The sequence below is a fragment of the Rutidosis leptorrhynchoides genome, chromosome 11, assembly GCF_046630445.1.
Source record: "Rutidosis leptorrhynchoides isolate AG116_Rl617_1_P2 chromosome 11, CSIRO_AGI_Rlap_v1, whole genome shotgun sequence".
Taxonomy (NCBI): domain Eukaryota; kingdom Viridiplantae; phylum Streptophyta; class Magnoliopsida; order Asterales; family Asteraceae; genus Rutidosis; species Rutidosis leptorrhynchoides.
Window position 1 is genome coordinate 279,912,864 of NC_092343.1, and position 144,179 is coordinate 280,057,042.

The following is a 144,179-nucleotide window of genomic DNA, read 5'->3' on the forward strand; positions in this document are numbered from 1 at the left end:
TATATATTTGTATTTTTATAAATTTAAAACTAATATAGCGTTAAGCTTGTTTAAAAGATTCCCTGTGGAACGAACCGGACTTACTAAAAACTATACTACTCTACGATTAGGTACACTGCCTATAAGTGTTGTAGCAAGGTTTAGGTATATCCATTCTATAAATAAATAAATATCTTGTGTAAAATTGTATCATATTTAATAGTATTTCGTTGTAAAAATAATACTATTTCCTAGTACCCTCGCACATATCAATATATATATATATATATAGATAGTTTTATTAGTATGCACAAAAATAGAAGTAAAGCTTGGATCTTTCCATGTGTTGTTTGCATGTTATAAATTATGTGTTATTATATATATATATATATATATATATATATATATATATATGCTTGATTCATGTTAAACTTCTGAAATGGTAGATCTACGATTTTTGTTAAGATTTGGGTATATTTGATATAATTGTCTTAATGTTGGTAAGTGAAATGTCCCGTTCTTATTGATTAAAAACGTTCCATATTAATTGATTTCGTTGCGAGGTTTTGACCTCTATATGAGACGTTTTTCAAAGACTGCATTCATTTTTAAACAAACCATAACCTTTATTTCATCAATAAAGGTTTAAAAAGCTTTACGTAGATTATCAAATAATGATAATCTAAAATATCATGTTTACACACGACCATTACATAATGGTTTACAATACAAATATGTTACAACAAAATAAGTTTCTTGAATGCAGTTTTTACACAATATCATACAAGCATGGACTCCAAATCTTGTCCTTATTTAAGTATGCGACAGCGGAAGCTCTTAATAATCACCTGAGAATAAACATGCTTAAAACGTCAACAAAAATGTTGGTGAGTTATAGGTTTAACCTATATATATCAAATCGTAACAATAGACCACAAGATTTCATATTTCAATACACATCCCATACATAGAGATAAAAATCATTCATATGGTGAACACCTGGTAACCGACAATAACAAGATGCATATATAAGAATATCCCCATCATTCCGGGACACCCTTCGGATATGATATAAATTTCGAAGTACTAAAGCATCCGGTACTTTGGATGGGGTTTGTTAGGCCCAATAGATCTATCTTTAGGATTCGCGTCAATTAGGGTGTCTGTTCCCTAATTCTTAGATTACCAGACTTAATAAAAAGGGGCATATTCGATTTCGATAATTCAACCATAGAATGTAGTTTCACGTACTTGTGTCTATTTTGTAAATCATTTATAAAACCTGCATGTATTCTCATCCCAAAAATATTAGATTTTAAAAGTGGGACTATAACTCACTTTCACAGATTTTTACTTCGTCGGGAAGTAAGACTTGGCCACTGTTGATTCACGAACCTATAATAATATATACATATATATTAAAGTATGTTCAAAATATATTTACAACACTTTTAATATATTTTGATGTTTTAAGTTTATTAAGTCAGCTGTCCTCGTTAGTAACCTATAACTAGTTGTCCACAGTTAGATGTACAGAAATAAATCGATAAATATTATCTTGAATCAATCCACGACCCAGTGTATACGTATCTCAGTATTGATCACAACTCAAACTATATATATTTTGGAATCAACCTCAACCCTGTATAGCTAACTCCAACATTCACATATAGAGTGTCTATGGTTGTTCCGAAATATATATAGATGTGTCGACATGATAGGTCGAAACATTGTATACGTGTCTATGGTATCTCAAGATTACATAATATACAATACAAGTTGATTAAGTTATGGTTGGAATAGATTTGTTACCAATTTTCACGTAGCTAAAATGAGAAAAATTATCCAATCTTGTTTTACCCATAACTTCTTCATTTTAAATCCGTTTTGAGTGAATCAAATTGCTATGGTTTCATATTGAACTCTATTTTATGAATCTAAACAGAAAAAGTATAGGTTTATAGTCGGAAAAATAAGTTACAAGTCGTTTTTGTAAAGGTAGTCATTTCAGTCGAAAGAACGACGTCTAGATGACCATTTTAGAAAACATACTTCCACTTTGAGTTTAACCATAATTTTTGGATATAGTTTCATGTTCATAATAAAAATAATTTTCTCAGAATAACAACTTTTAAATCAAAGTTTATCATAGTTTTTAATTAACTAACCCAAAACAGCCCGCGGTGTTACTACGACGGCGTAAATCCGATTTTACGGTGTTTTTCGTGTTTCCAGGTTTTAAATCATTAAGTTAGCATATCATATAGATATAGAACATGTGTTTAGTTGATTTTAAAAGTCAAGTTAGAAGGATTAACTTTTGTTTGCGAACAAGTTTAGAATTAACTAAACTATGTTCTAGTGATTACAAGTTTAAACCTTCGAATAAGATAGCTTTATATGTATGAATCGAATGATGTTATGAACATCATTACTACCTTAATTTCCTTGGATAAACCTACTGGAAAAGAGAAAAATGGATCTAGCTTCAATGGATCCTTGGATGGCTCGAAGTTCTTGAAGCAGAATCATGACACGAAAACAAGTTCAAGTAAGATCATCACTTGAAATAAGATTGTTATAGTTATAGAAATTGAACCAAAGTTTGAATATGATTATTACCTTGTATTAGAATGATAACCTACTGTAAGAAACAAAGATTTCTTGAGGTTGGATGATCACCTTACAAGATTGGAAGTGAGCTAGCAAACTTGAAAGTATTCTTGATTTTATGAAACTAGAACTTTTGGAATTTATGAAGAACACTTAGAACTTGAAGATAGAACTTGAGAGAGATCAATTAGATGAAGAAAATTGAAGAATGAAAGTGTTTGTAGGTGTTTTTGGTCGTTGGTGTATGGATTAGATATAAAGGATATGTAATTTTGTTTTCATGTAAATAAGTCATGAATGATTACTCATATTTTTGTAATTTTATGAGATATTTCATGCTAGTTGCCAAATGATGGTTCCCACATGTGTTAGGTGACTCACATGGGCTGCTAAGAGCTGATCATTGGAGTGTATATACCAATAGTACATACATCTAAAAGCTGTGTATTGTACGAGTACGAATACGGGTGCATACGAGTAGAATTGTTGATGAAACTGAACGAGGATGTAATTGTAAGCATTTTTGTTAAGTAGAAGTATTTTGATAAGTGTATTGAAGTCTTTCAAAAGTGTATAAATACATATTAAAACACTACATGTATATACATTTTAACTGAGTCGTTAAGTCATCGTTAGTCGTTACATGTAAGTGTTGTTTTGAAACCTTTAGGTTAACGATCTTGTTAAATGTTGTTAACCCAATGTTTATAATATCAAATGAGATTTTAAATTATTATATTATCATGATATTATCATGTATGAATATCTCTTAATATGATATATATACATTAAATGTCTTTACAACGATAATCGTTACATATATGTCTCGTTTAAAAATCATTAAGTTAGTAGTCTTGTTTTTACTTATGTAGTTCATTGTTAATATACTTAATGATATGTTTACTTATCATAGTATCATGTTAACTATATATATATCCATTATATGTCATCATATAGTTTTTACAAGTTTTAACGTTCGTGAATCACCGGTCAACTTGGGTGGTCAATTGTCTATATGAAACATATTTCAATTAATCAAGTCTTAACAAGTTTGATTGCTTAACATGTTGGAAACATTTAATCATGTAAATATCAATCTCAATTAATATATATAAACATGGAAAAGTTCGGGTCACTACAGTACCTACCCGTTAAATAAATTTCGTCCCGAAATTTTAAGCTGTTGAAGGTGTTGACGAATCTTCTGGAAATAGATGCGGGTATTTCTTCTTCATCTGATCTTCACGCTCCCAGGTGAACTCGGGTCCTCTACGAGCATTCCATCGAACCTTAACAATTGGTATCTTGTTTTGCTTAAGTCTTTTAACCTCACGATCCATTATTTCGACGGTTTCTTCGATGAATTGAAGTTTTTCGTTGATTTGGATTTCATCTAACGGAATAGTGAGATCTTCTTTAGCAAAACATTTCTTTAAATTCGAGACGTGGAAAGTGTTATGTACAGCCGCGAGTTGTTGAGGTAACTCTAGTCGGTAAGCTACTGGTCCGACACGATCAATAATCTTGAATGGTCCAATATACCTTGGATTTAATTTCCCTCGTTTACCAAATCGAACAACGCCTTTCCAAGGTGCAACTTTAAGCATGACCATCTCTCCAATTTCAAATTCTATATCTTTTCTTTTAATGTCAGCGTAGCTCTTTTGTCGACTTTGGGCGGTTTTCAACCGTTGTTGAATTTGGATGATCTTCTCGGTAGTTTCTTGTATAATCTCCGGACCCGTAATCTGTCTATCCCCCACTTCACTCCAACAAATCGGAGACCTGCACTTTCTACCATAAAGTGCTTCAAACGGCGCCATCTCAATGCTTGAATGGTAGCTGTTGTTGTAGGAAAATTCTGCTAACGGTAGATGTCGATCCCAACTGTTTCCGAAATCAATAACACATGCTCGTAGCATGTCTTCAAGTGTTTGTATCGTCCTTTCGCTCTGCCCATCAGTTTGTGGATGATAGGCAGTACTCATGTCTAGACGAGTTCCTAATGCTTGCTGTAATGTCTGCCAGAATCTTGAAATAAATCTGCCATCCCTATCAGAGATAATAGAGATTGGTATTCCATGTCTGGAGATGACTTCCATCAAATACAGTCGTGCTAACTTCTCCATCTTGTCATCTTCTCTTATTGGCAAGAAGTGTGCTGATTTGGTGAGACGGTCAACTATTACCCAAATAGTATCAAAACCACTTGCAGTCCTTGGCAATTTAGTGATGAAATCCATGGTAATGTTTTCCCATTTCCATTCCGGGATTTCGGGTTGTTGAAGTAGACCTGATGGTTTCTGATGCTCAGCTTTGACCTTAGAACACGTCAAACATTCTCCTACATATTTAGCAACATCGGCTTTCATACCCGGCCACCCAAAATGTTTCTTGAGATCCTTGTACATCTTCCCCGTTCCAGGATGTATTGAGTATCTGGTTTTATGAGCTTCTCTAAGTACCATTTCTCTCATATCTCCAAATTTTGGTACCCAAATCCTTTCAGCCCTATACCGGGTTCCGTCTTCCTGAATATTAAGATGCTTCTCCGATCCCTTGGGTATTTCATCCTTTAAATTTCCCTCTTTTAAAACTCCTTGTTGCGCCTCCTTTATTTGAGTAGTAAGGTTATTATGAATCATTATATTCATAGATTTTACTCGAATGGGTTCTCTGTCCTTCCTGCTCAAGGCATCGGCTACCACATTTGCCTTCCTCGGGTGGTAACGAATCTCAAAGTCGTAATCATTCAACAATTCAATCCACCTACGCTGCCTCATATTCAGTTGTTTCTGATTAAATATGTGTTGAAGACTTTTGTGGTCGGTATATATAATACTTTTGACCCCATATAAGTAGTGCCTCCAAGTCTTTAATGCAAAAACAACCGCGCCTAATTCCAAATCATGCGTCGTATAGTTTTGTTCGTGAATCTTCAATTGTCTAGACGCATAAGCAATCACCTTCGTTCGTTGCATTAATACACAACCGAGACCTTGCTTTGATGCGTCACAATAAATCACAAAATCATCATTCCCTTCAGGCAATGACAATATAGGTGCCGTAGTTAGCTTTTTCTTCAATAACTGAAACGCTTTCTCTTGTTCATCATTCCATTCAAATTTCTTCCCTTTATGCGTTAATGCAGTCAAGGGTTTTGCTATTCTGGAAAAGTCTTGGATGAACCTTCTGTAGTAACCAGCTAGTCCTAAAAACTGGCGTATGTGTTTCGGAGTTTTCGGGGTTTCCCACTTTTCAACAGTTTCTATCTTTGTCGGATCCACCTTAATACCTTCTTTGTTCACTATGTGACCGAGGAATTGAACTTCTTCCAACCAAAATGCACACTTTGAAAACTTAGCGTACAATTCTTCCTTCCTCAATACTTCTAACACCTTTCTCAAATGTTCACCGTGTTCTTGGTCATTCTTTGAGTAAATAAGTATGTCATCAATGAAAACAATGACAAACTTGTCAAGGTATGGTCCACACACTCGGTTCATAAGGTCCATGAACACAGCTGGTGCATTAGTTAAACCAAACGGCATGACCATAAACTCGTAATGACCGTAACGTGTTCTGAAAGCAGTCTTTGGAATATCATCTTCTTTCACCCGCATTTGATGATACCCGAAACGTAAGTCAATCTTTGAATAAACAGACGAGCCTTGTAGTTGATCAAATAAGTCATCGATTCTCGGTAGTGGGTAGCGGTTCTTGATGGTAAGTTTGTTCAACTCTCGGTAGTCGATACACAACCTGAATGTACCATCTTTCTTCTTGACAAACAAAACAGGAGCTCCCCACGGTGATGTGCTTGGTCGAATGAAACCACGCTCTAAAAGTTCTTGTAATTGGCTTTGTAGTTCTTTCATCTCGCTGGGTGCGAGTCTGTAAGGAGCACGAGCTATTGGTGCAGCTCCTGGTACAAGATCTATTTGAAATTCAACGGATCGATGTGGGGGTAATCCCGGTAATTCTTTCGGAAATACATCAGGAAATTCTTTTGCGACGGGAACATCATTGATGCTCTTTTCTTCAGTTTGTACTTTCTCGACGTGTGCTAGAACAACATAGCAACCTTTTCTTATTAGTTTTTGTGCCTTCAAATTACTAATAAGATGTAGCTTCGTGTTGCCCTTTTCTCCGTACACCATTAAGGGTTTTCCTTTTTCTCGTATAATGCGAATTGCATTTTTGTAACAAACGATCTCCGCTTTCACTTCTTTCAACCAGTCCATACCGATTATCACATCAAAACTCCCTAACTCTACTGGTATCAAATCAATCTTAAATGTTTCGCTAACCAGTTTAATTTCTCGATTCCGACATATATTATCTGCTGAAATTAATTTACCATTTGCTAATTCGAGTAAAAATTTACTATCCAAAGGCGTCAATGGACAACTTAATTTAGCACAAAAATCTCTACTCATATAGCTTCTATCCGCACCCGAATCAAATAAAACGTAAGCAGATTTATTGTCAATAAGAAACGTACCCGTAACAAGCTCCGGGTCTTCCTGTGCCTCTGCCGCATTAATATTGAAAACTCTTCCACGGCCTTGTCCATTCGTGTTCTCCTGGTTCGGGCAATTTCTAATAATGTGGCCTGGTTTTCCACATTTATAACAAACTACATTGGCATAACTTGCTCCGACACTACTTGCTCCGCCATTACTCGTTCCGACACCATTTGTTCCTTTCGTTCTATTAACCCCTGGTCCGTAGACCTCACACTTCGCTGCGCTATGACCATTTCTTTTACACTTGTTGCAAAATTTGGTGCAGAACCCCGAGTGATTCTTTTCACACCTTTGGCATAGCTGCTTCTGATTGTTGTTGTTGTTGCGGTTATTATTGTTGTTGGGATGATTGTTGTAGTTGCTGTTGTTGTTGTTGTTGTTGTTGTTGTTGGGCCGTTTGTTGTAGTTGCGATTGATGTTGCGATTGTTGGGATAATTGTTGCGATTATTGTTGTAATTGCTGTTGTTGTTGTATTGGTGATTCTTATCACCGTTTTCCTCCCACTTTCTTTTGACTTGCTTCACATTGGCCTCTTCAGCAGTCTGTTCTTTAATTCTTTCTTCAATTTGGTTCACGAGTTTGTGAGCCATTCTACATGCCTGTTGTATGGAGGCGGGCTCGTGTGAACTTATATCTTCTTGGATTCTTTCCGGTAATCCTTTCACAAACGCGTCGATCTTCTCTTCCTCATCTTCGAATGCTCCCGGACACAATAGGCACAATTCTGTGAATCGTCTTTCGTACGTGGTAATATCAAATCCTTGGGTTCGTAACCCTCTAAGTTCGGTCTTGAGCTTATTGACCTCGGTTCTGGGACGGTACTTCTCGTTCATCAAGTGCTTGAATGCTGACCACGGTAGTGCGTACGCATCGTCTTGTCCCACTTGCTCTAGATAGGTATTCCACCATGTTAACGCAGAACCTGTGAAGGTATGCGTAGCGTACTTCACTTTGTCCTCTTCAGTACACTTACTTATGGCAAACACCGATTCGACTTTCTCGGTCCACCGTTTCAATCCGATCGGTCCTTCGGTTCCATCAAATTCCAAAGGTTTGCAGGCAGGGAATTCTTTGTAGGTGCATCCTACACGATTTCCTGTACTGCTAGATCCAAGGTTATTGTTGGTATGTAGCGCAGCCTGTACTGCGGCTATGTTTGAAGCTAGAAAAGTACGAAATTCCTCTTCATTCATATTCACGGTGTGTCGAGTAGTCGGTGCCATTTCCTTCAAAATAGTCAAATGGAACAAGTTATTCATACAGAATACTAAGAGTAGTTAATAGTATTTCGTAGCATAATATGAACTCATTTATAAAAGCTTTTTCTTCATATTAGCGTTTTATAAGTTTAAATTCGGGTAGTACCTACCCGTTAAGTTCATACTTAGTAGCTAATATACAATTCAACTACTACAATTCTATATGAAAAACTGATTATAATAATATTTCGCGTTCAAACTTTTATACAATATTTTACATACTTACAATACCGCTTATTTTACATAAAGCATGAAATATAGCACACAATAACTTTGATACAAGATAGTTGTGAAGATAATTCTAGCTAGTACACAAGTCGTTCAGCAAAGGCAATAAAGACACGTAATTCATACGTCCAGAAACAAGTCATGCATTCTGGTTTTACTAGGACTACTTTGAAATGTCCCGTTCTTATTGATTAAAAACGTTCCATATTAATTGATTTCGTTGCGAGGTTTTGACCTCTATATGAGATGTTTTTCAAAGACTGCATTCATTTTTAAACAAACCATAACCTTTATTTCATCAATAAAGGTTTAAAAAGCTTTACGTAGATTATCAAATAATGATAATCTAAAATATCCTGTTTACACACGACCATTACATAATGGTTTACAATACAAATATGTTACAACAAAATAAGTTTCTTGAATGCAGTTTTTACACAATATCATACAAGCATGGACTCCAAATCTTGTCCTTATTTAAGTATGCGACAGCGGAAGCTCTTAATAATCACCTGAGAATAAACATGCTTAAAACGTCAACAAAAATGTTGGTGAGTTATAGGTTTAACCTATATATATCAAATCGTAACAATAGACCACAAGATTTCATATTTCAATACATATCCCATACATAGAGATAAAAATCATTCATATGGTGAACACCTGGTAACCGACAATAACAAGATGCATATATAAGAATATCCCCATCATTCCGGGACACCCTTCGGATATGATATAAATTTCGAAGTACTAAAGCATCCGGTACTTTGGATGGGGTTTGTTAGGCCCAATAGATCTATCTTTAGGATTCGCGTCAATTAGGGTGTCTGTTCCCTAATTCTTAGATTACCAGACTTAATAAAAAGGGGCATATTCGATTTCGATAATTCAACCATAGAATGTAGTTTCACGTACTTGTGTCTATTTTGTAAATCATTTATAAAACCTGCATGTATTCTCATCCCAAAAATATTAGATTTTAAAAGTGGGACTATAACTCACTTTCACAGATTTTTACTTCGTCGGGAAGTAAGACTTGGCCATTGGTTGATTCACGAACCTATAACAATATATACATATATATCAAAGTATGTTCAAAATATATTTACAACACTTTTAATATATTTTGATGTTTTAAGTTTATTAAGTCAGCTGTCCTCGTTAGTAACCTACAACTAGTTGTCCACAGTTAGATATACAGAAATAAATCGATAAATATTATCTTGAATCAATCCACGACCCAGTGTATACGTATCACAGTATTGATCACAACTCAAACTATACATATTTTGGAATCAACCTCAACCCTGTATAGCTAACTCCAACATTCACATATAGAGTGTCTATGGTTGTTCCGAAATATATATAGATGTGTCGACATGATAGGTCGAAACATTGTATACGTGTCTATGGTATCTCAAGATTACATAATATATAATACAAGTTGATTAAGTTATGGTTGGAATAGATTTGTTACCAATTTTCACGTAGCTAAAATGAGAAAAATTATCCAATCTTGTTTTACCCATAACTTCTTCATTTTAAATCCGTTTTGAGTGAATCAAATTGCTATGGTTTCATATTGAACTCTATTTTATGAATCTAAACAAAAAAAGTATAGGTTTCTAGTCGGAAAAATAAGTTACAAGTCGTTTTTGTAAAGGTAGTCATTTCAGTCGAAAGAACGACGTCTAGATGACCATTTTAGAAAACATACTTCCACTTTGAGTTTAACCATAATTTTTGGATATAGTTTCATGTTCATAATAAAAATCATTTTCTCAGAATAACAACTTTTAAATCAAAGTTTATCATAGTTTTTAATTAACTAACCCAAAACAGCCCGCGGTGTTACTACGACGGCGTAAATCCGGTTTTACGGTGTTTTTCGTGTTTCCAGGTTTTAAATCATTAAGTTAGCATATCATATAGATATAGAACATGTGTTTAGTTGATTTTAAAAGTCAAGTTAGAAGGATTAACTTTTGTTTGCGAACAAGTTTAGAATTAACTAAACTATGTTCTAGTGATTACAAGTTTAAACCTTCGAATAAGATAGCTTTATATGTATGAATCGAATGATGTTATGAACATCATTACTACCTTAAGTTCCTTGGATGAACCTACTGGAAAAGAGAAAAATGGATCTAGCTTCAATGGATCCTTGGATGGCTCAAAGTTCTTGAAGCAAAATCATGACACGAAAACAAGTTCAAGTAAGATCATCACTTGAAATAAGATTGTTATAGTTATAGAAATTGAACCAAAGTTTGAATATGATTATTACCTTGTATTAGAATGATAACCTACTGTAAGAAACAAAGATTTCTTGAGGTTGGATGATCACCTTACAAGATTGGAAGTGAGCTAGCAAACTTGAAAGTATTCTTGATTTTATGAAACTAGAACTTTTGGAATTTATGAAGAACACTTAGAACTTGAAGATAGAACTTGAGAGAGTTCAATTAGATGAAGAAAATTGAAGAATGAAAGTGTTTGTAGGTGTTTTTGGTCGTTGGTGTATGGATTAGATATAAAGGATATGTAATTTTGTTTTCATGTAAATAAGTCATGAATGATTACTCATATTTTTGTAATCTTATGAGATATTTCATGCTAGTTGCCAAATGATGGTTCCCACATGTGTTAGGTGACTCACATGGGCTGCTAAGAGCTGATCATTGGAGTGTATATACCAATAGTACATACATCTAAAAGCTGTGTATTGTACGAGTACGAATACGGGTGCATACGAGTAGAATTGTTGATGAAACTGAACGAGAATGTAATTGTAAGCATTTTTGTTAAGTAGAAGTATTTTGATAAGTGTATTGAAGTCTTTCAAAAGTGTATAAATACATATTAAAACACTACATGTATATACATTTTAACTGAGTCGTTAAGTCATCGTTAGTCGTTACATGTAAGTGTTGTTTTGAAACCTTTAGGTTAACGATCTTGTTAAATGTTGTTAACCCAATGTTTATAATAACAAAAGAGATTTTAAATTATTATATTATCATGATATTATGATGTACGAATATCTCTTAATATGATATATATACATTAAATGTCGTTACAACGATAAACGTTACATATATGTCTCGTTTCAAAATAATTAAGTTAGTAGTCTTGTTTTTACATATGTAGTTCATTGTTAATATAATTAATGATATGTTTACTTATCATAATATCATGTTAACTATATATATAACCATATATATGTCATCATATAGTTTTTTTACAAGTTTTAACGTTCGTGAATCACCGGTCAACTTGGGTGGTCAATTGTCTATATGAAACCTATTTCAATTAATCAAGTCTTAACAAGTTTGATTGTTTAACATGTTGGAAACATTTAATCATGTAAACATCAATCTCAATTAATATATATAAACATGGAAAAGTTCGGGTCACTACAGTACCTACCCGTTAAATAAATTTCGTCCCGAAATTTTAAGCTGTTGAAGGTGTTGACGAATCTTCTGGAAATAGATGCGGGTATTTCTTCTTCATCTGATCTTCACGCTCCCAGGTGAACTCGGGTCCTCTACGAGCATTCCATCGAACCTTAACAATTGGTATCTTGTTTTGCTGAAGTCTTTTAACCTCAAGATCCATTATTTCGACGGGTTCTTCGATGAATTGGAGTTTTTCGTTGATTTGGATTTCATCTAACGGAATAGTGAGATCTTCTTTAGCAAAACATTTCTTCAAATTCGAGACGTGGAAAGTGTTATGTACAGCCGCGAGTTGTTGAGGTAACTCAAGTCGGTAAGCTACTGGTCCGACACGATCAATAATCTTGAATGGTCCAATATACCTTGGATTTAATTTCCCTCGTTTACCAAATCGAACAACGCCTTTCCAAGGTGAAACTTTAAGCATGACCATCTCTCCAATTTTAAATTCTATATCTTTTCTTTTAATGTCAGCGTAGCTCTTTTGTCGACTTTGGGCGGTTTTCAACCGTTGTTGAATTTGGATGATCTTCTCGGTAGTTTCTTGTATAATCTCCGGACCCGTAATCTGTCTATCCCCCACCTCACTCCAACAAATCGGAGACCTGCACTTTCTACCATAAAGTGCTTCAAACGGCGCCATCTCAATGCTTGAATGGTAGCTGTTGTTGTAGGAAAATTCTGCTAACGGTAGATGTCGATCCCAACTGTTTCCGAAATCAATAACACATGCTCGTAGCATGTCTTCAAGCGTTTGTATTGTCCTTTCGCTCTGCCCATCAGTTTGTGGATGATAGGCAGTACTCATGTCTAGACGAGTTCCTAATGCTTGGTGTAATGTCTGCCAGAATCTTGAAATAAATCTGCCATCCCTATCAGAGATAATAGAGATTGGTATTCCATGTCTGGAGACGACTTCCTTCAAATACAGTCGTGCTAACTTCTCCATCTTGTCATCTTCTCTTATTGGTAGGAAGTGTGCTGATTTGGTGAGACGATCAACTATTACCCAAATAGTATCAAAACCACTTGCAGTCCTTGGCAATTTAGTGATGAAATCCATGGTAATGTTTTCCCATTTCCATTCCGGGATTTCGGGTTGTTGAAGTAGACCTGATGGTTTCTGATGCTCAGCTTTGACCTTAGAACACGTCAAACATTCTCCTACGTATTTAGCAACATCGGCTTTCATACCCGGCCACCAAAAATGTTTCTTGAGATCCTTGTACATCTTCCCCGTTCCAGGATGTATTGAGTATCTGGTTTTATGAGCTTCTCTAAGTACCATTTCTCTCATATCTCCAAATTTTGGTACCCAAATCCTTTCAGCCCTATACCGGGTTCCGTCTTCCCGAATATTAAGATGCTTCTCCGATCCTTTGGGTATTTCATCCTTTAAATTTCCCTCTTTTAAAACTCCTTGTTGCGCCTCCTTTATTTGAGTAGTAATGTTATTATGAATCATTATATTCATAGATTTTACTCGAATGGGTTCTCTATCCTTCCTGCTCAAGGCATCGGCTACCACATTTGCCTTCCCCGGGTGGTAACGAATCTCAAAATCGTAATCATTCAATAATTCAATCCACCTACGCTGCCTCATATTCAGTTGTTTCTGATTAAATATGTGTTGAAGACTTTTGTGGTCGGTATATATAATACTTTTGACCCCATATAAGTAGTGCCTCCAAGTCTTTAATGCAAAAACAACCGCGCCTAATTCCAAATCATGCGTCGTATAATTTTGTTCGTGAATCTTCAATTGTCTAGACGCATAAGCAATCACCTTCGTTCGTTGCATTAATACACAACCGAGACCTTGCTTTGATGCGTCACAATAAATCACAAAATCATCATTCCCTTCAGGCAATGACAATATAGGTGCCGTAGTTAGCTTTTTCTTCAATAACTGAAACGCTTTCTCTTGTTCATCATTCCATTCAAATTTCTTCCCTTTATGCGTTAATGCAGTCAAGGGTTTTGCTATTCTGGAAAAGTCTTGGATGAACCTTCTGTAGTAACCAGCTAGTCCTAAAAACTGGCGTATGTGTTTCGGAGTTTTCGGGGTTTCCCACTTTTCAACAGTTTCTATCTTTGCCGGATCCACCTTAATACCTTCTTTGTTCACTATGTGACCGAGGAATTGAACTTCTTCCAACCAAAATGCACACTTTGAAAACTTAGCGTACAATTCTTCCTTCCTCAATACTTCTAACACCTTTCTCAAATGTTCACCGTGTTCTTGGTCATTCTTTGAGTAAATAAGTATGTCATCAATGAAAACAATGACAAACTTGTCAAGGTATGGTCCACACACTCGGTTCATAAGGTCCATGAACACAGCTGGTGCATTAGTTAAACCAAACGGCATGACCATAAACTCGTAATGACCGTAACGTGTTCTGAAAGCAGTCTTTGGAATATCATCTTCTTTCACCCGCATTTGATGATACCCGGAACGTAAGTCAATCTTTGAATAAACAGACGAGCCTTGTAGTTGATCAAATAAGTCGTCGATTCTCGGTAGTGGGTAGCGGTTCTTGATGGTAAGTTTGTTCAACTCTCGGTAGTCGATACACAACCTGAATGTACCATCTTTCTTCTTGACAAACAAAACAGGAGCTCCCCACGGTGATGTGCTTGGTCGAATGAAACCACGCTCTAAAAGTTCTTGTAATTGGCTTTGCAGTTCTTTCATCTCGCTGGGTGCGAGTCTGTAAGGAGCACGAGCTATTGGTGCAGCTCCTGGTACAAGATCTATTTGAAATTCAACGGATCGATGTGGGGGTAATCCCGGTAATTCTTTCGGAAATACATCGGGAAATTCTTTTGCAATGGGAACATCATTGATGCTCTTTTCTTCAGTTTGTACTTTCTCGACGTGTGCTAGAACAGCATAGCAACCTTTTCTTATTAGTTTTTGTGCCTTCAAATTACTAATAAGATGTAGCTTCGTGTTGCCCTTTTCTCCGTACACCATTAAGGGTTTTCCTTTTTCTCGTATAATGCGAATTGCATTTTTGTAACAAACGATCTCCGCTTTCACTTCTTTCAACCAGTCCATACCGATTATCACATCAAAACTCCCTAACTCTACTGGTATCAAATCAATCTTAAATGTTTCGCTAACCAGTTTAATTTCTCGATTCCGACATATATTATCTGCTGAAATTAATTTACCATTTGCTAATTCGAGTAAAAATTTACTATCCAAAGGCGTCAATGGACAACTTAATTTAGCACAAAAATCTCTACTCATATAGCTTCTATCCGCACCCGAATCAAATAAAACGTAAGCAGATTTATTGTCAATAAGAAACGTACCCGTAACAAGCTCCGGGTCTTCCTGTGCCTCTACCGCATTAATATTGAAAACTCTTCCACGGCCTTGTCCATTCGTGTTCTCCTGGTTCGGGCAATTTCTAATAATGTGGCCTGGTTTTCCACATTTATAACAAACTACATTGGCATAACTTGCTCCGACACTACTTGCTCCGCCATTACTCGTTCCGACACCATTTGTTCCTTTCGTTCTATTAACCCCTGGTCCGTAGACCTCACACTTCGCCGCGCTATGACCATTTCTTTTACACTTATTGCAAAATTTGGTGCAGAACCCCGAGTGATTCTTTTCACACCTTTGGCATAGTTGCTTCTGATTGTTGTTGTTGTTGCGGTTATTATTGTTGTTGGGATGATTGTTGTAGTTGCTGTTGTTGTTGTTGTTGTTGTTGTTGTTGTTGGGCCGTTTGTTGTAGTTGCGATTGATGTTGCGATTGTTGGGATAATTGTTGCGATTATTGTTGTAATTGCTGTTGTTATTGTATTGGTGATTCTTATCACCGTTTTCCTCCCACTTTCTTTTGACTTGCTTCACATTGGCCTCTTCAGTAGTCTGTTCTTTAATTCTTTCTTCAATCTGGTTCACTAGTTTGTGAGCCATTCTACATGCCTGTTGTATGGAGGCGGGCTCGTGTGAACTTATATCTTCTTGGATTCTTTCCGGTAATCCTTTCACAAACGCGTCGATCTTCTCTTCCTCATCTTCGAATGCTCCCGGACACAATAGGCACAATTCTGTGAATCGTCTTTCGTACGTGGTAATATCAAATCCTTGGGTTCGTAACCCTCTAAGTTCTGTCTTGAGCTTATTGACCTCGGTTCTGGGACGGTACTTCTCGTTCATCAAGTGCTTGAATGCTGACCACGGTAGTGCGTACGCATCGTCTTGTCCCACTTGCTCTAGATAGGTATTCCACCATGTTAACGCAGAACCTGTGAAGGTATGCGTAGCGTACTTTACTTTGTCCTCTTCAGTACACTTACTTATGGCAAACACCGATTCGACCTTCTCGGTCCACCGTTTCAATCCGATCGGTCCTTCGGTTCCATCAAATTCCAAAGGTTTGCAGGCAGTGAATTCTTTGTAGGTGCATCCTACACGATTTCCTGTACTGCTAGATCCAAGGTTATTGTTGGTATGTAGCGCAGCCTGTACTGCGGCTATGTTTGAAGCTAGAAAAGTACGGAATTCCTCTTCATTCATATTCACGGTGTGTCGAGTAGTCGGTGCCATTTCCTTCAAAATAGTTAAATGGAACAAGTTAATCATACAGAATATTAAGAGTAGTTAATAGTATTTCGTAGCATAATATGAACTCATTTATAAAAGCTTTTTCTTCATATTAGCGTTTTATAAGTTTAAATTCGGGTAGTACCTACCCGTTAAGTTCATACTTAGTAGCTAATATACAATTCAACTACTACAATTCTATATGAAAAACTGATTATAATAATATTTCGCGTTCAAACTTTTATACAATATTTTACAAACTTACAATACCGCTTATTTTACATAAAGCATGAAATATAGCACACAATAACTTTGATACAAGATAGTTGTGAAGACAATTCTAGCTAGTACACAAGTCGTTCAGCAAAGGCAATAAAGACACGTAATTCATACGTCCAGAAACAAGTCATGCATTCTGGTTTTACTAGGACTACTTCCCATCCTTGGTCTTGTGCAACATAACCGTTATGGCCGTTGATAAGACAGCGTGTTGTAACGTCATCAAAGGGACGAGGGTTACGTAATGTCCAACAGTCCCGTAATAATCTAAAAACCTCATTTCTTACCCCAATTACCGACTCCGTCACTTGTGGAAACGTTTTGTTTAATAGTTGTAGCCCGATGTTCTTGTTCTCACTTTGGTGAGAAGCGAACATTACTAATCCGTAAGCATAACATGCTTCTTTATGTTGCATGTTAGCCGCTTTTTCTAAATCACGAAGTCCAATATTCGGATATATTGAGTCAAAATAATTTCTTAACCCGTTGCGTAAAATAGCATTTGGGTTCCCCGCAATATATGCGTCAAAGTAAACACATCGTAACTTATGGGTTTCCCAATGTGATATCCCCCATCTTTCAAACGAAAGTCTCTTATAAACCAAGACATTCTTGGAACGTTCTTCGAATGTCTTACAAACTGATCTCGCCTTAAATAGTTGTGCCGAAGAATTCTGGCCGACTCTAGACAAGATTTCATCAATCATGTCTCCGGGTAGGTCTCTTAAAATATTGGGTTGTCTATCCATTTTGTGTTTTTAAACTGTAAAATAGACAAGAGTTAGATTCATAAAAAAATACTTATTAATAAAAGCAATTTTTACATATATCATAAAGCATAAGAACACTATATTCCATATATTACACCACACGAATACAACTATCTTATTCCGACTCGCTCATTTCTTCTTCTTCGGTTTTGGTTCGTTTTGCCAAGTTTCTAGGGATATATGATGTTCCCCTAATACGAGCCGTCGTTGTCCACATTGGTTTAGAAAAACCTGGTGGTTTAGAGGTTCCCGGGTCATTGTTACAACTTAAGGACTTCGGGGGTTGACGATACATATAAAGTTCATCGGGGTTGGAATTAGATTTCTCTATTTTTATATCCTTTCCCTTATTATTTTCTTTTGCCTTTTTAAATTCATTTGGGGTAATTTCTATAACATCATCGGAATTCTCGTCGGAATCCGATTCATCGGAGAATTGGTAATCCTCCCAATATTTTGCTTCCTTGGCGGAAACACCATTGACCATAATTAACTTTGGTCGGTTGGTTGAGGATTTTCTTTTACTTAACCGTTTTATTATTTCCCCCACCGGTTCTATTTCTTCATCCGGTTCCGACTCTTCTTCCGGTTCCTCTTCGGGAACTTGTGAATCAGTCCACAAATCATTCCAATTTACATTTGACTCTTCATTATTATTAGGTGAGTCAATGGGACTTGTTCTAGAGGTAGACATCTATCACATAATATCAAACACGTTAAGAGATTAATATATCACATAATATTCATATGTTAAAAATATATAGTTTCCAACAAAAATGTTAAGCAATCATTTTTAAAGAAAACACGGTCGAAGTCCAGACTCACTAATGCATCCTAACAAACTCGATAAGACACACTAATGCAAATTTTCTGGTTCTCTAAGACCAACGCTCGGATACCAACTGAAATGTCCCGTTCTTATTGATTAAAAACGTTCCATATTAATTGATTTCGTTGCGAGGTTTTGACCTCTATATGAGACGTTTTTCAAAGACTGCATTCATTTTTAAACAAACCATAACCTTTATTTCATCAATAAAGGTTTAAAAAGCTTTACGTAGATTATCAAATAATGATAATCTAAAATATCCTGTTTACACACGACCATTACATAATGGTTTACAATACAAATATGTTACAACAAAATAAATTTCTTGAATGCAGTTTTTACACAATATCATACAAGCATGGACTCCAAATCTTGTCCTTATTTAAGTATGCGACAGCGGAAGCTCTTAATAATCACCTGAGAATAAACATGCTTAAAACGTCAACAAAAATGTTGGTGAGTTATAGGTTTAACCTATATATATCAAATCGTAACAATAGACCACAAGATTTTATATTTCAATACATATCCCATACATAGAGATAAAAATCATTCATATGGTGAACACCTGGTAACCGACAATAACAAGATGCATATATAAGAATATCCCCATCATTCCGGGACACCCTTCGGATATGATATAAATTTCGAAGTACTAAAGCATCCGGTACTTTGGATGGGGTTTGTTAGGCCCAATAGATCTATCTTTAGGATTCGCGTCAATTAGGGTGTCTGTTCCCTAATTCTTAGATTACCAGACTTAATAAAAAGGGGCATATTCGATTTCGATAATTCAACCATAGAATGTAGTTTCACGTACTTGTGTCTATTTTGTAAATCATTTATAAAACCTGCATGTATTCTCATCCCAAAAATATTAGATTTTAAAAGTGGGACTATAACTCACTTTCACAGATTTTTACTTCGTCGGGAAGTAAGACTTGGCCATTGGTTGATTCACGAACCTATAACAATATATACATATATATCAAAGTATGTTCAAAATATATTTACAACACTTTTAATATATTTTGATGTTTTAAGTTTATTAAGTCAGCTGTCCTCGTTAGTAACCTACAACTAGTTGTCCACAGTTAGATATACAGAAATAAATCGATAAATATTATCTTGAATCAATCCACGACCCAGTGTATACGTATCACAGTATTGATCACAACTCAAACTATACATATTTTGGAATCAACCTCAACCCTGTATAGCTAACTCCAACATTCACATATAGAGTGTCTATGGTTGTTCCGAAATATATATAGATGTGTCGACATGATAGGTCGAAACATTGTATACGTGTCTATGGTATCTCCAGATTACATAATATATAATACAAGTTGATTAAGTTATGGTTGGAATAGATTTGTTACCAATTTTCACGTAGCTAAAATGAGAAAAATTATCCAATCTTGTTTTACCCATAACTTCTTCATTTTAAATCCGTTTTGAGTGAATCAAATTGCTATGGTTTCATATTGAACTCTATTTTATGAATCTAAACAAAAAAAGTATAGGTTTCTAGTCGGAAAAATAAGTTACAAGTCGTTTTTGTAAAGGTAGTCATTTCAGTCGAAAGAACGACGTCTAGATGACCATTTTAGAAAACATACTTCCACTTTGAGTTTAACCATAATTTTTGGATATAGTTTCATGTTCATAATAAAAATCATTTTCTCAGAATAACAACTTTTAAATCAAAGTTTATCATAGTTTTTAATTAACTAACCCAAAACAGCCCGCGGTGTTACTACGACGGCGTAAATCCGGTTTTACGGTGTTTTTCGTGTTTCCAGGTTTTAAATCATTAAGTTAGCATATCATATAGATATAGAACATGTGTTTAGTTGATTTTAAAAGTCAAGTTAGAAGGATTAACTTTTGTTTGCGAACAAGTTTAGAATTAACTAAACTATGTTCTAGTGATTACAAGTTTAAACCTTCGAATAAGATAGCTTTATATGTATGAATCGAATGATGTTATGAACATCATTACTACCTTAAGTTTCTTGGATGAACCTACTGGAAAAGAGAAAAATGGATCTAGCTTCAATGGATCCTTGGATGGCTCAAAGTTCTTGAAGCAAAATCATGACACGAAAACAAGTTCAAGTAAGATCATCACTTGAAATAAGATTGTTATAGTTATAGAAATTGAACCAAAGTTTGAATATGATTATTACCTTGTATTAGAATGATAACCTACTGTAAGAAACAAAGATTTCTTGAGGTTGGATGATCACCTTACAAGATTGGAAGTGAGCTAGCAAACTTGAAAGTATTCTTGATTTTATGAAACTAGAACTTTTGGAATTTATGAAGAACACTTAGAACTTGAAGATAGAACTTGAGAGAGTTCAATTAGATGAAGAAAATTGAAGAATGAAAGTGTTTGTAGGTGTTTTTGGTCGTTGGTGTATGGATTAGATATAAAGGATATGTAATTTTGTTTTCATGTAAATAAGTCATGAATGATTACTCATATTTTTGTAATCTTATGAGATATTTCATGCTAGTTGCCAAATGATGGTTCCCACATGTGTTAGGTGACTCACATGGGCTGCTAAGAGCTGATCATTGGAGTGTATATACCAATAGTACATACATCTAAAAGCTGTGTATTGTACGAGTACGAATACGGGTGCATACGAGTAGAATTGTTGATGAAACTGAACGAGAATGTAATTGTAAGCATTTTTGTTAAGTAGAAGTATTTTGATAAGTGTATTGAAGTCTTTCAAAAGTGTATAAATACATATTAAAACACTACATGTATATACATTTTAACTGAGTCGTTAAGTCATCGTTAGTCGTTACATGTAAGTGTTGTTTTGAAACCTTTAGGTTAACGATCTTGTTAAATGTTGTTAACCCAATGTTTATAATAACAAAAGAGATTTTAAATTATTATATTATCATGATATTATGATGTACGAATATCTCTTAATATGATATATATACATTAAATGTCGTTACAACGATAAACGTTACATATATGTCTCGTTTCAAAATAATTAAGTTAGTAGTCTTGTTTTTACATATGTAGTTCATTGTTAATATAATTAATGATATGTTTACTTATCATAATATCATGTTAACTATATATATAACCATATATATGTCATCATATAGTTTTTTTACAAGTTTTAACGTTCGTGAATCACCGGTCAACTTGGGTGGTCAATTGTCTATATGAAACCTATTTCAATTAATCAAGTCTTAACAAGTTTGATTGTTTAACATGTTGGAAACATTTAATCATGTAAACATCAATCTCAATTAATATATATAAACATGGAAAAGTTCGGGTCACTACATACTTCCCATCCTTGGTCTTGTGGAACATAACCGTTATGGCCGTTGATAAGACAGCGTGTTGTAACGTTGTCAAAGGGACGAGGGTTACGTAATGTCCAACAGTCACGTAATAATCTAAAAACCTCATTTCTTACCCCAATTACCGACTCCGTCACTTGTGGAAACGTTTTGTTTAATAGTTGTAGCCCGATGTTCTTGTTCTCACTTTGGTGAGAAGCGAACATTACTAATCCGTAAGCATAACATGCTTCTTTATGTTGCATGTTAGTCGCTTTTTCTAAATCACGAAGTCCAATATTCGGATATATTGAGTCAAAATAATTTCTTAACCCGTTGCGTAAAATAGCATTTGGGTTCCCCGCAATATATGCGTCAAAGTAAACACATCGTAACTTATGGGTTTCCCAATGTGATATCCCCCATCTTTCAAACGAAAGTCTCTTATAAACCAAGACATTCTTGGAACGTTCTTCGAATATCTTACAAACTGATCTCGCCTTAAATAGTTGTGCCGAAGAATTCTGGCCGACTCTAGACAAGATTTCATCAATCATGTCTCCGGGTAGGTCTCTTAAAATATTGGGTTGTCTATCCATTTTGTGTTTTTAAACTGTAAAATAGACAAGAGTTAGTTTCATAAAAAAATACTTATTAATACAAGCAATTTTTACATATATCATAAAGCATAAGAACACTATATTACATATATTACACCACACGAATACAACTATCTTATTCCGACTCGCTCGTTTCTTCTTCTTCGGTTTTGGTTCGTTTTGCCAAGTTTCTAGGGATATATGATGTTCCCCTAATACGAGCCGTCGTTGTCCACATTGGTTTAGAAAAACTTGGTGGTTTAGAGGTTCCCGGGTCATTGTTACAACTTAAGGACTTCGGGGGTTGACGATACATATAAAGTTCATCGGGGTTGGAATTAGATTTCTCTATTTTTATGCCCTTTCTCTTATTATTTTCTTTTGCCTTTTTAAATTCAGTTGGGGTAATTTCTATAACATCATCGGAATTCTCGTCGGAATCCGATTCATCGGAGAATTGGTAATCCTCCCAATATTTTGCTTCCTTGGCGGAAACACCATTGACCATAATTAACCTTGGTCGGTTGGTTGAGGATTTTCTTTTACTTAACCGTTTTATTATTTCCCCCACCGGTTCTATTTCTTCATCCGGTTTCGATTCTTCTTCCGGTTCCGATTCTTCTTCCGGTTCCGACTCTTCTTCCGGTTCCTCTTCGGAAACTTGTGAATCAGTCCACGAATCATTCCAATTTACATTTGACTCTTCATTATTATTAGGTGAGTCAATGGGACTTGTTCTAGAGGTAGACATCTATCACATAATATCAAACGCGTTAAGAGATTAATATATCACATAATATTCACATGATAAAAATATATAGTTTCTAACAAAATTTGTTAAGCAATCATTTTTCAAGTAAACACGGTCGAAGTCCAGACTCACTAATGCATCCTAACAAACTCGATAAGACACACTAATGCAAAATTCTGGTTCTCTAAGACCAACGCTCGGATACCAACTGAAATGTCCCGTTCTTATTGATTAAAAACGTTCCATATTAATTGATTTCGTTGCGAGGTTTTGACCTCTATATGAGACGTTTTTCAAAGACTGCATTCATTTTTAAACAAACCATAACCTTTATTTCATCAATAAAGGTTTAAAAAGCTTTACGTAGATTATCAAATAATGATAATCTAAAATATCCTGTTTACACACGACCATTACATAATGGTTTACAATACAAATATGTTACAACAAAATAAGTTTCTTGAATGCAGTTTTTACACAATATCATACAAGCATGGACTCCAAATCTTGTCCTTATTTAAGTATGCAACAGCGGAAGCTCATAATAATCACCTGAGAATAAACATGCTTAAAACGTCAACAAAAATGTTGGTGAGTTATAGGTTTAACCTATATATATCAAATCGTAACAATAGACCACAAGATTTCATATTTCAATACACATCCCATACATAGAGATAAAAATCATTCATATGGTGAACACCTGGTAACCGACAATAACAAGATGCATATATAAGAATATCCCCATCATTCCGGGACACCCTTCGGATATGATATAAATTTCGAAGTACTAAAGCATCCGGTACTTTGGATGGGGTTTGTTAGGCCCAATAGATCTATCTTTAGGATTCGCGTCAATTAGGGTGTCTGTTCCCTAATTCTTAGATTACCAGACTTAATAAAAAGGGGCATATTCGATTTCGATAATTCAACCATAGAATGTAGTTTCACGTACTTGTGTCTATTTTGTAAATCATTTATAAAACCTGCATGTATTCTCATCCCAAAAATATTAGATTTTAAAAGTGGGACTATAACTCACTTTCACAGATTTTTACTTCGTCGGGAAGTAAGACTTGGCCACTGTTGATTCACGAACCTATAACAATATATACATATATATTAAAGTATGTTCAAAATATATTTACAACACTTTTAATATATTTTGATGTTTTAAGTTTATTAAGTCAGCTGTCCTCGTTAGTAACCTATAACTAGTTGTCCACAGTTAGATGTACAGAAATAAATCGATAAATATTATCTTGAATCAATCCACGACCCAGTGTACACGTATCTCAGTATTGATCACAACTCAAACTATATATATTTTGGAATCAACCTCAACCCTGTATAGCTAACTCCAACATTCACATATAGAGTGTCTATGGTTGTTCCGAAATATATATAGATGTGTCGACATGATAGGTCGAAACATTGTATACGTGTCTATGGTATCTCAAGATTACATAATATACAATACAAGTTGATTAAGTTATGGTTGGAATAGATTTGTTACCAATTTTCACGTAGCTAAAATGAGAAAAATTATCCAATCTTGTTTTACCCATAACTTCTTCATTTTAAATCCGTTTTGAGTGAATCAAATTGCTATGGTTTCATATTGAACTTTATTTTATGAATCTAAACAGAAAAAGTATAGGTTTATAGTCGGAAAAATAAGTTACAAGTCGTTTTTGTAAAGGTAGTCATTTCAGTCGAAAGAACGACGTCTAGATGACCATTTTAGAAAACATACTTCCACTTTGAGTTTAACCATAATTTTTGGATATAGTTTCATGTTCATAATAAAAATCATTTTCTCAGAATAACAACTTTTAAATCAAAGTTTATCATAGTTTTTAATTAACTAACCCAAAACAGCCCGCGGTGTTACTACGACGGCGGAAATCCGGTTTTACGGTGTTTTTCGTGTTTCCAGGTTTTAAATCATTAAGTTAGCATATCATATAGATATAGAACATGTGTTTAGTTGATTTTAAAAGTCAAGTTAGAAGGATTAACTTTTGTTTGCGAACAAGTTTAGAATTAACTAAACTATGTTCTAGTGATTACAAGTTTAAACCTTCGAATAAGATAGCTTTATATGTATGAATCGAATGATGTTATGAACATCATTACTACCTTAATTTCCTTGGATAAACCTACTGGAAAAGAGAAAAATGGATCTAGCTTCAATGGATCCTTGGATGGCTCGAAGTTCTTGAAGCAGAATCATGACACGAAAACAAGTTCAAGTAAGATCATCACTTGAAATAAGATTGTTATAGTTATATAAATTGAACCAAAGTTTGAATATGATTATTACCTTGTATTAGAATGATAACCTACTGTAAGAAACAAAGATTTCTTGAGGTTGGATGATCACCTTACAAGATTGGAAGTGAGCTAGCAAACTTGAAAGTATTCTTGATTTTATGAAACTAGAACTTTTGGAATTTATGAAGAACACTTAGAACTTGAAGATAGAACTTGAGAGAGATCAATTAGATGAAGAAAATTGAAGAATGAAAGTGTTTGTAGGTGTTTTTGGTCGTTGGTGTATGGATTAGATATAAAGGATATGTAATTTTGTTTTCATGTAAATAAGTCATGAATGATTACTCATATTTTTGTAATTTTATGAGATATTTCATGCTAGTTGCCAAATGATGGTTCCCACATGTGTTAGGTGACTCACATGGGCTGCTAAGAGCTGATCATTGGAGTGTATATACCAATAGTACATACATCTAAAAGCTGTGTATTGTACGAGTACGAATACAGGTGCATACGAGTAGAATTGTTGATGAAACTGAACGAGGATGTAATTGTAAGCATTTTTGTTAAGTAGAAGTATTTTGATAAGTGTATTGAAGTCTTTCAAAAGTGTATAAATACATATTAAAACACTACATGTATATACATTTTAACTGAGTAGTTAAGTCATCGTTAGTCGTTACATGTAAGTGTTGTTTTGAAACCTTTAGGTTAACGATCTTGTTAAATGTTGTTAACCCAATGTTTATAATATCAAATGAGATTTTAAATTATTATATTATCATGATATTATCATGTATGAATATCTCTTAATATGATATATATACATTAAATGTCTTTACAACGATAATCGTTACATATATGTCTCGTTTAAAAATCATTAAGTTAGTAGTCTTGTTTTTACTTATGTAGTTCATTGTTAATATACTTAATGATATGTTTACTTATCATAGTATCATGTTAACTATAAATATATCCATTATATGTCATCATATAGTTTTTACAAGTTTTAACGTTCGTGAATCACCGGTCAACTTGGGTGGTCAATTGTCTATATGAAACATATTTCAATTAATCAAGTCTTAACAAGTTTGATTGCTTAATATGTTGGAAACATTTAATCGTGTAAATATCAATCTCAATTAATATATATAAACATGGAAAAGTTCGGGTCACTACAGTAAGTTACCAAGATATGATTGCTGACTTGTATTGTACTTTGTTCAAGTGGTAAAGACAAAGAGAAGGCTCAGAAAGATTAGACCTCTGAGAACCTTCTGTTGCTTGTATTTGATGAGTGGGTCTATCTCATGGTAGAGTTTAAGTACCGTGCCATGCTACCGTTGTTTACTCATATTACCATGATATTGTTAATACCATGTTGATTTTAGATGATTGCCATGTTTAGATGATGGATTGCTATGTTAATTAGACATTGGCAGGTTGTGTTGTGGTATGATTTAAGTGCACTTATTTTTTGACACCAACTATGTTTTAGGACGGTTGAGGACTGATAATACTAAAAACGAACATATATTTCATAGCATTATCCTTCAAGAAAGACAAGCTTTTAGTTGCAATTGTTCTATTTACAAGTGATATTCGTTTAAATAATAAAAGGTGAAGACAAAAGACAGATGTAATGACCCGGAAATTTCCGACCAAATTTAAACCTTAATCTTTATATGTTCCAACACGATAAGCAAAATCTGTAATATTGAGTCTCGAAAACCTTGAAATCTATATTCATGAAATCCGTTACCCTTTGACCATGTCTGACGATTCACGAACAATTATGTGTATTATATATATTACTTTACATAAACATATTTATCGATGTAAGTAAAAGATAATATTATTCGATTGAATTATCACATACATTGAATTAGGAATATGAGTCTTTGTCATAAGGTCTACTTTGAATTAGGAAACCCTTATTTTAACGGTATTCGGAAATTTAGTCTAATGACTCACATGTAAGAACAAAAGCGATATTATTGAGAAATTAAATATTATGTTATATTTATTTATATATTTTACAAAATTATAAAATATAATATTAACCTTGATATAAAATGTTTTGATTTAAAACTAATATTATTAAGTATGTTTTGTTAAATAACGAGACTATGATTTATAAAAGGAAATGACCAAAATACTCAAAAGATTAAGTGACACTTAGAGTGGGTTAGTCTTCCAATGTTTTAAGTCTAATTTTTGACAAAGGTACTAGTCCCGAAACGTAAAATGCTAGTTTTCTAAACGTACGAAAGTGCTCTCGAAAAACCGAAAGTGGTACATGAGTCGAGTGACAATGTATGAGACGTTTTAGTAAAAATTACATTTTTACTACGCACGTAAATATAATATAATATTTAATTAATTCTAAAGATTTTATATATTAAATATTAAATAATATTAAACTTATGTAATACATATGATATGAATCACGAGTGTCGACAAGTTTTATTTTTATTAAATTTTTTTTAGTGGATCATAGCTGGCCATGAACTATCTATAAAACTCGTGTACCTCATTCTCAATTTCAATCTCTCTATATCTCTGCTATCTATAACGTATATTTATATTATTATTATTATTATTATTAAAATTATTAATATTATTATTACTATTAAGATTAGTAATATAGTTAGGGGTATTATTAGTAGTATTTATACATAAAATACTACGACGAAATGCTGTTCAAGTAATTTTCAAAACAAGTTTCTCGAGTAGGATAGGGCACAGGAAATCATGGGTTACAAAGGTCATGATAGGAGCATGGGTCGCTAGAAGCTAGTCAGTGGGACAATTTACAGCTCATGGCCAACTCACTTTATATGGTGTTTTAAAATAGCATGTGGGACACAACATAGTCTACCATAATGGTTTCCTTATTTAACGTTCCACTAATTTATTGAGGTAATTGAGCATAATATTGGTCATATAGTAAATGAATACAGGAATTAGAGTGATGAGCTGGACCAATATTCTTATATACTCTGTATTTGTTTAAAACTAAAAAAAAAAGAAAAGAAATCTTAATCGAACTAACACAATATTATTTGTTGTAATTAATCATACTATGTACAAACGATTTATTAAAACAATTCGAACCACTATTACAATATCATTGTTATTAATGATAAGAAAACTTTGAGTTTTAAAATGGAAGTCAGTTTCTAAAATTTGTACTTGATGATTAGTTTTGTTAATAACTAAAAAAAAAACCAATTTAGAAGTTAAAATACGAGTAATTAAATACCGTGAATCATATATTTCGCCCATTTATATTCGTTAGTACGTAAATTAGGATAATGAAATCGTGTAATTTCATAAATGAAACCCACTTAAAACCAAACAGTCAAATTCATAAGTATTTTGGTATCTTACATAATTATTGGTGTCATTTTAGGACTTTTACTTTTCAATCCTTGAGGTATGATTCACTTTCACATGATTATCAATATTAGGATATATTTATGGATCCAACCCCTTTAACGATATAAAGTATAGGATCTTAATCAACAAAATCGATTAATTATTGATTAAATCTCAAAAATACTAAATTACCATATGAGGTCCTAAACACTATTAAATTGAAACAAGTATAAACATAATTATTTTTAGTTTGTATTAGTCATTAATATATAAGATAGTTATAAGTAGTTTATTAATATAACATATAAATTATGAATGTAACAAGTATATTAATAATATTAATACATAAACTTGTTTACATGTTATTATATGTTTTAATATATATAACTGATATAGGTTCGTGAATCCGAGGCCAACCCTGCATTATTCAGTTGTTCAATATAGTCATATGTATTTTTACTACAAAATACATTAGGTAAGTTTCATTTGCTCCCTTTTTAATTGCTTTTGCAATATATATTTTTGGGCTGAGAATACATGCGCTACTTTTATAAATGTTTATGAAATAGACACAAATACTTAAAATATATTCTACGTTGAGTTGTACCACTGGAATATTTCCCTGTAGCTTGGTAACTACTATTTACATGGGTATTGTAAACGCGAATCCTGTTGATAGATCTATCGGGCCTGACAACCCCAACCGGACTGGACGACCAGTATTCAACGGTTGCATAGTACTTTGTTTCGTGACTACACTTGGTACGGTGTAGTGAGATTTCATAATAAAGGGAATATGCGACGTTGATTAAATGTTTACCAAGTGCTCAACCACTTAGAATGTTTTACATACACTTGCGAGTGTATTATGTTTATGATTATGAAATCTTGTGGTCTATTAACATATTGAAATGATTATTATGATAAACCTATGAACTCACCAACCTTTTGGTTGACACTTTAAAGTATGTTTATTCTCAGGTACGAATTAAGTCTTCCGCTGTGCATTTTCTCATTTTAAGGACATTACTTGGAGTCAATCATCGCAATGGGACCAAATGTTGATGACTTCGTCCAGGTGGATAAGGGACGGTTCCTTACAGGTGGTATCAGAGCGGTGGTCTTAGCGAACCAGGTCTTGCATTAGTGTGTCTAACTGATAGTTGTTTAGATGCATTAGTGAGTCTGGACTCCGACCGTGTCTGCATGTCAAAAGTTTTGCTTATCATTTCTAGTCATAAATAATCTGCCTATCATCCTTATGAAATTACCTGCTTATCATTCTTAATCTAGACATGTCTTACTGCCTCTAATGCATAGACAGTGTATAGATAAATTCATATCTTAGCGCATATGTGGATTTGCCTGACATATGCCGTAAATTCCTCTGTAGTCTATGAAATATTTAGTATTATATACATAGATATTCTATATAGTTAGAATATCATCTGATATCTGAAAATCATTTCACATCAAAGATCCTCCGTAATTTATGGGATTTTGGTATTATATATACATATGTAAATTATGTATTGAAGAATACCAACTCTAACTCCTATAATCTATTCCATACCAAAAATTTATTTCCCTGATTAATCGAGATGGATTCCGCATTTAGTTCGAATTCCTCAGATTCCGACAGTTATGCCAATATGTATTTCCATTCGGGCTCCGAAAGCAGCGTCATTGGAATGGATCAACCAATTTCCCATCATCTATTCTGGATGAATTGGGGATGGGTTCGTAATATATTAAATCACTGGAGACAAGAAGAAGGTGATCCCTTCCACCAATCGAATTCACTTCTGGGTGAAGAACCTGAAGCACTTACCGGCGAACCTGTCAGAGAAACCATTTTCTCTTTCATTTCTAGAGTATCTCGTCACAATTATATACTATCCTATATTACGAATCGTATTCATCCGCTCGCTCCAACCGCCAATCGTCCCGGTGTACTAGCAGAAGTTAACGAACTTCGCGCTCGTGTGACGGCTATGGAGATTATGGTGTAAGGGTTACAAATACCAGCAGCAGCATCAGTAGTATAATTAGTACCACCATCATCAACGCCAACAGTACCCTTATCACCCTAACCGCAACCGTGTCGTGAACATCACAATCTGTACTTTGGACATCAACAAGCACCTCCGCACCACGTGCCTCAACATTTTATTCTGCACCTCGAGTATGATCATCGTTCTACCTAACGTTCTACATCTTCGTTCGACGTGGCGATTATGTAATCTCTAATGTTTTAGAGAATAAATGTTCTTGTTCTAATGGTAAATCAAATGAGTTTAATATCATATTAACTCATTAGATCCATGATTACATCTGGAGAAAATATATATGTAAGTATATTTTCATAAAGTTTGTAATTAAAAATTCTTTCGTACAAACTGTTAATGGTAAAAATATTTTAACGGGTAGGTAATACTCGAAGAATATTTAGATTTCACATTAGTAAGTTACACTGTACATTCTTCGAATTTGATTCAACGGTCATTTACTATCTTACTTACAACCACCGATATATGTATCCGTTCACCACATAATAACCATTTCCATTCAAATTTCATATTTGGATTTTGACCTATCAGAATCCAACAAGTGGCATAATGAAGAAAACATTGGACATGATAAAAGTTGTTAGAAACAAAAAATTTAATTATGAGAAGAATTTTGTTAAGAATCCACGCTAACTGTTCCTAGCTAACTGTTCCTAGCTAACTGGTTACAGTTAATTTATCGCAATTTAATTATCGCAATTTACATTCTCGCAATTTTATTTATCGTCATTTAATTTCTGTTATTTATTTTATGCACTTTACATACCGTCGGGACACATATACAAGGTTTAGACATATCATATTGACCCATCTATATATATATATATATATATCTTGGAACAACCATAGACACTCTATATTCAAATGACGGAGTTAGCTATACAGGGTTGAGGTTGATTCCAAAATATATATATAGTTTGAGTTATGATCAATACTGAGACAGGTACACGGGTCACGATACGTATTAATTAATTCGAATATTATATATTAAACTATATATATGAATTATTGGACTATTGGATTATTGGACTACTAACTTTGGACAATTAAAATGGATTAAAATATTGATTATAACATATGAAACTAAATAATTCTTCAAGTTTGCCACTTGATTTCATCTTGAACCTCATTTGTACCTTAACGGTTACAATCCGCATTCAGACCTTTCATGATTCTTGAAAACACCTCAACCAGGAGAATGAACCAACCGCACTTCATCTACGAAAAAAAAAATGATACATATAGTTATGCACCTGAAAAACTCTCGGAAACTGAGTAAACGTTTAACCTGTATCTGTTCTAGCACCTTTGGCGTTGTTATTATCTAAAATAACTTTGCAATTCCTCTTCAAAGTAGTCAATTTTATCACAGCTCCAACAAGTTAACTTCGACTTCTCAGTAAGACTAGTCTTATTAAAACCTCAATATATATACGTTGTCCTTTTGCCGTCGTTATCGGAGAACCTTTTATATTCCACAACATCATCAGCAGATGTACCAGCAGCTCGTCATCTCTTTGACAGAATCAACAATCAGTATTTTGAAATCTCACGGTGTTTTATTTCAGCAGTTATATATATACAACGTCTATCCCTAAGAATTACATACTTCGAATGTGAAATTTCTGAAAAACACCCTGAACTACGAACTAGTTCTTGAAATACTGATGAAGCAACAAAAACTGTAAATGACTTTAACAGTCAAAAGTATGATGATAAAGTACAGTGTGTTGGTAAAGCTCAGAAAAAGAGAAGATTTGGAACTGGAAAACGGATTGAGCAAAGTATAAAAGAGGCTGTGGATAAATCACAAGGACTGAACCTCCCTTCAAAGAATTCAAACGATTTCGTGTCTGCTGAAATCGTTAGCAAACACATTATGCCTTATTCTAAACCTTTTCAGATGATATTCTTCATCATCATCTTATCTTACATATTATAAGATATCTTCGTATTTTATATCATAAATATTCTCCATATTTCTGGAGATATTCTCATAACTATTCTTATCTGAGATCATTTATCACTTCGTAATATCTGCGTTACAACATAAAAGAAACTATGTTAGTTTCTAAAATCTAAAACCTTCGAAATTGAAGTATGAATGTTTTTGAAGTAGTGTTGGGAACTGAAGCATGAATTAGTATAATATAATGACACTTGATCAACGTCATTATATTACAGTAAGTCATGTTGAGTTTCTAATGGAATGTGATGATTTACAGTACCATCATCATGTGCCATGTTACACGACCCTTACATTCTATCTAATCTCTAAACATATCAAGAAAATATTTTTCTTGATGACTCGGTCTTTTCCAGGGTATTATGATAATTTACCAAATCAAGATCGTGCCATTACGATTTCTTTCTTAAAACATTAACAATGTTCATTCCGAAATCCATATGTGTGAATTCCGGACCATTACAAGAGATGCTTAATCGCAAGAAAAGGAAACGAAGGGGTGGATTTATAGTGAAATATCCGACAGAGCAATCGAAACAGATTATTGCATATAATCAAAGAAGATCCTGATTTCCCTAATCACTAAAGAATCAAATCTTATTACGTAAGATTTTCTTTAAATCCCTTAAATCCCAGAAATCAATAGTAACTACGTCGTCGATTGAAAAGAATATATTTATTTACTCATTTCACTCCTTTGTGATAGCTTCACTCGTACGCTTCATATGATCGAATCGTTTTATCTATATCTCTCAATAATGATAAAACTCCATTATTACCTCATATTCGTCATGAAAACATTCTTATTGTTATTCATGACGGCCTCTATCAAATTTCGGGGACGAAATTTCTTTAACGGGTAGGTACTGTAATGACCCGGAAATTTCCGACCAAATTTAAACCTTAATCTTTATATGTTTCCGACACGATAAGCAAAATCTGTAATATTGAGTCTCGAAAACCTTGAAATCTATATTCATGAAATCCGTTACCCTTTGACCATGTCTGACGATTCACGAACAATTATGTGTATTATATATATTACTTTACATAAACGTATTTATCGATGTTACTAAAAGATAATATTATTCGATTGAATTATCAGATACATTGAATTAGGAATATGAGTCTTTGTCATAAGGTCCACTTTGAATTAGGAAACCCTTATTTTAACGGTATTCGGAAATTTAGTCTAATGACTCACATGTAAGAACAAAAGCGATATTATTGAGAAATTAAATATTATGTTATATTTATTTATATATTTTACAAAATTATAAAATATAATATTAACCTTGATATAAAACGTTTTGATTTAAAACTAATATTATTAAGCATGTTTTGTTAAATAACGAGACTATGATTTATAAAAGGAAATGACCAAAATACTCAAAAGATTAAGTGACACTTAGAGTGGGTTAGTCTTCCAATGTTTTAAGTCTAATTTTTGACAAAGGTACTAGTCACGAAACGTAAAATGCTAGTTTTCTAAACGTACGAAAGTGCGCTCGAAAAATCGAAAGTGGTACATGAGTCGAGTGACAATGTATGAGACGTTTTAGTAAAAATTAAATTTTTACTACGCACGTAAATATAATATAATATTTAATTAATTCTAAAGATTTTATATATTAAATATTAAATAATATTATACTTATGTAATACATATGATATGAATCACGAGTGTCGGCAAGTTTTATTTTTATTAATTTTTTTTTAGTGGATCATAGCTGGCCATGAACTATCTATAAAACTCGAACGAACTAGTGTACCTCATTCTCAATTTCAATCTCTCTATATCTCTGCTCTCTATAACGTATTTTTATATTATTATTATTATTATTATTAAAATTATTAATATTATTATTACTATTAAGATTAGTAATATAGTTAGGGGTATTATTAGTAGTATTTATACATAAAATACTACGACGAAATGTTGTTCAAGTAATTTTCAAAACAAGTTTCTCGAGTAGGATAGGGCTCAGGAAATCATGGGTTACAAAGGTGATGATAGGAGCATGGGTCGCTAGAAGCTAGTCAGTGGGACAATTTACAGCTCTTGGCCAACTCACTTTATATGGTGTTTTAAAATAACATGTGGGACACAACATAGTCGACCATAATGGTTTCCTAATTTGACGTTACACTAATTTATTGAGGTAATTGAGCATAATATTGGTCATATAGTAAATGAATACAGGAATTAGAGTGATGAGCTGGACCAATATTCTTATATACTCCGTATTTGTTTAAAACTAAAAAAAAAGAAATCTTAATCGAACTAACACAATATTATTTGTTGTAATTAATCATACTATGTACAAACGATTTATTAAAACAATTCGAACCACTATTACAATATCATTGTTATTAATGATAAGAAAACTTTGAGTTTTAAAACGGAAGTCAGTTTCTAAAATTTGTACTTGATGATTAGTTTTGTTAATAACTAAAAAAAAAACCAATTTAGAAGTTAAAATATGAGTAATTAAATACCGTGAATCATATATTTCGCCCATTTATATTCGTTAGTACGTAAATTAGGATAATGAAATCGTGTAATTTCATAAACGAAACCCACTTAAAACCAAACAGTCAAATTCATAAGTATTTTGGTATCTTACATAATTATTGGTGTCATTTTAGGACTTTTACTTTTCAATCCTTGAGGTATGATTCACTTTCACATGATTATCAATATTAGGATATATTTATGGATCCAACCCCTTTAACGATATAAAGTATAGGATCTTAATCAACGAAATCGATTAATTATTGATTAAATCTCAAAAATACTAAATTACCATATGAGGTCCTAAACACTATTAAATTGACACAAGTATAAACATAATTATTTTTAGTTTGTATTAGTCATTAATATATAAGATAGTTATAAGTAATTTATTAATATCACATATAAATTATGAATGTAACAAGTATATTAATAATATTAATACATAAACTTGTTTAAATATTATTATATGTTTTAATATATATAACTGATATAGGTTCGTGAATCCGAGGCCAACCCTGCATTGTTCAGTTGTTCAATATAGTCATATGTATTTTTACTAAAAAATACATTAGGTGAGTTTCATTTGCTCTCTTTTTAATTGCTTTTGCAATATATATTTTTGGGCTGAGAATACATGCGCTACTTGTATAAATGTTTACGAAATAGACACAAATACTTAAAATATATTCTACGTTGAGTTGTACCACTAGCATATTTCCCTGTAGCTTGGTAACTACTATTTACATGGGTATTGTAAACGCGAATCCTGTTGATAGATCTATCGGGCCTGACAACCCCAACCGGACTGGACGACCAGTATTCAACGGTTGCACAGTACTTCGTTTCGTGACTACACTTGGTACGGTGTAGTGAGATTTCATAATAAAGGGAATATGCGACGTTGATTAAATGTTAAGTATGGTTACCAAGTGCTCAACCACTTAGAATGTTTTACATACACTTGCGAGTGTATTATGTTTATGATTATGAAATCTTGTGGTCTATTAACATATTGAAATGATTATTATGATAAACCTATGAACTCACCAACCTTTTGGTTGACACTTTAAAGCATGTTTATTCTCAGGTACGAATTAAGTCTTCTGCTGTGCATTTGCTCATTTTAAGGACATTACTTGGAGTCGATCATCGCAATGGGACCAAATGTTGATGACTTCGTCCAGGTGGATAAGGGACGGGTCCTTACAACATATTCGACGATTTGAAGACGCAAACGACCAAAAAGCTAAAAAGTATAAAGAACAATCCAAGTGGTTCAAATTATTGATGAGAAACGTCTAGAAATTACAAGAGTACAAGCCGTGAAACGTAAAGTACAAGATATTAAATTGTACGAAAGGACGTTCGAAAATCCGGAACCGGGACCTGAACCAACTATCAACGCGCGACGCAACGGGCCTAAAATTACAAGTCAACTATGCACATAAATATAATATAATATATACATAATTATATAAAATTATATATATTATGTTATATTATTTAAATGCGTCGGCAAACAAAAAAACAAAGTAATGTGAGCTGTCCCAGATAGCCATGCGATCGCATGGCCAGAAGGCACATATCCCATGCGATCGCATGGCCTCAAAAACTTGGTCAGGTCCTATAAATTTCAAGTTTGGGCGACGAGTTTAATACACCTTCATTCACTGATCTCTCTCATTCTCTTAATATATATTTATATTTATATTTTAATTATAATTTTAATATTAAGTTAATAATAATAAGGTTATAGTGGCAAATGTTTTAAGTTTGTAAGACGAAATTTTGTCCGTGTAACACTACGCGATTAATACTCATTGTAAATTATATTCAACCTTTTTAAATTAATGTCTCGTAGCTAAGTTATTATTATGTTTATTTAAGCCAAAGTAATAATGATGTTGGACTAACTATAAAGACTGGGTTATTGGGCTTTGGACCATAATTGGGGTTTGGACAAAAGACCGACACTTGTGGAAATTGGACTATGGGCTATTAATGGGCTTTATATTTGTTTAACTAAATGATAGTTTGTTAATTTAATATAGAGATTTAGAATTTGAGGTAATTATAAATAACCACATACACTCGATCGGACGCGATGAGCGGGATATTTATAAATACTAATAATCGTTCATTTAACCGGACACGGGAATGGATTAATAGTCAATGGACTCATTAAAACAGGGGTGGATTACATACAAGGACACTTGGTGTAATTGTTAATAAAGTATTAAAACCTTGGATTACACGCAGTCGATAACCTGGTGTAATTATAAACAAAGTATTAAGACCTTATTACAGTTTAAGTCCCCAATTAGTTGGAATATTTGACTTCGGGTATACGGGTAATTTGACGAGGACACTCGCACTTTATATTTATGACCGATGGACTGTTATGGACAAAAACCAGATGGACATATCGAATAATCCAGGACAAAGGACAATTAACCCATGGTAACAAGTTATAATCAACACGTCGAATATCATGATTAAGGAAGTTTAAATAAGCATAATTCCTTTATTTTATATCTCATCGCACTTTTATTTATCGTCATTTTAATTATCGTACTTTTATTTATCGTCATTTACTTTACGCTTTAAATTAAGTTGCATTTATATTTAATACTTTACATTAGGTTTTAACTGTGATTTAAATCTTAAAATCGACAAACCGGTTATTAAACGGTAAAACCCCCTTTTATAATAATAATAATAATAATAATAATAATGGGATATTTAGTGAATGCACCGAGCAAAACGTTCACCACCTGTAACTCGATCAAGACATCTAGCCAATATTATCGCCGTTGATTTTTCTTTAGAATCGTCATCTAGTCGAACGAGTACTCCGATTCAAATTTCCGATAATCCATTTTTTGAACCCGACCTCACAATTAAGAACCCAGAGGATATTCAAGGACAATTCATAGATCCTGAGTCACTAATCATTCCTCTTGAACCACAAATCACTCATCCAGAGATTGTCGAGGAAGAAACCAATAAATCAGAATTCCCTAATGATTCAGATTCAACAAATTCAATCATGGAAAATCAGGAACCTCTAAGTATGGAAGATCGAATGAGAGCTACACGCACTGGCAAGGTCACGCAATTACTCAACCAGACATTAATGCGCCAGATTATGAAATCAAAGGACAAATCCTACAAATGGTAACTAATCAATGCCAATTTAGTGGTACGCCGAAGGATGATCTAAAAGAACATCTTCGAACCTTTAATAGGATTTGTACTCTATTCAAAATCAGAGAAGTTGAGGATGAACAGATCTATCTCATGTTATTTCCCTGGACTTTAAAGGGAGAAGCCAAAGATTGGTTAGAATCGTTACATGAAGGGGCGATTGATACATGAGATGTTTTAGTTGAGAAATTTCTTAAAAAATTCTTTCTGGCATCTAAAGCCGTTAGACTTCAAGGAGAAATTGTTACGTTCACACAAAAGCCAAATGAAACTTTATATGAAGCGTGGACAAGATTTGGAAAGTTGTTGAGAGGATTTCCTCAACATGGTTTAGACATTTATCAAATAGTACATATATTCTACCAAGGATGCGACATTACTACACGAAAAGACATCGACATAGCAGCTGGTGGTTCCATTATGAAGAAAATCTCAACTGAAGCTTACAAAATTATTGATAACACAGCCTCCCACTCACATGAGTGGCATCAAGAAAAAGACATCGTTAGATCATCTAAAGCGACTAGAGCCGATTCTAGCCATGACTTTGATTCCATTTCCGCAAAGTTAGACGCTTTCGAGAGACGAATGGAAAAGATGACTAAAGATATTCACGCAATACGAATTAGTTGTGAGCAGTATGGAGGACCACATTTGACAAAAGATTGTCTCAGTATTAAACAAACAATGGAACAAAGAGAGAATGTTTCATACATGAATCAAAGGCCTGGAAATAATTATCAAAATAATTATCAACCGCCAAGACCAAACTACAAATAAATGTCAACCTTCCTTTCATTGATGTGATTTTAGGAATGCCAAGATATGCTAAGTTCCTGAAAGATCTAATCACAAATAGAAAGAAAATGGAAGAACTCTCGGCTGTTACTATGAACGCTAATTGTTCTGCAGTGCTGTTGAATAAACTACCAGAAAAACTCTCAGATAAAGGAAGTTTCACAATTCCATGTTTTCTGGGTGGTCTTAGTTCAATAGAAGTACTGGCAGATTTAGGTGCTAGTATAAATTTAATGCCATATTCACTATACGCTAAACTAGACCTTGGAGAATTGAAACTAACGTGAATAAGCATACAACTAGCCAATCGATCAGTAAAATATCCTAGAGGGATAATGGAAAACATGCTAGTTAAAGTTGGTACTTTAGTATTTCCAGTAGATTTTGTTATTCTGGACATGGAAGAAGATTCTCGAGTACCTCTCAATTAGGAAGACCATTCTTAAACACGGCTAAAGCAATAATAGACGTGTTCGGTAAGAAAATGACCCTAAGTATAGAGAATGAGAGTGTTACCTTTTCTGTTGATAGAGCCATGCAATAACCGCAATCTGCAGATGATACATGTTATTACAGTCAAACTATAGATTCACATGCAGAATTATTAGAAGAATTTTCAGAATTACAAGGAACAGGAGAATGTTCTTTAGGAGAAGGAACTGAACCAATTGATAAAGCTGAAATGTTAGCTACACTTATGGCTAATGATTACGAACCAACAATAGAAGAATTTCAAATGCTAAAAGAGGAAGACAGATATCGATATAAATTATCGATAGAAGAACCACCGACATTAGAGTTAAAGCCACTTCCAAACCATTTGGAATATGCTTATTTACATGGTGAATCTGAATTACCTGTAATAATATCATCTTCTCTTACGAAAAATGAAAAATCTCAACTCATTTCTGTAGTGACCCAAACTTTTCCTTGTTTATATATATTAAATGAAATTTTAATTTACATGATTAAGTGTTTCTAACATGTTAAGCAATCAAACTTGTTAAGACTTGATTAATTGAAATAGGTTTCATATAAACAATTGACCACCCAAGTTGACCGGTGATTCACGAACGTTAAAACTTGTAAAAAGTATATGATGTTATATATATGGACATATATATAATTAACATGTAATTATGATAAGTAAATATATCATTAAGTATATTAACAATGAACTACACATGTAAAATAAGACTACTAACTTAAGGATTTCGAAACGAGACATATATGTAACAATTATCGTTGTAACAACATTTAACTGTATATATATCAGACTAAGATATATTAATATATCATAATATCATGATAATGTAATAATTTAACATCTCTTTATATATAATAAACAATGGGTTAACAACATTTAACAAGATCGTTAACCTAAAGGTTTCAAAACAACATTTACATGTAACGACTAACGATGACTTAACGACTCAGTTAAAATGTATATACATGTAGTGTTTTAATATGTATTCATACACTTTTGAAAGACTTCAAGACACTTATCAAAATACTTCTACTTAACAAAAATGCTTACAATTACATCCTCGTTCAGTTTCATCAACAATTTTACTCGTATGCACCCGTATTCGTACTATTACAATACACAACTTTTAGATGTATGTACTATTAGTATATACACTCCAATGATCAGCTCTTAGTAGACCATGTGAGTCACCTAACACATGTGGCAACCATCATTTTGCAACTAGCATGAAATATCTCATAAAATTACAAAAATATTAGTAATCATTCATGACTTATTTACATGTAAACAAAATTACACATCCTTTATATCTAATCCATATACCAACGACCAAAAACACCTACAAACACTTTCATTCTTCAATTTTCTTCATCTAATTGATCTCTCTCAAGTTCTATCTTCAAGTTCTAAGTGTTCTTCATAAATTCTATAAGTTCTAGTTTCATAAAATCAAGAATACTTCCAAGTTTGCTAGCTTACTTCTAATATTGTAAAGTGATCATCCAACCTCAAGAAATCTTTCTTATTTACAATAATATATCTTTATAATATAAGGTAATACTCATATTAAAACTTTGATTCAATTTCTATAACTATAACAATCTTATTTCGAGTGAAAATCTTACTTGAACTTGTTTTCGTGTCATGATTCTGCTTCAAGAACTTTCAAGCCATCCAAAGATCCTTTAAAGCTAGATCTATTTTTTTCATTTCCAGTAGGTTTATTCACAAAACCTGAGGTAGTAATGATGTTCATAAAATCATTCGATTCATATATATAAAACTACCTTATTCGAAGGTTTAAACTTGAAATCACTAGAACATAGTTTAGTTAATTCTAAACTTGTTCGCAAACAAAAGTTAATCCTTCTAAATTGACTTATAAAATCAACTAAACACATGTTCTATATCTATATGATATGCTAACTTAATGATTTAAAACATGGAAAGACGAAAAACACCGTAAAATCGGACATACCCCGTCGTAGTAACACCGCGGGCTGTTTTGGGTTTGATAATTAAAAACTATGATAAACTTTGATTTAAAAGTTGTTCTTCTGGGAAAATGATTTTTCTTATGAACATGAAACTATATCCAAAAATCAATGTTAAACACAAAGTTAAAGTATGTTTTTCAAAATGGTCATCAAGACGTCGTTCTTTCGACTGAAATGACTACCTCTTACAAAAACAACTTGTAACTTATATTTTCGACTATAAACCTATACTTTTTCTATTTAGATTCATAAAATAGAGTTCAATATGAAACCATAGCAATTTGATTCCCTCAAAATGGATTTAAAACGAAGAAGTTATGGGTAAAACAAGATTGGATATTTTTTTGATTGTTGTAACTATGGGAATTATTGTAACAATTCTATACAAATCATATCCTAGCTAACTTATATTATATTATACATGTATTCTAGTAGATTATGTAATCTTGGGATACCATAGACACGTATGCAAATGTTTTGACATATCATATCGACCCATGTATATATATTATTTGGAACAACCATAGACACTCTATATGCAGTAATGTTTGAGTTTGCTATACAGGGTTGAGGTTGATTCCAAAAATATATATACTTTGAGTTGTGATATAGCCTGAGACGTGTATACACTGTGTTATGGATTGATTCAAGATAATATATATCAATTTATTTCTGTACATCTAACTATGGATAACTAGTTGTAGGTTACTAACGAGGACAGCTGACTTAATAAACTTAAAACATCAAAATGTATTAAAAGTGTTGTAAATATATTTTGAACATACTTTGATATATATGTACATATTTTTTATAGGTTCGTGAATCGACCAGTGGCCAAGTCTTACTTCTCAACGAAGTAAAAATCTGTGAAAGTGAGTTATAGTCCCACTTTAAAAATCTAATATTTTGGGATGAGAATACATGCAGTTTTATAAATGTTTTACGAAATAGACACAAGTAATTTAAACTACATTATATGGGTGAATGATCGAAGCTGAATATGCCGCTTTTGCTTGGTAACCTAAGAATTAGTAAACTGATCTACTAATTGACGCGAATCCTAAAGATAGATCTATTGGGCCTAACGAACCCCATCCAAAGTACCGGATGCTTTAGTACTTCGAATTCGTTTTTATCATGTCCGAAGGATTTCCTGGAATGATAGGGGATATTCTTATATGCATCTTGTTAATGTCGGTTACCAGGTGTTCACCATATGAATGAATTTTATCTCTATGTATGGGATGTATATTGAAATATGAAATCTTGTGGTCTATTATTATGATTTGATAATATATAGGTTAAACCTATAACTCACCAAAATTTTTGTTGACGTTTTAAGCATGTTTATTCTCAGGTGATTATTAAGAGCTTTCGCTGTTGCATACTAAAATAAGAACAAGATTTGGAGTCCATGCTTGTATGATATTATGTAAAAACTGCCTTCAAGAAACGTATTTTGATGTAATATATTCTTATTGTAAACCATTATGTAATGGTCGTGTGTAAACGGTATATTTTAGATTATCATTATTTGATAATCTATGTAATGCTTTTTAAACCTTTATCGATAAAATAAAGGTTATGGTTGTTTTAAAAATGAACGCAGTATTTGAAAAACATCTCATATAGAGGTCAAAACCTCGCGACGAAATTAATTAATATGGAACGTTTATAATCAATATGAACGGGACATTTTAGTTTCTGTACTAAAAGTTCATAAACCAGCTATTGCATGGTTGATTCATGACATTAAAGGTATAAGTCCTTCGTATTGCACACATAAAATCCTTATGGAAGAAGGTCATAAAACATATGTGCAATGCCAACGAAGACTAAATCCTAATATGCAAGATGTTGTTAAGAAAGAAATTATTAAACTGCTCGATGCAGGTTTAATTTATCCAATCTCTGATAGTCCATGGGTAAGCCCAGTTCAATGCGTACCTAAGAAGGGTGGCATGACTGTCATCAGAAGTGAAAAAGATGAGCTTATTCCTACTAGGACTGTAACGGGATGGTGTGTTTGTATTGATTATAGAAAATTAAATGACGCCACCAGAAAAGATCACTTTCCCTTACCTTTCATTGATCAAATGTTGGAAAGGTTAACTGAGAATAGTTACTATTGTTTTCTTGACGGTTTCTCCGGATACTTTCAAATTCCAATCGCACCTTACAAACACATGCCATTTGGACTTTGCAACGCCCGTGCAACCTTTCAAAGGTGCATGATGGCAATTTTTACGACATGATAGAGGGATGCATGGAAGTTTTCATGGATAACTTTTCTGTCTTCGGTGATACTTTTGAAACATGTCTAGTTAATCTTGAACGAATGCTTATTAGATACGAGCAATCAAATCTAGTACTTAATTGGGAGAAATGCCATTTCATGGTTAAAGAAGGCATCGTTCTTGGTCATAAAATTTCAAAGGAAGGAATTGAAGTGGATAGAGCTAAAGTAGATTTAATTGCTAAACTTCCATATTCCACCAATGTTAGAGGAGTTAGGAGTTTTCTAGGGTATGCCGGTTTTTACCGACGTTTCATAAAAGATTTTTCTAAAATTGCCACTCCTAGGAATAAACTCCTAGAAAAGGATGCTCCATTATCTTTTCAGATAAATACATCAAATCTTTTAATATTCTTAAAGAAAAACTCACTAATGCGCCAATCATGATAACTCTAAATTGGAATCTACCATTTGAGCTCATGTGCGATGCAAGTGATTTTGTAATGGGGGCCGTTTTAGGTCAAAGGATTGAAAAACGATTTCAACCTATATATTATGCTAGTAAGACGTTACCAGGAGCACAAACGAATTACATAACTACTGAAAAAGAACTTCTTGTTATTGTCTTTGCTTGTGACAAATTTCGTTCATATCTCGTTCTAGCTAAAACGGTGATCTATACCGACCATTCTGCTCTTAGATACCTATTTTCGAAACAAGATGCTAAACCACGATTAATCCGTTAGATCTTACTCTTACAAGAGTTCGATATTGAAATCCGAAATAAAAAGGGAGCAGAAAATCTCGCCGCTGATCATCTTTCTCGTCTTGAAAATCCCGAATTAGAAGTTCTAAATGAATCGGCCATACAAGACAACTTTCCTGATAAATATCTATTGAAGATAGATTATAATAAAATTCCATGGTTTGCAGACTATGCAAACTACTTAGTATGTGAATTCCTTGAAAAAGGATTGTCGTACCAAAAACGAAAGAAATTCTGTAGTGATATAAAACACTATTTTTGGGAAGATCCACATTTGTTTAAAAGTTGTCCCGATGGAATAATACGCCGATGTGTATTCGGAGATGAAGCTAGTCAAATCTTAAACCATTGTCACACAGGACCAACAGGAGGGCATTATGGGCCTCAACTAACAGCAAGAAAAGTTTACGATGCTGGATTCTATTGGCCTACAATTTTCAAAGACGCACACCTTCTTTGCAAATCCTGTGATGCTTGTCAAAGTGCCGGAAAAATAAGTCAACGTGATGAAATGCCACAAAATGTCATTCAAGTATGTGAAGTATTTGACGTTTGGGGTATTGAATTTATGGTTCCATTTCCAAAATCTCATAATAATCTCTACATTCTCGTTGCCATTGATTATGTATCTAAATGGGCGGAAGCACAAGCTCTTCCAACTAATGATGCACAAGTTGTAGTCAACTTCTTAAAATGTCTTTTTGCAAGGTTCGGAACACCGAAAGCTTTAATAAGTGATCGGGGTACTCATTTTTGTAATAATCAACTTGAGAAAGTTCTCAAAAGATATGGAGTAACTCATAAAATCTCAACCGCTTATCATCCACAAACAAGTGGACAAGTTGAAAACACCAATCGAGCTTTAAAACGTATTCTAGAGAAAACCGTAGGATCGAATCCAAAGGAATGGTCCATGAAATTGGAGGATGCACTCTGAGCTTTTAGAACAGCCTACAAAACTCCAATTGGTACCACACCTTTTAAACTCGTTTACGGAAAAGCATGTCACCTTCCAGTAGAAATTGAGCACAAAGCATTTTGGGCTTTGAAGACATGTAATCTTGATTTACATGAAGTTGGACGTCTACGGTTAAGTCAACTAAACGAATTAGAAGAATTAAGACATGAAGCATACGAAAATTCGTTAATCTATAAGGAAATAATGAAGAAATGGCATGATAAAAGAATCAAAAGTTCAAAAGAATTTAAGGAAGGAGACAGAGTTCTTCTTTTCAATTCACGATTCAAGCTATTTCCTGGAAAATTGAAATCAAGATGGTCTGGACCATTCATAGTCAAAAGAGTTTTCCCGTACGAAATAGTAGAGTTAATAAATTCAAATGGGATTGAATTTAAGGTTAATGGTTACAGAGTTAAACATTACATAGATAATCCAATGGAAGTTGAAGATGAAGTTAATCACAATTTCGACACCACGGTTAACTAAGTGTGAGAAGATTCGAATCTTTTAAGGGTAATATGAAGTTCTGTTAGAGTTAGATGTTCTGTTTTCGTGTAGTTTTTGAGAATGGAATCCGATTGGTGTTTCCCTAGCAGACCCTAAAGAACTAGTCTTCTCCCTCCATTCTAAATTTTTATTTCTTTTAGGTTTTACGAGATGAAGAATTCCTTTGATTTGAACCATGGTCTACTACTACACGCTATGATTACTAAACGTAATAATAACACTTTCCCGAGTGAACTGGTATCATTCATAAGAGGAAAAATGGACGAAGTAAGGAAAGAACTCAGGAAGAATCATAATAAGACAAATTTTGATAAAGGAAAATTAAAATCCGCAACAAAAAGAAGAGCACGACACATTGAAAGATGTCATAAATGCGGAAAATGGTCACACGAAGGTAAATGTTCGAACAATAAAACACATTCCAATTCTGAATTCGTTACCTTATGCAGAGAAGGACCGTTCATATGTTTAGAAGAAAAGTTATTGAAAATTCGAGATTACGCTTATGTAGCTATGGAGAACCAAATCGAATGACTCTCCTACGAGTCAACTAAAGCAGGTGTCTGAGAATTCTTTCTCACAGGTAAGTATGTACAGTTTTTATTTATTGCTTTTAACCTTTTGATAATAAACGCTTAATCGTTCGCTATAAAGTATTAAATTGATATTCAATAAAATTAGGCATGCGAAACCGAAATTATTGATATCATACAAAAATTTAAGTCATTACTGCTAAATTTACCGTTTATTCATAAGGTATAAATATCTTTAATCAATCAATCCAAAATATTTCAGAAATTCGTCAGGAGTAAAACTAGGTAATATAGCCGAAATTACTTTACCCAAAAGTGGGACGTATATTTTTGTTAATATTTGATTGATTAAAGTGGGATATTAAGTCCCATTTCAAATTACCATGCATGTTTATATTTGTATTGTATGTATATTGTGAATTGTACACAACAGGGTAAAACAGCGCATTTTCAAAGACTGGCATTAAGTTCAGCAAAAACAACTAATTTTGACGAAAAGATGCAAAATATATGTGAAATAACAACTGCAGGAATGAAAAAATGATATGCACCATTTATCATTCAAACAAACAACAATATGTTTGGAAGCGTTGGTAAAATTTAATCATTTTTCTACGCTAATCACCCTCAATAATTTAAATTGTTACTGATTTCTTGCAAATGAGGGCATTTCAAGATCTTAAGTGTGGGAAGGGATTAAATTCTTTCGGTTTTTAACATTTGACTTATACACTTGGTTTAATAGCCAACGTTAAAATACTAGTAAAGTAGTAGTTGTATTAGAATCTAGTGCTCTCTGATAATAAAGAACAGCCCTAGTCTTATATACTGACTACCCACTTCTAGTAAAAAAATTTAACGATTTTTCAACTAAATGAACTCAAAATCATGTTTATACATATTTATGAACGATAAAACTAGGTGTTAACACCAAAATTATTGTTACCTCGGAAAGGACATAAATTGAGTAACAACCCAAAACGCTTGAATTCATTTAAAATGGAATAGAAGAGAATAAAAAGGCCAAGAAAGAAATATAAAAGCCAAGTGTGGGAAAAATTTACCAAGTTATTTAAAACATATCACATATTTTTGTACAAATAATTGAAGATACTTTTGTTTTGGACGATATTAATCAGTTTTACCCAGTTTATTGTAATATAAATGGAATGTAAAAGGAAATAAAGTCTTCCGAGACAAAGACACGCACTTCTTGATTTCGGTCAGGAAGTTGTCGTCCAGACCAGTTGTAGAGTCTACGAAAAACCTTGAAAAGTTTTCTCGAAAATCAGCTGAAAATCCACGGACCTCAGCATCAAACAAGGTCGCCAAGTGGTCAGACTTATCCTAACCATGAGAGAATCTGTCTCGTACAATGGGGGGCACCGTGCAAATTAATTTATAAAACTACTGAATCAGATCCCCAGAAAGGATAATCTCCTTAAAAGATCAAAAATCAGCTTTTAAGCCTGATATTACTCAATCCTTGAGATTGACCTTAAAGATTGAGAATTACAAACTCATGGAATTTGATGATAGCTAAACTCAAGCTTGAACGAGAAAATATTTTGATCAAATTACAAACCGATTTGTTTTCTGAAAACCCATTTTCAATGCGTTCATTACCATTGAACATAAAATCCTAGGAATTCACCTGGAATTCATTAGGTCACCTGAACCAAATCGGGTGTCAACTGTAAGAACGGTGGTTGCATAGCATGGTCGAAGACAGGACCTTGTGCCAGACCGAAAAACTATAGGGTGATCTTTACTATTGCTTCTACAAAGGATAGTAATTGCATCCGACACGTTATAGACCGTAATCAAAAGCATGTCATTAGACATTGCCTTAACAATTGCTTGTTCAACGCTTTCCTTTACAACCGGACGGTAGTTTACCGAAAGATAATATACGGAGTAAGTATAATGGACGTGTTGCTTTCCTAATACAAGGTTAGCAAGTGGGTGACACAAAACCATAAGTTTTGAGCTAAAATTTTAAAATCTGAAACCCACAAAACCCACAAAAACATTTTGCAAACACCGGTAAAGGGTTATTCCGGAAAACTTATCTAGGGTAAAAGCTAGGTTGAATTTTCAAAAGATAAAATGTTTTCATAAAGATCTAATTTCCTAAAGGATCTAAATTTTTATAGTCATGTGGGACTGTAAACCACATTGTTACTACCATTGTTCATACCGCTGTATCAAAATCACTGATGTACATAGTGTGAAGAATAAAGAAGTGATTCTAGTAAAGTTATATTCAAGTTCTATATTGCTTGAGGACAAGCAATGTTCAAGTGTGGGAATATTTGATAATGCTAAAAATGAACATATATTTCATAGCATTATCCTTCAAGAAAGACAAGCTTTTATTTGCAATTGTTCTATTTACAAGTGATATTCGTTTAAATAATAAAAGGTGAAGACAAAAGACAGATTCGACGATTTGAAGACGCAAATGACCAAAAAGCTAAAAAGTACAAAGTACAATCCAAGTGGTTCAAATTATTGATGAGGAACGTCTAGAAATTACAAGAGTACAAGCCGTGAAACGCAAAGTACAAGATATTAAATCGTACGAAAGGACGTTCGAAAATCCGGAACCGGGACCTGAACCAACTATCAACGCGCGACGCAACGGGTCTAAAATTACAAGTCAACTATGCACATGAATATAATATAATATACAATAATTATATAAAATTATATATATTATATTATATTATATTATTTAAATGTGTAGGCAAACAAAAAAACAAAGTAATGTGAGCTGTCCCAGATAGCCATGCGATCGTATGGCCAGAAGGCACATATCCCATGCGATCGTATGGCCTCAAAAACTTGGTCAGGTCCTATAAATTGCAAGTTTGGGCGACGAGTTTAATACACCTTCATTCACTGATCTCTCTCATTCTCTCAATATATATTTATATTTATATTTTAATTATAATTTTAATATTAAGTCAATAATAATAAGGTTATAGTGGCGAATGTTTTAAGTTTGTAAGTCTAAATTCTGTCCGTGTAACACTACGCGATTAATACTCATTGTAAGTTATGTCCAACCTTTTTAAATTAATGTCTCGTAGCTAAGTTATTATTATGTTTATTTAAGCCGAAGTAATCATGATGTTGGACTAACTATAAAGACCGAGTTATTGGACTTTGGATCATAATTGAGGTTTGGACAAAAGACCGACACTTGTGGAAATTGGACTATGGGCTATTAATGGGCTTTATATTTGTTTAACTGAATGATAGTTCGTTAATTTAATATAGAGATTTACAATTTGAGGTAATTATAAATAACCACATACACTCGATCGAACACGATGGGCAGAATATTTATAAATACTAATAATCGTTCATTTAACGGGACACGGGAATAGATTAATAGTCAGTGGACTCATTAAAACAGGGGTGAATTACATACAAGGACACTTGGTGTAATTGTCAATAAAGTATTAAAACCTTGGATTACACGCATTCGATAACCTGGTGTAATTTAAACAAAGTATTAAGACCTTGTTACAGTTTAATCCCCAATTAGTTGGAATATTTAACTTCGGGTATAAGGGTAATTTGACGAGGACACTCTCACTTTATATTTATGACCGATGGACTGTTATGGATAAAAACCAGATAGACATATCGAATAATCCAGGACAAAGGACAATTAACCCATGGTAATAAATTAAAATCAACACGTCGAACATCATGATTACGGAAGTTTAAATAAGCATAATTCCTTTATTTTATATCTCATCGCACTTTTATTTATCGTCATTTTAATTATCGCACTTTTAATTATCGCACTTTTATTTATCGTCATTTACTTTACGCTTGAAATTAAGTTGTATGTATATTTAATATTTTACATTAGGTTTTAACTGTGATTTAAATCTTAAAATCGACAAACCGGTCATTAAACGGTAAAACCCCCTTTTATAATAATAATAATAATAATACTACTTATATATATATATATATATATATATATATATATATATATATATATATATATATATATATATACAAAAATGGTTTAAAATAAATATAGCGTTAAACTTAGCCAGCTCCCTGTGGAACGAACCGGACTTACTAAAAACTACAATACTCTACGATTAGGTACACTGCCTATAAGTGTTGTAGCAAGGTTTAGGTATATCTATTCTATAAATAAATAAATAACTTGTGTAAATTGTATCGTATTTAATAGTATTTCGTAGTAAAATATAATATATTTCATACTACACCTCGCATACATCAAGGACCCACCATCTCAGGAAGGTACTGTTCCGTATAAGGTCAACCCTGTCTCAGGAAGGTTGTGTCAGGATCTTCTGTTAATTCAGTATAGCATAAAAGGACACATTCGTTGCGTCTGGATAGTTATGCAGTTGAATCAGCAGGAGAGACTATTGGTAGACTCTAGCCCGATCAACTAAGGGTCGCAGGCCCGTACAAGCTGTCGATCCTTGTATTGTCTTTGCTTGTATGCTAGTTTAGGATGTTAGTATTTCTTTGTGGCCGTTGCATGATTGATGCTTATGCTTAGTCTGTTATATAGATTCCATTCACTTAGCTTCGTACTAATTTCCCTAACATTCCTCCCATGCAGATTAGGTATTTTGGAATACGAGAAGATGCGCGGGATGGTGACGACGTGTTTGACAAACTTAACTCTGATGTGGCTTGTATTTTGTTAAAAAAATATTTAAGTAACACCGTTTTGTAAATATTTACTTGATAACATGGATTTATGTAATCACTGTTGTATTTTGTTATGATGACTTTCTGCTGTGATCTAAAAAAAAAAGAAAAGGCCGATTGTGACAAACCGGAAATTTTCGACCAAATTTAAACTTAATCTTTAAATGATTTCGACACGATAAGCAAAGTATGTAATATTGAGTCTCGAAAGTTTTGGAATCAATCACCCTTTGACTACTCCCGACGATTCACGAACAATTATTTGTAAATAAATATGTATATATATATATATATACGTATATATATATCTATATATGTATATATATATGTATATATATATATATATATATATATATATATATGTATGTATGTATATAGGTATATAAATAATAATTAGAGATATTAAATAAAGTATCATATGATTTGATGATTTGAATTAATAATGAAATTGTTAGTTAATATATATTTATGTAAATATAATGTAATTCGAAAATAGATGGTTTTGAATTCATTTAGGAAACAATAATAACACTTGTTTATCATTCAAATGGATATTTAACCAAACTTATATAAATTTAAAATAAACGGTGATCCGAAAATAAGTTCCTAAATGAATTCGATCATTAATTTAAAATAAACGGTGATCCGAAAATGTATTTAGGATTTAGTTATTAAATTTTAATACTTTTTATATTTTACCCAGAATTAAGAAGGACAGTTGATGTAATTTTTATTTAATAAATTAATGATCGAATTTTATACCATAATGACTGAAATAAGTAAATATAATTACTGTAAAAGTTGGGATTTCATTTCGAAGATTTTTATCCGCTACTGATTTACAACGGAACACGATATATTATTTGCATTAGAATTGTCGGTAGAAAGAGGTTGCTATACTATTTTTAAATTTCAATCTGCACGTTTAATTTGAAATTTATAATATGTTATTATATTATGATTTTGTTATCGGTCTTCATTCAATCAACACTTTTATATTCTAATACTGGAATATAAATACTATATTATCTTTCTCGTGAATCAATTATCACCTAATTGATTGAGATTACAGTGCATATTGAACATTAAATAATATTGTTTTTGTTTTGCCTAGCCACTATCTATCTATCTACTCTTTTCATATATAACATGTACATATATACATATGCACATTAGTGTCAAGAATCACCGAATCCATCTATCAATCTTATTTCATTTCATCACTTCGATATACATTAGACATTAGATATATTCTTTCTTTTCTTTTTGATAACTGGCCACCATCTCCAAACTTCACCCTTATGATCGGCAACCGACACCATCATCCACCATTTATACCTCAAACCCTCGCTCACCTTAACTCGTCACATCCCTATTTCTCTATCCTTCTTCATCTTTGATCTCTCTTTGTAAATTCAAGAACAAACCGATTTGAATTATCACATCTCTAACTGCTACTGCTGCTTTATTATTTCCTGCCCATCGAACCCTTCAACCATTCACAACCCAAATCGCCACCGCGTATTACTTTCTTTTCCTGTCTTTTGTTCGAACTCAACCATAACAAAATTGCAACCACCATCAATCAATCACCAACAAACTATTACGAACTGCTGCACTTACCCGATCATGCTACTGCTTGTCGGCTTTACAACAAGCTCACCTGCAAATCATAACCATCGACTTACTGCTATCTTGTTGTGTTCCTATGTTTCTATACGCAAACCACCCCCAAAAGGGTTGTTCAACACCCAAAAATCGCTGTTACTAACTGCAGTTCATAACGCGCGTAAGGTTTCTCTCTTCTTCATTTATATTATATGCCTCGTTCCTACCTAGTAAAGGTTTAATACATAAAGACACCACACCAACACCACTCCATCACCACTATATTCGATTTCAGTCTTCTATTTTCTGTTCAAAATAAAAAAGAAACCCTTTAGGATCTGCTGCTATTCGAACCTAGTTGTTTGGGTTTTCCTGTCCACTGTTTCTGTCTAAAATAACTATCAACAACCATTACCACACTGCTGCAGTTTATCTTTTGCTTTCTGTTACACATCGCAAATCAAATCGCCACCTTCAAACTCTATACCTTCAAACTATAACCCAGTTGTTTGCTTTCTCTCTCTCTCTCTCTCTCTCTCTCTCTCATTTTCTCTTTTCTTTTCTGTTTACAACCGATACAAACAACACAATCAAAGACACCATCTTCTGTTTGTTTTGCTGCTGTGCTATTTCTGCTTTGGTTTTATGAAACTGTGATGATCAAACCATGAACTCAGATGATTATAAACAAATATAAAAGATAATGGCGGTGATAAAGATATAAAAATTACGATGATTCGGTTGAGTGTTGTATAAGTGAAAGAATGAGCTGTAAAGGAAAACGAAACCCTTTTAGATTCTTATCCATTCGTGACTGCTTCATTCCCTTTTGACTGGATGATATCATAGAAATACCCAGGGATTTTTACTTGGGCCGTATTTGTATTAGTAATTGGGCCAACCATTATTTGTTTTTGTTTGGCTGTTTACGTTTGGCCATGGACACACAACAACAAATCTTGGAAATTATAATGTTAAAATTTTGATAAAGATACAAATGAGATAAGATGATAAATGTGAATGATCATGATGATGATTATGTTAGTTGAAGTATGTTTATTCGCTAGTAATGATGATATTTAAGATAACCGTGATGTTTAAATGATGAGGAGACGAAAACTTTGATTATGATATGATAATGATCGGGAAGATGAAGATGGTTATGGGAATGATAGTGATAATGATATACGTATTATGAAAATGATGAACTAGGTAAATGATGAATATAATAATAACGAAGATAGATAGACGATGATGATTATGATGGTTTTGATTAAATGATGAATGTCGTGATATATAAGAATATGGGTTTATAATGCTTATGAATTATGATGGTGAACGGGTTCCATTATGGTTATGATCATGTTGATTACGCAATACTACATACATGAAATGACGAAAGTGTTACAATGATGATGCGATTATAAGGGTATAAATTTCATCTTTATTATTATTATTATTAGATTTATCATTATTATTATTGTTATTGTTATTGTTATTATTATTAGTATTATAACTATTATTATTATTATTATTATTATTATTATTATTATTATTATTATTATTATTATTATTATTATTATTATTATTATTTTTATTTTTATTATTATTATTTAAAAAAGTATCAGGACGGGTCGTTAGAGTTGGTATCAGAGCGGTGGTCTTAGCGAACCAGGTCTTGCATTAGTATGTCTAACTGATAGTTGTTATGATGCATTAGTGAGTCTGGACTTCGACCGTGTCTGCATGTCAAAAGTTTTGCTTATCATTTCGTTTCGGAAATCATCTGCTTATCATTCTTAGAAAATTACCTGCTTATCATTCTTAGTCTAAACACATCTTACTGCAATGATTGCAAAAATAGTGTATAGACAAAATTCGTATCTTAGCGTACATGCTAATTCATATCTTAGCATATCTGTTACTGTAGACTTTGCCTGACAGCTTCCGTAGATTCCTCCGTAATTTATGGTATTTTAGTATTATATATGCATATGTAAATTATGTATTGCAGGGTACTAATCTACATCCTATAATCAATTTCTTATCGAAAATCCTTCATCTGATCATACGAGATGAATCCCTCAACCAGTTCGAGTCCCTCAGATTTCGATAGCTATCCCGATAGTTATTCCGACAGCTATTCCGACATGAATATTCACCTAAGCTCTGAAAACGGTGTCACCAGAATGAATCAATCAATCAGCCATTCCCAATTCATCTGATGGATTCGTAATCGACTTAATCAATGGAGACGCAAAGAAGGAGATCCCTTCCACCAACCGAATTCACTTCTTGACAATGAACCTGAAGTGCTTACAGGCGAACCTGTTCGAGACACCATTTTCTCTCTCATTTTTAGAGTATCTCGTCACGATCATATACTATCTCAGATTGTAAACCTCATTCATCCACTCGTCCGAACCGACAAACATCTTGGAATAATAACAGAAGTCAACGAGCTTCACGCCCGAGTTATAGCCTTGGAAAATATGGTGCAAAATGTACCAGCTTCAGCAACATCATCGGCACCAAAAGTACCATCAACAATCCATGCTTCAACATCTAATTCTATACCTCAAGTATAATCATCGTTCTACGTATCATTCTACATCAATTATCTTCGTTCTTCATGGCGATTAAGTAATCTCTAAAGTTTTGGAGATTATCCATTCTAGTTCTAACGATAAATCAAATGAGATTAATATCATATTAAATCATTAAATCCATGATTACATCTGAAGAAAATATATATGGAAATATATTTTCATAAAGATTGTAATTAAAAATTATTTTGTACAAACTGTTAATGGTGAAAATATTTTAACAGGTAGGTAATACCCGAGGAATATTCAGATTTCACATTAATAATTTACACTGTACATTCTTCGAAGTCGATTCAAAAGTCGCTTACTATCCTACTTACATCCACCGATATACAAATCCGTTCACCACTGAATAACCATTTTCATCCAATTTCATATTTGGATTTTGATTTATCAGAATCCAACAATCGGCATAATGAAGAAAACATTTGACAAAATAAAATTTGTTAGAAACAAACAAATTAACTATGAGAAATTTTGTTAAGAATCTACGCTAACTGTTCCTAGCTAATTGTTCCTAGCTAACTGATTACATTTTATTTATCGCAATTTAATTATCGCAATTTACATTCTCGCAATTTTATTTATCGTCATTTAATTTATGTTATTTATTTTACACACTTTAAATATCGGGACATGTATACAAGGTTTTGACATATCATATCGACGCATCTATATATTATTTGGAATAACCATAGACACTCTATATGCAGTAATGTTTGAGTTAGCTATATAGGGTTGAGGTTGATTCTACAATAATATATATAGTTTGAGTTGTGATCGAGTCTGAGACATGTACACGGGTCACGATACGTATTAATTAATTCGAATATTATATATTAAATTATATATGAATTATTGGACTGTTAACTGTGGACTATCGACTGTGGACTAATGACATTGGACAATTAAAATGAATTAAAATATTGATTATAACATATGAAACTAAACATTTCTTCAAGTTTGCCACTTGATTTCATCTTAAACCTCATTTGTATCTCAACGATTACAATCTGCGTTCAAACCTTTCATGATTCTTGAAAACACCTCAATCGAGATGATGAATCAACCACACTTCATCTAAAGAAAGAAAAGATTGATGCATATAACTATTCACCTGAGAAACTCTCGAAAACTGAGTAAAAGTTTAACACGTAGTGGCGTCAGATCCTTTGGCATTAATTAGCAAAAATAACTTTGCTATCCCTTTTCAAAGTAGCCAATTTTGTCACAGCTCCAGCAAGTTAACTTCGACTTTTCATTCGAAGTAGTCTTACTATAATCCTGATATATATACAATTACCCTTTTGATACCGGAGAATTCTTTTATATTCCACCATATTACCAGCAGACGTACCAGCAACCTCGTTGCTTCTTGGCTTAAATCTCTCTGACAAATCATTATATTTATTCATTGAAATCTTATCATATACTCTTCCACATCTTGTAATGAGAACTGCCATAACAATTACCGGGAATCAGCAATCAGTACTTTGAAAACTCACAGCATATCTACATCAATACTTATATGTATGACATTTATCTCTTAGAATTATGATCTCTCATTCTGAAATTCTGAAAAGCACTCAGTTATAAATCAATACTCTGAATGTTGAAAAATCTGAATGAAGCAGCAGAAACCATAGACAACCGTAAATGACCTTAATCATCGAAAGTTTGATGATAAAGAATAGTATGTTGGAAAAGCTCAGAAAAGTTGGAACTGGAAAACGGATTGAGCTTACCACGAAGGAGATCAAGGACAAATACAAGGACCATACCATATATTCAAAGAACCCAAGTAATTTTGGATCCGATGAAACCTTCAACGAATACCTTACTCCGTACCCATGTTAAATCTTGCGAAAAATCTTTCTTCATCAACCATTGAACCTAGAAATTCCAAAATATCATCATAAATATCTTCGATATTTCTGAAGATATTTTCATAAATATTCTCTTCCGAAATTATTTATCTCTTCGTGCTATCTATATTACATCATAAAGGAAACTACTTTAGTTTCTAAAATTCTTTAAAATTCGAGTTTAAATTATGAATGTTTTTGAAGTAGTGTTGGAAATTGATGCATGAGTTAGTATAATATAATGACACGTGATCAACGTGATTATATTACAGTAAGTCATACTGAGTTTCTAATGGAACGTGATGATTCACAGATCATAACGTCATCACGTGCCATGTTACATAACTCTTTCATTCTACTTAACTTCTGAACATATCACGAAAATATATTCTTGATAGTTCTATTCTCAGTGATTCTGGAAATTTGACAAATCAAATCGTGCTAATACGTTCTTTCTTGTTTAGAACATGATGTTCATTCGAAACTCCATACTTATGAATTCTGGACCATTACTCGCTTTACTAGAGGTCGAGAAGATAATAAAAAGGTAAAGAGCTCCAAAATATAAGGGAAAATATAAAGCTCAATAACAACACGGAGATTACAAACCGTGGATATTAATACGGATAGTAATATAAAGACACGGTATAATTAAGAATAGTATCACCCCAAGGCAATAGTAGAAGTAAACAGATTCTTCTGATGGAAGATTGAAAAGAAGAATGATAGAAATGATAATTAGAAAAATATCAAGGATTAGAACTGGATTAAGCATTTCACAATCTTTTGGATGTATGAACTAAGAAAGAAAGTATAGGAATGGTGAGAATAATGGAATGGAAGAGCTTAATTTATAAGAGAAATATCAGACAGAGTAATTGAGGCAGATCACCGTATTTAATTATAGAGATCTTAATTTCCTTATTCGCTGAAAAATCAAATCTTTAAGATTTCGAAGATCTTCTTTAAATCCTTGAATTCCGGAATTCAATAAAGACAACGTCAAAAGTTAAGACGCACCTTATTTTCTAAATTCAACCATGACTACGTCAAAAGTTATGGAGAATCTCCATTTCTTCATCTCGGTCTTTGTGATAGCTTCATTCATACGCTTCGATTAATCGAATCATTTTATCCATATTATTCAATGATAATAAAACTCTATTTATCAACTCATATTCGTCATGAAAATATTTTTATTGTTAACCATGAACACCTCACTCAAATTTCGGGACAAATTTTTTTTAACGGGTAGGTACTGTGATGACCCGGGAATTTCCGACCAAATTTAAACTTAATCTTTATATATTTTCGACACGATAAGCAAAGTCTGTTAGACCGAGTCTCAAAATTTTCAAACTATTATCATGAATGCAATTACCCTTTGGCTAATTCTGACGATTCACGAATAATTAATTATAAAGAATTATGTGTATATAAATACAAGTATATATCTAATATTTTAAATTAATAAAGCACATTTTAAATATTTGAATTAAAGTATAAAATAATAAATAGGATAGTTAAGTTGTTAATGAAATAAATATATATATACGAGTTCCATATACTCTGATGTTTGAATATTAAATATTTCAGGAATGTCATTTTATGTATTGCATAATCAATAATATGTAACATATATAAAATTTCTATACATAAGTTATTTAAATAAGTATTGTAAAATAAGTATGTTATAAATAATATGTAGAAAATTATAATATTTTCCTCCATATAATTAATTATGTAGTAATACTAAATTGTTATATTATTATTACTAAATAATACAAATTATTATTTGTTACCATTAATATTATTATTTTTATAATAAATATATTCATTATTGTTACTTATAATTATTAATATAATATAATTATAATGTTAAATATCGATATTATTATTATCCCTATTATTATTATTATTTTTATTATTATTATTATTATTATTATTATTATTATTATTATTATTATTATTATTATTATTATTATTATTATTATTATTATTATTATTATTATTATTATTATTATTATTATTATTATTTTATTTTATTAACAGATTTTATTAATATAATTATTAATTAGTATTATAATTATATATACTTTTATTAATTAATTAAGTTAAGCATAATAACAGCTAATTACGCGTAATCTATATCATATCAGTATCAAATAAATATTTTTTTTACTGCTTTCTATTCCTCTTGTGAATTTTGGTCAACACCTACATCCTATAATTGATCCTCTTATTGATGAAAATTGACAACTTCCCCATTATCACATTAAAAAAAAAAAACACTACATCCATATAGTACCAGTCGATGATATATATATATTTTTTTATTATTGTTCTGTTATCTCTGTTCGTATAAAATTTTGCCAATATTTCGAAATCGAATCCATTTCAAAAATCTAAAAGTGCAGAAGTATCGTAAATCATGTCAGGAATGTCTCCTCAAATTTCCAGGTTCCGATTCGTAAAATCGAATTCGAATTTTAGGAGTCAAACTTTGAATTCAAAAGTCAACAAAAATGGTAATTTCTCAAATTCGAAATCGTTTGAATGTTTTAAGTTTAATTGATGTTTTCTATAGTTTCTAGGAATGGATTACGATCTATTTCATGTTATGAGTTTGGTCTAAATCGTTCTTGAATTAAAAATCAATTTTTTTTATAGCGACGAACACAGAACACTCTTTATTTTTATTTTATTTTTTATATATATATTTTTTTTTCTGTCGAGTAACATGAACATTGGGTATTGATCTGTATCAATTTTTTTTTATTTAAAAAAAAGTGTCTAAGCCAGTGTTTTGGGTTCTTGTTGTGTTCGTGAATACAGCAGGCCATTTAGTTTAATTTTTTTAATTGATTGTTTGATTTAACAGAAGTATTCAACTTAGGTTATGTATAAATCAATTTCAAGTTTAAAATTCGAATTGTCAAGTTTTTGGTTTTGGGTCTGTCGACTGAATCAAAGAAGAAGGAGAATAGAAATAAATAATACGGGTTAAAAATAATTCGGGAGTGGTATTAATCAGAAAGCAAAAGTGGACGGATGGTTCAGTGTGTTGTTGAGTTAGCGGGAGATCAAGGGTTCGAGTCTCGTCGGGAACATTTCTTTTTATTTAAAGTTTCAAGGGTATACACTCTTAACATTATTTCTATTATTATTATTATTACTAGTAATTATTATGATCATTATTATTAATTTTATGATTATTATGATTATAAGTATTAATGTTATTAAGTGTTATCATTGTTATTATTATTACTAATATTAATATATGTATTATTATTATTATAATTATGATCATTATTATTATTATTAACATTATTATTGAACATGATACAAAATTATTATTATAAATATTATTATTAGTATCTTTTTATAAATTGTTAGTATTATTATTGTTGTTATCCACAAAAGTATTAGTGACAATATCATTATTATTATTAATATGATTATTAGTAGAATTACAATTAAACTTATCAGCATAATTAACAAATAGATATTTTTATAATTATTATTATTATTAAGGATTAAGTATTATTATCAAAAATTAATATTTTCATGACCATTACTATTAAATTAATCATTTTATTAAAAACTACTGATATTATCAATATTATAAGATTGATTAATGAAAACTATCATTAATATATTTATTAATAGAATTATAAATAATATTATGGTTTTTATTAATATTAGTATTAACACTATTATCATTTAAAATATTACCTTAGTATTACTAAAGTACTGTTTTAACTAACAAATAATATATATAAATATATAAATATATTTATTACATATAACATAACGAAACTTAATTTTTTTATATATAAAATGAATATAAATAATTAAAATAAGAATTATATCACTAATAATAAAATATATCTTTGTTCAATTACAAGTATAGATATTAATATATATATGGATGATATAGGTTCGTGAATCCGAGGCCAACCCTGCATTGTTCAGTTCCGTCGTATGAATATTTTTACTACAAAATATTGGATTGTGAGTTTCATTTGCATTTTTACCCTTTATATTTTTGAGCTGAGAATACATGTGCAATTTTTATAAATGTTTTACGAAATAGACACAAGTACTCAAAATTACATTCTATGGTTGGATTATTAAACTGAATATCGCCCTTCAAGTCTGGTAACCTAAGAATTTAGGGAAATGGCCCCTGATTGACGCGAATCCTAAAGATAGATCTATGGACCTTGACAAGTCCCATTCGGGGTACGAATGCTTTAGTACTTCGAGATTATTATACAGACGAGAGGTTATGTTTTGGGGATATTCTATGCATTAAGTTAACGTCGGTTACCAGGTGTTCAATCCATATGAATGATTTTTGTCTCTATGCATGGGACGTTTATTTATGAGAACTGGAAATGAAAATCTTGTGGTCTATTAAAATGATGGAAATGATTATTTGTTAAACTAATGAACTCACCAACCGTTTGGTTGACACTTTAAAGCATGTTTATTCTCAGGTATGAAAGAAGTCTTCCGCTGTGCAATTGCCCATTTTAAAGATATTATTTGGAGTCATTCATGACATATTTCAAAAGACGTTGCATTCGAGTCGTTGAGTTCATCAAGATTATTATTAAGTCAATTATAGTTAGATATATTATAAAATGGTATGCATGCCATCAACTTTCGATGTAATGAAAGATTGTCTTTTCAAAAACGAATGCAATGTTTGTAAAATGTATCGTATAGAGGTCAAGTACCTCGCGATGTAATCAACTGTTGTGAATCATTTATAATCGATATGGACTTCGTCCGGATGGATTAGGACGGGTCGTTAGAGTTGGTATCAGAGCGGTGGTCTTAGCGAACCAGGTCTTGCATTAGTATGTCTAACTGATAGTTGTTATGATGCATTAGTGAGTCTGGACTTCGACCGTGTCTGCATGTCAAAAGTTTTGCTTATCATTTCGTGTCGGAAATCATCTGCTTATCATTCTTAGGAAATTACCTGCTTATCATTCTTAGTCTAAACACATCTTACTGCAATGATTGCATAAATAGTGTATAGACAAATTCATATCTTAGCGTACATGCTAATTCATATCTTAGCATATCTGTTACTGTAGACTTTGCCTGACAGCTTCCGTAGATTCCTCCGTAATTTATGGGATTTTAGTATTATATATGCATATGTAAATTATGTATTGCAGGGTACTAATCTACATCCTATAATCAATTTCTTATCGAAAATCCTTCATCTGATCATACGAGATGAATCCCTCAACCAGTTCGAGTCCCTCAGATTTCGATAGCTATCCTGATAGTTATTTTGACAGCTATTCCGACATGAATATTCACCTAAGCTCTGAAAGCAGTGTCACCAGAATGAATCAATCAATCAGCCATCCCCAATTCATCTGATGGATTCGTAATCGACTTAATCAATGGAGACGCAAAGAAGGAGATCCCTTCCACTAACCGAATTCACCTCTTGACAATGAACCTGAAGTGCTTATAGGCGAACCTGTTCGAGACACCATTTTCTCTCTCATTTTTAGAGTATCTCGTCACGATCATATACCATCTCAGATTGTAAACCTCATTCATCCGCTCGTCCGAACCGACAAACATCTTGGAATAATAACAGAAGTCAACGAGCTTCACGCCCGAGTTATAGCCTTGGAAAATATGGTGCAAAATGTACCAGCTTCAGCAACATCATCGGCACCAAAAGTACCATCAACAATCCATGCTTCAACATCTAATTCTATACCTCGAGTATAATCATCGTTCTACGTATCATTCTACATCAATTATCTTCGTTCTTCATGGCGATTAAGTAATCTCTAAAGTTTTGGAGATTATCCATTCTAGTTCTAACGATAAATCAAATGAGATTAATATCATATTAAATCATTAAATCCATGATTACATCTGAAGAAAATATATATGGAAATATATTTTCATAAAGATTGTAATTAAAAATTATTTTGTACAAACTGTTAATGGTGAAAATATTTTAACAGGTAGGTAATACCCGAGGAATATTCAGATTTCACATTAATAATTTACACTGTACATTCTTCGAAGTCGATTCAAAAGTCGCTTACTATCCTACTTACATCCACCGATATACAAATCCGTTCACCACAGAATAACCATTTTCATCCAATTTCATATTTGGATTTTGATTTATCAGAATCCAACAATCGGCATAATGAAGAAAACATTTGACAAAATAAAATTTGTTAGAAACAAACAAATTAACTATGAGAAATTTTGTTAAGAATCTACGCTAACTGTTCCTAGCTAATTGTTCCTAGCTAACTGATTACATTTTATTTATCACAATTTAATTATCGCAATTTACATTCTCGCAATTTTATTTATCTTCATTTAATTTATGTTATTTATTTTACACACTTTAAATATCGGGACATGTATACAAGGTTTTGACATATCATATCGACGCATCTATATATTATTTGGAATAACCAAAGACACTCTATATGCAGTAATGTTTGAGTTAGCTATACAGGGTTGAGGTTGATTCTACAAAAATATATATAGTTTGAGTTGTGATCGAGTCTGAGACATGTACACGGGTCACGATACGTATTAATTAATTCGAATATTATATATTAAATTATATATGAATTATTGGACTGTTAACTGTGGACTATCGACTGTGGACTAATGACATTGGATAATTAAAATGAATTAAAATATTGATTATAACATATGAAACTAAACATTTCTTCAAGTTTGCCACTTGATTTCATCTTAAACCTCATTTGTATCTCGACGATTACAATCTGCGTTCAAACCTTTCATGATTCTTGAAAACACCTCAATCGAGATGATGAATCAACCACACTTCATCTAAAGAAAGAAAAGATTGATGCATATAACTATTCACCTGAGAAACTCTCGAAAACTGAGTAAAAGTTTAACACGTAGTGGCGTCAGATCCTTTGGCATTAATTAGCAAAAATAACTTTGCTATCCCTTTTCAAAGTAGCCAATTTTGTCACAGCTCCAGCTAGTCAACTTCGACTTTTCATTCGAAGTAGTCTTACTATAATCCTGATATATATACAATTACCCTTTTGATACCGGAGAATTCTTTTATATTCCACCATATTACCAGCAGACGTACCAGCAACCTCGTTGCTTCTTGGCTTAAATCTCTCTGACAAATCATTAATTCATTGAAATCCTATCATATACTCATCCACATCTTGTAATGAGAACTGCCATAACAATTATCGGGAATCAGCAATCAGTACTTTGAAAACTCACAGCATATCTACATCAATACTTATATGTATGACATTTATCTCTTAGAATTATGATCTCTCATTCTGAAATTCTGAAAAGCACTCAGTTATAAATCAATACTCTGAATGTTGAAAAATCTGAATGAAGCAGCAGAAATCATAGACAACCGTAAACGACCTTAATCATCGAAAGTTTGATGATAAAGAATAGTATGTTGGAAAAGCTCAGAAAAGTTGGAACTGGAAAACGGATTGAGCTAACCACGAAGGAGATCAAGGACAAATACAAGGACCATACCATATATTCAAAGAACCCAAGTAATTTTGGATCCGATGAAACCTTCAACGAATATCTTACTCCGTACCCATGTTAAATCTTGCGAAAAATCTTTCTTCATCAACCATTGAACCTAGAAATTCCAAAATATCATCATAAATATCTTCGATATTTCTGAAGATATTTTCATAAATATTCTCTTCCGAAATTATTTATCTCTTCGTGCTATCTATATTACATCATAAAGGAAACTACTTTAGTTTCTAAAATTCTTTAAAATTCGAGTTTAAATTATGAATGTTTTTGAAGTAGTGTTGGAAATTGATGCATGAGTTAGTATAATATAATGACACGTGATCAACGTGATTATATTACAGTAAGTCATACTGAGTTTCTAATGGAACGTGATGATTCACAGATCATAACGTCATCACGTGCCATGTTACATAACTCTTTCATTCTACTTAACTTCTGAACATATCAAGAAAATATATTCTTGATAGTTCTATTCTCAGTGATTCTGGAAATTTGACAAATCAAATCGTGCTAATACGTTCTTTCTTGTTTAGAACATGATGTTCATTCGAAACTCCATACTTATGAATTCTGGACCGTTACTCGCTTTACTAGAGGTCGAGAAGATAATAAAAAGGTAAAGAGCTCCAAAATATAAGGGAAAATATAAAGCCCAATAACAACACGGAGATTACAAACCGTGGATATTAATACGGATAGTAATATAAAGACACGGTATAATTAAGAATAGTATCACCCCAAGGCAATAGTAGAAGTAAACAGATTCTTTTGATGAAAGATTGAAAAGAAGAATGATAGAAATGATAATTAGAAAAATATCAAGGATTAGAACTGGATTAAGCATTTCACAATCTTTTGGATGTATGAACTAAGAAAGAAAGTATAGGAATGGTGAGAATAATGGAATTGAAGAGCTTAATTTATAAGAGAAATATATCAGACAGAGTAATTGAGGCAGATCACCGTATTTAATTATAGAGATCTTAATTTCCTTATTCGCTGAAAAATCAAATCTTTAAGATTTCGAAGATCTTCTTTAAATCCTTGAATTTCGGAATTCAACAAAGACAACGTCAAAAGTTAAGACGCACCTTATTTTCTAAATTCAACCATGACTACGTCAAAAGTTATGGAGAATCTCCATTTCTTCATCTCGGTCTTTGTGATAGCTTCATTCATACGCTTCGATTAATCGAATCATTTTATCGATATTATTCAATGATAATAAAACTCTATTTATCAACTCATATTCGTCATGAAAATATTTTTATTGTTAACCATGAACACCTCACTCAAATTTCGGGACAAATTTTTTTTAACGGGTAGGTACTGTGATGACCCGGGAATTTCCGACCAAATTTAAACTTAATCTTTATATATTTTCGACACGATAAGCAAAGTCTGTTAGACCGAGTCTCAAAATTTTCAAACTATTATCATGAATGCAATTACCCTTTGGCTAATTCTGACGATTCACGAATAATTAATTATAAAGAATTATGTGTATATAAATACAAGTATATATCTAATATTTTAAATTAATAAAGCACATTTTAAATATTTGAATTAAAGTATAAAATAATAAATAGGATAGTTAAGTTGTTAATGAAATAAATATATATATACGAGTTCCATATACTCTGATGTTTGAATATTAAATATTTCAGGAATGTCATTTTATGTATTGCATAATCAATAATATGTAACATATATAAAATTTCTATACATAAGTTATTTAAATAAGTATTGTAAAATAAGTATGTTATAAATAATATGTAGAAAATTATAATATTTTCCTCCATATAATTAATTATGTAGTAATACTAAATTGTTATATTATTATTACTAAATAATACAAATTATTATTTGTTACCATTAATATTATTATTTTTATAATAAATATATTCATTATTGTTACTTATAATTATTAATATAATATAATTATAATGTTAAATATCAATATTATTATTATCCCTATTATTATTATTATTATTATTATTATTATTATTATTATTATTATTATTATTATTATTATTATTATTATTATTATTATTATTATTATTATTATTATTATTATTATTATTTTATTTTATTAACAGATTTTATTAATATAATTATTAATTAGTATTATAATTATATATACTTTTATTAATTAATTAAGTTAAGCATAATAACAGCTAATTACGCGTAATCTATATCATATCAGTATCAAATAAATATTTTTTTTACTGCTTTCTATTCCTCTTGTGAATTTTGGTCGACACCTACATCCTATAATTGATCCTCTTATTGATGAAAATTGACAACTTCCCCATTATCACATTAAAAAAAAAAAACACTACATCCATATAGTACCAGTCGATGATATATATATATATATATATATATATATATATATATATATATATATATATATATATATATATATATATATATATATATATATATTATTGTTCTGTTATCTCTGTTCGTATAAATTTTTGCCCATATTTCGAAATCAAATCCATTTCAAAAATCTAAAAGTGCAGAAGTATCGTAAATCATGTCAGGAATGTTTCCTCAAATTTCCAGGTTCCAATTCGTAAAATCAAATTCGAATTTGAGGAGTCAAACTTTGAATTCAAAAGTCAACAAAAATGGTAATCTCTCAAATTCGAAATCGTTTGAATGTTTTAAGTTTAATTGATGTTTTCTATAGTTTCTAGGAGTGGATTACGATCTATTTCATGTTATGAGTTTGGTCTAAATCGTTCTTGAATTAAAAATCAATTTTTTTTCTTATAGCGATGAACACATAGCACTCTTTATTTTTATTTTATTTTTTTGTATATATATTTATTTATTTATTTTTTTTGCTGTCGAGTAACATGAACATTGGGTATTGATCTGTATCAATTTTTATTTTTATTTTTTTATTTTTTAAAAAGTGTCTAAGCCAGTGTTTTGGGTTCTTGTTGTGTTCGTGAATACAGCAGGCCATTTAGTTTAATTTTTTTTAATTGATTGTTTGATTTAACAGAAGTATTCAACTTAGGTTATGTATAAATCAATTTCAAGTATAAAATTCGAATTGTCAAGTTTTTGGTTTTGGGTCTGTCGACTGAATCAAAGAAGAAGGAGAATAGAAATAAATAATACGGGTTAAAAATAATTCGGTAGTGGTGTTAATCAGAAAGTAAAACTGGACGGATGGTTCAGTGTGTTGTTGTTAGCGGGAGGTCAAGGGTTCGAGTCTCGTCGGGAACATTTCTTTTTATTCAAAGTTTCAAGGGTATACACTCTTAACATTATTTCTATTATTATTATTATTATTATTACTAGTAATTATTATGATCATTATTATTAATGTTATGATTATTATGATTATAAGTATTAATGTTATTAAGTGTTATCATTGTTATTATTATTGCTAATATTAATATATGTATTATGTATTATTATTATAATTATGATCATTATTATTATTATTATTAACATTATTATTGAACATGATACAAAATTACTATTATAAATATTATTATTAGTATCTTTTTATAAATGGTTAGTATTATTATTGTTGTTATCCACAAAATTATTAGTGACAATATCATTATTATTATTAATATGATTATTAGTAGAATTACAATTAAACTTATCATCATAATTAACAAATAGATATTTTTATAATTATTATTATTATTAAGGATTAAGTATTATTATCAAAAATTAATATTTTCATGACCATTACTATTAAATTAATCATTTTATTAAAAACTACTGATATTATCAATATTATAAGATTGATTAATGAAAACTATCATTAATATATTTATTAATAGAATTATAAATAATATTATGATTTTTATTAATATTAGTATTAACACTATTATCATTTAAAATATTACCTTAGTATTACTAAAGTACTGTTTTAACTAACAAATAATATATATATAAATATATAAATATATTTATTACATATAACATAACGAAACTTAATTTTTTATATATAAAATGAATATAAATTATTAAAATAAGAATTATATCGCTAATAATAATATATATCTTTGTTCAATTACAAGTATAGATATTAATATATATATGGATGATATAGGTTCGTGAATCTGAGGCCAACCCTGCATTGTTCAGTTCCGTCGTATGAATATTTTTACTACAAAATATTGGATTATGAGTTTCATTTGCCTTTTTACCCTTTATATTTTTGGGCTGGGAATACATGCACAATTTTTATAAATGTTCTACGAAATAGACACAAGTACTTAAAATTACATTATATGGTTGGATTATTAAACTGAATATTGCCCTTCAAGTCTGGTAACCTAAGAATTTAGGGAAATGGCCCCTGATTGACGTGAATCCTAAAGATAGATCTATGGACCTTGACAAGTCCCATTCGGGGTACGAATGCTTTAGTAATTCGAGATTATTATACAGACGAGAGGTTCTGTTTTGAGGATATTCTATGCATTAAGTTAACATCGGTTACCAGGTGTTCAATCCATATGAATGATTTTTGTCTCTATGCATGGGACGTTTATTTATGAGAACTGGAAATGAAAATCTTGTGGTATATTAAAATGATGGAAATGATTATTTATGTTAAACTAATGAACTCACCAATCTTTTGGTTGACATTTTAAAGCATGTTTATTCTCAGGTATGAAAGAAGTCTTCCGCTGTGCAATTGCCCATTTTAAAGATATTACTTGGAGTCATTCATGACATATTTCAAAAGACGTTGCATTCGAGTCGTTGAGTTCATCAAGATTCTTATTAAGTCAATTATAGTTAGATATATTATAAAATGGTATGCATGCCGTCAACTTTCGATGTAATGAAAGATTGTCTTTTCAAAAACGAATGCAATGTTTGTAAAATGTATCATATAGAGGTCAAGTACCTCGCGATGTAATCAACTGTTGTGAATCATTTATAATCGATATGGACTTCGTCCAGATGGATTAGGACGGGTCGTTAGATATAGAGACCCGTCCTAATCCATATGGACGAAATCTTCGACATTTGGTCCCATTGCGAGGTACTGACCTCTATATGATACATTTTACAAATATTGCATTCATTTTTAAAAGACAAACTTTCATTTCATCGAAAGTTGACAGGCATGCATACCATTTCATAATATATCCAAACTATAAATGACTTAATAATAATCTTGTTGAACTCAACAACTCGAATGCAACGTCTTTTGAAATATGCCATGAATGACTCCAAGTAATATCTCTAAAATGAGCAAATTCACAGCGGAAGATTTCTTTCATACGTGAGAATAAACATGCTTAAAAATGTTAACCAAAAGGTTGGTGAGTACATTAGTTTATCATAATCAATCATTTCCATAATTTTAATAGACCCCAAGATTTCATTTTTCTTAAATAATTCTACACTCGCAAGTGTATAAAAATCATTCATATGATGGACACCTGGTAAGCGAACTAACAAGGATGCATATAGAATATCCCCCGCGTACTCGAAAGTATGCTATATAACGGCAATCACAATCACCTTTTTTAAATCGAAGTACTAAAGCATTCCAAATTCCAGAATAGAGTTTGTTAGGCCCATAGATCTATTTTTAGGATTCGCATCAATTAGGGGTCATTTCCCTAATTCTTAGGTTACCAGAAGGGGCGATATTCGATTTCGATAATCCAACCATATAATGAAGTTTCGATTACTTGTGTCTATTTCATCAAACATTTATAAAACAGCGCATGTATTCTCAGTCCCAAAAATATATATTGCAAAAGCATTTAAAAAGGGAGTAATGAAACTCACAATACGATATTTTGTAGTAAAAATATGCATACGACGGAACTGAACAATGCAGGGTTGGCCTCGAATTCACGAACCTATATCATTTATATATATATTAACACATATAATTTGTAATCGAACAAATTTATATATATTATTATTGATTATTATTTTAGTAAATTATATGTTTCATTAATAATTTAATTAGCTATATTTATTTTATATACATTAGATAAATAATTAGTATTTATTATAAAAATATAATATAGTTATGTTATAGTAATAACTATATTTTTCTTATATATATAATATTTATTTATTAAATTAATAATAATAATCTTAATAATAATGTTAACGATTTTAATAATAATAATAATAATGATAATAATAATTATAAAAATGATAGTAATAATAATATTAATGATAATAATAATAAATTGCATTATGATAGTAATAATAATAATTAACTTAACAATAAGAATAATAATAGGCATAATTGTAACTATAATCATAATAATAATAATAAATGATAATTAATACTTATATTAGTAATAATAGTAGTAATAATAATAATAATAATAATAATAATAATAATAATAATAATAATAATAATAATAATAATAATAATAATAATAATAATAATAGAATACAACATTTGAAGAAACAAACATTTAAAAAGAAACACCACTGCCCGGGCTCGAACCCGTGACCTCTGGTTCCACTAAAACACTCCTAACCATTTAGCTGCTTATTCTTTTATGATATAACACTGATTTAAATTCTTTTAACCTTAAATCATTATCATCATCTTCCATTATCCTTAATATCATGCTCATTATCATCACCATCTAAATTCAATTGGGTTTTGGCCCAACTAATTAGTCCAAGAAAATAGATAACTCGGCCCAAGAACTCTCGGTCCAACTGAATAAGTGTACGGCCCAACAATAAAACCGAATCTAAGTGGCCCAAATTGATAAACCAATTTAAGATAGTCCGGTTAAACTAGAAACCCGATCCAAGATATTTAATTTGATAAATATAAAGAAATGTACGTGGGGCTGTAGGATCCAAGAAAATATCCTCATTGTGACCCCTCCACTTTTCCCTACATTATCATCATAACTTACATCACTACTATTTGTTATTGTCTAAAATAAATCGAAGTAACAGCTGCAAGTTTGTTAAATGGGTTGAGTTTTCATGCCAACAATCATAACCATAAATGATCTATTGGTTCATTGAATAGCAACAGCTCGTAGAAACAGGTAGTTAACAGTGGTGGTGATTTGTATTCGGGGTTCGACAGAATAGAACAAACAGTAATAATGATTGGGTTTTTGCAGGTTGTAAAGGGTGGTTTAAGGTGATAGAGTGAAACAGAAAAAAAAATACGATGTAGTAGCAGCAATTTACCATAGTTGCAGACGATTCTCAAGCTGTTTTACAGCTGAAACAGTAATGAAAACAGTACAGCTGCAGTAGTAGTTCAAGGGCAGTTTAATGGGTGGTTTGATGGTGAAACACCAAACGAAGAAGAAGGTGGTGATATGGGTGGAGATTGAAATGTCCCGTTCATATTAATTATAAACGTTCCATATTAATTGATTTCGTCGCGAGGTTTTGACCTCTATATGAGACGTTTTTCAAAGACTGCATTCATTTTTAAAACAACCATAACCTTTATTTTATTGATAAAGGTTTAAAAAGCATTACATAGATTATCAAATAATGATAATCTAAAATATACCGTTTACACACGACCATTACATAATGGTTTACAATATGAATATATTACATCAAAATAACTTTCTTGAATGCAGTTTTTACATAATATCATACAAGTATGGACTCCAAAATTTGTCCTTATTTTAGTATGCAACAGCGAAAGCTCTTAATAATCACTTGAGAATAAACATGCTTAAAATGTCAACAAAAATGTTGGTGAGTTATAGGTTTAACCTATGTATTATGAAATCATAATAATGGACCACAAGATTTCATTTTTATAATACATCTCATATCAGGCATTTCGCAAACTGCATAGAGACAAAAATCATTCATATGGTGAACACCTGGTAATCGACATTAACAAGATGCATATAGAATATCCCCATCATTTTGGGACACCCATCGGACATGATAAACTCGAAGTACTAAAGCATTCCAAATTCCAGAATGGGGGTTGTTAGTTCCCGTAGATCTACCTTTAGGATTCGCGTCAATTAGGGGTCAGTTCCCTAATTCTTAGGCTACCAAGCTAAAAGGGGCATATTCGGTTTAATAATTCAACTATAGAATGTAGTTTTGATTAATTGTGTCTATTTTGTAAAACATTTATAAAACTGCATGTATTCTCATCCCAAAAATATTAGATTTTAAAAGTGGGACTATAACTCACTTTCGCATATTTTTACTTCGTCGGGAAGTAAGACTTGGCCACTGGTCGATTCACGAACCTATAACAAATATGTAAATATATATCAAAGTATGTTCAAAATATATTTACAACATTTTTATTACGTTTTAATGATTTGAGTTTGTTTAGTCAGCAGTCCTCGTTAGTAACCTACAACTAGTTGTCCACAGTTAGATGTACAGAAATAAAGCAATATATATTATCTTTAATCAATCCACGACCCAGTGTCTACAAGCCTCAGACTCGATCACAACTCAAAGTATATATATTATTTTGGAATCAACCTCAACCCTGTATAGCTAACTCAAACATTACTGCATATAAAGTGTCTATGGTTGTTCCGAAATATATATAGATGGGTCGATATGATATGTCAAAACATTGTATACGTGTCTATGGTATCCCAAGATTTCATAATATGTATAATACAATATAAATTAGTTAGGATATGTTTAGTCTAGATTTGTTACAAAATTTTCGTAGCTAAAACTAGCAAATTTATCCAATTTTGTTTTACCCGTCATTTCTTCGTTTCAAATCCATTTTGAGTGATTCAAGTTGCTATAGTTTAATATTGAACTTAAGTTTATGAATCTAAACAGAAAAAGTATAAGTTTATAGTCAGAAATATAGGTTACAAGTCAATATTATAAGAGGTAGTCATTTCAGTCGAAAGAACGACGTCTTGATGATCATTTTGAAAAACATACTTTCACTTTGAGTTTAACCATAATTTTTGGATATAGTTTCATGTTCATAAGAAAAATCATTTTTCCATAAGAACAACTTTTAAATCAAAGTTTATCATAGTTTTTAATTAACTAACCCAAAACAGCTCGCGGTGTTAGTACGACGGCGTATGTTTGGTTTTACGGTGTTCTTCGTGTTTCCAGGTTTTAAATCATTAAGTTAGCATATCATATAGATATAGAATATGTGTTTAGTTGATTTTAAAAGTCAAGTTAGAGGGATTAACTTTGTTTTGCGAACAAGTTTAGAATTAACTAAACTATGTTCTAGTGATTACAAGTTTAAATCTTCGAATAAGATGGTTTTATATGTATGAATTGAATAATGTTATGAACATCATTACTACCTTAATTTTAGTAGGTAAACTACTAGAAATGAAAAAAATAGATCTAGCTTCAAAGGATCCTTGGATGGCTTGAAAGTTCTTGAAGCAGAATCATGACACGAAAATAAGTTCAAGTAAGATTTCCACTCGAAATAAGATTATTATAGTTATAGAAATTGTAACAAAGTTTGAATATGAATATTGAAAAAATTTCATTCCTCATCCCTGAACTTTACATCAAATTTAACTCCTCGTCCTTTTTTCTTTTTTTTGTGCATCCCTCGTCCCTAATGTATCACAATTCTACATCCCTCGTCCTTTTTCTTGACTCCTCGTCCTTTTTCTTTCTGTCAATTCTACATCCCTCATCCCAAAAAAGGACGAGGGATGTAGAATTGTGATACATTAGGGACAAGGGATGCACAAAAAAAAGAAAAAGGATGAGGAGTCAAATTTGATGTAAAGTTCAGGGACGAGGAATGAAATTTTTCTATGAATATTACCTTGAATAAGAAAGATAACCTACTATAATTAACAAAGGTTTCTTGATCTTGGATGATTACTTGGAATGGATTTGAAAGCTTGGAAGTAAACTAGTAATCTTGAAAGTGTTATTGAAGTGTTCTTAAGTAGTTGTTTTGTAGGTTGATCAAAGGTTGGATTTATGAGCTAGATTGATGTAGATTTTATGAATATGATGAAGAACACTTAGAACATCATCATAGAACAATAGAGAGATCAAATGAGTGAAAGAAAATTGAAAATTGCAAGTGTGTGGGTGAGTGAAATGGGACGTGAACCATGGTGTCCATTTAAGCAAGTTGTAATTTTATTTTTAGTGAATAATTCATGCTAGTAGCCAAATGTTTGGTTCTAGATGTTTGTTGACTATCTAGGGCTGCTAAGAGCTGAATTATTATGTGTATATACCAATAGTATATACGTCTAGGAGCTGGGTATTGTACGAGTACGAATACGAGTGCATACTAGTAGAATTGTTGATGAAAATGAATGAGGATGTAATTGTAAGTATTTTTGTTAAGTAGAAGTACTTTGATATGTGTCTTGAAGTCTTTCAAAAGTGTACTAATACATCTAAATACACTACATGTATATAAATTTTAACTAAGTCGTTAAGTCATCGTTGACAGGCATGCATACCATTACATGTAAGTGTTGTTTTGAAACCTTTAAGTTAACGATCTTGTTAAATGTAATTAATTCATTGTTATTATACTTAAATGAGATGTTAAATTGTTATGTTAATATGATAACATGGTGTATGAATATATCTTAACATCATATATATATATATATATATATATATATATATATATATATATATATATATATATATATATATATATATATATATATATATATATATATATATATATATATATATATATATATATATATATATATATATATATTAAAATACTATTACAACGGTAATCGTTACATATATATATTGTTTTGAAATCCTTAAGTTAGTAGTCTCATCTTACTTGTATAGTTCATTGTTAATACACTCAATGATATACTTAATTATCATTTTATCATGTTAAATATAGTATATCAATATCTTATTACAATACATATGTATTTAGTAAGACGTTATTTTAACGATAATCGTTATGTATATCATTTCGAGCTTCATAATTCAATGTTCTCATTTTTATGTATATCACACATTGTTAATATACTTAGTGATATTCTTACATATCATACTCTCATGTCAACCATATATATGTCCATATATATATATATATATCATCATGTCGTTTTACAAGTTTTAACGTTCGTGAATCGCCAGTCAACTTGGGTGATCAATTGTCTACATGAAACTCATAACAAATAATCAAGTCTTAACAAGTTTGAATGCTTAACATGTTAGAAACATTTAATCATGTTAATATTAGATATCATTTAATATATATAATTATGGAAAAGTTCGGGTCACTACAGTACCTACCCGTTAAATATATTTCGTCCCGAAATTTTAAGCTGTAGAAGGTGTTGACGAATCTTCTGGAAATAGGTGCGGGTATTTCTTCTTTATATCATCTTCACGCTCCCAGGTGAACTCGGGTCCTCTACGAGTATTCCATCGAACCTTAACAATTGGTATCATGCTCTGCTTAAGTCTTTTAACCTCACGATCCATTATTTCGACGGGTTCTTCAATGAATTGAAGTTTTTCGTTGATTTGGATTTCGTCTAATGGAGTGAGATATTCTTTAGCAAAACATTTCTTCAAATTCGAGATGTGGAAAGTGTTATGTACAGCCGCGAGTTTTTGAGGTAACTCAAGTTGGTAAGCTACTGGTCCGACACGATCTATAATCTGGAATGGTCCAATGTACCTTGGATTTAGTTTCCCCCGTCTACCAAATCGAACAACGCCTTTCCAAGGTGAAAGCTTAAGCATAACCATTTCTCCAATCTCAAATTCTATATCTTTTCTTTTACTGTCCGCGTAGCTCTTTTGTCGACTCTGGGCAATTTTCAATCGTTGTTGAATTTGGATGATTTTCTCGGTAGTTTCTTGTATTATCTCCGGACCCGTAATCTGTCTATCCCCCACTTCACTCCAACAAATCGGAGACCTGCACTTTCTACCATAAAGTGCCTCAAATGGCGCCATTTCAATACTCGAATGGTAACTGTTGTTGTAGGAAAATTCTGCTAACGGTAGGTGTTGATCCCAACTGTTTCCAAAATCGATAACACATGCTCGTAGCATGTCTTCAAGGGTCTGTATCGTCCTTTCACTTTGCCCATCAGTTTGTGGATGATAAGCAGTACTCATGTCTAGACGAGTCCCCAATGCTTGTTGTAGTGTCTGCCAAAACCTTGAAACAAATCTGCCATCCCTATCAGAGATAATAGAGATTGGTATTCCATGTCTGGAGATAACTTCCTTTAAATATAATCGCGCCAACTTCTCCATTTTATCATCTTCTCTCATTGGCAGAAAGTGTGATGATTTGGTAAGACGATCGACTATTACCCAAATAGTATCATAACCACTTGCAGTCCTTAGCAATTTAGTAATGAAATCCATGGTAATGTTTTCCCATTTCCATTCTGGGATTTCAGGTTATTGAAGTAGACCCGATGGTTTCTGATGTTCAGCTTTGACTTTAGAACACGTCAAACATTCTCCTACGTATTTAGCAATATCGACTTTCATACCCAGCCACCAAAAGTGTTTCTTGAGATCTTTGTACATCTTCCCCGCTCAGGGATGTATTGAATATCTGGTTTTATATGCTTCCTTAAGTACCTTTTCTCTCATATCTCCAAACTTTGGTACCCAAATTCTTTCAGCCCTATACCGGGTTCTGTCTTTCCGAATATTAAGATGTTTCTCCTATCCTTTAGGTATTTCATTCTTCAACTTTCCTTCTTTTACAACTCCCTGCTGCGCCTCCTTTATTTGAGTAGTAAGGTTAGTACGAATAATTATATTCATAGCTTTTACCCGCATAGGTTCTCTGTCCTTTCTACTCAAAGCATCGGCTACCACATTCGCCTTTATATTCATAGCTTTTACCCGCATAGGTTCTCTGTCCTTTCTACTCAAAGCATCGGCTACCACATTCGCCTTCCCCGGGTGGTAACGAATCTCAAAATCGTAATCATTTAACAATTCAATCCATCTATGCTGCCTCATGTTCAGTTGTTTCTGATTAAATAATGCTGGAGACTTTTGTGGTCGGTATATATGATACTTTTGACCCCATATAAGTAGTGTCTCCAAGTCTTTAATGCAAAAACAACCGCGCCTAATTCCAAATCATGTGTCGTATAATTCTGCTCGTGAATCTTCAATTGTCTAGACGCATAAGCAATTACCTTCGTTCGTTGCATTAATACACAACCGAGGCCTTGCTTTGAGGTGTCACAATATATCACAAAATCATCATTCCCTTCAGGCAATGACAATATAGGTGCCGTAGTTAACTTTTTCTTCAACAATTGAAACGCTTTCTCCTGCTCATCCTTCCATTCAAATTTAATCCCTTTATGCGTTAATGCAGTCCAGGGTTTTGCTATTTTGGAAAAATCTTGGATGAATCTTCTGTAGTAACCAGCTAGTTCTAAAAATTGGTGTATATGCTTCGGAGTTTTCGGGGTTTCCCATTTTTCAACGGTTTCAATCTTTGCCGGATCCACCTGAATACCTTCTTTGTTCACTATTTGACCGAGAAATTGAACTTCTTCCAACCAAAAAGCATACTTTGAAAACTTAGCGTACAGTTTTTCTTTCCTTAACAACTCTAGCTCTTTTCTCAAATGTTCTTCGTGCTCTTGATCATTCTTTGAGTAGATAAGTATGTCATCGATGAAGATAATGACAAACTTATCAAGATATGGCCCACACACTCGGTTCATGAGGTCCATGAACACAACTAGTGCGTTAGTTAAACTAAACGGCATAACCATAAACTCATAATGACCGTAACGCGTTCTAAAAGCAGTCTTTGGAATATCATCCTCCTTCACCCGCATTTGATGATATCCGGAACGTAAATCAATCTTCTATTAAACTGACGAACCTTGTAGTTGATTAAATAAGTCGTCGATTCTCGGTAGTGGGTAACAGTTCTTGATGGTAAGTTTGTTCAACTCTCGGTAGTCGATACACAACCTGAATGTACCATCTCTCTTCTTGACAAACAAAACAGGGGCTCCCCACGGTGACGTGCTTGGTCAAATGAAACCTCGCTCTAAAAGTTCTTATAATTAGCTCTGGAGTTCCTTCATTTCACTGGGTGCAAGTCTATATGGAGCATAGGCTATTGGTGCAGTTCCTGGTACCAAGTCTATTTGAAATTCAACGGATCAGTGTGGAGGTAATCACGGTAATTCTTTGGAAATACATCGGGAAACTCTTTTGCAACGGGAACATCATTGATGTTCTTTTCTTTGGGTTGTACCTTCTCGACATGTACTACAACAACATAGCAACCTTTTCTTATTAGTTTTTGCGCCTTCAAATTACTAATAAGATTTAGCTTCGCGTTGCTCTTTTCTCCGTACACCATTAAGGGTTTTCCTTTTTCTCGTATGATGCGAATCGCATTTTTGTAACAAACGATCTCTGCTTTCACCTCTTTCAACCAGTCCATGCCGATTATCACATCAAAACTCCCTAACTCTACTGGTATCAAATCAATCTTAAATGTTTCGCTAACCAGTTTAATTTCTCGATTCTGACATATATTATCTGCTGAAATTAATTTACCATTTGCTAATTCGAATAAAAATTTATCATCCAAAGGCGTCAATGGACAACTTAATTTGGCACAATAATCTCTTCTCATATAGCTCCTATTCGCACCAGAATCAAATAAAACATAAGCAGATTTATTGTCAATGAGAAACGTACCCGTAACAAGCTCCGGGTCTTCTGTCGTATTAATATTGAAAACTCTTCCACGACTTTACCCATTATTTTTCTCTGGGTTCGGCGATTACTCCTAATGTGGCCCGATTTTTCAAATCCATAACAAACAAAGGCGGTATTACTTGTTCCGACATTATCTGTTCTTTTATTTCTGTTATTCATTGGGCCGTATGTAGTGACCCAAACTTTTCCATGTTTATATATATTAATTGAGATTGATATTTACATGATTAAATGTTTCCAACATGTTAAGCAATCAAACTTGTTAAGACTTGATTAATTGAAATATGTTTCATATAGACAATTGACCACCCAGGTTGACCGGTGATTCACGAACGTTAAAACTTGTAAAAACTATATGATGACATATATATGGATATATATATAGTTAACATGATGCTATGATAAGTAAACATATCATTAAGTATATTAACAATGAACTACATATGTAAAAACAAGACTACTAACTTAATGATTTTTAAACGAGACATATATGTAACGATTATCGTTGTAAAGATATTTAATGTATATATATCATATTAAGAGATATTTATACATGATAATATCATGATTATATAATAATTTAAAATCTCATTTGATATTGTAAACATTAGGTTAACAATATTTAACAAGATCGTTAACCTAAAGGTTTCAAAACAACACTTACATGTAACGACTAACGATGACTTAACGACTCAGTTAAAATGTATATACATGTAGTGTTTTAATATGTATTTATACACTTTTGAAAGACTTCAATACACTTATCAAAATACTTCTACTTAACAAAAATGCTTACAATTACATCCTCGTTCAGTTTCATCAACAATTCTACTCGTATGTACCCATATTCGTACTCGTACAATACACAGCTTTTAGATGTATGTACTATTGGTATATACACTCCAATGATCAGCTCTTAGCAGCCCATGTGAGTCACCTAACACATGTGGGAACCATCATTTGGCAACTAGCATGAAATATCTCATAAAATTACAAAAATATGAGTAATCATTCATGACTTATTTACATGAAAACAAAATTACATATCCTTTATATCTAATCCATACACCAACGACCAAAAACACCTACAAACACTTTCATTCTTCAATTTTCTTCATCTAATTGATCTCTCTCAAGTTAGATCTTCAAGTTCTAAGTGTTCTTCATATATTCTACAAGTTCTAGTTACATAAAATCAAGAATACTTTCAAGTTTGCTAGCTCACTTTCAATCTTGTAAGGTGATCATCCAACCTCAAGAAATCTTTGTTTCTTATAGTAGGTTATCATTATAATACAAGGTAATAATCATATTCAAACTTTGGTTCAATTTCTATAACTATAACAATCTTATTTCAAGTGATGATCTTATTTGAACTTGTTTTCGTGTCATGATTCTGCTTCAAGAACTTTGAGCCATCCAAGGATCCGTTGAAGCTAGATCTATTTTTCTCTTTTCCAGTAGGTTTATCCAAGGAACTTAAGGTAGTAATGATATTCATAACATCATTCGATTCATACATATAAAGCTATCTTATTCGAAGGTTTAAACTTGTAATCACTAGAACATAGTTTAGTTAATTCTAAACTTGTTCGCAAACAAAAGTTAATCCTTCTAACTTGACTTTTAAAATCAACTAAACACATGTTCTATATCTATATGATATGCTAACTTAATGATTTAAAACCAGGAAACACGAAAAACACCGTAAAACCGGATTTACGCCGTCGTAGTAACACCGCGGGCTGTTTTGGGTTAGTTAATTAAAAACTATGATAAAATTTGATTTAAAAGTTGTTATTATGGGAAAATGATTTTTATTATGAACATGAAACTATATCCAAAAATTATGGTTAAACTCAAAGTGGAAGTATGTTTTCTAAAATGGTCATCTAGACGTCGTTCTTTCGACTGAAATGACTACCTTTACAAAAACGACTTGTAACGTATTTTTCCTACTATAAACTTATAATTTTTCTGTTTAGATTCATAAAATAGAGTTCAATATGAAACCATAGCAATTTGATTCACTCAAAACGGATTTAAAATGAAGAAGTTATGGGTAAAACAAGATTGGATAATTTTTCTCATTTTAGCTACGTGAAAATTGGTAACAAATCTATTCCAACCATAACTTAATCAACTTGTATTGTATATTATGTAATCTTGAGATACCATAGACACGTATACAATCTTTCGACCTATCATGTCGACACATCTATATATATTTCGGAACAACCATAGACACTCTATATGTGAATGTTGGAGTTAGCTATACAGGGTTGAGGTTGATTCCAAAATATATATAGTTTGAGTTGTGATCAATACTGAGATACGTATACACTGGGTCGTGGATTGATTCAAGATAATATTTATCGATTTATTTCTGTACATCTAACTGTGGACAACTAGTTGTAGGTTACTAACGAGGACAGCTGACTTAATAAACTTAAAACATCAAAATATATTAAAAGTGTTGTAAATATATTTTGAACATACTTTGATATATATGTATATATTGTTATAGGTTCGTGAATCAACCAGTGGCCAGGTCTTACTTCCCGACGAAGTAAAAATCTGTGAAAGTGAGTTATAGTCCCACTTTTAAAATCTAATATTTTTGGGATGAGAATACATGCAGGTTTTATAAATGATTTACAAAATAGACACAAGTACGTGAAACTACATTCTATGGTTGAATTATCGAAATCGAATATGCCCCTTTTTATTAAGTCTGGTAATCTAAGAATTGGGGAACAGACACCCTAATTGACGCGAATCCTAAAGATAGATCTATTGAGCCTAACAAACCCCATCCAAAGTACCGGATGCTTTAGTACTTCGAAATTTATATCATATCCGAAGGGTGTCCCGAAATGATGGGGATATTCTTATATATATGCATCTTGTTAATGTCGGTTATCAGGTGTTCACCATATGAATGATTTTTATCTCTATGTATGGGATGTGTATTGAAATATGAAATCTTGTGGTCTATTGTTACGATTTGATACATATAGGTTAAACCTATAACTCACCAACATTTTTGTTGACGTTTAAAGCATGTTTATTCTCAGGTGAATACTAAGAGCTTCCGCTGTTGCATACTAAAATAAGGACAAGATTTGGAGTCCATGTTTGTATGATATTGTGTAAAAACTGCATTCAAGAAACTGATTTCGATGTAACATATTTGTATTGTAAACCATTATGTAATGGTCGTGTGTAAACAGGATATTTTAGATTATCATTATTTGATAATCTACGTAAAGCTTTTAAACCTTTATTTATGAAATAAAGGTTATGGTTTGTTTTAAAAATGAATGCAGTCTTTGAAAAACGTCTCATATAGAGGTCAAAACCTCGCAACGAAATCAATTAATATGGAACGTTTTTAATCAATAAGAACGGGACATTTCAAACTTAGTAATAAAATCCATGGTAATATGTTCCCATTTCCACCGGGGAATCTCTGACTGTGTCAATAGTCCTGACGGCTTCTGATGCTCTGCTTCTACTTAAGCACACGTTGACCACTTACTAACATAGGTTGAGATACCTGCTTTCATATTAGGCCACCAGTACAGTGCCTTATGTTCTTGGTACATCTTGTCGGATCTAGGGTGAATAGAATACCTTGTCTTGTGTGCTTCATCTAGCACTAGTCCACTTAATCTGCCAACTTCGGTACCCAAATTCTATCTAAGAAATATCGCGTTCCATCTTCTCGAACATAAATTTCTTATCCATTACTCTGAGTGACTCAATAGCAATGTTCTCCTCTTTTAACGCCTCTAGCTGTGCATCATGTATCTGAGAAGTAAGATTCCTTCAAATAGTCATATTCAATGCTCTAACTCGGAGAGGTTTAGCCTTTTCCTTTCTACTCAAGGCATCTGCAATGACATTAGTCTGCCATTATGATAGGAAATCTCGTAGTCGTAGTCATTCAATAGCTATCCAACGTCTCTGCCTCATGTTGAGCTGTTTCTGGTCAAAGATATGTTGCAAACTCTTGGATCCGTGAAAACAGTAAACTTAGTATCATACAAATAGTGTCTCCACATCTTTAGTGCAAAGACACCTAGTTCTAAATCGTGCGTAGTGTAATTCTGTTCACGTATCTTCAATTGTCGTAATCCATAGGCAATCACTTTCTTCCGTTGCATCAACACGCTACCAAAACCCTGTCGTGAAGCATCACAGTAAATCACGAAATCTTCATTCCCTTCGGGTAAAGACAAAATCAGTGAAGTTGTTAACTTCTCTTTTAACAACTGAAATGCAGCTTCATGCAATTCTGTCCATTCATACTTCTTACCCTTATGACTCAATGATGTTAACGGTCGGGTAATAGTAGAAAATTCCTTAATGAATCTTCTATAATAACCGGCAAGACCTTAGAATTTCCGAACATGAGTTGGCGACTTAGGAGTCTCCCACTTCTTGACCGTTTCTATCTTCGCAGTATCAATGTGAATACCATTGACAGCTACGATATGACTCAAAAATTGAACTTCTTATAATCAAAAGTCACACTTTAAAAACTTCACATACATCTGCTCCTTCCTGAGCATCTATAGTATTAAACGGAGATGTTGTTCACGTTCTTCCTCGTTCTTAGAATATACCAGAATATCTTCAATAAGCACAATAACAAACTTGTTCAGATATGACTTACACACACGGTTCATGAAATCCATGAACACTGCCGGTGCGTTCATCAATCCAAACGGCATTACGGTAAATTGATGATGTCTATAGAGTGTTCTAAACGTTGTCTTCGGTATATCTGTCTCTTTTACTCTTACCTGATGGTAACCTGACCTCAGATCATCTTAGACTAACATCTAGATCCTTGCAACCGATCTATCAGATCATTGATTCTCGGTAGCGGGTATCTATTCTTAATACTAGGTTTCATAGATCCATTCTTCTTCCTAACAAAGAGCACAGGTGCTCTCCATGGTGAAAAACTCGGTCGAATGAATTCTTTGTCTAAAGCTCTTGTAGTTGACTAGACAACTCTTGCAATTCTGGGGGTGTAAGTCTATACGGTGCACGTGCAACAGGTATCGCTCCCGGCATTAAGTCAATCTGAAATTCTACGTCTCTATGCGGTAGAAGACATGGTAATTCTCTCGGAAGGACCTTAAGGAAAATTTCTAACGGTTGGGATATCGTCGAGTCTCTTAACTACTAATTCAACTTTGCTCACATGTGCCAGAATTGCGAGACATCCTTATTTCATGTACTTATAGACCTTCGAGCAATTAATGTAACACAACGGTATACTGATCTTCTCTCCGTACACCATCATTGATTCGTATTCGGTAAAAGGAATTCGAATGGCCTTCTGGTCGCAACAGCCTCGGTTGTGTCGTTAGATAACCAATCCATTCAAACCACAATGTTAAGTAAAGAGATATGGTAGTCCAAGTATAATAATTTAACTCCAAGCATCACTCAGTAGATTTCTATTGTAATGGCTCGCCAATTGTCGAAAAAAGTACTGTTCGGTACGGAAGGTTGTTATGAGCTTAACGGTATGGGTCTTCTCTTCTAAATTGCAAAGGATTAGGAGCAACCGTCGATTAAAGTTTAGGGTAAGTTTCGGGCGAGAGACGTTTACGATGGAAGTGTACGATCAAACTTCTTAAGGCAGGACCTCCTTAAACTAAAATGACATCAATCAAGATGCGTTTTATTCCCAGTTGATAGTCCCATAGGGTTCACATTATCTAAGGTAGGTATTGGATCCCAAACGTTGTGGCAGAATTATCTAGCGATAAAGTTTCTATCGGCACTGATGTAAGTAGGACATAAGCATTATGATTGTTGAGTAAGAACGTATCCTTGATGAAATTCATTGAAGTTGATGTTGAAAGCAGGGTGAGTTATCAGACTTGCCCACATCGTCGGGGGAGAAGAACGAAATACCCTTTATGAGGGAAGGTGTGAATACCTCTTCCGGTAGACTCGTATTGGAAAGCAAAATAGTGAAGCTGGTGGCTGAATGACAGGAAAGTCGGACGTTAAGTAGACAATATCTACTACGGATTTAGCAGGCTGTTACAAGGAATTCATCCTCTAAAGATAAATCCGAAATGATTCGTGATGCATAGTAGCTAGTAGTAAATAGTGGAGGTGCTAGTAGTGATGAGTAGTATTTAGTAATGGTAAGTAGAAATGAGTGGCATCAAGTAGTAACTAGTGATTACAAGCAGTGAGAAGTAGGTGATCGGTCGAGACTAACAGTGAGAGGCGGCATTGTGTAGTAGTTAGCAACGATAAGTAGTCGTATGAGATGATAAGCATGTTCTAGCAGTGTCTTCGTAGTTCCAAGTAGTGATCGGTGGTGGCAGACAGTGTCGAGGAGCGACGAGTTGTGACGTGATTATACATTTCTTATAAGTTATAAAAACAATTGATGCGCACATTGTAAATTTCTACTCATATTTGAGATTATACAGTTCAAGTTCTAAACGATGTTTATCCTAGTAACCTACTTGACTCGCTCCCAATTCCTTATTTTGTGATGTCGGAACTTCTATATGAGTTACCGTAATGCAATCCCGGTCATTACATTATGCTATCTCACATATCCATTCGACATCACTCCATAAGTTCAAGATAGCGTAGTCAACTTAATGCTCTTAAGTGTCACGTCATGTGTACGTATGTGATTCGTGATATCATATATCTAGTTCAAGTCCATATCATTATGGGTATAGATGTGTATATGCATGTGATATCTAATATGTAGCCCTACGGGTAGCACAGTAGAGCAAACAGTGCAAGCATGGCGTATAACAGTCATTCTAAGTACACGGCTATAGACTAGACCCACTAATGTGCCCTACGGTTAACACACTAATGTATCCTAGTTCCCTATAGCCAAAGCTCTGATACCAAATGTAACACCCCGTCAGAATCCACTAACGGCGCATTAACTCTGGTCCCAATGCTTGGCTTGACTTCTACATGACAGCAATGTTCTACAGCGAAAGCAACTAATACATGAGATAAAACATGCAAAACGGATCAACATAAAGTTGAGTGAATCTACAGGTTTAGTAAATCTTTTCATAAGTTAGGCCACAAGATTTTCTTAGAAAACATCATAGGAAAAGTATACATTATCTTGAGCACTTGATTATAAAGCTTTATGGCGCTACACCGATTAAGTGTACGAGTTTACCTTGTCATGGCGCTACACTGATTAAGTGTACGTGTTTATCTTATCATGATGCTACACTAATTAAGTATACGTGTTTATCTTATCATGGCGCTACACTGATTAAGTGTACGTATTTATCTTATCATGGCGCTACACTGATTAAGTGTACGTGTTAATCAAGCTATGAACTCATATGTATAGTCGTTTAAGTTACTTGTGCCTAATATGTAAAACATTTATAAACACAGTTTAAGAAATAGTTTCAAAAGCAGCATGTATCTCATCCCAAAAATGTTAAAGAAAATGGGACTGTAGACTCACCTTAGCAAAAGCACTCGTAAAGATCTTAGTAAATCGTACTGTTGTCGAACACTCTCGACTGAACAATGTAACCTAGTCAAATAGGTCATCTTAAGTATACATATATAGGTCATAATGTCAACCCATAGTGTACGCAAAGTCCTAGTGCTCAGACTGACTCAATGAACAAGTAAAAGTCAACTAATCCAAGCAAGTCAACCAAAGTCAATAGTAAAGTCAACTCGGTCAATGTGGTTAACTAAAGTCAAACATCTCAGTAGGTCATACATACATGATCAATAAGTCAAACCTAGGTCAAGTATCACTTTACAAGTCATAATTAAGCATATTGCACTTTTGCACCTTAAAGCATGCCTTAGAAATTCGTACGTCATAGAAAGATCCAACTATAACTCATAGCACATAAATCATTAAATCATGAACAACTCCAGATCATAACTAGACTTAAAATAAATTCTAAAAAGTCTGGCCAAAGCCTCATACGATAATTAAAATTTAGAAGTCAGAAGGGATCAAGTCTGAGTTCATTACAGAAATTTCTGCTCGCGCGTCAGTTTTTAAACATTTTTCAAAAAATATTGAAAATATATTTTGATGAACGGCCAATTGTTTTCATCTCAAAACATCACAAAATTTATTTGATAAAATAATCAGAAGCATTTCTTTAGCCAATTCATACAGATTTGCAAAACATTACAGACTCATCAGTTTTTGACCATCAATCAGACATATCATTTAGACGAGCATATATCTCATGGAAAATCACGTTCTCGCAAGTTCGCATACAAATGAAACATGTCAAGTAACATTTAAAGTAACATATTCTAGAAGATAAATGTCTAAATCAATCCTAATTCATTCTAGAAATTTTTATGTGAACTTAAAAACTGATTCAACATATTTAACAAATCAAATATTCGTTTTATCATATCGGGAGCATTTCATAACCTTTAGACGCAAATCTTTAGTCCAAATTGCATAAATTTTCACAAGAAATACATTAGTACACTTTATATAAACTAAAACACAAAGCATGTAACTCAGAAAATTCGAATATCATGCAAACCCTAACGAAAACTTCGATTAAGCATATCTTGAGCATACGATAACGAAATCACGCAAAATCGTAGTCTAAAATTAATAACTTTTCGATATATTTCTAATTAAACATATTGAAAAGTCAGATCTCATATCAATTTAATCAGATCATCAATAAACAAATTCTTTTTTCTATCATACAACGTTAATTACGCAATCAATCAACAATTAACAACACTAGACATCATTAATTGATCACTAGACTCTAATACACTATGTAACTGATCAAAAAATTGAATTCATAAGATTAGGGTTTCTAGTTATACCTCAAACAATTAAATCGAACACACTAACGTGTAGAGAACGATCAAAGGAACGTCTTTCGTGTACGGGGTTTCTTCAAAAATCAACTTTTGATGGTGGTTGTGGGGTGGTGATGGCCGACGGCCTCAAGGGGGAGATGAAGAGGGAGATGTAGACTTGTAGGGGAAACAAATGAGGGCTTCTAGTCTAATTTTTCCTTTTATAGCTAGTAGTTAGGGCTTAATTGAATCACTAGTCAAACATAAGCCCAAGTTTTAGTCCATAAAGGGGTGTGTGGGTTAGGTTCGGCCGAATGGCCCTTTTATGGGTGTTCGGGCTCGTTTTTGCTTAACTCTTGGTACACGCTGAAATGTCCCGTTCTTATTGATTAAAAACATTCCATATTAATTGATTTCGTTGCGAGGTTTTGACCTCTATATGAGACGTTTTTTTCAAAGACTGCATTCATTTTAAAACAAACCATAACCTTTATTTCATCAATAAAGGTTTAAAAAGCTTTACGTAGATTATCAAATAATGATAATCTAAAATATCCTGTTTACACACCACTATTACATAATGGTTTACAATACAAATATGTTACAACGAAATAAGTTTCTTGAATGCAGTTTTTACACAAAATCATACAAGCATGGACTCCAAATCTTGTCCTTATTTAAGTATGCGACAGCGGAAGCTCTTAATAATCACCTGAGAATAAACATTCTTAAAACGTCAACAAAAATGTTGGTGAGTTATAGGTTTAACCTATATATATATCAAATCGTAACAATAGACCACAAGATTTCATATTTCAATATACATCCCATACATAGAGATAAAAATCATTCATATGGTGAACACCTGGTAACCGACATTAACAAAATGCATATATACGAATATCCCCATCATTCCGGGACACCCTTCGGATATGATATAAATTTCGAAGTACTAAAGAATCTGGTACTTTGGATGGGGTTTGTTAGGCCCAATAGATCTATCTTTAGGATTCGCGTCAATTAGGGTGTCTGTCCCCTAATTCTTAGATTACCAGACTTAATAAAAAGGGGCATATTCGATTTTGATAATTCAACCATAGAATGTAGTTTCACGTACTTGTGTGTATTTTGTAAATCATTTATAAAACCAGCATGTATTCTCATCCCAAAAATATTAGATTTTAAAAGTGGGACAATAACTCACTTTCACAGATTTTTTACTTCGTCGGGAAGTAAGACTTGGCCACTGGTCGATTCACGAACCTATAACAAATATGTACATACATATAAAAGTATGTTCAAAATATATTTACAACACTTTTAATACATTTTGATGTTTTAAGTTTATTAAGTCAGCTGTCCTCGTTAGTAACCTACCACTAGTTGTCCACAGTTAGATGTACAGAAATAAATCGATATATATATTATCTTGAATCAATCCACGACCCAGTGTATACACGTCTCAGACTAGATCACAACTCAAAGTATATATATTTTTAGAATCAACCTCAACCCTGTATAGCTAACTCCAACATTACTGTATATAGAGTGTCTATGGTTGTTCCAAATAATATATATACATGGGTCGATATGATATGTCAAAACATTTTCATACGTGTCTATGGTATCCCAAGATTTCATAATATATTAGAATACATGTATATAACAATATAAGTTAGCTAGGATATGATTTGTATAGAATTGTTAATATTTTCCGTAGCTACAAAAATAAAAAATATCTAATCTTGTTTTACCCATAACTTCTTCATTTTAAATCCGTTTTGAGTGAATCAAATTGCTATTGTTTCATATTGAACTCTTTTTTATGAATCTAAATAGAAAAAGTATAGGTTTATAGTCGGAATTATAAGTTACAAGTCATTTTTGTAAGAGGTAGTCATTTCAGTCGAAAGAACGACGTCTTGATGACCATTTTGAAAAACATACTTTCACTTTGAGTTTAACCATGATTTTTGGATATAGTTTCATGTTCATAAGAAAAATCATTTTTCCAGAAGAACAACTTTTAAATCAAAGTTTATCATAGTTTTTAATTATCAAACCCAAAACAGCCCGCGGTGTTACTACGACGGCTTATGTCCAGTTTTACGGTGTTTTCGTGTTTACAGGTTTTAAATCATTAAGTTAGCATATCATATAGATATAGAACATGTGTTTAGTTGATTTTAAAAGTCAAGTTAGAAGGTTTAACTTTTGTTTGCGAACAAGTTTAGAATTAACTAAACTATGTTCTAGTGATTTCAAGTTTAAACCTTCGAATAAGATAGCTTTATATGTACGAATCGAATGATGTTATGAACATCATTACTTCCTCAAGTTTTGTGGATAAACCTACTGGAAAAGATACAAATGGATCTAGCTTCAAAGGATCTTGGATGGCTTGGAAGTTCTTGAAGTAGAATCATGACACGAAAATAAGTTCAAGTAAGATTTTCACTCGAAATAAGATTGTTATAGTTATAGAAATTGAATCATAGTTTGAATATGAGTATTACCTTATATTAGAAAGATATCTTACTGTAAATAAGAAAGATTTCTTGAGGTTGGATGATCACTCTACAAGATTGGAAGTAAGCTAGCAAACTTGGAAGTATTCTTGATTTTATGAAACTAGAACTTGTAGAATTTATGAAGAACACTTAGAACTTGAAGATATAACTTGAGAGAGATCAATTAGATGAAGGAAATTGAAGAATGAAAGTGTTTGTAGGTGTTTTTGGTCATTGGTGTATGGATTAGATATAAAGGATATGTAATTTTGTTTTCATGTAAATAAGTCATGAATGATTACTCATATTTTTGTAATTTTATGAGATATTTCATGCTAGTTGCCAAATGATGGTTCCCACATGTGTTAGGTGACTCACATGGGCTGCTAAGAGCTGATCATTGGAGTGTATATACCAATAGTACATACATCTAAAAGCTGTGTATTGTACGAGTACGAATACGGGTGCATACGAGTAGAATTGTTGATGAAACTGAACGAGGATGTAATTGCAAGCATTTTTGTTAAGTAGAAGTATTTTGATAAGTGTCTTGAAGTCTTTCCAAAGTGTATGAATACATATTAAAACACTACATGTATATACATTTTAACTGAGTCGTTAAGTCATCGTTAGTCGTTACATGTAAGTGTTGTTTTGAAACCTTTAGGTTAACGATCTTGTTAAATGTTGTTAACCCAATGTTTATAATATCAAATAAGATTTTAAATTATTATATTATCATGATATTATGATGTACGAATATCTCTTAATATGATATATATACATTAAATGTCGTTACAACGATAATCGTTACATATATGTCTCGTTTCAAAATCATTAAGTTAGTAGTCTTGTTTTTACATATGTAGTTCATTTTTAATATACTTAATGATATGTTTACTTATCATAATATCATGTTAACTATATATATAACCATATATATGTCATCATATAGTTTTTACAAATTTTAACGTTCGTGAATCACCGGTCAACTTGGGTGGTCAATTGTCTATGTGAAACCTATTTCAATTAATCAAGTCTTAACAAGTTTGATTGATTAACATGTTGGAAACACTTAATCATGTAAATAACAATTTCATTTAATATATATATAAACATGGAAAAGTTCGGGTCACTACAGTACCTACCCGTTAAATAAATTTCGTCCCGAAATTGTAAGCAGTTGGAGGTGTTGACGTATCTTCTGGAAATAAATGCGGGTATTTCTTCTTCATCTGATCTTCTCATTCCCAGGTGAACTCGAGTCCTCTACGAGCATTCCATCGAACCTTAACAATTGGTATCTTGTTTTGCTTAAGTCTTTTAACCTCACGATCCATTATTACGACGGGTTCTTCGATGAATTGAAGTTTTTCATTGATTTGGATTTCATCTAACGGAATAGTGAGATCTTCTTTAGCAAAACATTTCTTTAAATTTGAGACGTGGTAAGTGTTATGTACAGCCACGAGTTATTGAGGTAACTCAAGTCGGTAAGCTACTGGTCCAACACGATTAAGAATCTTGAATGGTCCAATATACCTTGGATTTAATTTCCCTAGTTTACCAAATCGAACAACGCCTTTCCAAGGTGCAACTTTAAGCATGACCATCTCTCCAATTTCAAATTCTTTATCTTTTCTTTTAATGTCAGCGTAGCTCTTTTGTCGACTTTGGGCGGTTTTCAACCGTTGTTGAATTTGGATGATCTTCTCGGTAGTTTCTTGTATTATCTCCGGACCCGTAATCTGTCTATCCCCCACTTTCTACCATAAAGTGCTTTAAATGGCGCCATCTCAATGCTTGAATGGTAGCTGTTGTTGTAGGAAAATTCTGCTAACGGTAGATATCGATCCCAACTGTTTCCGAAATCAATAACACATGCTTGTAGCATGTCTTCAAGCGTTTGTATCGTCCTTTCGCTCTTCCCATCAGTGTGTGGATGATAGGCAGTACTCATGTCTAGACGAGTTCCTAATGCTTGTTGTAATGTCTGCGAGAATCTTGAAATAAATCTGCCATCCCTATCAGAGATAATAGAGATTGGTATTCCATGTTTGGAGATGACTTCCTTCAAATACAGTCGTGCTAACTTCTCCATCTTGTCATCTTCTCTTATTGGCAGGAAGTGTGCTGATTTGGTGAGACGATCAACTATTACCCAAATAGTATCAAAACCACTTGCAGTTCTTGGCAATTTAGTGATGAAATCCATGGTAATGTTTTCCCATTTCCATTCAGGGATTTCGGGTTATTGAAGTAGACCTGATGGTTTCTGATGCTCAGCTTTAACCTTAGAACACGTCAAACATTCTCCTACGTATTTAGCAACATCGGCTTTCATACCCGGCCACCAAAAATGTATCTTGAGATCCTTGTACATCTTCCCCATTCCAGGATGTATTGAGTATCTGGTTTTATGAGCTTCTCTAAGTACCATTTCTCTCATATCTCCAAATTTTGGTACCCAAATCCTTTCAGCCCTATACCGGGTTTCGTCTTCCCGAATATTAAGATGCTTCTCCGATCCTTTGGGTATTTCATCCTTTAAATTTCCCTCTTTTAAAACTCCTTGTTGCACCTCCTTTATTTGAGTAGTAAGGTTATTGTGGATCATTATATTCATAGATTTTACTCGAATGGGTTCTCTGTCCTTCCTGCTCAAGGCGTCGGCTACCACATTTGCCTTCCCCGGGTGGTAACGAATCTCAAAGTCGTAATCATTCATCAATTCAATCCACCTACGCTGCCTCATATTCAGTTGTTTCTGATTAAATATGTGTTGAAGACTTTTGTGGTCGGTATATATAATACTTTTGACCCCATATAAGTAGTGCCTCCAAGTCTTTAATGCAAAAACAACTGCGCCTAATTCCAAATCATGCGTCGAATAATTTTGTTCGTGAATCTTCAATTGTCTAGACGCATAAGCAATCACCTTCATTCGTTGCATTAATACATAACCGAGAACTTACTTTGATGCGTCACAATAAATCACAAAATCATCATTCCCTTCAGGCAATGACAATATAGGTGCCGTAGTTAGCTTTTTCTTCAATAACTGAAACGCTTTTTCTTGTTCATCCTTCCATTCAAATTTCTTCCCTTTATGCGTTAATGCAGTCAAGGGTTTTGCTATTCTGGAAAAGTCTTGGATGAACCTTCTGTAGTAACCAGCTAGTCCTAAAAACTGGCGTATGTGTTTCGGAGTTTTCGAGGTTTCCCACTTTTCAACAGTTTCTATCTTTGCCGGATCCGCCTTAATACCTTCTTTGTTCACTATGTGACCGAGGAATTGAACTTCTTCCAACCAAAATGCACACTTTGAAAACTTAGCGTACAATTCTTCCTTCCTCAATACTTCTAACACCTTTCTCAAATGTTCACCGTGTTCTTGGTCATTCTTTGAGTAAATAAGTATGTCATCAATGAAAACAATGACAAACTTGTCAAGGTATGGTCCACACACTCAGTTCATAGGGGCCATGAACACAGCTGGTGCATTAGTTAAACCAATCGGCATGACCATAAACTCGTAATGACCATAACGTGTTCTGAAAGCAGTCTTTGGAATATGATCTTCTTTCACCCGCATTTGATGATACCCGGAACGTAAGTCAATCTTTGAATAAACAGACGAGCCTTGTAGTTGATCAAATAAGTCGTCGATTCTCGGTAGTAGGTAGCGGTTCTTGATGGTAAGTTTGTTCAACTCTCGATAGTCGATACACAACTTGAATGTACCATCTTTCTTCTTGACAAACAAAACAGGAGCTCCCCATGGTGATGTTCTTGGTCGAATGAAACCACGCTCTAAAAGTTCTTGTAATTGGCTTTGCAGTTCTTTCATCTCGCTGGGTGCGAGTCACTAAGGAGCACGAGCTATTGGTGCAGCTCCTAGTACAAGATCTATTTGAAATTCAGCGGATCGATGTGGGGGTAATCCCGGTAATTCTTTCGGAAATACATCGGGAAATTCATTTGCGACGGGAACATCATTGATGCTCTTTTCTTCAGATTGTACTTTCTTGACGTGTGCTAGAATAGCATAGCAACCTTTTCTTATTAGTTTTTGTGCCTTCAAATTACTAATAAGATGTAGCTTCGTGTTGCCCTTTTCTCCGTACACCATTAAGGGTTTTCCTTTTTCTTGTATAATGCGAATTGCATTTTTATAACAAATGATCTCTGCTTTCACTTTTTTCAACCAGTCCATACCGATTATCACATCAAAACTCCCTAACTTTACTGGTATCAAGTCAATCTTAAATGTTTCGCTAACCAGTTTAATTTCTCGATTCCGACATATATTATCTGCTGAAATTAATTTACCATTTGCTAATTCGAGTAAAAATTTACTATCCAAAGGCGTCAATGGACAACTTAATTTAGCACAAAAATCTCTACTCATATAGCTTGTATCCGTACCCGAATCAAATAAAACGTAAGCAGATTTATTGTCAATAAGAAATGTACCCGTAACAAGCTCCGGGTCTTCCTGTGCCTCTGCCGCATTAATATTGAAAACTCTTTCGCGGCCTTGTCCATTCGTGTTCTCCTGGTTCGGGCAATTTCTAATAATGTGGCCCGGTTTTCCACATTTATAACAAACTACATTGGCATAACTTGCTCCGACACTACTGCCATTACTCGTTCCAACACCATTTGTTCCTTTCGTTCTGTTAACCCCTGGTCCGTAGACCTCACACTTCCCCGCGCTATGACCATTTCTTTTACACTTGTTGCAAAATTTGGTGCAGAACCCCGAGTGATACTTTTCACACCTTTGGCATAGCTCCTTCTGATTGTTGTTGTTGTTGTTGTTGTTGCGGTTGTTATTGTTGTTGGAATGATTGTTGTAGTTGTTGTTGTTGTTGTTTTTTTGCCGTTTGTTGTAGTTGCGATTGATGTTGCGATTGTTGGGATAGTTGTTGTTGTTTTGGTGACTCTTATCACCGTTTTCCTCCCACTTGCTTTTGACTAGCTTCACGTTGGCCTCTTCGGCCGCCTGTTCTTTAATTCTTCCCTCAATCTGGTTTACTAGTTTGTGAGCCATTCTACATGCCTTTTGTATGGAGGCAGGCTCGTGTGAACTTATATCTTCTTGGATTCTCTCCGGTAACCCTTTCACAAACGCGTCGATCTTCTCTTCCTCATCTTCGAACGCTCTCGGACACAATAGGCACAATTCTGTGAATCGTCTTTCGTACGAAGTAATATCGAATCCCTGTGTTCGTAACCCTCTAAGTTCTGACTTGAGCTTATTGACCTCGGTTCTAGGATGGTACTTCTCGTTCATCAAGTGCTTGAATGCTGACCACGGTAGCGCGTAAGCAGCATCTTGTCCCACTTGCTCTAGATAGGTATTCCACCATGTTAACGCAATACCTGTGAAGGTATGCGTAGCGTACTTCACTTTGTCTCCTTCAGCACACTTACTTATGGCAAAGACCGATTCAACTTTCTCGGTCCACCGTTTCAATCCAATTGGTCCTTCGGTCCCATCAAATTCTGAAGGTTTGCTGGTAGTGAATTCCTTGTAGGAGCATCCTACACGATTTCTTGCGCCGTTAGCTGTATTGCTAGATTCAGAGTTATTGTTGGTATGTAGCGCGGCTTGTACTGCGGCTATGTTTGAAGCAAGAAAGGCATGAAATTCCTCTACGCTCATATTCAAGGTGTGTCGAGTAGTCGGTGCCATTTCCTTCAAAAATAGTCAAATGAAACGAGTTAATCATATAGAATATCAAGAGTAGTCAATAGTATTTCGTAGCCTAATATGAACTTATTTATAAAAGCTCTTTCTTCATATTAGCATTTAATACTCTTTAATTCGGGTAGTACCTACCCGTTAAGTTCATACTTAGTAGCTAACATACCATTTCAACTACTACAATTTTATATGAAAAACTAATCACAAAAAAATATATATATCATATTCAAACCTTTATACAATAACTTGCAAACTTACAATACCGCTATTTTACATATAGCATGAAATATAGCACATAAAACTTTGATACAAAGTAGTTGCGAAGATAATTCTAGTTAATAAGGCGTTCAGCAAAGGCAATAAAGACACGTAATTCATACGTCCAGAAACAAGTCATGCATTCTGGTTTTACTAATACCACTTCCCATCCTTGGTTTTGTGGAACATAACCGTTGTGACCGATAGTAAGACAATGTGTTGTAACGTCGTCAAAAGGATGAAGGTTACGTAATGACCAACAGTCTCGTAATAATCTAAAAACCTCATTTCTTACCCCAATTACCCACTCCGTCACTTATGGGAACGTTTTGTTTAATAGTTGTAGCCCGATGTTCTTGTTCTCACGTTGGTGAGAAGCGAACATTACTAACCCGTAAGCATAACATGCATCTTTATGTTGCATGTTAGCTGCTTTTTCTAAATCACGAAGTCCTATATTTGGATATATTGAGTCAAAATAATTTCTTAACCCGTTGCGTAAAATAGCATTTGGGTTCCCTGCAATATATGCGTCAAAGTAAACACATCGTAACTTATGGATTTCCCAATGTGATAACCCCCATCTTTTGAACGAAAGCCTTTTATAAACCAAGGCATTCTTGGAACGTTCTTTGAATGTCTTACAAACTGATCTCGCCTTAAATAGTTGTGCCGAGGAATTCTGACCGACTCTAGACAAGATTTCATCAATCATGTCTCCGGGTAGGTCTCTTAAAATATTGGCTTGTCTATCCATTTTATGTTTTTATACTGTAAAATAGACAAGAGTTAGATTCATAAAAAAAATACTTATTAATACAAGCAATTTTTACATATATCATAAAGCATAAGCACACTATATTACATATATTACACCACACGAATACAACTATCTTATTCCGACTCGCTCGTTTCTTCTTCTTCAGTTTTGGTTCGTTTTGCCAAGTTTCTAGGGATATATGATGTTCCCCTAATACGAGCCGTCGTTTTCCACATTGGTTTAGAAAAACCTGGTGGTTTAGAGGTTCCCGGGTTATTGTCACAACTTAAGAAATACGGGTGTTGACGATACATATAAAGTTCATCGGGTAGGGAATCAAATTTCTCTATTTTTATGCCCTTTCCCTTATTGTTCTCTTTTGCCTTATTAAATTGTGTAGGGGTAATTTCTATAACATCATCGGAATCCTTGTCGGGATCTGATTCATCGGAGAATTGGTAATCCTCCCAATACTTTGCTTCCTTGGCGGAAACACCATTGACCATAATTAACTTTGGTCGGTTGGTTGAGGATTTTCTTCTACTTAACCATTTTATTATTTCCCCCACTGGTTCTATTTCTTCTTCCGGTTCCGATTCTTCTTCCGGTTCCGATTCTTCTTCCGGTTCCGACTCTTCTTCCGGTTCCTCTTCGGGAACTTGTGAATTAGTCCACGAATCATTCCAATTTACATTTGACTCTTCATTATTATTAGGTGAGTCAATGGGACTTATTCTAGAGGTAGACATCTATCATATAATATCAAACACGTTAAGAGATTAATATATCACATAATATTCACATGTTAAAAATATATAGTTTTCAACAAAATTTGTTAAGCAATCATTTTTCAAGTAAACACGGTCGAAGTCCAAACTCACTAATGCATCCTAACAAACTCGATAAGACACACTAATGCAAAATTCTGGTTCTCTAAGACCAACGCTCGGATACCAACTGAAATGTCCCGTTCTTGTTGATTAAAAACGTTCCATATTAATTGATTTCGTTGCGAGGTTTTGACTTCTATATGAGACGTTTTTTTTGAAAGACTGCATTCATTTTAAAACAAACCATAACCTTTATTTCATCAATAAAGGTTTAAAAAGCTTTACGTAGATTATCAAATAATGATAATCTAAAATATCCTGTTTACACACGACTATTACATAATGGTTTACAATACAAATATGTTACAACAAAATAAGTTTCTTGAATGCATTTTTTACATAATATCATACAGGCATGGACTCCAAATCTTGTCCTTATTTAAGTATACGACAGCGGAAGCTCTTAATAATCACCTGAGAATAAACATGCTTAAAACGTCAACAAAAATGTTGGTGAGTTATAGGTTTAACCTATATATATCAAATCGTAACAATAAACCACAAGATTTCATATTTCAATATACATCCCATACGTAGAGATAAAAATCATTCATATGGTGAACACCTGGTAACCGACATTAACAAGATGCATATGGATGAACCTTCTGTAGTAACCAGCTAGTCCTAAAACTGGCGTATGTGTTTCGGAGTTTTCGGGGTTTCCCACTTTTCAACAGTTTCTATCTTTGCCGGATCCACCTTAATACCTTCTTTGTTCACTATGTGACCGAGGAATTGAACTTCTTCCAACCAAAATGCACACTTTGAAAACTTAGCGTACAATTCTTCCTTCCTCAATACTTCTAACACCTTTCTCAAATGTTCACCGTGTTCTTGGTCATTCTTTGAGTAAATAAGTATGTAATCAATGAAAACAATGATAAACTTGTCAAGGTATGGTCCACACACTCGGTTCATAAGGTCCATGAACACAGCTGGTGCATTAGTTAAACCAAACGGCATGACCATAAACTCGTAATGACCGTAACGTGTTCTGAAAGCAGTCTTTGGAATATCATCTTCTTTCACCCGCATTTGATGATACCCGGAACGTAAGTCAATCTTTGAATAAACAGACAGGCCTTGTAGTTGATCAAATAAGTCGTCGATTCTCGGTAGTGGGTAGCGGTTCTTAATGGTAAGTTTGTTCAACTCTCGGTAGTCGATACACAACCTGAATGTACCATCTTTCTTCTTGACAAACAAAACAGGAGCTCCCCACGGTGATGTGCTTGCTCGAATGAAACCACGCTCTAAAAGTTCTTGTAATTGGCTTTGCAGTTCTTTCATCTCGCTGGGTGCGAGTCTGTAAGGAGCACGAGCTATTGGTGCAGCTCCTGGTACATGATCTATTTGAAATTCAACGGATCGATGTGGGGGTAATCCCGGTAATTCTTTCGGAAATACATCAGGAAATTCTTTTGCGACGGGAACATCATTGATGCTCTTTTCTTCAGTTTGTACTTTCTCAACGTGTGCTAGAACAGCATAGCAACCTTTTCTTATTAGTTTTTGTTCCTTCAAATTACTAATAAGATGTAGCTTCGTGTTGCCCTTTTCTCCGTACACCATTAAGGGTTTTCCTTTTTCTCGTATAATGCGAATTGCATTTTTGTAACAAACGATCTCCGCTTTCACTTCTTTCAACCAGTCCATACCGATTATCACATCAAAACTCCCTAACTCTACTGGTATCAAATCAATCTTAAATGTTTCGCTAACCAGTTTAATTTCTCGATTCCGACATATATTATCTGCTGAAATTAATTTACCATTTGCTAATTCGAGTAAAAATTTACTATCCAAAGGCGTCAATGGACAACTTAATTTAGCACAAAAATCTCTACTCATATAGCTTCTATCCGCACCCGAATCAAATAAAACGTAAGCAGATTTATTGTCAATAAGAAACGTACCCGTAACAAGCTCCGGGTCTTCCTGTGCCTCTGCCGCATTAATATTGAAAACACTTCCACGGCCTTGTCCATTCGTGTTCTCCTGGTTCGGGCAATTTCTAATAATGTGGCCCGGTTTTCCACATTTATAACAAACTACATTGGCATAACTTGCTCCGACACTACTTGCTCCGCCATTACTCGTTCCGACACCATTTGTTCCTTTCGTTCTATTAACCCCTGGTCCGTAGACCTCACACTTCGCCGCACTATGACCATTTCTTTTACACTTGTTGCAAAATTTGGTGCAGAACCCCGAGTGATTCTTTTCACACCTTTGGCATAGCTGCTTCTGATTGTTGTTGTTGTTGCGGTTATTATTGTTGTTGGGATGATTGTTGTAGTTGCTGTTGTTGTTGTTGTTGTTGTTGTTGGGCCGTTTGTTGTAGTTGCGATTGATGTTGCGATTGTTGGGATAATTGTTGCGATTATTGTTGTAATTGCTGTTGTTGTTGTATTGGTGATTCTTATCACCGTTTTCCTCCCACTTTCTTTTGACTTGCTTCACATTGGCCTCTTCAGCAGTCTGTTCTTTAATTCTTTCTTCAATCTGGTTCACGAGTTTGTGAGCCATTCTACATGCCTGTTGTATGGAGGCGGGCTCGTGTGAACTTATATCTTCTTGGATTCTTTCCGGTAATCCTTTCATAAACGCGTCGATCTTCTCTTCCTCATCTTCGAATGCTCCCGGACACAATAGGCACAATTCTGTGAATCGTCTTTCGTACGTGGTATTATCAAATCCTTGGGTTCGTAACCCTCTAAGTTCTGTCTTGAGCTTATTGACCTCGGTTCTGGGACGGTACTTCTCGTTCATCAAGTGCTTGAATGCTGACCACGGTAGTGCGTACGCATCGTCTTGTCCTACTTGCTCTAGATAGGTATTCCACCATGTTAACGCAGAACCTGTGAAGGTATGCGTAGCGTACTTCACTTTGTCCTCTTCAGTACACTTACTTATGGCAAACACCGATTCGACCTTCTCGGTCCACCGTTTCAATCCGATCGGTCCTTCGGTTCCATCAAATTCCAAAGGTTTGCAGGCAGTGAATTGTTTGTAGGTGCATCCTACACGATTTCCTGTACTGCTAGATCCAAGGTTATTATTGGTATGTAGCGCAGCCTGTACTGCGGCTATGTTTGAAGCTAGAAAAGTACGGAATTCCTCTTCATTCATATTCACGGTGTGTCGAGTAGTCGGTTCCATTTCCTTCAAAATAGTCAAATGGAACAAGTTAATCATACAGAATATTAAGAGTAGTTAATAGTATTTCGTAGCATAATATGAACTCATTTATAAACGCTTTTTCTTCATATTAGCGTTTTATAAGTTTAAATTCGGGTAGTACCTACCCGTTAAGTTCATACTTAGTAGCTAATATACAATTCAACTACTACAATTCTATATGAAAAACTGATTATAATAATATTTCGCGTTCAAACTTTTACACAATATTTTACAAACTTACAATACCACTTATTTTACATATAGCATGAAATATAGCACACAATAAATTTGATACAAGATGGTTGTGAAGATAATTCTAGCTAGTACACAAGTCGTTCAGCAAAGGCAATAAAGACACGTAATTCATACGTCCAGAAACAAGTCATGCATTCTGGTTTTACTAGGACTACTTCCCATCCTTGGTCTTGTGGAACATAACCGTTATGGCCGTTGATAAGACAGCGTGTTGTAACGTCGTCAAAGGGATGAGGGTTACGTAATGTCCAACAATCCCGTAACAATCTAAAAACCTCATTAAGTTAATTGTTAATATACTTAATGATATGTTTACTTATCATAGTATCATGTTAATTATATATATATCCATATATATGTCATCAGTTTTTACAAGTTTTAACGTTCGTGAATCACCGGTCAACTTGGGTGGTCAATTGTCTATATGAAACATATTTCAATTAATCAAGTCTTAACAAGTTTGATTGCTTAACATGTTGGAAACATTTAATCATGTAAATATCAATCTCAATTAATATATATAAACATGGAAAAGTTCGGGTCACTACAGTACCTACCCGTTAAATAAATTTCGTCCCGAAATTTTAAGCTGTTGAAGGTGTTGACGAATCTTCTAGAAATAGATGCGGGTATTTCTTCTTCATCTGATCTTCACGCTCCCAGGTGAACTCAGGTCCTCTACGAGCATTCCATCGAACCTTAACAATTGGTATCTTGTTTCGCTTAAGTCTTTTAACCTCACGATCCATTATTTCGAAGGGTTCTTCGATGAATTGAAGTTTTTCGTTGATTTGGATTTCATCTAACGGAATAGTGAGATCTTCTTTAGCAAAACATTTCTTCAAATTCGAGACGTGGAAAGTGTTATGTACAGCCGCGAGTTGTTGAGGTAACTCAAGTCGGTAAGCTACTGGTCTGACACGATCAATAATCTTGAATGGTCCAATAAACCTTGGATTTAATTTCCCTCGTTTACCAAATCGAACAACGCCTTTCCAAGGTGCAACTTTAAGCATGACCATCTCTCCAATTTCAAATTCTATATCTTTTCTTTTAATGTCAGCGTAGCTCTTTTGTCGACTTTGGGCGGTTTTCAACCGTTGTTGAATTTGGATGATCTTCTCGGTAGTTTCTTGTATAATCTCCGGACCCGTAATCTGTCTATCCCCCACTTCACTCCAACAAATCGGAGACCTGCACTTTCTACCATAAAGTGCTTCAAACGGCGCCATCTCAATGCTTGAATGATAACTGTTGTTGTAGGAAAATTCTGCTAACGGTAGATGTCGATCCCAACTGTTTCCGAAATCAATAACACATCCTCGTAGCATGTCTTCAAGCGTTTGTATCATCCTTTCGCTCTGCCCATCAGTTTGTGGATGATAGGCAGTACTCATGTCTAGACGAGTTCCTAATGCTTGCTGTAATGTCTGCCAGAATCTTGAAATAAATCTGCCATCCCTATCAGAGATAATAGAGATTGGTATTCCATGTCTGGAGACGACTTCCTTCAAATACAGTCGTGCTAACTTCTCCATCTTGTCATCTTCTCTTATTGGCAGGAAGTGTGCTGATTTGGTGAGATGATCAACTATTACCCAAATAGTATCAAAACCACTTGCAGTCCTTGGCAATTTAGTGATGAAATCCATGGTAATGTTTTCCCATTTCCATTCCAGGATTTCGGGTTGTTGAAGTAGACCTGATGGTTTCTGATGCTCAGCTTTGACCTTAGAACACGTCAAACATTCTCCTACGTATTTAGCAACATCGGCTTTCATACCCGGCCACCAAAAATGTTTCTTGAGATCCTTGTACATCTTCCCCGTTCCAGGATGTATTGAGTATCTGGTTTTATGAGCTTCTCTAAGTACCATTTCTCTCATATCTCCAAATTTTGGTACCCAAATCCTTTCAGCCCTATACCGGGTTCCGTCTTCCCGAATATTAAGATGCTTCTCCGATCCTTTGGGTATTTCATCCTTTAAATTTCCCTCTTTTAAAACTCCTTGTTGCGCCTCCTTTATTTGAGTAGTAAGGTTATTATGAATCATTATATTCATAGATTTTACTCGAATGGGTTCTCTGTCCTTCCTGCTCAAGGCATCGGCTACCACATTTGCCTTCCCCGGGTGGTAACGAATCTCAAAGTCGTAATCATTCAACAATTCAATCCACCTACGCTGCCTCATATTCAGTTGTTTCTGATTAAATATGTGTTGAAGACTTTTGTGGTCGGTATATATAATACTTTTAACCCCATATAAGTAGTGCCTCCAAGTCTTTAATGCAAAAACAACCGCTCCTAATTCCAAATCATGCGTCGTATAATTTTGTTCGTGAATCTTCAATTGTCTAGACGCATAAGCAATCACCTTCGTTCGTTGCATTAATACACAACCAAGACCTTGCTTTGATGCGTCACAATAAATCACAAAATCATCATTCCCTTCAGGCAATGACAATATAGGTGCCGTAGTTAGCTTTTTCTTCAATAACTGAAACGCTTTCTCTTGTTCATCATTCCATTCAAATTTCTTCCCTTTATGCGTTAATGCAGTCAAGGGTTTTGCTATTCTGGAAAAATCTTGGATGAACCTTCTGTAGTAACCAGCTAGTCCTAAAAACTGGCGTATGTGTTTCGGAGTTTTCGGGGTTTCCCACTTTTCAACAGTTTCTATCTTTGCCGGATCCACCTTAATACCTTCTTTGTTCACTATGTGACCGAGGAATTGAACTTCTTCCAACCAAAATGCACACTTTGAAAACTTAGCGTACAATTCTTCCTTCCTCAATACTTCTAACACCTTTCTCAAATGTTGACCGTGTTCTTGGTCATTCTTTGAGTAAATAAGTATGTCATCAATGAAAACAATGATAAACTTGTCAAGGTATGGTCCACACACTCGGTTCATAAGGTCCATGAACACAGCTGGTGCATTAGTTAAACCAAACGGCATGACCATAAACTCGTAATGATCGTAACGTGTTCTGAAAGCAGTCTTTGGAATATCATCTTCTTTCACCCGCATTTGATGATACCCGGAACGTAAGTCAATCTTTGAATAAACAGACAGGCCTTGTAGTTGATCAAATAAGTCGTCGATTCTCGGTAGTGGGTAGCGGTTCTTAATGGTAAGTTTGTTCAACTCTCGGTAGTCGATACACAACCTGAATGTACCATCTTTCTTCTTGACAAACAAAACAGGAGCTCCCCACGGTGATGTGCTTGCTCGAATGAAACCACGCTCTAAAAGTTCTTGTAATTGGCTTTGCAGTTCTTTCATCTCGCTGGGTGCGAGTCTCTAAGGAGCACGAGCTATTGGTGCAGCTCCTGGTACAAGATCTATTTGAAATTCAACGGATCGATGTGGGGGTAATCCCGGTAATTCTTTCGGAAATACATCGGGAAATTCTTTTGCAATGGGAACATCATTGATGCTCTTTTCTTCAGTTTGTACTTTCTCGACGTGTGCTAGAACAGCATAGCAACCTTTTCTTATTAGTTTTTGTGCCTTAAAATTACTAATAAGATGTAGCTTCGTGTTGCCCTTTTCTCCGTACACCATTAAGGGTTTTCCTTTTTCTCGTATAATGCGAATTGCATTTTTGTAACAGACGATCTCTGCTTTCACTTCTTTCAACCAGTCCATACCGATTATCACATCAAAACTCCCTAACTCTACTGGTATCAAATCAATCTTAAATGTTTCGCTAACCAGTTTAATTTCTCGATTCCGACATATATTATCTGATGAAATTAATTTACCATTTGCTAATTCGAGTAAAAATTTACTATCCAAAGGCGTCAATGGACAACTTAATTTAGCACAAAAATCTCTACTCATATAGCTTCTTTCCGCACCCGAATCAAATAAAACGTAAGCAGATTTATTGTCAATAAGAAACGTACCCGTAACAAGCTCCGGGTCTTCCTGTGCCTCTGCCGCATTAATATTGAAAACTCTTCCGCGGCCTTGTCCATTCGTGTTCTCCTGGTTCGGGCAATTTCTAATAATGTGGCCCGGTTTTCCACATTTATAACAAACTACATTGGCATAACTTGCTCCGACACTACTTGCTCCGCCACTACTCGTTCCGACACCATTTGTTCCTTTCGTTCTATTAACCCCTGGTCCGTATACCTCACACTTCGCCGCGCTATGACCATTTCTTTTACACTTGTTGCAAAATTTGGTGCAGAACCCCGAGTGATACTTTTCACACCTTTGGCATAGCTGCTTCTGATTGTTGTTGTTGTTGCGGTTATTATTGTTGTTGGGATGATTGTTGTAGTTGTTGTTGCTGTTGTTGTTGTTGTTGTTGTTGTTGGGCCGTTTGTTGTAGTTGCGATTGATGTTGCGATTGTTGGGATAATTGTTGCGATTATTGTTGTAATTGCTGTTGTTGTTGTATTGGTGATTCTTATCACCGTTATCCTCCCACTTTCTTTTGACTTGCTTCACATTGGCCTCTTCAGCAGTCTGTTCTTTAATTCTTTCTTCAATCTGGTTCACTAGTTTGTGAGCCATTCTACATGCCTGTTGTATAGAGGCGGGCTCGTGTGAACTTATATCTTCTTGGATTCTTTCCGGTAATCCTTTCACAAACGCATCGATCTTCTCTTCCTCATCTTCGAATGCTCCCGGACACAATAGGCACAATTCTGTGAATCGTCTTTCGTACGTGGTAATATCAAATCCTTGGGTTCGTAACCCTCTAAGTTCTGTCTTGAGCTTGTTAACCTCGGTTCTGGGACGGTACTTCTCGTTCATCAAGTGCTTGAATGCTGACCATGGTAGTGCGTACGCATCGTCTTGTCCTACTTGCTCTAGATAGGTATTCCACCATGTTAACGCAGAACCTGTGAAGGTATGCGTAGCGTACTTCACTTTGTCCTCTTCAGTACACTTACTTATGGCAAACACCGATTCGACCTTCTCGGTCCACCGTATCAATCCGATCGGTCCTTCGGTTCCATCAAATTCCAAAGGTTTGCAGGCAGTGAATTGTTTGTAGGTGCATCCTACACGATTTCCTGTACTGCTAGATCCAAGGTTATTGTTGGTATGTAGCGCAGCCTGTACTGCGGCTATGTTTGAAGCTAGAAAAGTACGGAATTCCTCTTCATTCATATTCACGGTGTGTCGAGTAGTCGGTGCCATTTCCTTCAAAATAGTCAAATGGAACAAGTTAATCATACAGAATATTAAGAGTAGTTAATAGTATTTCGTAGCATAATATGAACTCATTTATAAAAGCTTTTTCTTCATATTAGCGTTTTATAAGTTTAAATTCGGGTAGTACCTACCCGTTAAGTTCATACTTAGTAGCTAATATACAATTCAACTACTACAATTCTATATGAAAAACTGATTATAATAATATTTCGCGTTCAAACTTTTATACAATATTTTACAAACTTACAATACCGCTTATTTTACATAAAGCATGAAATATAGTACACAATAACTTTGATACAAGATAGTTGTGAAGATAATTCTAGCTAGTACACAAGTTGTTCAACAAAGGCAATAAAGACACGTAATTCATACGTCCAGAAACAAGTCATGCATTCTGGTTTTACTAGGACTACTTCCCATCCTTGGTCTTGTGGAACATAACCGTTATGGCCGTTGATAAGACAGCGTGTTGTAACGTCGTCAAAGGGCCGAGGGTTACGTAATGTCCAACAGTCCCGTAACAATCTAAAAACCTCATTTCTTACCCCAATTACCGACTCCGTCACTTGTGGGAACGTTTTGTTTAATAGTTGTAGCCCGATGTTCTTGTTCTCACTTTGGTGAGAAGCGAACATTACTAATCCGTAAGCATAACATGCTTCTTTATGTTGCATGTTGGCCGCTTTTTCTAAATCACGAAGTCCAATATTCGGATATATTGAGTCAAAATAATTTCTTAACCCGTTGCGTAAAATAGCATTTGGGTTCCCCGCAAAATATGCGTCAAAGTAAACACATCGTAACTTATGGGTTTCCCAATGTGCTATCCCCCATCTTTCAAACGAAAGTCTCTTATAAACCAAGACATTCTTGGAACGTTCTTCGAATGTCTTACAAACTGATCTCGCCTTAAATAGTTGTGCCGAGGAATTCTGGCCGACTCTAGACAAGATTTCATCAATCATGTCTCCGGGTAGGTCTCTTAAAATATTGGGTTGTCTATCCATTTTGTGTTTTTAAACTGTAAAATAGACAAGAGTTAGATTCATAAAAAAATACTTATTAATACAAGCAATTTTTACATATATCATAAAGCATAAGAACACTATATTAGATATATTACACCACACGAATACAACTATCTTATTCCGACTCGCTCGTTTCTTCTTCTTCGGTTTTGGTTCGTTTTGCCAAGTTTCTAGGGATATATGATGTTCCCCTAATACGAGCCGTCGTTGTCCACATTGGTTTAGAAAAACCTGGTGGTTTAGAGGTTCCCGGGTCATTGTTACAACTTAAGGACTTCGGGGGTTGACGATACATATAAAGTTCATCGGGGTTGGAATTAGATTTCTCTATTTTTATGCCCTTTCCCTTATTATTTTCTTTTGCCTTTTTAAATTCAGTTGGGGTAATTTCTATAACATCATTGGAATTCTCGTCGAAATCCGATTCATCGGAGAATTGGTAATCCTCCCAATATTTTGCTTCCTTGGCGGAAACACCATTGACCATAATTAACCTTGGTCGGTTGGTTGAGGATTCTCTTACTTAACCGTTTTATTATTTCCCCCACCGGTTCTATTTCTTCATCCGGTTCCGATTCTTCTTCCGGTTCCGATTCTTCTTCCGGTTCCGACTCTTCTTCCGGTTCCTCTTCGGGAACTTGTGAATCAGTCCACGAATCATTCCAATTTACATTTGACTCTTCATTATTATTAGGTGAGTCAATGGGACTTGTTCTAGAGGTAGACATCTATCACATAATATCAAACGCGTTAAGAGATTAATATATCACATAATATTCACATGTTAAAAATATATAGTTTCCAACAAAATTTGTTAAGCAATCATTTTTCAAGTAAACACGGTCGAAGTCCAGACTCACTAATGCATCCTAACAAACTAGATAAGACACACTAATGCAAAATTCTGGTTCTCTAAGACCAACGCTCGGATACCAACTGAAATGTCCCGTTCTTATTGATTAAAAACGTTCCATATTAATTGATTTCGTTGCGAGGTTTTGACCTCTATATGAGACGTTTTTCAAAGACTGCATTCATTTTAAAACAAACCATAACCTTTATTTCATCAATAAAGGTTTAAAAAGCTTTACGTAGATTATCAAATAATGATAATCTAAAATATCCTGTTTACACACGACCATTACATAATGGTTTACAATACAAATATGTTACAACAAAATAAGTTTCTTGAATGCAGTTTTTATACAATATCATACAAGCATGGACTCCAAATCTCGTCCTTATTTAAGTATGCGACAGCGGAAGCTCTTAATAATCACCTGAGAATAAACATGCTTAAAACGTCAACAAAAATGTTGGTGAGTTATAGGTTTAACCTATATATATCAAATCATAATAATAGACCACAAGATTTCATATTTCAATACACATCCCATACATAGAGATAAAAATCATTCATATGGTGAACACCTGGTAACCGACATTAACAAGATGCATATATAAGAATATCCCCATCATTCCGGGACACCCTTCGGATATGATATAAATTTCGAAGTACTAAAGCATCCGGTACTTTGGATGGGGTTTGTTAAGCCCAATAGATCTATCTTTAGGATTCGCGTCAATTAGGGTGTCTGTTCCCTAATTCTTAGATTACCAGACTTAATAAAAAGGGGCATATTCGATTTCGATAATTCAACCATAGAATGTAGTTTCACGTACTTGTGTCTATTTTGTAAATCATTTATAAAACCTGCATGTATTCTCATCCCAAAAATATTAGATTTTAAAAGTGGGACTATAACTCACTTTCACAGATTTTTACTTCGTCGGGAAGTAAGACTTGGCCACTGGTTGATTCACGAACCTATAACAATATATACATATATATCAAAGTATGTTCAAAATATATTTACAACACTTTTAATATATTTTGTTGTTTTAAGTTTATTAAGTCAGCTGTCCTCGTTAGTAACCTACAACTAGTTGTCCACAGTTAGATGTACAGAAATAAATTGATAAAGATTATCTTGAATCAATCCACGACCCAGTGTATACGTATCTCAGTATTGATCACAACTCAAACTATATATATTTTGGAATCAACCTCAACCCTGTATAGCTAACTCCAACATTCACATATAGAGTGTCTATGGTTGTTCCGAAATATATATAGATGTGTCGACATGATAGGTCGAAACATTGTATACGTGTCTATGGTATCTCAAGATTAAATAATATACAATACAAGTTGATTAAGTTAAGGTTGGAATAGATTTGTTACCAATTTTCACGTAGCTAAAATGAGAAAAATTATCCAATCTTGTTTTACCCATAACTTCTTCATTTTAAATCCGTTTTGAGTGAATCAAATTGCTATGGTTTCATATTGAACTCTATTTTATGAATCTAAACAGAAAAAGTATAGGTTTATAGTCGGAAAAATAAGTTACAAGTCGTTTTTGTAAAGGTAGTCATTTCAGTCGAAAGAACGACGTCTAGATGACCATTTTAGAAAACATACTTCCACTTTGAGTTTAACCATAATTTTTGGATATAGTTTCATGTTCATAATAAAAATCATTTTCTTAGAATAACAACTTTTAAATCAAAGTTTATCATAGTTTTTAATTAACTAACCCAAAACAGCCCGCGGTGTTACTACGACGGCGTAAATCCGGTTTTACGGTGTTTTTCGTGTTTCCAGGTTTTAAATCATTAAGTTAGCATATCATATAGATATAGAACATGTGTTTAGTTGATTTTAAAAGTCAAGTTAGAAGGATTAACTTTTGTTTGCGAACAAGTTTAGAATTAACTAAACTATGTTATAGTGATTACAAGTTAAACCTTCGAATAAGATAGCTTTATATGTATGAATCGAATGATGTTATGAACATCATTACTACCTTAAGTTCCTTGGATAAACCTACTGGAAAAGAGAAAAATGGATCTAGCTTCAACGGATCCTTGGATGGCTCGAAGTTCTTGAAGCAGAATCATGACACGAAAACAAGTTCAAGTAAGATCATCACTTGAAATAAGATTGTTATAGTTATAGAAATTGAACCAAAGTTTGAATATGATTATTACCTTGTATTAGAATGATAACCTACTGTAAGAAACAAAGATTTCTTGAGGTTGGATGATCACCTTACAAGATTGGAAGTGAGCTAGCAAACTTGAAAGTATTCTTGATTTTTTTGAAACTAGAACTTTTGGAATTTATGAAGAACACTTAGAACTTGAAGATAGAACTTGAGAGAGATCAATTAGATGAAGAAAATTGAAGAATGAAAGTGTTTGTAGGTGTTTTTGGTCGTTGGTGTATGGATTAGATATAAAGGATATGTAATTTTGTTTTCATGTAAATAAGTCATGAATGATTACTCATATTTTTGTAATTTTATGAGATATTTCATGCTAGTTGCCAAATGATGGCTCCCACATATGTTAGGTGACTCACATGGGCTGCTAAAAGCTGATCATTGGAGTGTATATACCAATAGTACATACATCTAAAAGCTGTGTATTGTACGAGTACGAATACGGGTGCATACGAGTAGAATTGTTGATGAAACTGAACGAGGATGTAATTGTAAGCATTTTTGTTAAGTAGAAGTATTTTGATAAGTGTATTGAAGTCTTTCAAAAGTGTATAAATACATATTAAAACACTACCTGTATATACATTTTAACTGAGTCGTTAAGTCATCGTTAGTCGTTACATGTAAGTGTTGTTTTGAAACTTTTAGGTTAACGATCTTGTTAAATGTTGTTAACCCAATGTTTATAATATCAAATGAGATTTTAAATTATTATATTATCATGATATTATCATGTATGAATATCTCTTAATATGATATATATACATTAAATGTCTTTACAACGATAATCGTTACATATATGTCTCGTTTAAAAATCATTAAGTTAGTAGCCTTGTTTTTACATATGTAGTTCATTGTTAATATACTTAATGATATGTTTACTTATCATAGTATCATGTTAATTATATATATATCCATATATATGTCATCAGTTTTTACAAGTTTTAACGTTCGTGAATCACCGGTCAACTTGGGTGGTCAATTGTCTATATGAAACATATTTCAATTAATCAAGTCTTAACAAGTTTGATTGCTTAACATGTTGGAAACATTTAATCATGTAAATATCAATCTCAATTAATATATATAAACATGGAAAAGTTCGGGTCACTACACCATCATTCCAGGACACCCTTCGAATATGATATAAATTTCGAAGTACTAAAGTATTCGGTACTTTGGATGGGGTTTGTTAGGCCCAATAGATCTATCTTTAGGATTCGCGTCAATTAGGGTGTCTGTTCCCTAATTATTAGATTACCAGACTTAATAAAAAGGGGCATATTTGATTTCGATAATTCAACCATAGAATGTAGTTTCACGTACTTGTATCTATTTTGTAAATCATTTATAAACCTGCATGTATTCTCATCCCAAAAATATTAGATTTTAAAAGTGGGACTATAACTCACTTTCACAGATTTTTACTTCGTCGGGAAGTAAGACTTGGCCACTGGTCGATTCACGAACCTATAACAAATATGTACATATATATCAAAGTATGTTCAAAATATATTTACAACACTTTTAATACATTTTGATGTTTTAAGTTTATTAAGTCAGCTGTCCTCGTTAGTAACCTACCACTAGTTGTCCACAGTTAGATGTACATAAATAAATCGATATATATTATCTTGAATCAATCCACGACCCAGTGTATACATGTCTCAGGCTTGATCACAACTCAAAGTATATATATTTTTAGAATCAACCTCAACCCTGTATAGCTAACTCCAACATTACCGCATATAGAGTGTCTATGGTTGTTCCAAATAATATATATACATGGGTCGATATGATATGTCAAAACATTTGCATACATGTCTATGGTATCCCAAGATTACATAATATATTAGAATACATGTATAATACAATATAAGTTAGCTAGGATATGATTTGTATAGAATTGTTAATATTTTCCGTAGCTACAAAAATAAAAAATATCCAATCTTGTTTTACCCATAACTTCTTCATTTTAAATCCGCTTTGAGTGAATCAAATTGCTATGGTTTCAAATTGAAATCTATTTTATGAATCTAAACAGAAAAAGTATAGATTTATATTCAGAATTATAAGTTACAAGTCATTTTTGTAAGAGGTAGTCATTTCAGTCGAAAGAACGACGTCTTGATGACCATTTTGAAAAACATACTTCCACTTTGAGTTTAACCATGATTTTTGGATATAGTTTCATGTTCATAAGAAAAATCATTTTCCCAAAAGAACAACTTTTAAATCAAAGTTTATCATAGTTTTTAATTATCAAACCCAAAACAGCCCGCGGTGTTACTACGACGGCGTATGTCCAGTTTTACGGTGTTTTTCGTGTTTCCAGGTTTTAAATCATTAAGTTAGCATATCATATAGATATAGAACATGTGTTTAGTATATTTTAAAAGTCAAGTTAGAAGGATTAACTTTTGTTTGCGAACAAGTTTAGAATTAACTAAACTATGATCTAGTAATTTCAAGTTTAAACCTTCGAATAAGATAGCTTTATATTTATGAATCAAATAATGTTATGAACATCATTACTACCTCAAGTTTTGTGGATAAACCTACTAGAAAAGAGACAAATGCATCTATCTTCAAAGGATCTTGGATGGCTTGAAAGTTTTTGAAGTAGAATCATGACACGAAAACAAGTTCAAGTAAGATTTCCACTCGAAATAAGATTGTTATAGTTATAGAAATTGAATCAAAGTTTGAATATGAGTATTACCTTATATTAGAAAGATATCTTACTGTAAATAAGAAAGATTTCTTAAGGTTGGATGATCACTCTACAAGACTGGAAGTAAGCTAGCAAACTTGAAAATATTCTTGATTTTATGAAACTAGAACTTGTAGAGTTTATGAAGAACACTTAGAACTTGAAGATAGAACTTAAGAGAGATCAATTAGATGAAGGAAATTGAAGAATGAAAGTGTTTGTAGGTATTTTTGGTCGTTGGTGTATGGATTAGATATAAAGGATATGTAATTTTGTTTTCATGTAAATAAGTCATGAATGATTACTCATATATTTGTAATTTTATGAGATATTTCATGCTAGTTGACAAATGATGGTTCCCACATGTGTTAGGTGACTCACATGGGCTGCTAAAAGCTGATCATTGGAGTGTATATACCAATAGTACGTACATCTAAAAGCTGTGTATTGTACGAGTACGAATACGGGTGCATACGAGTAGAATTGTTGATGAAATTGAACGAGGATGTAATTGCAAGCATTTTTGTTAAGTAGAAGTACTTTGATAAGTTTCTTGATGTATTTCAAAAGTGTATGAATACATATTAAAATACTACATGTATATACATTTTAACTGAGTCGTTAAGTCATCGTTAGTCGTTACATGTAAGTGTTGTTTTGAAACCTTTAGGTTAACGATCTTGTTAAATGTTGTTAACCCAATGTTTATAAAATCAAATAATATTTTAAATTATTATATTATCATGATATTATGATGTACGAATATCTCTTAATATGATATATATACATTAAATGTCGTTACAACGATAATCGTTACATATATGTCTCGTTTCAAAATCATTAAGTTAGTAGTCTTGTTTTTACATATGTAGTTCATTGTTAATATACTTAATGATATGTTTACTTATCATAATATCATGTTAACTATATATATAACCATATATATGTCATCATATAGTTTTTACAAGTTTTAACGTTCGTGAATCACCGGTCAACTTGGGTGGTCAATTGTCTATATGAAACCTATTTCAATTAATCAAGTCTTAACAAGTTTGATTACTTAATATGTTGGAAACACTTAATCATGTAAATAACATTTTCATTTAATATATATAAAAACATGGAAAAGTTCGGGTTACTACACACGCGTGGTCCGTTTCGTTGCCGTTAATCGTACCGGTTCTCCGAAACATTAACTAATCGTTGTAACGCAATCACCGAGTTTAATTCATTAAATAAATAATAAATTAAAAATAATTTTCTTAAAGTCAATAATTATTGTAAATAATTATTTTATCGTTTTTCTGAATTCCGTAAACTGAAAAGCTTTCTAGGCGTTTAACTTAATCGTAACGTTTTCTAGTTATTTCGCTATTCGTAATAAGTTCATAAATTAATATAACATATTAATTCAAGTAATCCACTAGGATCAAATATGCATTTAATTCTATTAAACACATACGGTTCTAAGTAATCACCGTTAAATACTTAACGAACAAGTAACGATAATAACGGAAAAAGTCGGGTTGTTACAAAGTCCAGACTCACTAATGCATCCAAACAAACTCGGTTAGACACACACTAATGCAATTTCTGGTTCTCTAAGACCAACGCTCGGATACCAACTAAAATGTCCCGTTCATATTGATTATAAATGTTCCATATTAATTGATTTCGTCGAAAGGTTTTGACCTCTATATGAGACGTTTTTCAAAGACTGCATTCATTTTTAAAACAACCATAACCTTTATTTTATCGATAAAGGTTTAAAAAGCATTACATAGATTATCAAATAATGATAATCTAAAATATACCGTTTACACACGACCATTACATAATGGTTTACAATATGAATATATTACATCAAAATAAGTTTCTTGAATGCAGTTTTTACACAATATCATACAAGCATGGACTCCAAATCTTGTCCTTATTTTAATATACAACAGCGAAAGCTCTTAATAATCACCTGAGAATAAACATGCTTAAAACGTCAACAAAAATGTTGGTGAGTTATAGGTTTAACCTATATATTATCAAATCATAATAATAGACCACAAGATTTCATTTTTATGACACATCTCATATCAGGCATTCGCAAACTGCATAGAGACAAAAATCATTCATATGGTAAACACCTGGTAACCGACATTAACAAGATGCATATAGAATATTCCCATCATTCCGGGACACCCATCGGACATGATAAACTCGAAGTACTAAAGCATTCCAAATTCCAGAATGGGGGTTGTTAGTTCCCGTAGAACTACCTTTAGGATTCGCGTCAATTAGGGGCCAGTTCCCTAATTCTTAGGCTACCAAGCTAAAAGGGGCATATTCGGTTTAATAATTCAACCATAGAATGTAGTTTCGATTACTTGTGTCTATTTCGTAAAACATTTATAAAACTGCATGTATTCTCAACCCAAAAATATTAGATTTTAAAAGTGGAACTATAACTCACTTTCACAGATTTTTACTTCATCAGGAAGTAAGACTTGGCCACTGGTCGATTCACGAACCTATAACAAATATGTACATATATATCAAAGTATGTTCAAAATATATTTACAACATTTTTATTACGTTTTAATGATTTGAGTTTGTTTAGTCAACAGTCCTCGTTAGTAACCTACAACTAGTTGTCCACAGTTAGATGTACAAAAATAAAGCAATATATATTATCTCGAATCAATCCACGACCCAGTGTCTACAAGTCTCATACTCGATCAAAACTTAAAGTATATATATTATTTTGGAATCAACCTCAACCCTGTATAGCTAACTCAAACATTACTGCATATAGAGTGTCTATGGTTGTTCCGAAATATATATATATAGATGGGTCGATATGATATGTCAAAATATTGTATACATGTCTATGGTTTCCTAAGATTTCATAATATGTATAATACAATATAAATCAGTTAGGATATGTTTAGTATAGATTTGTTATAAAATTTTCGTAGCTAAAACTAGCAAATTTATCCAATTTTTTTTTACCCGTCATTTCTTCGTTTCAAATCCGTTTTGAGTGATTCAAGTTGCTATAGTTTCATATTGAACTTAAGTTTACGAATCTTAACAGAAAAAGAATAAGTTTATAGTTGGAAATACAGGTTACAAGTCAATATTATAAGAGGTAGTCATTTCAGTCGAAAGAACGACGTCTTGATGACCATTTTGAAAAACATACTTCCACTTTGAGTTTAACCATGATTTTTGGATATAGTTTCATGTTCATAAGAAAAATCATTTTCCCAGAAGAATAACTTTTAAATAAAAGTTTATCATAGTTTTCTATTAACTAACCCAAAACAGCCCGCGGTGTTACTACGACGGTGTATGTCCGATTTTACGGTGTTCTTCTTGATGGAATTTAACAAGATTCAAAACAACATGTTCATGTAGTTTACTCAATCATAAAACCAATTTTAAGATAGTTAATACGAGCGGAAGCATTAATAGAACAAGTATATATATAAAACCGTTTTGTTAAATTCCATACTAATATCAAGTCTTGGAATCATACTTACATATAATACAAGTAAAAGAAGAAGATTATACCTCTTCAATGGTGAGTAATGAGCTGAATGGACAGCAGGATATGAAGAAGAAGATGATGGAGAAAATAGCTTCTAATTTGAAGCCTCAAGTGTGTAATACCCCAAGCCTTTTGTGCACCAACACCACCTTTAATTAGTTAGGATTTTAGACACCTGAATTAGCTAAATTTGCAAGCAAAAACTGCCTTCTTTCCTTTGCTAATTCACGGCCAGAACACAGCAAATGGGGAGAGCAAAATGCAGTATTTTTGAAGTCACAAGACTCTCTTACTTAAGTCCTAACCTCTAGCAAAAAGGATGCTTGCATGTCTTAAGGAATGTGTAGTATTAAAAGCAACAAAATAGAGCATGGGTGTTGTGTCTTGGGTCTCCAAAAACGTCCACCAACAAGGGTTTTATAAGGCATTTAATTTTTATAAAACTTGTTATTTATATACAAGTAATAAAACCCATGTTATTTATTAAGTTACTTTCATTTTATAAACCATTTTATAAAATATAACACAACATAATTATTTATACCTATAAATAATTAAATCCTTAATATACATAAATTATCCAAATAATTTATCTCAAGTGATGATATTTTAGAAAACCGATTTTCTAAAGTTCAAGTGTCGCGTATTTGTTTAACGATCCAATCGTTAAGATTAAATACATATAAAGTGTTGGTAAGCTTGTTATTGGGTATGACCCGACTTGGATCATAACACATTAGCCACATTAATTTAATATGTCTCTCGGGCATACGAAATACCTTCAATCTCCCACTTGCACGAGAAACATAAGAAATTAATGCAAGTGATGGATACCACCTAACGACCGTCCATCACCCCCAATATGTTATGACTTTTGCCATTCAATAACATCATCCCTTTCGAGATCCCAGCTCGAACATGAATATGTGAATCTTTCATCACATCCTTTTGTCCTAGATGTCATGTTAAATCCAAGAGACACAGAGTGATCACTCTCTTCTAGATTTAACTTTATCAGGCCTTAGACATCTGACTCTCAACGAATAAGAGGGACAAATTCCATCTTGACTACATACGTCCTAAATATGTACCTTGCATTATGCCTGAGCTCTTCCTTGTGAACTACCATATTTCAGAATAGCGAAGGAAAGAATCAAGGCACAATACCTGGTAAATATCCGAATCCAATACGTATCTCAGGTCAGAGGATACAATGATATTCGCCTTTACTCAAGATTACATGTGATCAACCACAAAGGCTCCATTTAGTAAATCTTGAGGGCGGGTCTTCCAATATTTGTATACTACAAATATCTATGAACCTTGGTTGCAACCTTGCCCCACATTCATCCCGTGAATGTATACCAATCCAAGTTCATAATAGTCTAAACCTCACACTTGCTCCCACAAATGTGATCGACTACGGAATTTAGAATAATTGCTTATTCATGGATAAAATATGCAAAATAGGAACTTAACTCAAAATAAATTAAACCATAAATATATTAATGAGTTTGAACAATTTCGTTCCGTTACAATACTTAAAACAGATCATGACCAATCACTAGAATATCGAAGCCCTAATGCACAAACATGTCTTGCATGTTTTGATCCATGTAAGAGCTTCGTGAGAGGATCCGCTATATTAAGATCTGTGTGAACTTTGCGAATACATATCTTTCCCTTTTCAACTTCATCCCTTATGTAGTTGAATCTCCGCTCAATGTGACGGGTCTTTTGGTGAGCACGAGGTTCTTTGATTTGAGCAATCGCACCCTCGTTGTCACAAAAGATCTCAAGAGGGTCCTGAATGGAAGGGACTACTCCTAAGTCGTCGATGAATTTCTTCATCCATGCAGCTTCATGAGCTGCCAATGATGAGGCGATGTACTCCGACTCTGTAGTGGATAATGCAACAACATCCTGTTTTGAACTCTTCTAAGAGACTGCACCTCCATTTAACGTGAAGACATAACCGGATTGTGATCGAGAATCATCACGATTAGTTTGGAAACTCGCATCCACGTAACCTTTCACGGCGAGCTCCTCCTCACCAGACCCATATATTAGAAACATATCCTTAGTCCTCCTAAGGTATTTCAATATACTTTTAACAGCAATCCAATGACTGTTTCCTGGGTTATTCTGGTATCTGCTTGTCAGGCTAAGAGCGCATGACACATCCGGTCTAGTGCATATCATTGCATACATGATTGACCCAATGGCAGACCCATATGGGACTTTCTTCATTCTCTCTTGTTCATCTTTCGTGGTGGGGCACTGAGATGAACTAAGGAGTGTTCCTCTTTGAATAGGTACCAAACCTTTCTTAGAGTTCTCCATCTTGAACCTTTTCAAGATCTTTTCAATGTATGCACTTTGATTCAAACCTATCAGTTTCTTGGATCTATTCCTGTAGATCTCAATCCCCAAAACATATTGTGCTTCTCCAAGATCCTTAATGGAGAAGCATTTACTTATCCAAGTTTTAACTCCTTGCATTGCCGGAATATCATTTCCAAATAACAATATATCATCCACATATAGTACAAGGAACATGATAGTGCTCCCACTAGCTTTCTTATATACACAAGCTTCATCACCATTTTTAATGAAGCCAAATTTCTCGGCTTCCTCATTAAAACGATGATTCCACATTCTAGATGCTTGTTTCAATCCGTAGATTGACTTCTTTAACTTGCATACCTTTTTAGGATATTTCGGATCAACAAAACCTTCAGGCTGAACCATATAGACATCTTCCACAAGATATCCATTTAGGAAAGCGGTCTTGACATCCATTTGCCATATTTCATAATCATAATGAGCAACAATGGCAAGTAATATCCTAATAGACTTTAGCATTGCCACAGGCGAAAAAGTTTCATCATAGTCAACCCCTTGAGTTTGAGTGAAACCTTTTGCTATAAGTCTAGCTTTATATGTATCCAAGTTTCCATGTATGTCGGTTTTCATTTTGAAAAGCCATTTACAATCAACTAGCCTTGAGCCAGCAGGTTGTGTAACAAGTTCCCAAACTTGGTTGTCATACATGGATTGCATCTCAGCGTTCATGGCTTCCTGCCATTTATCTTTATCAATCCTTGATAAAGCATCTTGGTAGTTTATTGGTTCATCCAAATCAACCACATAGCAACCATCCATGAGAAACCCATATCTCTCAGGAGGATTACTAATCCTACCAGATCTGCGAACGTCTTGTGTATTTTGATCATCCATTTGATCACTCTCAACATTTTCATGTTGAGTGCTAGTGTCAACCAATTGTGTATCTTCTACTTGATCTTGAACCTCTTCAAGATCTATCTTCCTTTCACTACTTCCTTCCATTAGGAACTTGGTTTCAAGGAATTCCGCCTTCCGAGCAACAAATACATTCTGCTCGGATGGATCATAGAAATAATATCCCATATTATCCTTGGGATATCCTATGAAGATACACTTCGTGGATCGAGCATTCAACTTATTAGGGACGTAACGCTTAGGATAAGCTTCACATCCCCATACCTTTAAGTATGATAGAGATGGAGGTTTTCCAAACCACATCTCATGAGGTGTTCGTTCCACTTTCTTGGTTGGGGCCATATTTAAAATACGAGCCGCGGAGCATAGACAATAACCCCAAAATGATAGAGGTAACAAGCTTCTAGCCATCATAGATCGAACCATATCCATTAGGGTTCGGTTCCTCCTTTCGGAAACTCCATTCAGTTGGGGTGTTCCAGGTGGAGTAAGTTGTGAGATAATCCCACAACTCCTAAGATGATCTTGGAAAGCATCGCTTAGGTATTCACCTCCTCTATCGGTACGAAGTACCTTGATTGTCTTATTGAGTTGATTTTGTACTTCGCTTTGGTACTCTTTGAATGCTTCAAAAGTTTCGTCCTTATGTCTTAACAAGTAGACATATCCGAAACGACTGAAGTCATCAATGAAAGTAACGAAGTATCTTTCACCATTCCTAGTTATGGGCTTAAAGGGTCCACATACATCCGAATGTATTAATCCCAATAAGTCCTTAGCCCTTTCAAAGGTCCCTTTGAAAGGTGCTTTAGTCATTTTGCCTTGTAAACAAGATTCACATACATCAAACGAGTCTAGTTCATTTGATTTCAAAAGGCCATTCTTTTGAAGTGTATGCATTCGTTTCTTGTTTATGTGACCAAGGCGACAATTCCATAAGTAGGAATCACTCAAATCCCTTTTGAGTTTCTTGGTGCTAGTATGGTATATTGAGCTACTAGATGATGTGTCATCATGAACCAATTCATAAATTCCATTTGAAGGTGAAGCCTTAAAATAGAATACATTATCTAAATAAACGTGGATATCATCATTAACAAAATTAAGATAAAAACCTCATTGTTTTAAACGGAAAACTGAAATAATGTTTCGACATAAATCCGGTGCATACAAAACATTGTTCAAAATAAGTTCCAAACCACTTGGAAGCTTTAATACAAAGTCTCCTTGAGCCTTCACTTGCACTTTGGCTCCATTACCCATAAAGAGACTTGATGTTCCCGTTTGCTTGCTACTTCTTTTGAACCCCTGCAAAGAATTGCAAATGTGAGTTCCACATCCAGTGTCTAATACCCATGTATTAGAAGAAGTAATACTAAGCTCTATATATACCATATATATGTTACCTGAGGATTGCCCCGCATCCCTCTTTTCCTTCAACTCCTTAAGGTAGACCGGGCAATTGCGTTTCCAGTGACCCACTTCACCGCAACCGAAGCACGGGTCTTCCTTGGGGTTTGCTTGTCCGGCAACCTTTTGCTTCTTGTTCTTGTTTTTGGTTGGGGTAACCATCCTCCCCTTTCCCTTGCCTTGATGGGCGGGTCCTTTCCTCTTAGCCGCCTTTGTCTTAGAGGTGTTATTACCTTTGGACCCACCATCATTGATCATTAGCACGGGTGAAGCCCTCTTACCCATGCTAGTTTCGGCCGTCCTTAACATGCCATGAAGTTCACCAATGGTCTTATCCATCCCATTCATATTGTAATTAATTACAAATTGGTCAAACCTCTTTGACAAGGAGTTTAGGATAAGATCGGTGGCTAGCTCATTAGATATGTTGAGATTAAGACGGTTTGCGCGATCAATAAGGCTTTTCATTTTGAGGACATAAGAGGATACGGATTGGGTGTCATCCATACGACATGCATGTAGCGCTCGAACCGTTTCGAAGTGCTCGACACGTGCTTGTTGAAGGAACATCTCCTTCAATTGCGTAATCATGTCATATGCACTATGATGTTCGAAATCCTTTTGGAGTTCGGGTATCATAGTCCCAAGCATTAGGCAAGCGACTTGCACCGAATCGGCGCAATACTTGTCATAATAAGCCATGCCCTCTAGATCTTCCTCATCCGGTTGGTCGGGAATAGGGTCCTCCAACACATACGCTTTATCCTCAAGTTTGAGGACAATCCTAAGATTACGGAACCAATCCATAAAGTTCGTATGGTTGAGTTTGTCTTTCTCGAGGAGAGACCTTAATGATAGGTTGTTTAGGTTAAGTGGTGCATTTTGCATGTTGTTGTTATTTGCGGCCATCTACAAAATTAACAAAGTTCATTTAAGTATCGATTTTAAATTTAATAAACAATACCCTTTTATAATTAATTGACTTATTAAATATTAGAATCCAACGGTAAATCAAATTTCGGTTAGGTGACCTTTATCCCGTTATTTGATTTAGCTAGGTAGTCATTTATATGACAATTGCAATCCTTTTGCAACTTCTAAATTATGGGATCATGCAATCCTTTTGCATGGCATATTCATCCCATCAACGCCTATTTGTTCCTCATGCTTCGGTGACCCTAAGTTCATGATTCCCAAATCAAGTCGTCCTACTTGTGTAAACGTATAAATTTAACATCCAAGTGATTAGGTGACCTTTATCCCACAAGTGTGCGAAATTTACCTCAATCATATTAGTTTGCTCACAACGGTTAGGTGACCTTTATCCCATTATGAGTTTCCTAATATTTTCAAGTGTCACACAAAAGGATGGCGTTTAACTTGTTTGCCTTGTCGATTAAGGGATTTTAAGTTTTCGTTAATTCTAGTTTAAGAAAACATTTACACCATACACCAACATGCATTTAGTGTATGGTTTATATGAAAATCCATTTTCATGTCTTGAAATTAAGCCAATTACTTGATTTGATATAAATCATTTTATATGTGTTTTAATAACCAATTATTATGTGTTCTTAACAACCATTTATTAATGTCCTTTTGCCATTTCAATTTAACCATTTAAATTGTCATTTTGCATGTTGTTAATAACGTCTAATTTAACCAATTAAATTTTTAGTTTGTTGTTAACTTGTGTGATTAATTTGTAGCAACCAAACATACAATCTATAATCAAACAACAAAACAACCACACATGCAAAAATAATATGTTCACAATCTAGCCTTTTGGTGGACATTTGTTTAGCCGAAAACAAATGTCACCGGTTAATGGGTCATAACACAAAGTAGGAGATTTAACATCTCCCACTAAATCTTGCATCCAAATGCATGTGTTCTTCTTTTGCTCCATCTTTTGCATCTTCATACTCTTTACAAAAAATATATCCTAATACATTTTTCTCTAGAAAATGAAAATACAACCTAATCTATTTTACATACCAAATATAAAATAAATTATATAACCAAATGAATAAATATTACAAACCAAATGAATGAATTAATATTACATACCAAATGAATAATAAATAATCATCAAACATACAACCAAACACAAGGCCAAGGCTTAGATTGTGAACATCATCATACAACCAAATATGAACCAAATAGAAGAGCCCAAAACCCACTTTTGGGACTCCTAAAATTCGGCCAAAATACATACCCACCCAAACCCGACAATTTTGTATTCCATTTTCATGCATGTACTTGGAATGCAAATATAGTGGGTTTAAAGACCATATAAGAAGCATAATCCATAGACTTCGGCTCTAGATACCATTGATGGAATTTAACAAGATTCAAAACAACATGTTCATGTAGTTTACTCAATCATAAAACCAATTTTAAGATAGTTAATACGAGCGGAAGCATTAATAGAACAAGTATATATATAAAACCATTTTGTTAAATTCCATACTAATATCAAGTCTTGGAATCATACTTACATATAATACAAGTAAAAGAAGAAGATTATACCTCTTCAATGGTGAGTAATGAGCTGAATGGACAACAGGATATGAAGAAGAAGATGATGGAGAAAATAGCTTCTAATTTGAAGCCTCAAGTGTGTAATACCCCAAGCCTTTTGTGCACCAACACCACCTTTAATTAGTTAGGATTTTAGACACTTGAATTAGCTAAATTTGCAAGCAAAAACTGCCTTCTTTCCTTTGCTAATTCACGGCCAGAACACAGCAAATGGGGAGAGCAAAATGCAGTATTTTTGAAGTCACAAGACTCTCTTACTTAAGTCGTAACCTCTAGCAAAAAGGATGCTTGCATGTCTTAAGGAATGTGTAGTATTAAAAGCAACAAAATAGAGCATGGGTGTTGTGTCTTGGGTCTCTAAAAACGTCCACCAACAAGGGTTTTATAAGGCATTTAATTTTTATAAAACTTGTTATTTATATACAAGTAATAAAACCCATGTTATTTATTAAGTTACTTTCATTTTATAAACCATTTTATAAAATATAACACAACATAATTATTTATACCTATAAATAATTAAATCCTTAATATACATAAATTATCCAAATAATTTATCTCAAGTGATGATATTGTAGAAAACCGATTTTCTAAAGTTCAAGTGTCGCGTATTTGTTTAACGATCCAATCGTTAAGATTAAATACATATAAAGTGTTGGTAAGCTTGTTATTGGGTATGACCCGACTTGGATCATAACACATTAGCCACATTAATTTAATATGTCTCTCGGGCATACGAAATACCTTCACTTCTTGTTTTCAGGTTTTAAATCATTAAGTTAGCATATCATATAGATATAGAACATGTGTTTAGTTGATTTTAAAAGTCAAGTTAGAGGGATTAACTTTGTTTAACGAACAAGTTTAGAATTAACTAAACTATGTTCTAGTGATTACAAGTTTAAATCTTCGTATAAGATGGTTTTATATGTATGAATCGAATGATGTTATGAATATCATTACTACCTGTAAACCTACTGGAAATGAGAAAAATAGATCTAGCTTCAAAGGATCCTTGGATGGCTTGAAAGTTCTTGAAGCAGAATCATGATACGAAAACAAGTTCAAGTAAGATTTCCACTCGAAATAAGATTGTTATAGTTATAGAAATTGTATCAAAGTTTGAATATGAATATTACCTTGAATAAGAAAGATAACCTACTGTAATTAACAAAGGTTTCTTGATCTTGGATGATTACTTGGAATGGATTTGAAAGCTTGGAAGTAAACTAGTAATCTTGAAAGTGTTATTGAAGTGTTCTTAAGTAGTTGTTTTGTAGGTTGATCAAAGGTTGGATTTATGAGCTAGATTGATGTAGATTTTGATGAATATGGTGAAAAACACTTAGAACATCATCATAGAACAAGAGAGAGATCAAATGAGTGAAATAAAATTGAAAATTGCAAGTGTGTGGGTGAGTGAAATGGGACGTGAACCATGGTGTCCATTTAAGCAAGTTGTAATTTGATTTTTAGTGAATAATTCATGCTATTAGCCAAATGTTTGGTTCCACATGTTTTTTGACTATCTAGCGCTGCTAAGAGCTGAATTATTATGTGTATATACCAATAGTATATACATCTAGGAGCTGGGTATTGTACGAGTACGAATACGAGTGCATACTAGTAGAATTTTTGATGAAAATGAATGAGGATGTAATTGTGAGTATTTTTGTTAAGTAGTAGTACTTTGATATATGTCTTGAAGTCTTTCAAAAGTGTACTAATACATCTAAATACACTACATGTATATACATTTTAACTGAGTCGTTAAGTCATCGTTAGTCGTTACATGTAAGTGTTGTTTTGAAACCATTAAGTTAACGATCTTGTTAAATGTAATTAATTCATTGTTATTATACTTAAATGAGATGTTAAATTGTTATGTTAATATGATAACATGGTGTATGAATATATCTTAACATCATATATAAATATATATATATATATATATATATATATATATATATATATATATATATATATATATATATATATATATATATATATATATATATATATATATATATATATATATATATTAAAATACTATTACAACGATAATCGTTACATATATATATTGTTTTGAAATCCTTAAGTTAGTAGTCTCATCTTACTTGTATAGTTCATTGTTAATACACTCAATGATATACTTAATTATCATTTTATCATGTTAAATATAGTATATCAATATCTTATTACAATACATATGTATTTAGTAAGACGTTATTATAACGATAATCGTTATGTATATCATTTCGAGCTTCATAATTCAATATTCTCATTTTTATGTTTTTCACACATTGTTAATATACTTAGTGAGATTATTACATATCATACTCTCATGTTAACCATATATATGTCCATATATATATATCATCATGTCGTTTTACAAGTTTTAACGTTCGTGAATCGCCGGTCAACTTGGGTGGTCAATTGTCTACATGAAACTCATAACAAATAATCAAGTCTTAACTAGTTTGATTGCTTAACCTGTTGGAAACATTTAATCATGTTAATATTAGATATCATTTAATATATATAATTATGGAAAAGTTCGGGTCACTACAGAGATGATGATAGTTGTCGATCAAGGGTGATAGGTTTAGTTAGGTGTTCGAGTTGAACTGAAAATAGAAAAGAAAGCATACGTGATTTCTTATCATGAGATGGTGGTAGATTGAAGTGATAGAAGGTGGTGGTAGTGTTAGAGATGTGGTGGCGGTAGACGGTGTTTTGTTGTGGTGATCTCATCAAGCAAGAAATAAGAAATATATATATATATATATATATATATATATATATATATATATATATATATATATATATATATATATATATATATATATATATATATATAGGTGATGAAGAAGATAGTGGTCGGAGTGGTTGATGGCGAGTTTGTTTCATCGAGCAAGAACATGAAAAATGAAATGGGTTTGTTGAAGATGGTGACGGGTGTTGTCGAAGGTGGTGGAGATGGTAAGATCGTGGTGGCCGAAGGTGATTTTAACCATGGTGCTCGATTAAAAGTTTGATTCTTGGCCAAAATCAAATGGGTTTTGAGTTGGGATTTTGTGGTGATTATAGTCATGAAAGGTAATCGATATGAATTTGTAGGTGTGTGATTTTGTTTGCATAACTTCGTACTAATGAGTTTGTGCATATGTGTGTGAGATTGTAGCTTTTAATATATGAAAGGTTTCTAGCTTTGTTTACGACCTCCGGTGTGAACAAGTCGTGGGTAATAATGAAACTTACGATGTATATATGTATATGTCTATATAGGATAAAAGAGAGATAGATAAGTCAAATGCAGTAGGCATAACATATACATATTAATAAAGTTAAATTAATAATATAATAATAATCATCTTGACAATAAAACGTGGGATGAAAAGGAGAAACACAAAGCAGCCTTAATTCTTGGGACTGATGTTACCGACAGTTTTTCACGGAATGCTATATCGTGTCCAATGCTAAACAGTTAACGTATAAAAGTGTTCCTAAAAATCCCAAATTTTTAGATTAAATGTATTTAATTATTTCACTCATTAACTGTTTGAAACCTGATCAAAAAGGTTTGATAATTATTTATTTTCTGTTCCAATTTATGTGTACGGAGTACTTTAGAAAGTTAAAAATATATTTAACAAATCTAAGATCTTCGCAATCAATTTACAGTTCAACTTTTATTTCAATCCTTCATGAACATGTATTATATCTATATTAAAACTAACAAAACGTCAACCGAGTGTTACTGACGTTTACTAATTAAGCTCGAAATCATTTATTTTTAATATATTCTCATTCTATATATAAACAGTTTTAAAATAGCAAGTTTAATTACTAAAACAAATATATTATATATATTTTTAAACAAAGAGATTTAATATAACTTTATATATTTACAAGTAATATTTATATACATAATTATATATATCTATATATTTATAAATATAGTTTCCATTACATCTCATATTATTTTACATATTTAATTCTAACAATTTAATCATATATTATTTCAATAATATCTATATGTATCTATTTATATAGTTGTTCGTGAATCATCGGGAATGGTCGAAGGTTAAATGAATGTACGAAAATGGTTCAAAAATTTTGAGACGCAACATAACGGACTTTGCTTATCATGTCAGAATTATGAAATCGTATCGTGAGTTTGGTTCAAAATTAGTCGAAATTTTTCGGGTCATGACACTAACCATTTATCCACTAAGCTTTTGTGTAAGCTATTTTGTAGCACAGGTATGGGTGACAGGGATGTGAACGCTACTGACCATTCGAACCCCGGAACGTTTAGAGCACTTGATGAAGGTGCTGTGTTGAAAAATGACCAGCTGGAATATATTCTGGAGTTAGAAAGTAAACTGAAAGAGACTCAGGATAGAGTGGCAGAACTTGAGTAAGCACATCCCGCGGAAAATGATAATACACCACCGAGATTCCCAACCGCAGAATCACAGACTGTACCAAATGTGAACAATACTCTAGCCTAGTTTCCATACCCAAATTAGAACCAAATGCCTTCACTGTACTATATGCCACCTCAGTATACCTTTCCTTACCAAAATCTGATGATGGTAAATCCGTATCAAATGAAAATGTTCCAACAACCATTTTTTGCAACCCAAGAAGAAATGTACTTATAAACAATTCCTTTATTGTAAACCTCCTATGTATTCAGGAAGCCCTAACCCGATAGAAACCTTAAACTAGTTAAAGGAAGTTGAAAGAGCATTAGAAGCTTGTCAATGTGAACCAGAGCTGTGAGTTACATATGCAAGTAGGGTATTGAAAGATAGGGCTATGATTGGTGAGATGATCTTATCTCTAGTATTCCGAAAGAGCAAGTGAGTCAAGTCAAATGGGAACAATTCTCTGGAAATATTTGTGAACAATATTGTAATCCCTTTGATATGAATCGTATAAAGATGGAATTTTTAAAAATGAAGATGACACCTCAGATGACGATTGATGAGGTAATTGCACAATACATGGATAAGTTGCGATTAATACAGCAGTGGGTGCCAGACGAACATGTAGAATTAAGCATTTTGTCAATATTATTTTACCAACCTCAGTGAGAGCAGCAACGTCATTGTCTCAGGCCTTTATTATGGATAAGATGGTTGAAAGCGATGTTAAGGCTGCTAGGAGTATGGAAGTGGGGAATGTGATGTCCCAAGCAAGTCAGGCTACCAGTCAGTTAAGTTCAAAGTCAAAGAAATCGTTTAGGTATAGACAGAAGGGTAAGAATAATCAGAGCGGGTTGGTGTCTGGATCAGGTAAGAAAGAGTGGTGTCAAGTTTATAAGTCTTCACACGGTGGTCCGTGTTCATAGGCGATGAGAAGATGTTTAAGATGTGGTATTGTAGGGCATGAGTCCCAAGCGTGTTCATTCCCGGGGAATGTATGTTAGAATTATCATCAGATAGGTCATCGTTCAGTTATTTGTACATCTTCAAAAAGTGAGTTCCGGGGCATGGTCAGGGGTGTATTCTACATCAGCCGGAGAGTCTACTGCCTCGAGCTGGCAAAAGAGGAAGAACCCTCCAACAGCAGAGGCCAGAGCTTTTCAGATGTCAGTTGAGACAGTTGCTGCAACTGACGATGTGATCACCGGTATGTTCCTAATCAACTCAATACCTGCTCATGTATTGTTTGATTCTGTTGCAAATAGGACATTTATGTTGTTAGATTTCTGTGCTAAGCTTAAGTTGACTATTACTGTGTTGATCGAGCCTTTGAAGGTAGAGGTAACTTGAAAGGACCCGTTCATATACATTATAAACGATTCACAATAGTTGATTACATTGCGAGGTATTTGACCTCTATATTATACATTTTACAAACATTGCATTCGTTTTTAAAAGACAATCTTTCTTTACATCGAAAATTGACAGGCATGCATACCATTTCATAATATTCACTATCCAACTATAAATTGATTTAATAATAATCTTTGATGAACTCAATGACTCGAATGCAACGTTCTTCGAAATATGCTATGAAAGACTCCAAGTAATATCTTTAAAATGAGCAAATGCACAGCGGAAGATTTCTTTAACACCTGAGAATAAACATGCTTTAAAGTGTCAACCAAAAGGTTGGTGAGTTCATTAGTTTATCATAATCATTTATTTCCATCATTTTAATAGACCACAAGAATTTCATTTCTAATTCTCATAAATATACGTCCCATGCATAGAGACAAAAATAATCATTCATATGGTGAACACCTGGTAACCGACATTAACTAGATACATATAAGAATATCCCCTATCATTCCGGGATCCTCCTTCGGACATGATATAAATTTCGAAGTACTAAAGCATCCGGTACTTTGGATGGGGTTTGTTAGACCCAATAGATCTATCTTTAGGATTCGCGTCAATTAGGGTGTCTGTTCCCTAATTCTTAGATTACCAGACTTTAATAAAAAGGGGCATATTCGATTTCGATAATTCAACCATAGAATGTAGTTTCAATTACTTGTGTCTATTTCGTCAAACATTTATAAAAGCGCATGTATTCTCAGTCCCAAAAATATAAAGGGTAAAAAGGCAAATGAAACTCACCATACTGTATTTCGTAGTAAAAATACATATAACGTCATTGAACAAGTGCAAGGTTGGCCTCGGATTCACGAACCTAAATTAATTATATATATTTATGTGTTGGTCAATATTTGTCTAACAAATTAGGTCAAGTCATAGTGTACCACAATCCTAATGCTCGAGACTAATATCCAAAAGTCAACAAAAGTAAATTTGACTCAAAATAATTTCCAAAAATCTATACATGATTAATATATAGTTTAAATATCGTCGTTTTATATTTTTAAATATTTTTAAAAGATTTATTAGAGTAAATAATATAATCTATTTATTAATAAATAAAATTTTATATTAAATTTATATAATAAAATATACTTTTATATATATTTAAGTAATAAAATTTATAGGGTTCATTTAATATCATAAAGATAATATGATAGGTATTATTAAAGTAAGTTATTACACGTAGTAAAATATGTTTGTATCACATATTTATTTGATAAAATAATATCTATAATGATAGTAAGTAAAAGTTGTATTATTTTATAATAATAATAATTATTATTATAAAAATATCAATATTTATAATTACTAAGATGACATTATGATAAAACGATAATTCTAATTATGATAACTTTAATATTTACGATAATTTTTAATATTATTTTTAAAATAATAATTCTATTTAAAATAATAATAATACTGATATTTTATAGTAACAATGACATTTCTATTAAAATGAAAATTTTTGTTAAAATGATAGTTTTAATACTAACGATACTTTTAATAATAATAGTAATGATAAAAATAATAAGAATGATAATTTTATCTAAATAAATATCTTATAATATTTTAATTTCATCATGAAACTCTTACCCATTATTTCCTAATCGTTTCGTTTAATAGCTTGTAATCGTCTTTTATATCGTGTTCATAATAATGATAATAATAGTAATCAAAATAATTAGGTGTTACAAATATTTGTTTTAATTACACTAATATTAATAATGATAGTTACTATAACATTATTAACAATAATACTAATAATTATCTTAATGATAATATAGTAATAATAATAATAACAATAACAATGACTATTTTTAAATAATGATATATATATTAATAATGATAATAATAATAATAATAATACCAATAATAATAATAATAATAATAATAATAATAATAATAATAATAATAATAATAATAATAATAATAATAATAATAATAATAATAATAATAATAATAATAATTGGATAATAATAATAATACTAATTATAACTTTAACGATAATAACGATAGTAATAAAAAAAATAACAATTTTTAATGATAAATCCCTTTTATTGATAAAGATAATAATAATGATAATAATAAGATAAAACTAGAACGACGATAAAAACGACGATAATAATAATAATCATTTTTAATAAAAATATCGAAAATTCAATTGATTATAACTTCTAATCCGTTCATCGAAACCATTCGATATCTAAAGGAAAAGTTCTTAATTTTTCGCTAGCTTTCCAAGGACATGCATACCTTATACCTTATCTCAACCGCAAGTGTAACTAATTCAAGATTCAACCTAACCTGTCTAAGGGCAATATCAAAAGTACAAGCATGCATAATCCTAAATACTCGAGCACTAGTCAGGGATACACTATTAGTATGTAAAAGTTAAATTATGAGTACTCACGTATCAATATTGAGATTCAATATTGCAGGAAAGGTACGTAGACGCAACGGAAATGATAAACACTATATTGACCTCACGAGCATACCCGTGAACCATACTCAATCACCTCCGTAGCTATAACCCATAATTTCCTTAATCCTATCCTACTCGAAAAAGAATTTCGAAATCACTCGGACAGCACTCCGTCGTAATATTTTATGTATACTAATAATATCTTGAAATAATACGGAGTAAATATATATATGTAAATCGATTGAGAGAGTTTAGAGAAAAATATTTTCAAGTTTCTATGAAATAATGAAACCTATTGAATTCTATTTATAATAGATTTTTGAATTATTAAAGTAAATTATTAAAGTATGAATTATTAAAGTGAATTATTAAAGTATGAATTATTAAAGTGAATTATTAAAGTATGAATTATTAAAGTGAATTATTAAAGTATGAATTATTAAAGTAAATTATTAAAGTATGAATTATTAAAGTGAATTATTAAAGTTAAAGTAAAGTAAAAATAAAGTAAAGGTAAAGTTTAAGTATAGTAAAAGTATAAAACTATGTACGTATAATACGCGTATAAATATATATAATATTAATTTAAATCATTATATATATTTAATAAAATAAAATATAAATATCATTATCTTTATCATACTAGTTAAGTAATGAGTTGTCAAAAGTGGTTCTAGATATTTATAAAAGTTATATACGTTTTAATAATAAAGTTCTTTTTAAACTGAAAACGTTTTTGTACGTTTGAAACTAAATAGATCAATCGAGTCTTTATGAGATTCAATCTTCCACTATCCTTTGTCTAGTTCTCAATGATTGACAATTTGTTCCTATTTATAAATTACTTTACCATTTTCCGAATATTGTTAAAATAGAAAGATTTTTTAAATCAATGTGGGCCTTTCAACAGAGACTTGTAATCATAATTCAATCATTTGATCTTATCTTCTAATTCCATTGATAAACATTTTGAAACAGATACAATCATATAAAGTATTTAATCTAATATTTTGTTTACGTTTCAAGTTATAACATATATACACATATACATATATAATCATATTCGTTTAATGGTTCGTGAATCGTTGGAACTTGGTCGAGGTTGAATGAATGTATGAACATAGTTTAAAATTCTTGAAATTTAACTTAACAAATATTGCTTATCGTGTCGGAAACATATAAAGATTAAAGTGTAAATTTGGTTGGAAATTTCCGGGTTGTCACAGTACCTACCCGTTAAAGAAATTTCGTCCCGAAATTTAAGTGGAAAGGTCGTGAATGATAATAAGTATGTTTTCATGATGCATACGGGCTGAAAATTAGAGTTTTATTATCAGCGAATAATTTGGATAAACAATCCATTTATATGAATAGTACGAATGAAGCTAACATAGAAGAGTGAAATGAGTAAGTGTAGATTCATCTTATCATTTGACGTAGATATGACTGATTCCCAGATTTTAAGGGATTTGAAGAAAATCTTCTTAATAAGATTTGACTCTCCGGTAATCAAGGGAATTAGGATCCGCTTTAAATGTGATCGTCCATTTTAATTGTTCTGTCGGAGATTTTCTTATAAATTCACCTCCTTCATTTCCTTACAACTCACACCTTCCGTTGATGCATTTTATGCAAGTCCCTAGACATCTACCCACGTCCATTGCAGGTACAATAGTTTACAGGCCACCATGATTGCTCGTTATTATACTATCCGTGTTTGTATGTGGTTACAGGAACTGCAGGAACGAGATTTAGATGTTTGACTATGTTAGACTTAGTCAGACGTACGAGTGAAGCCTCATTAGTACGGCTGACAGGCTCATACGCATGGTTGATGCTGAGTTAAGTCACAATTACAACCTAAATGAGAAGACACGAGTGAGTGATCACCCGTACGGCTGATGAAGCCAACTCGTACGTGTGATGAATGAATCGTATGGGTGAGTCAACAGCAGGGGTATATAAAGTCTTATATTCTTCATTTTAGGTTAAGCCTCTCATTTGTTACACACACTCAGATCTAGTGAGCTCCTCCGATTCTCTCTCAATCCAAATCACCCAGGTGGTGAATAATAGCTCTAGGTGTTGATCTAATCACACTTGATTTAGTTGTGGTTTGACTAAATTAATCAAAAAAAAAAAAACTTAACCTGTTCACTAGAGGGTTTGATTCACTTATTCCGCCATTGTGTGAGTTAAATCTGTTGATTTCTAAGTTCCTAGTCATGTTTCATCACCTTCTATTCTTTCCCCCTCAACTCATATTTTAAAGTATTCATCAATATGCTCCATCCAGTTCTGATTCTCGATATACTTCTAACTTTCATATCGGTCATTCTTCTTTTTCATCTACCGCCGGAAGAATCTATTTACTTCTACTATACTCTTGGGTTTATAGTGTTTATGGTTCTCCCGTGTCTTTATATTGCTATATGCATCGATATATATGGTTTATAATTTCTGGTTTATCGTTGGGCTTTATATGTTCCCTTATATTTCAAAGTCTTTGCTTCTGTCTTCTATAATCATTATCATTCACAGTTAATGCTCTCTTTTATTTGCTGCAATTTATACCCCAATTTCTATTTCGGAGTTTTGTCCTTTCGTTTCTTCTTCTTGCGATTAAGCACCGCTTGTAATGGTCCAGAATTAACAGATATGAATTTCGGAATGAACATTGTTAATGTTCTAGTAAGGAAATTGTGATGGCACGATCTTGACTTGTCAAATTACTAGAATACCTTGGAAAAGGCCGAATCATCAAGAAATATTTTCTTGATATTTTAGAGGTTAAATAGAATACAAGAGTCGTATAACATGGCACATGATGATGTTATGATCTGTGAATCATCACGTTCCATTTAGAAACTCAGCATGACTTACTGTAATATAATCACGTTGATCAAGTGTCATTATATTATACTAATTCATGCTTCAGTTCCCAACACTACTTCAAAATATTCCTATTTTAATCTTGAATGTTTCAGAATTTAGAAACTAAAATAGTTTCTTTTATGATGTAATACAGATAGCACGAAGAGGTAAATGATTTCAAATAAGAAAAATTAAGAAAATATCTTCAGAAATATGGAGGATATTTATAATGAAAGATATGATGATATTTTAGAATATCTAAGATCAGAGGATGATGAAGAATATTATTCACAAGGGTTTAGAGTCAGGAGTAAGGTATTTGATAATAATTTCAGCAGACACTGAATCATTTGGACTCTTTGAAGGCAGGTTTAGTCTTTGTGATTTGTCCATAGCCTCCTTCATGGTTTGTTTAATCCATTTTCCAGTTCCAAACCTTCTCTTTTTCTAAGCTTTTCCAACACACTATCCTTTATTATCGAACTTTTGACTGTTAAGGTCGTTTACAGTTTTTGCTGCTTCATCAGCATTTTCCAAACTTTGGAGAACTAGTTCGCAGTTTAGGGTGTTTTTCAGAAACTTCACATTCAAAGTATATAAGTCTAGGAGATAGACGTTATATATACACCTATAACTATTGGCAGATACATGCTGCAAGATTTCAAAATACTAATTGCTGATTCCCAGTAATTGGCATGACAATTCTTGTTACAAGATGCGGATGAGTAAATGATGGGGTTTCGATAAATATATTGACTTTTCGGAAAGTCAAAGATCAGTGAAGTTGTTGGTAAGTTTATTTTTAATGTGGTGAGACATAAAAGGTTCTCCGATAACGATGACGAAAGGGCAACGTCTAAATCAAGGTTATAATAAGACTGTTTCAACTGAAAAGTCGAAGTTGACTTGCTAAAGTTGTGACAAAACTGACTAATTTGAAAAGGAATCGCAAAGTTATTTTTTCTAATAAATGCCAAAGGGTCAGACACGGATACATGTTAAATTATGACTCTGGTTTCGAGAGCTTTTCAGATGCAAGACTGTGGTTAATATGTGGTTGGATCATCATCTCGATTGTTTATTATTTGAAGTGTCTTCAGGAATTTCGAAGGGTTTTGAACACAGATTGTAATCGTTAATATACATATGATGTTCTAACACAGTTTTGAAGTCAAAGTATAGCTTGTGAAAGATGTAAGGATCTAAGAGTGATGATTTCGATCATATCTCGAGTTGAATTCTGAGATTTCAAAATCAGAATATGCAATTAAATTTTGAATGAGTATGGTTGTTTTGATTTCTATAAAAGAATATATATTGTTTGAGAAAATAGTGAGTATAGTTGATGATTGCTGAATCAGATTCGAAGAATGTAACATATTAATTATGAATTTATATATCTCTCGGGTATTACCTACCCGTTAAAAAAATATTTCACAATTAATATTTTGTACAAAAGAATTTTTATTACAGTCTTTTTGAAAATATATATATATATATATATATATATATATATATATATATATATATATATATATATATATATATATATATATATGTATTTTTTCTTCAGATGTAACATCGATTTAATGAGTTAATATTAAATTAAACTCATTTAATTTACGGTTGAAACTAGAATTGAATAATCCCTTAAAGGCTTTAGAGATTACATAAGTATTACTTCAATAATATTGAAATTATGAATCAATACTTCGTTATTTTTTGGGGCATGATGTTGGTTTTCATTAAATTCTTGTGAACTTCGCAAAGTGCGAATGATGTTATCTGAAAAGTTTCGAGTACATTGATGATGAAAGTGTAAAATCAACATATATTTGAATAATACACTTGATTTATTATGAATTGGAATTTATTGAATTGAGACAGAGGTTGTAGTTAACGATAGTTAAGTTGCGGACGAAGGACGTGCATTATTGCATATTAGTAATATGAATTAACCGAGTAGTTAAGATTCACACATAATAGCTTAGTACGGAAAGATTTATTATGGTTTAAAGATTTATATATAAGATATACATATAAATCCTTCAGTGGAAATGAGTTAATTCTTCATAACTCGTTGATACAATATACTCGTTGTTGATTCATAATGATGTCCGCGGTGATTCTTGAACTGACAGAGCTTGTGAGGTTATAGGTGCTGCTAATGCTGATGCTGACAACACTGACGATGCTGGTGATGCTGGCGGTACTGTTGATGCTGTTGGTAAAACAAGTCTAGTTTGTAAATCGTGCACCATTCTGGTCAGGATTTCTTTTGTCATTTCGGTCTACTCTTCTGATTTATGGTTAGATATAGAATAAGTAATCTCTAAAATTTTAGAGATTACATAATCACCGTAAAATATTTCTCCGATGAAGTCATGAATTAATACTTCATCGTTTGTTGTTGTTGGTCTTCCATGTTATTTATAGGACGTATGACCTTGATACTCGTGGGACAGATTGTGGAGTTGAGGTTTACGACGCGGTTGTGGTTGGGGGTGGTAATGGTACTGTTGACGTTGATGTTGGTGATACTGATTATGCTGCTGGTGCTGCTGCTGGTGTTTGTAACCTTTGCACCATATTCTCCAAAGCCACTACCCAAACGCGAAGCTCGTTGACTTCTTCTATTACACCGGGATGATTGTCGGTTCGGACAAGCGGATAAATAATATCTAGAATTTGATGTAGTATATAATCGTGACGAGATACTCTGGAAATGAGAGAGAAAATAGTGTTTCGGACAGGTTCTCCGGTAAGTGCTTCAGGTTCTTCGTCAAAAGGACAATGTGGTGGATGGAAGGGATCACCTTCTTCTTGTCTCCAATGATTTAGGAGGCTACGAACCCATCCCCAATTCATCCAGAATATGTGATGACTGATTGGTTGATCCATTCTGGTCACACTGCTTTCGGAGCTTGAGTGGGATTCCATTTCATAATCTGAGGAACTTGAACTAATGACGAATTCCATTTCGTACGATTGAATAAAGGATTTTTTGATATGAAATGATTTTTCGGCTATCGAATGGTATTCTAATTACATAGAATATCTATATATATAGATAAAAAGATTTCGTAGATTACGGAGGAATTTAAGGAATATGTCAGACAAAGTTTAAAGTAACAGATACGATAAGATATGATTTAGCAGATACGCTAAGATATGAATTTTATCTATACACTACTCATGCAATTAATGTAGCAAGATGTGTTTAGACTAATAATGATAAGCAAGTAATTTCCTAAGGATGATAAGCAGATGATTTCCGACTAGAAATGATAAGCAAAACTTTTGACATGTAGACACGGTCGAAGTCCAGACTCACTAATGCATCCTAATGACTTATCAGTTAGACACACTAATGCAGACCTGGTTCGCTAAGACCACCGCTCTGATACCAACTGAAAGGACCCGTTCATATACATTATAAACGATTCACAATAGTTGATTACATTGCGAGGTATTTGACCTCTATATTATACATTTTACAAACATTGCATTCGTTTTTAAAAGACAATCTTTCTTTACATCGAAAATTGACAGGCATGCATACCATTTCATAATATTCACTATCCAACTATAAATTGATTTAATAATAATCTTTGATGAACTCAATGACTCGAATGCAACGTTCTTCGAAATATGCTATGAAAGACTCCAAGTAATATCTTTAAAATGAGCAAATGCACAGCGGAAGATTTCTTTAACACCTGAGAATAAACATGCTTTAAAGTGTCAACCAAAAGGTTGGTGAGTTCATTAGTTTATCATAATCATTTATTTCCATCATTTTAATAGACCACAAGAATTTCATTTCCAATTCTCATAAATATACGTCCCATGCATAGAGACAAAAATAATCATTCATATGGTGAACACCTGGTAACCGACATTAACTAGATACATATAAGAATATCCCCTATCATTCCGGGATCCTCCTTCGGACATGATATAAATTTCGAAGTACTAAAGCATCCGGTACTTTGGATGGGGTTTGTTAGACCCAATAGATCTATCTTTAGGATTCGCGTCAATTAGGGTGTATGTTCCCTAATTCTTAGATTACCAGACTTTAATAAAAAGGGGCATATTCGATTTCGATAATTCAACCATAGAATGTAGTTTCAATTACTTGTGTCTATTTCGTCAAACATTTATAAAAGCGCATGTATTCTCAGTCCCAAAAATATAAAGGGTAAAAAGGCAAATGAAACTCACCATACTGTATTTCGTAGTAAAAATACATATAACGTCATTGAACAAGTGCAAGGTTGGCCTCGGATTCACGAACCTAAATTAATTATATATATTTATGTGTTGGTCAATATTTGTCTAACAAATTAGGTCAAGTCATAGTGTACCACAATCCTAATGCTCGAGACTAATATGCAAAAGTCAACAAAAGTAAATTTGACTCAAAATAATTTCCAAAAATCTATACATGATTAATATATAGTTTAAATATCGTCGTTTTATATTTTTAAATATTTTTAAAAGATTTATTAGAGTAAATAATATAATCTATTTATTAATAAATAAAATTTTATATTAAATTTATATAATAAAATATACTTTTATATATATTTAAGTAATAAAATTTATAGGGTTCATTTAATATCATAAAGATAATATGATAGGTATTATTAAAGTAAGTTATTACACGTAGTAAAATATGTTTGTATCACATATTTATTTGATAAAATAATATCTATAATGATAGTAAGTAAAAGTTGTATTATTTTATAATAATAATAATTATTATTATAAAAATATCAATATTTATAATTACTAAGATGACATTATGATAAAACGATAATTCTAATTATGATAACTTTAATATTTACGATAATTTTTAATATTATTTTTAAAATAATAATTCTATTTAAAATAATAATAATACTGATATTTTATAGTAACAATGACATTTCTATTAAAATGAAAATTTTTGTTAAAATGATAGTGTTAATACTAACGATACTTTTAATAATAATAGTAATGATAAAAATAATAAGAATGATAATTTTATCTAAATAAATATCTTATAATATTTTAATTTCATCATGAAACTCTTACCCATTATTTCCTAATCGTTTCGTTTAATAGCTTGTAATCGTCTTTTATATCGTGTTCTTAATAATGATAATAATAGTAATCAAAATAATTAGGTGTTACAAATATTTGTTTTAATTACACTAATATTAATAATGATAGTTACTATAACATTATTAACAATAATACTAATAATTATCTTAATGATAATATAGTAATAATAATAATAACAATAACAATGACTATTTTTAAATAATGATATATATATTAATAATGATAATAATAATAATAATAATACCAATAATAATAATAATAATAATAATAATAATAATAATAATAATAATAATAATAATAATTGGATAATAATAATAATACTAATTATAACTTTAACGATAATAACGATAGTAATAAAAAAAATAACAATTTTTAATGATAAATCCCTTTTATTGATAAAGATAATAATAATGATAATAATAAGATAAAACTAGAACGACGATAAAAACGACGATAATAATAATAATCATTTTTAATAAAAATATCGAAAATTCAATTGATTATAACTTCTAATCCGTTCATCGAAACCATTCGATATCTAAAGGAAAAGTTCTTAATTTTTCGCTAGCTTTCCAAGGACATGCATACCTTATACCTTATCTCAACCGCAAGTGTAACTAATTCAAGATTCAACCTAACCTGTCTAAGGGCAATATCAAAAGTACAAGCATGCATAATCCTAAATACTCGAGCACTAGTCAGGGATACACTATTAGTATGTAAAAGTTAAATTATGAGTACTCACGTATCAATATTGAGATTCAATATTGCAGGAAAGGTACGTAGACGCAACGGAAATGATAAACACTATATTGACCTCACGAGCATACCCGTAAACCATACTCAATCACCTCCGTAGCTATAACCCATAATTTCCTTAATCCTATCCTACTCGAAAAAGAATTTCGAAATCACTCGGACAGCACTCCGTCATAATATTTTATGTATACTAATAATATCTTGAAATAATACGGAGTAAATATATATATGTAAATCGATTGAGAGAGTTTAGAGAAAAATATTTTCAAGTTTCTATGAAATAATGAAACCTATTGAATTCTATTTATAATAGATTTTTGAATTATTAAAGTAAATTATTAAAGTATGAATTATTAAAGTGAATTATTAAAGTATGAATTATTAAAGTGAATTATTAAAGTATGAATTATTAAAGTGAATTATTAAAGTATGAATTATTAAAGTAAATTATTAAGTATGAATTATTAAAGTGAATTATTAAAGTTAAAGTAAAGTAAAAATAAAGTAAAGGTAAAGTTTAAGTATAGTAAAAGTATAAAACTATGTACGTATAATACGCGTATAAATATATATAATATTAATTTAAATCATTATATATATTTAATAAAATAAAATATAAATATCATTATCTTTATCATACTAGTTAAGTAATGAGTTGTCAAAAGTGGTTCTAGATATTTATAAAAGTTATATACGTTTTAATAATAAAGTTCTTTTTAAACTGAAAACGTTTTTGTACGTTTGAAACTAAATAGATCAATCGAGTCTTTATGAGATTCAATCTTCCACTATCCTTTGTCTAGTTCTCAATGATTGACAATTTGTTCCTATTTATAAATTACTTTACCATTTTCCGAATATTGTTAAAATAGAAAGATTTTTTAAATCAATGTGGGCCTTTCAACAGAGACTTGTAATCATAATTCAATATATCTGATAATTCAATCATTTGATCTTATCTTCTAATTCCATTGATAAACATTTTGAAACAGATACAATCATATAAAGTATTTAATCTAATATTTTGTTTACGTTTCAAGTTATAACATATATACACATATACATATATAATCATATTCGTTTAATGGTTCGTGAATCGTTGGAACTTGGTCGAGGTTGAATGAATGTATGAACATAGTTTAAAATTCTTGAAATTTAACTTAACAAATATTGCTTATCGTGTCGAAAACATATAAAGATTAAAGTGTAAATTTGGTTGGAAATTTCCGGGTTGTCACATAACTGATGGTAAGACAGTTCCAGTCACAGCATCTGTGTCTGGAGCTAGCATAGAGATTGGCGGTAGACTTTTTCCTGAGACTTGCTTAGTATTGCCTATTCCTAGCCTTGACGTAGTGTTAGGAATGGACTAGCTGAGCCCACATAGGGCTAGTATTAAGTGTGATAGGAAAATCATAAACTTTCATTTGACGAACGGTACTCGTGTCGTGGCCCGAGGGGAACGAGTTGGGTTTGGTCTTCCATTGTTTTCAAAGATGAAAGAGAAGAAGTCATTAATCAATGGTTGTGAATCATTTCTTGCATATGTGATTGATGCGAAGAAAGAAAAGAAAACTATAGTCGATATTCCGATAGTTTCATAATTTCCAGAAGTGTTTCCGGATTGCCAGGGTTACTACCAGTAAGGGAGGTCGAATATAATATTGTATTACTTCTAGGAACTACTCCAGTTGCAAAGGCCTCGTATCGTTTAGCTCCATTCGAGATCCGAGAGATGATGTCTCAGATTCAGGAACTATTAGACTGAGGATTAAATAAGAGAACCGAGCTCTTCTCCGTGGGGTGCCCCGGTATTGTTTGTTAAAAAGAAAGTGGGTACAATGCGTATGTGTATCGACTACCGAGAATTAAATAAGAAAACCGTAAAGAATAAATACCCGTTACCCAGAATCGAAGATCTGTTTGATCAGTTACAGGGATCTTCGTATTTCTTCAAGATTGATTTACATTCTGGGTATCATCAGGTTCGTGTCGCAGAATCAGATATCCCTAAGACAACGTTCAGAA